The sequence below is a fragment of the Natator depressus genome, chromosome 20 (genome assembly GCF_965152275.1).
Source record: "Natator depressus isolate rNatDep1 chromosome 20, rNatDep2.hap1, whole genome shotgun sequence".
NCBI lineage: Eukaryota > Metazoa > Chordata > Testudines > Cheloniidae > Natator > Natator depressus.
The window spans coordinates 9,183,295-9,325,129 of NC_134253.1; the positions used below are offsets into that span (position 1 = coordinate 9,183,295).

The following is a 141,835-nucleotide window of genomic DNA, read 5'->3' on the forward strand; positions in this document are numbered from 1 at the left end:
ACCATGGAATCACAGATCCTCCACTCAGACTCTCCAGTCTATCTTGCTGCCCAGACAAACTGGACTTTGTGATAAGATGGTTACTTACACTAAAAATCACATCACATTTAGATTGCTCCCAAGAGACTGGCTGTCACTTACCCCAGATCAATTGGTACTTTAGATCTTACAAGAAAGACAACGCTGGCAGCCAATTCCATAGTAAACTAAAGATTTATTAGCTCAGAAATGGAAATGAGAGTTCTAGAGATGTTAAAGCAGGTGAACTACACACACAGGTGATTCACAGTTTTAGTAATGCCAAATGGTGGCAGTGATGTAATAAACTGAGTTTCCCAAAAGTCTTTTCAGGGTACCCAGGTTGTCTCTAGGGATCTCTGCTTTGCATCTGCTACACTTCCCTGTCACAGTCCAAACAGTCTTGAGATGAGAGATCTTTCCTTGAATCCAGACTTCCAGCTTCTCACAGAAAACAAGCTGTCAGGGTCACTACCCACGAGGGCTTTTCCTCTGATGACAGTGAGTACGGAACGCATTTGCAGGCTTTGACCTCTGGTCATCACACACAATGACCACTTGCTTTGAAATTAGCACTTTTCTGTGAAAGTTTTTTATGAGCATTGCACAAGGCTTCTTTCTCGTTTGATGGTTCGTTTGATGGGTTATTTAGTTACAGAGGAATACACAATATAAATGTTTGCTACTCCATTATAATGGGATACAGAGAAGTGAAAACAATACAAGAAACATCCCACTAGTTTTCATGAAGTTTCAACACCAGCTACACTCTTATACATTTAACAATCACTTTGATCTACACTGATACACAAGGGAATTGGCCTGGGGCTCTGGCATGAGCTGGCACCTGCTCTGCCAGCATCACAAATGGGTATGCAAATATGTACAGCCCTTAAGCCCTATGGCAATATGGGAGCCAGCTCCGCAACCTGGAAGGTGCGCTCATTTGCAATGCGTCAGGGAAGGGGCGGGCAAAGGGAGATGGGGAGCCCAGGCTGCAGCTGTCAGTGGGCAGGGAGTTTGCTCAGCACGAAAGCCCTGTGCACCTCGCGGTAGGCATTGCGGAGCAGCACATAGGGGAAGCAGGTCTCCAGCATGTCGACCGTCAGGAAGGACGACTCCTCCACGATCTGAAAGAGACACGCAGAAGAGCAGCATCAGGGCCTGTCTCCACCACGTGTCCCAGTGTATGGCCCCACGGAGCAGGGGAACCCCGGGCACGGCTGCCACATGGGCCTTCTGGAGACCTCTGGGTATTTCATGGGGTGGTCAGCAGCGGGGTTGGCAGCAATAACGGCAATTGCCCTCGAGAGAGCCAGGTGCCTGGGCATGTAGACCTCAGGGACTGGGCACCCTAGCGAGTCAGGAGTAAAGGACCAGCTGCAGGGAATGTCAGGAGGAAAGGCAGGGCTGGTGGCTAAGGGACTGCCTGGGGACTCAGCAGACCTGAGTTCTCCCCTGTCTCCCTGGGGAACTCGTCGCTGCTCTGTGCCTCAGTCTACCCATCTGTACTAGGGGGTGACCTACAGCAGTGAAGAAGGGATAATTCATTAATCTGTGATCGTGCAAGGCAACAGGCGAGAGAGGGGAGCGGTGACTTTCCTGAAGTCAGGGAGCAAGGCAATGGCAGTACAGGGGATAGAACCCAGGAGTCCTGGCACCCTTTGCATGGAACAGCTAGGCAGGGGAGGCCAGTGTCCATAACTGAGTGTCTTGCCCTCCCCTTTGCTCTGCAGATGTTAAGGCTACAGCTGTGGCAGAAATTCACACTGACCCTTGAGTAAAAGTGCTTCAGAAAGAAAGAACAGTGCTGCCCCTGGGAAATGAGGGGCCGGGAGGGGGCTGTGACAGCTGGACATCAGGAGAAAGCTGGGCCATGTCTCCAGGAGAGTCAAGCACAGCGTTCACTTTCAAAAGGGCTTAGCCTGCTCCTTGGATGGGGCCTTCCTTCCCTGAAAGCCCTGGCGGAGCAGGGTGGGCAGACTGGGAGATGGGCGTGGGATCATAACTGGCAGCCCCCCCTTTCCCCACAGCACACCTAGCCATTGCCTGTGGCTGGGGGACAGGGACGGGGCATCAAGCCGGGGGCAGAACGTCTCCCCTGAAACTTCCCAGCAGGGAGAGGCTGGGTGAGAGGGGAGCCTTCGACGCCAGCGCTGGATGAATGGAAGGGGGGGCCAGTGGGTTTCCTTCTGTCTCTAGTGCATGTGGGTCAGGGCAGATGGACCCAGCACCCTCCATTCACAAGACCAAGGAGCCAGGGACAGGGTGTAAGAACAATTTGTACTGGTTCCCCAGCACCTCTCGTTCCAGCACCCCTGGGCCCTGGCCAGGGATGAGCCCAGGGCCTGTGCCCACTCTGCTGTCGCTGCTCCCCAGGCAATGCTGCATGGGGCAGCCCATCCCCCCCAGGCACCCGAGGGGGTGGGGGTGGGGGCTCAGAGTGGACAGGGACTGCAACAGCCACGGAATCCAGCATCCCCGAACCCAGCTGTGGAATTTCCCTCTCACCCGGCTGCAGCCCTGCTGCCAGGCTCTGTGCTTGCCCGCCTAGGTGTCATAGGCCCATGGGTCTGGCTCAGCAGCCGAGCTAGGCACAGAGCCCATGTGCTGTGCTCAGCAGCGCTCTCCCCAGATGGGGACAATGAGCCCAGGCAGCCTCATTCACAAGCTCTAGATTGAAACATTTGCATTTAAATTGCTTTGCTGCCAACACCCCGCTCCCCGAATACCAATCACGGGCAGCGGACGGGGAGCCCTCGCCTTCCCCAGACACAGCCGTCTCCTCCCATCAGGGCAGAAATCAATATCCTTCCAGTGCTAATGGAGACAGATAGCTGGCTGCCCAGCCTGCACGGGGGCTGGGACTGCCTGGCGCAAGGGGGTACAGAGTCTGGTGCCAATAGGGCAGCACCAGGGGTAGTAGATGCCTTCTTAGAGACCCCCCCCTCACCTGCACCCCCTGCCCCACACATTAGAGGGGAATGACAGATGCATTAAACAGCCAAGGAGGGGGTCTCTCCCCAATGGAGAGCAGCTAGGAAGTGGGGGACAGGGGAGGCTGGGTGCATGCTGTGATCTCGGCCCACTGAAGAAGAGGGTGGACCTGCTGATCTAAACTTCCAGGGACTGAAGCCCGGACCCCTCTGACAGCAGCTCAGCAGCCCCACTGAGGGTAAATCCAAGGGCCAACGGTACCCACAGTTCCAAAACCATCCACCAGGGACCAGTGAGGAGGGCACACACCAGGCCCTGAGGCATGAGCTCTGCCCTGGACGCAGCCTGCCTACCACCTGCTCTCCGACTCCTCGGGGAAACCTGGGCCCGGCAGGGTGACTGTGGAATGCACTGACAGAGGGGCGTGGGCACAGTGCCCTCTAGCGCCGGCCCCAGGCACTACAGCTGCTTTCCTTGTGCAGTGGCAGGGGCTTGCGTGTGGTGCTGGGGGTTCGACCCCCGCTGAGTGCCAGAGCACTCGCCTACACAGGGGGCTGGGTGAGCAAAGAGACAGGGGCTCTGTCCATCTGTGGGGCCATGATCTTGCCCCAGAGACAGCAGCTCGGTCCCCAGGAGGGGACAGATCAGGCTGCCATGAGAGAGAAGTCACCCGGGAGGCAATGGCCCATCGCTGGGGCTGGATGTGAGAACCACTGGAAGCAGCTCGCCCTGCTCTGCCCCCAGCAGCACCAGGGCAGCTGGAAAGCCCACGCTGCAGGGGGACAGCCTGAAACCTAACCCAAGGCCTGGGAAGGGAGCCTGTCTCTGCTCCGCTGACTGCTTTTATCCCCTGCCCTGGGAATAAGAGCAGGGGAGGAGGCAGGTGCGGGAGCTCATGGCTGGAAGCTCTGTGGGAGCCCAACCTCACCTCCAGTCTGGGAGCAGCTCAGCACCGGGCCACCCAAATCCTACCCAGGCCCAGAGTGCGTGGGGGTGTCTCTTAACCCAAGTGTCTGCCGGGGGGATCTGTCCATTGTCCCCAGCGCACAGAAGCCTCACCAGGTGCATCAGCAGGGAGATGGATTCACGGTTCTTGGATCGGAGCTTGTCGGTCTCTTGTCCCAGCTGCAGGAGGCTCACGGACGCCAGCTGTGAGGAGGGAGAGAGAGATGAGCTCTCGGGCTCTGCCCACGGCGCCTCAGCAGAGTCTCCAGTTAATGAGGAAAGCGAACTCACAGAGCCCCCTGGCCGGGTCTGTTGCTTTGCAGAGCGCGGCTGGGCTAGGGCCTAGGGCAATGCCTCTGGGGCGTGGCGGGGAAGGGGTGGAGTGTCCGCGGTGCGTGGGGAAGGGCGCCGAGGGCACCTGAGGGGCTGAACTTTGCTAAACACGTCTCAGTAATGAAAACTGGCTCTAAAGATTAAGACCTGTTGGCTTCTCCAGTGCCTGGGGATGGGGCAGGGCAGAGGCCTGCCCTGAGCAGGGGCCCTGACGGCTCCTATTCCAGCCCCAGCGCGGCACCGAGCCTGGAGAGGGGGAAAGGGTTCCTGAAGTAGAGACTCACCGGGCACAGGGAGGCGGCTCTTCGCCCGCCCCCTTTCCTGGCCCCTGGGTTGGGGACCAGCTGGGGAAGCTCCGAGCTGGCAGGGAGCTAGCGCCAGGCCCTTTTGGAGCTTGGAACTGGAACATCAGGGAGCTTGTGACAGAGCAAATCAGTGACCTGCCTTCACCAGGATCAATGGGACCAAAGAGATGTCTGGGCTGGGAGACCGTCTCTGACACCAGCCTTAGCTGGGCCGGAGGAGCAAGGTGAAAATGCTCATGGGGCACCTGGCCAGCTGCCAACTGTGCATTGGCTAGAGGTGCAAAAGGGCTTAGCTCCCATTGTCCGGGGGGAGAGGGGGTTCTCCATTGTTCCTACTGGGGGGATTCGTTCTCAGGAGAGGAGGGGGATTCTCCATTGTTTGCGGCGGGGGGGGGAGGGGGACTCATCATTGTTTGCAGTGAGGGGAGGGGGCTCTCCATTGTTCACAGCAGGGGGAGAGGGATTTTCCATTGTTCTCAGTGAGGGGGGAGGGCAATTCTCCATTATTTGCAGCAGGGGGAGGGGAATTCTCCATTGTTCTCAATGAGGGAAGAGATTTTCCATTGTTCTCTGTGCAGGGAAGTGGATTTTCCATTGTTCTCAGTGCGGGGGAGGGGGATTCTCCACTGTTTGCAGCAGGGGGAGGGGAATTCTCCATTGCTGTCGGGGGGAGCTGCTGGGTGTTCAGCACTTTTGACAGTCCCTCCCCACCTGTCCAATCCCATTAGCTGAATCTCAGAACCGGGCCAGCTCCCCATGCAGGGCCCAAAGAGAGGGGCAGCCAGAGGCTCCCAGACTCGGGGGATGTTGACACACACCCAGGTGAAAGGCTGGCTTTGCTCTCCCTAGTGCTGGGCCTAGGGTGACCAGACAGCAAGTGTGAAAAATCGGGACGGGGTGGGGGGGTAATAGGAGCCTATATAAGAAAAAGCCCCAAATATCGGGACTGTCCCTATAAAATCGGGACATCTGGTCACCCTAGCTGGGCCCAGACTCACACCTCCACTTTCACCCGCCTCGCCAGTCCATGTGCGGGATACAACATCCCCCCGATCCCAGCCAGCTGTGGTTTGGGGGGCAAGCCATGGCCCGGCCTCCTCGGCCCCCCTCTGCCACTCACACAGTCAGAATTGCTTCTTCCAGAGGCCTGGGCCCACTCCCAGCTCAACTCCCTCCAACAGCCTGGGAGCTGCATGGAGAGTGCTGCCATGTGCTGGGCACTGATCAGAGCAGGGCCCCCCTCGTGAGCAATGGTGGAATAACCTTCCTGACCCCACTCAGCCAGGGCATGGGGTTTGCCCTGAAGCAGGAGGAGATTACAGTCTGAGCCCATGTCTACAGGGCCGGGACTGCAACAGTGCTGTAGCCAAGCTGTTGTAATGGTATATTGTCAACACTTCCTACAGCCAGAGAAGGGGTTTTTCCATTGTGCTAGGAGCCCCTCACAGCCCCTCGAGGGATGCTAGCTGGCTTGATGGAAACATTCTTCCCTCGACCTGGCTGCATCTCCACGGGGGGGGGGTTGGTCACACACCCCTGGGCGCTACAGCTACATCGACCTAAACTTTTAAGTGTAGAACAGGCCTGAACAGACAGACTGACAGACCCATCTCCGCGAGCAAGCACCCCTTCTCTCCATGCCGGGACGCTGGGGTAGGCGAGAACGGCGCCCCCTAGTGAGTCGCCGGCACCACTGGCCCCAAGCCATGGGGTGCGATGGAATCCCCACCCCTGAAACATTCCCAGCTGTTGTGGGCTGTGAGCTGCCCAGGGGGACGGCACTGATGATCTAACAGGCTCTGTGATTCTTCATGCCCCCTGTGAAGGGCAACCCGGGCTTGGCAGCTGTCCTCAGCATTATTTATCTCTGCAGATGCCTGGACACCTCCCCATGCCCTGCATCTGTCTCCAGATCTCTGTGCTGGCCGATGAGTGTGCAGCAGCGGGCAGCGAACGGGCATGCAGAGCCCAGATGGTTTGTTTTCGGCTGCCCCCCGCAGCTGAGAGCTCAGCGCTGCCTGCCCTTGGCATGCTCTCACTACCAGCCAGCTGTGAGGCTCTCCAAGGAGCGGCCTCAGCTCCTCCACCAGTGTCTGGGCTTTGCAAAGTGCCTGGATTTCCTCCCTGTAGAATGTGCACATTGATGCTGGGGTCTGCCCTCCGCCACATGAGAATACGTCAATGTATCTGATCTCACACACACCGAGGTCAGTTAGGAGCAGCTTCATTGCAGTGAATGGAGATACACCAGTGCAAGCGAGATCAGGAGCAGGCCTGAGTAACCAGCCCCCCTCAGCAGCTAAGCCATGCCAGTCACTCGGTGGCTCGGGCCTGCCAGACCCTTAGCCTAGTGCAGCGGGTCAGGACCTCAAAGTAGGTCAGGGCCCCGTTCTAATAGGGTCACCAGGGCTGCCTTGCTGGACTTGCTGGGGCCAAAGCCCAAGCCCAAGGGCATCATCCCTGGGTGGTGGGGCTCAGGTTACAGGCCCCCCACCTGGGGCAGAAGCCCTTGGGCTTCAGTTTTGGCCCCACCAGGCTTTGGAACCCAGCAGGGCTCGGGTGGGCTCAGGCTTCAGTCTCCCCTCCTGGGGTCGTGCAGTGATTTTTGTTGTCAGAAGGGGGTCACGGTGCAATGAAGTTTGAGAACCCCTGGCCTCGTGGATCCAGCACTGCACTAGCACCCAGGAGACTAGGCCTGTAGTCCTGGCTTCCTGCTGGGTGATAAGGCGACCAGACACCCTGTTTTTAAAGGGACAGTCCCATATTTAAATCCTCCTGACTTTTTCTTAAAAATGGGCAAATTATCCTGTATTTTCCGTCTCCCGCGTCATCAGTACTGGCGGGTTCTGCTGTTGGCCGGATCCCTGCTTGCCAGCCACCTGCCCGCCAGCGGTGAGTGGCGGGTCCAGTGGCCAACAATGGGGGTGGGTGTGGAAGGCTGGTGGCCGGAAAAAGCTGCAGCACGCAGGGCTGGCCGCTCTCCCTGCTGGTCTGTCAGTGCAGCCCCTGCTGTGTGCTGGCTCTCAGCCAGCAGTGACCTGCTCCCCGTCCCTTTTCCGGCTGGGATTGGCTGCGGACTGCGAGCTGCGGTGGCTGGTGAGTGCGGGCAGGCGCCAGCTGGTTACTTGCCACCTCTACTGCCCACCCATCGGCCCTTTACATGTTCCCCCTCTCGCTGTCCTCTCCCTGCTTTGCCCCTTTGCTCTCCTGCTCCCTGGCGGGGCCCGTCCCACTTCCAGCACTGTGCAAAGAACCAGCCCCTGGTCGGAGTGCTCAGCTCACCAGCAGCCTGGCTGGCAGGCTCCTTCCTTCCCCCACTGCCTCTGGCTGGGCTGGCGCCCCAGGGAAGCCCAAGACCCTCCTGCCCAGGGCGCTGACCAGGAGAAGCCAAGCCCTGCATGTGCCAAAGCCCTGCACAGCACAGGGGCTTAGAACCCTCTTCACCCGCCCCCCAGGGAGCATGGGGATGCTCTGTCCCCTAAGCACTCTTCTCTGCTGAGCCACCTCTCTGGCCTGGTTTGCTAAAGCCCCTGCAGTCAGGTTCTGTGGGCCCTGGGGCACAATGCATCCTTAGGGCTTAACCCCTTCCTGCCCAAGCTGTAGCCAGGGGACAGGAGGCATCTGGATTATGTTGGTGGCCAGCAGCAGCCTGGAGGTGTTAGCTGCCTTTCAACACTGTGTGGACAGGAAGGAACAAGCTGCTTCCATCCACTGGGCGGGGTGGTTTGGAGATGAGCTCTGCGAAGACACAGGCCACATCACGCGGACAAACACACCCACACGCCCACACCCATGCATCCCGCACCTGGAAGCAGCTCCCATCCCTTTCCTCCTGCCCAAAAGGCTGCTGCTGGCCACATTCTGCTGTGAACCCTGGCAGAAACCTGGGGGGGGGGTGGCGCATGTGACCCTGCATCCCCCCGTCCCACGTGTTGCCTTGGGAAGACGCCTCCCCTACGTGAGAGAGGTGTATGGGAGGGGGTGTCACCTCTCCTCGCGTGAACCTTAAAGCCTGACAGATAAGAAGCTAAATAAAAAGAATCCAAGTTCGCAGCATTGCTTTTTAACGGGCTCAGTCAACTCGACGTTAATGTGAAGGTTTGTACTGCATAGTTCTGATTGATTGCCATTGAACTCGCTTGAATACGAGCAATTTTACCAGGCGCCCCGGGTTCAGCATAGGGAAATATGGCCACCCTACTGGGTGACCTTGGGCAAAACTCTCTGCCTTGGATTCCCACCGGTAAAACAGGGACCGCGATACTGCCCTCCTTTGTGAGGCACTTCAAGAGCTAGCAATGATTGAGACTGAGGTATTATTAGCTGGCAACGGTAGTAGTCTGTTATCCTCTAGGTGGACCAGGGAAACACTAGGGGAAATGCAGTTTCAGTTCCCTGTTCTGACACAGACTTCCTGCATGACTGTTACTCGAGGCACGTCCACACTTGCAGTTAAACACCCGCAGCTGGCCTGTGTCAGCTGACGTGGGCTATGAGGCTGTTTAACTGTGGTGTTAAGCGGGGTGGGTCCCAGAGCCTGTGCTCAAGCATGAGCCTTAATATCTACACCACAATTCAACAGCCCCGGAGCCCGAACCCGAGTCAGCTGACACAGGCCAGGCACGCACGCATTTAATAACAGTGTCGACATATCCTGAGTCTCTCTGTGCCTCAATTCCCCAGCCATATGATGGGGATGCTAGCCCTGCCCTGCCCCCACGGTGCGTGTGGGGATAGATACATTAAAGATTGGGAGATGCACAGATGTTACAGCAATGACTAAGCTAGACCGATGCACAATTTGCAAGTCTGTTACACTGTGATGCTTCTTCAGTAGGAAGTGAACTGAGAACTAACAACTCTTTACACATTGTGGGCCATCAGGAGATGCCAGCTTTTTGTTACTATCATCCCAGGCCAGACCCAAACCAGCAGCTGCTCCCTGAGCTCTCGGCAGGGTTTGTGGCTGCAGGTGAAACTCGTCCACAGAAAGGATGGCACTGGCTCGTTTTGCAATCTCTGATGTTTCTAATCAACAATGAATCAGGTTCACTCCCAAGCTGGCTGTTTTCCCACAGGCCAAAAATAATAGTCTGATGCACAAGTCTTTTCCAATCCCCCAATTCCTCCGTCCATCACTCACTGCGAGCCAGGGAGAATGGCACAGGATTGATTTTCCCTGGTGTCTGGCCTTGGGACTCCAGAATTGCATGGAGCAAGGGCTCAAAAGCATGGAAAGTCTGAAACACTCGGAGAGAAAAGAACCAGGAGGCACTGGGAACCAGGCAGTGGCTTGTCCCTCGCTAAATTCCCCCAGTTTAACAGATGGGCAGGCAAAGCCCTGCCAAGACTGAGCTGTGCAGATAGGAGTAAATTGCAATCTTATCCAATATGTCATCTTATTGCTCTCCAAAGGCTCTTGCTTGTTTCTCTTTCCTAGGAAGGAATTTAAATGCCTCTGAAGAGCCCAAACAAGAACTCCCCGGGGAAGGAATCACTGTTTATTGACAGCAGCAGCTGCTCCCTGCTATCCTCCCGTGGGGCATGGTTAATTAGCTTCTGTTATAGTACAGCAGGCCTAGAGACCCAAAGGACAGGGCTGGCCACGTAAACACTGGGAGACAGCCCCTGCCCTAAAGACCATACAGTGGAGAAAACAGACAAAGGGGAGGGGGCACAGAGGCAGGTGAAGTGACTTGTCCAAGGTCACACATCAGGTCAGTAGCAGAGCCAGGATTAGAACACAGCTCTTCCCAAATCCTAGCCTGGGCCTTACCCACCAGCCTATGCCAGAGCCTCCAGTCAGCCTTTACCCCATGTTCAGTCTGCAGCCTGTTTGTTCAGGGGGGAACTGGCTGCCCAGCAAGCCCAGCTGGACTCATTTGAGAACCATCCACCAGGATTTTAAATGAAGCCACCACCCACTTTGGACCGCCTAGAAGAGTCCCTTCCCCCGCCAGAGTGACTGGACTGCTCCATGCACTAGGCCATAAACCTCGTCCTTGTTATGCTCCGGCTCAACCAGGAATTAGCCCCGGGCAGTGCCATGGCCTGGGCTAGGCAGGAGCTCAGACTACATAGAATCACAAATCAGGATGTAAAGCCTTCAAGTTACAGAGAATCCGCCATTTACACTAGTTTACACCTGCAAGTGACCCGTGCCCCATGCTGCAGAGGAAGACGAAACCCGTCACGGTCTCTGCCAATCTGGCCTGAGGGAAAATTCCTTCCCAACCCCAGATATGGTGATCTTAGACCCTGAGCATGTGGGCAAGACCCAGAGCTCTCCCTATCTAGTGTCCCATCACTGGCCAGTGGAGATATTTGCTGCTAGCTGTCACAGACTGGCTACATGCCATTGTGGGCAGTCCCGTCATCCCATCCCCGCCAGAAATGTATCAAGCTCAGTCAGCTGTGGTTTTTTGCCCCCACTGAAGGGCTGTGAATAAGAGAAAACCTGAAGAGAGAGATAACAACACCAAGCTCTGGGCTGGCATCAAACACCATTACGTACCTGCCAGAACCCGACCATCCCACTCAGCTGTACCCTTCTCTGCTCAGCCCCCACCAGGCTCCTCTGAAGCCAATCAAGGGTTAGGGGTGCCAGGACCCAGCCGTGTGCCTGCAGGGCATTTTGCAGGTGTGAGAGCGAGGGTACAAACCTCCTCTGTGCTGAAGTTACCCCCCACAGCTCTGATTTTGAGGGGTGCTGAGAAGATAAAACACCAGCTAAAACCAATATGAGCAGTGGATGCTCAGCACCTTCTGAAAATCAGCCCCAGGCACCTTGAGATGGAACCCACAAACAGTGGCCCCCCAAGTCATTCTTATAGATGTGGCTGTCACTTCCTGCTATAACCAGGGGCCAGCCGGCTGCAGGCCACTGAGAAAGGACTCACCCTTGGCTGGCCATAAGAGCTTTGATGTCCTAAGTTCTCGCTGACCTTCAGCCCCTGGCTGCCTCTAGCATCCCAAAGCACTTTGCATATGTCAATGTACACCCGCAGGCGGGTCAGTATCACCCCCCCTTTACAGAAGGGAACAACTGAGGCCAAGAGAAGGGACTTGCCCAAGCTCCCACAGTAGGATCAGGAATAGAACCCAGGAATCCTGACTGCCAGGCCCCCAGCTCTAACCAATAGTCCTCAAAATAGAAGCCCAGAGTCCTGCCTCCCAGACTGCTGCTCTACCCTGGGCCCACACTCCCTTCAGCGCTCGGAGTAGGTCCCAGGAGTCCTGACCCCAAGTCACCTTTGGCTAATGACGAGACCCCATGGAGCCCTCAGGCACACGCACACTCCATGTGGATGGGTTGGAACTGTTCTCAGTTAAAATCTCAGCTAGAAGAACTCACTGATAAGATTCACGTTCTTGCCAGCAATGTCCAGATTTCCAGAGCAGCTCAGCCCCACAGCTCCCACTGGCTGCCTGAGAGGGAGATGAGGGGGAGGGGGCTCTAGTGTGCTCAGTGACTCTCCTAATGCGCAGGTACGGTAGGGATGGGTTCCCCATCACTTACATGGGGAGCTGCTGGGTGCCTGGCGGGAGAAGGGAACCAGCTAGCATGTCAGCTACTTGCTCTGTTGCTGCCAGTGGGAGTCCCTGGCAGGGAGGTGGCTTGGCTGGAACGCAGGTGGCTGTGTCCATCCCTATCGCATTGGACACTCCCTGCCAGCTTCCTGTTTGGCAGGGCAGCAGGGACAGCCACTTACTGGGGCTGTCGCCCTTCCCCCAATGCCAGCCGCTTCCAATGCCAGACACCTGGGAGCGGGAGGCCCCTCGGAACCCCGAATCCAAACTCAGTGGGAGATGAATCAGGCAGGTCCAGCCGGACTTCCCCTCCCACATCCCTGTGCTGTGATTGCTGCGGGGTGATGCCATCCCCCACAGACCGCTGGCTGCCTTCACGCTTGCTAAACACCTGGCGGTGCCTAGGAGACGGTGCCTAGGAGGCGGTGCCTAGGATGACCCACCTCGTGGGACCCAGGCAGTATTTGCTGTGGTCACTGTGGGTGAGGCTCTCTAGCCGGTGCTAGGCAGGAGCTCAGACTGGGTGATCACCCTTCTGGCCTTAACAGCTGGGGAGCTACCAGCTGTCAGGCAGGACACTGGAGTAGCTGAATCCCTGGCCATTCCCATGTGCCTGGGTTGGACCATTTGGAGGATAAACAGACTGTCTCGGGCATGGCCCACCTAGAAGCAAGAGGTAGCTATGAATTCACTGAGCACCTCATAACCCACATCCTGCAAGCACCAGTTCAGCTGGGGAGAACCATTCAGTTCACCCTTGGGCGCAGTACTCCCAGTACGCTCGAGAGTGCAATACTCCCAATATGCTCTTGGAGGCAGTACTCCCAGCATCCCCTTGGGCGCAGTACTCCCAGTACGCTCTAGGGTGCAGTACTCCCAGCATGCCCTCAGGGGCAGTACACCTGGCGCACAAGCCCGCTGCATGGAATGAGACCCGCCCGCAGCTGCTCACCAGCAGGAACTCCTTGAGGTGAGTCTCAATGTTCTTGCTGTGGACGGTGAAGAGCGCGGCAGACACCTGGATGATGGCTTTGGCCAGGCAGTGGATATTGTTGTTGTACCCTGCAGGGAGAAGGAGACAGGGGGGCTTGGCACTCACAGCTCACTGAACTGCGTCTGGACAGGGAGGCTCGGCTTGTCTCCCTACCGCACCCCCAGTGCACCCCCAGCACCGTTACAAAGACACCACCCCCGCATCTAAGGGCCTGATCCTGGGAGCACTTACACACGTGCATCTCAACCCCACTGAAGTCACTGGGGTGAGTCCAGCGCTTATGGCCTGAGGAGGTATTGGCAGCAGAGCTAGGGAAGTATTAATGCCATCGGCACGGCACTGGGGAGACCGCCTCCGGAATACCGGGTGCAGCTGTGGCCAGCCTTGTTGATGGGAATGAATACCGACTGGCAGAGGCGCAGAGAAGGGCTGCTAAGATGGCCAGGGGATGGCGAACTGATCTTACAGAGGAGACTGGGTCAGCCTAGCAAGCGAGGCTGAGAGGGAGGGGGCTGCTCTCTGCAAACCCTTCGGGGGGAAATGCCAGGGATGGAGCAGAGCTATTGAAGCTAAAGGACAAGGCTGACACAGGAACCCCTGCGGATAAATTGGCCAGGGCTAAATGGAGGCTGGAAATGAGAAGCAGGTTTCTAACCATCAGAGGAGGGAGGTTTGGGAACAGCCCCCCCATAGGCAAGAAGCCTCTTGAGTTGGAAGATGGAGCTTGAGATGTTTAGGAAGGGGATGATCTGACGGGGCTGCCGGCAATAGCAGGGGTTGGGATGTGAGCGTCCTTCCAGTCCTGTATTCCTGGGGCAGGATCAGGGCCTAATGCTGAGAAGTCCTCTGCTTGTCACTGATGTGACGTGCACGAGCAGCCCTGTCCCAGCAGGGAGACGTGGGCATTTTTCTTTTTTCGTTTCTGTATTTTTCTTGACAAATGAATTATGGAAATAATTAAACACGTCAGTTGGGGCAGGTTCCCTTGAAATGTGAGTCAGGCCTTGTGTTAAACAGCTCCGGGACCTCACTCAGCCTTTCCACTAATGCAAGTTGGGGTTGGAGTGCGGAACAGCACTTGAAACAAGGGCCCGTTTTCTGGGAGTGTGTGTTTTGTAACAAGAACTTCCACAAACTGCCCTGCAGCCTGAGCATTTGCCCCCGCCCCGGGGCCATTCACCCAGGAAAGCAGGGTGGTGTCCTGGGATGCCCCCTGCAGGGCAGGATGGGGATCTAGTCATGGAGCACTGACGGCAAAAACACAGATGGCGCCACTGGGCCATTTATCGGCATGTGTGGCGGGTGAATAGATTCCGGCGTTTGGAAAGCAGCCCGTCCCGGCCTCTTACCGTCCATCTCGATGCTGTAAATGGAGAAGGGGTCAGAGGCGAGGAGCGGCAGAGATACAGCCACGAAGACCAGCAGCAGACAGGCTGACTTGTACTCCTCCTCAGGGGACAAGCTGTCTATCAGGCAGAGAGGGAGAAGATGTACAACCAGAGATTTCAGTAATATGCTCGGTTTACACTGTCCGTTCTTCTCCCCGGCTTGGCCACTTGACTTACAAATATATATATACATATATATATATAATCACCCAGCGGCTGTGACAGGCCAGTAAATTATCTGATAGATGGAGTCAGGTCCCTGCTGCTCCGGAGCTTTGAGTTTTACTGAACATAACTGACACTGCTCAGATTCGCTTGAAGCTGCATGTGCACCATGGAAAAAACTGCCAAAGTGGTGGGGTAAGGGAGAGCTCCCTTGGGAGTCCCAGGCTGGTAGGCGGCATGCAGACAGCTGCGGGACCAGAGCCGCGGGGATCCCGGCTGTGTTCCTGGAACGTCCCTGGATCAGCTGCGGCACCTGTGACAATGCTACGTGTGTTCTTAAGGTGTATTTGTCATCCCTGCCCAAATCTTTATTGGCTTCACTCATTGCACGGTGGCAGCTACTGATGGCTTCTGCCTCCAGCGACAGATGCTTGAGGGTAAGGCAATTCCCCCTTCTAATGGGCTTCCGCTAATAACAAGCTCTTAATGAAGAGAACCCAAAGGTCACTATCATCATTCCCATTTTACAGAGGGGAAACTGAGGTACAGAGCAAGGCAGTGACTTGCTCAAGGTCACCTTAGCTCTTGTATCTTCAAAGCACTTGGCGAACTAAGACCTGGTCCTCACTGGAAAGGTGTCCTGTTTTGGGCATGTCAGGTGTGGGGGGTGATATTGTACTGATGTAGTCACCCTGGCACCAGCCCTAGGGGGGATGGCATCCCATTCAGGAATAGCTGGACTGGCATAAAGCCCCTTTAAACTGGAATAACTGCATTCATGCTGGGTGGGGATGTACTGCTTGGACTAGACTGGGATAGTTAAAATGCTACCACTTTCTAGTGTAGACAGGGCCTAACCCATCCAGAGCCCCTCCTTTGTGGGAGCTGAGTATTGTTACAGACACAAACATCTCTAGCAAAAGTGTCTGGAAACTGGGACAGAAGCATGTGTCACAATTCACAATCACATCTTGAATGAGCGAGTGCAGCCAGAACCCAGGGCGGTGTTGGTGCTGCGAGACTGGGCTAGAGGGCAGCTCCCAGCCTGGCTCTTACCTGTCTTCAGGTTGGAAAGTGCAGTCACCAGGGCTGGGTCAATGTCGCATGGGATCCCGGCAGCCGTGGCCAGCTCGAAGATGCTCAAGGTGACCTGGGGGAAAGACCAGAAGAAGGGAGGGTGTCAGCAAGGCTGGAGAGCTCCCAGGCTCCCTTGCTTCTGTTCCATGTAATGAAACAGCTGCATGTTTATGGGGAAAACAGGGCAGCTGCTGTGAGTGCCTGGTCAGCAGGCCATGGGCTGCTGTGAGCTGGGGAGAAACAAGCCACTTGTGCCACATATTGGCACAGCCTCCAGCAGGGACCACAGACAGACCTGTCATTCCCCTGGGAGCATCTCCCTTCCATGCAGAGGAGCTGGGTGCCTAGAGCCCACTGGGATGTGGACACTGGAATGTGTGAGGCACCAGAGGCTGAAGAAAGTGGAGCCTGGCAGGGATCAGAAACCCTGTGGGGCAGCGGTCGGGACTGTCTCCCTAGAAACACGCAGAGCACAATGGAAAGGAGCAACACGCTGGGACCAGCTGCTGAGAGCTCTGCTCTCTGGGGTGTCCAGCAGCACAGTGGGCAATTACTGGACCCAAACTGTGGCAGAAGTGCTTGATATTAGCTTCTACTACAAGCCCCTGGTGTAGACATGATTTACGCCAGTGCAGCTGGCTGGAGGCCAAGCCATAAAGGGCTAGCCCCCCAAGTATGGACCTAAGGTTTCAAACAGGAGTGTAGCTCCCCCATCCCACTGCCTGTGTCACTACACTGCTATTTTTAGTGCCCGAGCTCATAGAAAGCTGGCGCACGTAGATGTAGCTGAGCTGGGAATTACGCTTCGCAGTGGCCATGCAGAGACCCCGAGGTGTGGGCGAAAGCTAAGGCACTTGAGACAAGAGCCTGCCCCAGGTCTGACTTTGCCATGCCCTGTGTCCGGCCAAGAGCCTGTGCCCAGCCTGACCGCCCCATGCCCTGTGCCCAGCCGAGAGCCCGTGCCTGGTCTGACCGAGCCGTGCCCTGTGCCCAGCCGGGAGCCCGTGCCTGGTCTGACTGAGCCGTGCCCTGTGCCCAGCCGGGAGCCCGTGCCCGGTCTGACCGCTCTGTGCCCAGCCGGGAACCCGTGCCCGGTCTGACCGCGCCGTGCCCTGTGCCCAGCCGAGAGCCCATGCCCGGTCTGACCGCCCCGTGCCCTGTGCCCAGCCGGGAACCAGTGCCTGGTCTGACCATGCCGTGCCGTGTGCCCAGCCGAGAGCCCATGCCCGGTCTGACCGCCCCGTGCCCTGTGCCCAGCCGAGAGCCCGTGCCTGATCTGACTGCCCCGTGCCCTGTGCCCAGCCGGGAACCCGTGCCCGGTCTGACCACCCCGTGCCCTGTGCCCAGCCAGGAGCCTGTGCCTGGTCTGACCGTGCCATGCCCTTTGCCCAGCCGGGAGCCCATGCCCAGCCTGACCGCTCCAGGCCCTGTGCCCAGCCGGGAACCCGTGCCTGGTCTGACCGAGCCGTGCCCTTTGCCCAGCCGGGAGCCCCTGCCCGGTCTGACTGCGCCGTGCCCTGTGCCCAGCCGGGAGCCCGTGCCTGGTCTGACCGCGCCGTGCCCTTTGCCCAGCCGGGAGCCCGTGCCCGGTCTGACCGCACCGTGCCCTGTGCCCAGCCGGGAGCCTGTGCCCCAACCAAACCCAATCAACCCAGGAGAATGCTCTGGGCAGAGACAATTGGAAGAGCCCGTAACTGTACGAGAGCAGACAAAATGGCACGAGGTGTTATCCACTGCAGAGGGGAAACTCTGCCAGCGGGCATGCAAGGTGGAGCCCAGTTCTCTGGACTGGATGAGCGCCACAAGGGGGAGAGAGACCGTATTAGGACGCCGCTCGTTAACACACACTGGCTGTGGATTGCATTCCATGTTTTCTTTTAGCTGTAATCTTGTTTCCAAATCCTTAAACTTGCTTTTAGCTGAATCTGTCTCAAGCTCTGTTAAATAAACTTCCATTTGCTTTTACTAGACCCCTGTCTAAGTGCCTTGTGCTACAGAGAGTATTGAACTGAGGTGAGACCCGTGCCCTGGGCGCTGTTTCCACAGAGGCAGTAGATCAGTGAATGCTACGGATGTCTGGAGAACAAGGGACAGGGCACTCATTTCTGCTTGTGGGCGCAGACAGGCTGAGAGCAAGTTAGTGATGCCCCTCGGACACCTCAGGTAACCCCCAAGTGTCAAAAGTTAGCCATGCCAAGCCTGGCCTTACAGAAATGGATTTCACTAGTGGACAAAATAATGAGGCTAAAACATGTCACCCACTTGTACTCCTTTTTGGGGCTCTTAAAAGACGACTTTGAAAAAAAAGAATAATCTTCCCCCAGCGCCTCCCCTGCCTGCAGCTCTGCAACTCAGCTAAGACTCTTCCTGGGGGGAAGGCCGGCTGGCCTTGCTCCTGTTTGGGGAACTTTGTCTCTACCTGTGAGTGCTGAAAGTCATCCCCTTATCCTGGCATCCAGCCCTCAGCCCACCAGCGGGGATAGCTAATTACTAGCACCCCAAAGGCACGTAAGATCCTACATTGTATTCCCTTCCCGGATTATTTTCTGCTTTTCATCCAAACTTGCCTTGCGTAAGCAGAAAGGATCCAACCCAATGACAGCCCTGACCAGACTGTAACTAACCAGGCTCCAAGCAGTAGGTGTCATGGTTGACTTGCCAGCCAATCTACCTACTCGTAACTAACCAGCAGTCCAGTGTTCCAAAAACATCAGCAAAAGCTGTATTTCATCCATCTTTTCTATCCCGTCTCTCCTCCGCCTTGGCTCTGTCTGTTAGAACAGGCCACAAGAATTCCCCTCACATCAGGCCTGAGAGTAAAATTAACCTTTTCCTTTTCATTGAAGAAAGATTGTTCTGAAAATAAGAGACTGGTATTTTGACTCCAGAAGGAGAGAGACTGTGGAAACGCTGGCTTTGATTTCTTGTTCTTTCGTGGTTTAATCAATAAGCTTCCAATGTGAACGCATGCTCCTGGGTATGCCTAACGCCCGCTGAAGCTATCTCGTGCTGTTTAACACTGGACAGTGATGGGGTTTAAAACCACTTTCGCTCTTCAAGCCTTTGAGATCAATATCCGTACAACGGTCAGGGATTAGTGAGGGACAAGGAGCCCTGTCATAAATATAAAGGGAAGAGTAACCACCTTTCTGTATACAGTGCTATAAAATCCCTCCTGACCAGATGCAAAATCCTTTCACCTGTAAAGGGTTAAGAAGGTAAGGTAACCTTGCTGGCACCTGACCCAAAATGACCAATGAGGGGACAAGATACTTTCAAATCTGGAGGGGGGGAAAAAGGTTTTTGTCTGTCTGTGTGATGCCTTTGCCGGGGACAGATCAAGGATGCAAGCCCTTCAACTCCTGTAAAGTTAGTAAGTAATCTGGCTAGAAAATGCTTTAACTTTTCTTTATTTTGGCTTGTAAATTAGCTGTGCTGGAGGAAATGTGTATTCCTGTTTTTGTGTCTTTTTGTAACTTAAGGTTTTGCCTAGAGGGATTCTCTATGTTTTGAATCTGACTGCCTGTAAGATTATCTTCCATTCTGATCTTACAGAGTTGTTCTCTTATCTTTTTTTTTTTTTTGTTCCTCTAATAAAGTTCTGATTTTTAAGAATCTGATTGGTTTTTTTGGGTCTTAAAAATCCAAGGGGTTTGTGCTCATCTTGTTTATTCTCAAGCCTCCCCAGGAAAGGGGGTGTAAGGGCTTGGGGGGATATTTTGAGGAAATAGGAACTCCAAGTGGTCCTTTCCCTGTTCTTTGTCTAAAACACTTGGTGGTGGCAGCGTTTTACCTAATCCAAGGGCAAAGACTTTGTGCCTTAGGGAAGTTTTAACCTAAGCTGGTAGAAATAAGCTTAGGGGGTCTTTCATGCGGGTCCCCACATCTGTACCCTAGAGTTCAGAGTGGGGAAGGAACCTTGACAAGCCCTAAGAGCAAGGTGCACCCTCACAACATCCCCTAGAGACAGGCTGCGAGGGTCAAAGCCCTAGGCCCTGTATAGGCTGACAGGCTCTTTAAGGGCAGACAGGGCCCAGCCACCACCTGGACTGATTAGCTGCCTCCCAGCAGAGACCTGGTCCATATAAAGGGTTCGGCTCAGGGAGAGACTCAAAGGAGTAGGCAGGCTGTGCTATACAGAGAGACTTGCCTTAGTCCTAGCTGGAGGGCCTGGGGAGTGCGGGGTTGCAGAGAGCAGCCCGTGGGAGCTGGCCAGGGCTCTGGAAAGAGTAGCTCTGGGAGCCTGTGCCCTGTACAGGTGTGTCTGTGCTGTGTCTGGGAGTGAGCGACTTCTCGCTGCTTCCTGGTATATCCAGCATGACCTTGCCTTTCCTGCTGCTCCAGTCCCTTACTCAAAAGAACCACACCGAGAACAACAAACCACAACCTTTTCTTTACCTGTGAATCTCCGGGTATCTATGTTAACTGTATATAAGTGCCCGGAGCGTGACCCTTCGCTAACCAGCAAACTGAGTATAGATCCAGCCAACTATGTCACTGTGACGCTCCCCAGCAGTACCCAGGCCCTTCGCTACCACTTGCTCTTAGCGTGAGAGTCTTGTCTGTGCCTGCTGTGGATCAGCTCCGTGACCCCACCAGCCTCTGACAGCACAAGCCTGGCCTCCCAGGCCTGCGCTGGCCTCGCTCTGTCTGTACAGGTCAGCGATAGGCACACACCAGCCCTGAGTGCTCTGAGCATCCCTCTGGAGGGCTCAGCCCTGATCCAGAACAATCACAGAACCCTCCGAGTCTCTGCTCCCCAAGGAACAGTGCACACCAGCTCAGTGGTTTGCACTCAGGATCACCACTCCGCTTAACACACCGCACTTAGCTACAGCCACAGTGAAAACGAGAATGAGTTTATTATCAGAAACGCCAATGATAGTAGGTACGAGGACTTGAAACACAGGGTTACACATGAAACAAAATCATAACACGCTTTCTAGAGCCTCAACTTAACCCACAAGACAGGCTGTCTCTTGCAGCCTAGTTTACCCCCAGGCCTTTTCAACCAGCATGGCTGGGATCCCCCTTCATCAGATCGACCCTGCTGGCAGCTTCTTGTCACCAGAGTGTTTCTCTGCGTGCCCAGAAATACCAGAGCAGAACTCTGATCTTCTCCTGAAAACAGGCCCCCATCCCCCACTGTCTACCTCTTCCTGTTCCTTTGCTTCTGAAATCTCTGCGAGCTCTTCATTAGCATTTGACTCACCTAACCAAGAGACTTCTGGTGTGACACACACAATGCACCAGGGCGATAGGGTCTCCCACCTCCTGTCTGGAGGAGTTTGTCTCCAAGCATGACTGAGCGGCTTTTAACGATAACGCTTAGAGAACATAATTTTCAGCATATATCCAGAACTCCTCACATATTTTCTGCACGTACGTCTCACAATGATTGATGTGTGTGACACAGGCTGTAAGCAGACGCCTTACAGGGCTTTGTTTTGGTGAACTCAGGGCAACCCTATCCCTCTATGTCCCCCTCTGCCAGCTGGCAACAAGTGGATCTTGAGTCACAGGGATGGGGGGCAGGTTGGTATCTTCTCCAGGAAGGGGAGTGTTGTGGACACACTGAGATAACAGTTATTTATCACTTATGTTACAACAATACCTAGATGCTCAGTCAAGACCAGGGCGCCAGGTGCTGCACAGACAGAACAAATGTGAGTCACGGCCCCGAGGACTTTGTGGGTTAAGGAGGGACCTAGCCGTGGTAACAGCACAGACCAGCTCTGCACTCCATCTGGGGCCAGGCAGCGACATGAGGGCAGCTCTCCAGCAGTCTAACGAGCACCAGCTTTCAGTTCCCTATCTGCATCATCCCAGAGCGGGGCGCTGGGGAGGGATTTGAAGCAGGATGAGCTGCTGGTTTTATGGATCTACTCAGGGAGCTTCTCCAGCGTGAGGAGGGAGGATGGAGGGGACTGTGGGGAATCAGGCTAGGGAGGGTGGGGTCTCTCTGACCTTGTGATACGATAGTAGGTGGTGAGACGTTGGGGGCTAAGCTGTGCAAGGTGGAGGGGGGAAGGGTTTGCCCGGGTGAGGAGAGACATCTGTGTTGGAAGAGGGGTGGCCAAGGGAGGGGTGCCGGGGCCGGGGCGACGACCCAAGCAGATGACCTTAGCAGCAGCATTCCAAATGGACAGGGGAGCGCAGGGGAACTGCAGGCATCCAGGCCAGAAGGGTCACGTGGTAGCTGCGGCATTAGGCGAGAGTTCGGGCCAGGTGGGCAGAGAAGGAAGGTCACAGCTTGGCAATGCTGCAGCAAGACGTGAGATGAGACAGAAAACGCTGGTCATACATGGGGAGAGGGTGAATGGCATAATCCGAACCTCGCCTCTGGCAGCTCTGTCTGACAGCATGAGCCTTCTCACCTTGTGTGGGACGACAGCTGGCAGGGAGATGCCTGAAGCTACTTCCGTCTATGCAACACGCGAGTCACCTGCAGCACCAGAACATCCCAACGTCAGCTCTACCTAGGCAATTATCCAGCTCATCATCCTCATACCGAGCACCTGCTTCACAACCTCTCCTCACCTCCCCTCTCCCCCGTGAGGAGGGAACTCCTAGCCCTGTTCTATACAGAGGCACAGGATGAATTAAGTGCCTTGCATAAAGTCATCTACCGACTATGTGGCTAAACTGGGAATTGGACCCAGCTCTCCCAAATCTTAGTCCAAAGCCTTAACCACACAGCCACCCTCCTCCATCCCCTAGGAAATGATCAATTCACTGCAACACAATCCCCAGACAAATCCCTTGACAGGTTAAAAACAGAAACTAACAAAGAGGAAAGCGCAGTTGAGCATCCAGGAAAGAGGAGAGCGTGCCTGGAATCTGAACAGCTAAATGCTGGCTGTGAGCTCCTACCGAAGAGCCCCAGAGAACGTGGTCGGGTTCTATGGGCTGTGAGATCCTATGGAAGAGCCCTGGAGAACATGGTTGGTTTCTATGGGCTGTGAGTGCCTATGGAACGGCTCCGGAGAACCTGATCGGGTTCTATGAGCTGTGAGCGCCCATGGAGGAGTCCTGGAGAGGGTTCTATGGTCTATGAGCTCCTACCAAAGAGCCCCAGAGAACGTGGTCAGGATTTCATTGTGTGCTCATTGAAAGGACTCTTCAGAGCCTGTAGGATTTCCTAGATAACAAGGGTCTGTCTTGAGGATTTCAGCTCCATTTTAGAGTAGGGACCCTGTTCTCTCAAATCCTACATGGTGGATCATTGTCTATTACACCCTAGAGGAAAAGCAGCACGTGGGGAGCGAGCATCCATGCCGACACTAACAATGAGTAGGACTAGTGACCATCTACATCTCAAGGTCACAAAGGTCACGTGGATGGGAACTAAATGGGCAGAGCTAATGTTAGGGCTCTGTGTTCATTACCCCAGATCCCAGCTCTGTGCCCCAGTGTAGGACCAATCCTTTGGAACACTCTGCATCTGGACAAACACTTCTTAGCAGCATTAATTAGACCAGGGTAATGGGACATTACACACCAAATAAGAGACATCCCTCAAAAAACAGGACAGGTGGCTTCCCTAATTAGAACTAATGTTGGGCATTAAAGGTGACCCCAGCGCAGGCAGAGTGCAGCCCTCTGGCCACATGTGGCTGGGAGGGAGAGGATTCTAGTCCTTAAAGGATCCCACTGATACCCCATGTGCTCTGTCCTCGCTGTGGGAAGGAACCAGGGTCCAGCCCATCCCAGAGGCCTCACCAAGAACTCAGGGATCTAGGGCCACGGAGGGCTGGTTAGTCTCACCCGCTGAGGACTCTGGAAATCAATAGCTGGAGGATGGCTGCCCTCTATTTGCAATGAGCGTGATAATCGGTGGAGAGGAGCAATTAACATGCCCCCCAGGGGGAGGGGATGCTGATCCAGCCCTGATCTAGGAGGGGTGACCCCCCCTGCCTCGCCCCGCCAAGGTACTTAGCCCAGCCAGGCTAACCCCACAAGGGTGCAGCCCCTGATCCACTATGACAGCTCAGTCAGAGGGGCAGCTGTCCTCAGACTGAGATGCACAGGGGGACTCGGGTCTGCTCTGCAGGGCGTGACACTGCCCAGCTCTGGCTCCCAGCACCAGGCCATTCATGACCCATCACAGCTACCACAGTTGCAGGCTGATGGAACCTCTCCAAGCTGCCGTGACGTATGGGAGTGTGCCAGAGCGGGAGCCGTCAGTTGTCTCCAGTCCACTAGGTCCTCGAGCCTCTGAATCCCAGCTGTCTGGGGAAGCAGCGCGAATGGCAGGGCAATAAGTGGAAGTGGGAACCCACCTGCCTCGCGAGGAGTCTGGGCTGGGATCCAAAGAGAGGGGGCAGAGAGGACAGGCCCCCCAGAAGTGACAGCCAAGGCAATGCCGGTGCTGGCTGCCCCGCTCTTCCTTGCAGGCCCCCCTCCGGTAAACGGCTCGGCTCTAAGGCATCCGGCAACCTGCTGTGTCACCCTCATGGCAGTTGCTGACAGGCTGTCACTGGGTAGGACACGCCAGAGACACTGGAGAGGGCTGTGAATGGCACCAAAAGAGTGAAGGCTCACCCCAATCAGTGCAGCCCACAAGCAAGTGGCTGTCCCAGACAGAGGGGCCCGGCTACACTAGGGAAATGACGTTTTGCTGACACTGGCCGGGAGAGCTGCATTCCGTCCCTCTGTGCAGCAATGCAACTGGGCACTAGGCTGCCCCAGATATGTCCATGGCCCAGTGTGACCCGAAGAGCCCCTTCCCAGTAATAAGGGGAGAGCCTAGCATGATCTGGCCCTAGGTCCAGCCCCACCTCCCTCTCTGTCAGAGGTAGCCGCACAGGCTGCTCCTGGGAGCTGGCTGTTTCTCCATCTGCACCATGGATCCGAGAGACCTGCCCGGAGTCTGGTTCCAGAATGTGGCAGGTAAATCAGGGCAGTGTGGGGAGCAGGGCTGGCAGTGGGATGGGATGGAGCGGTGCAGCCGTGGTAGGATCCAGAGCTGGTGGGACACGAGTGACTCCCAGCGACCCCACAGCTGTTACTGCCAGGGGGACTGGGCCCTGGGGTCTCAGTCCAGGTTCTAGTGTCCATGGTGGTGGCCTGTGCCCATTACCTTGCCTCCTGGCTGGGATCTCAGGCTCCCGGCTGGCTATGAGCAAGCCCTAATCCTCAGGGGGACTGGATGGGCTGCACTCACTGTGCAGCTCGCTGGGTAGAAGTGGGGGGAAGGCTCCAGGCTGCCCAGGACAGGGCCCTGAACTCACATCGCTCAGATGGGCTTATTCTTTAGACAGGTAAAGGGAGAAATGCAAGCAGCCCAGAGAGAGACAGACAGACGGACCTGACACTGAGAGAGACAGATGGACAGCCATCTCACACACACACACACACACACACACACACACACACACACACATGGACGGACAGCTCCCTTCATGTCTCAGGAGCCGAGCTCATTGTATGGAGCAAGATAATAAGCTTGCATCCATCGCTCCTCCCTTTCAGCTGCACCTACAGGAATCTGGGGCCTAGCGCTTGTGCCAGGAGGAGGGAGGCAGGACTCCTGGGTTCCATTCCTGGCTCTGCCACGGACCGACTGGTGACCTTGGGCAAGTCACTTCCCCTCCCTCTGCACTGCATCTTCCCCCACTGTAACATGGGGATAACAAGGGAGCCCCTCCCTGTGAGCTCATTCGTGTCCCCAAGCACCAGGGTCCCGAAGCCCAGGCTTGTCTGTACTCTGCCACTGAGAGCAGGTCATCCTCAGCTGGCAGCTCCGCAGGTCCCAGCGCATACACCAGAGAGCTGATCCCCCCTGTGTGCTCCAACACAGCCCCTGCCTGACAGCTGAGCCAGCTGCAAATTCCAGCATGACACAGATCCCTCAGCAGCTGGGCTTCCTTTGCCCCTGTGTCAAGCCCCAAGTCATGCCTGGGAGGGGTGGGTTTTCCTGACCTCAGCATCCGGCTCTCAGCCTCAGCCCCAGCCGTGTTATCGCCCCACAATCTGATAAGGCACATTGGGCAGCGCTGGGTGTTTGATTACTGTCCTTCCAAGCCTGCTGAAGGTGAGTAACCCCATTACCATTCTCCTCACCCCTCCATTCTGCCAGGAACCAACCTCCGGTCCTGCTTCCCTGTAATTGCTTTGTGGCTCTGGAGGCATTCGCTCCCTCACTACCGGTGCAAAATGAGTTGCACTCACTCCTTATCCGTGCTGCACTGCTGATAATAAAGCCATTAACTCGGCAATGAAAAATCACCCTGCTTACATCTCTCTCACCCTTCCCCACCCACTGGCTTCACTGGGTGGGCATATACAAGATCGCTTTCTCCACCACTCTAATGCAGCCACCTCTGGGGTTGAACACAGAAGCAACACAACAGGAGACAACCCATGGGTGCACAAGGGAATATTGGTGATGTTGCTGAAATCAACACCCACCCCAGGGCCAAAGCCCAGACTAAATATCGACCTAGTTACACATCCATGGGTCCGAAATGGAGAATCAGAACATCCCTGGCCCAGCATCTCCCTGGAGATCATGGAACAGAATAACCCAGTTCCCTCCCACTTCCAGCTTGACGTTGTTTGAAGATCTGGCCCCACAGCGCCACTGCACAGTTCCGACCTGCCCGAATACCCAAGGTGAGCCCAAAGGGGCCAGCATGGCAACTTGCCGGACCCATCCCACCGTCTCTGAACACGCTCCCGCCTGTAACACGGTGCCCATCCCAGCTGTACAGAGAGGGGCTCCCCCCGAGCAAACGCAGCCCCAGATGTCCCTGTCTTTAAACCTGCCATAGCACAAGGCAGCACCTAGCCAGAGGTCTAATGTGCTGTCTGCTACTGCCCCCTGGGGCTCATGCAGGGTATGACTGCCCTGACCCAGTTACCCAGGTACTGATATTCTCCCAGCTCTGCTCGGGGCTCTTCCCTGCAGATAACACCACACTGCCCAGAGACCCAGCCCTCCCTGGGTGTTTCTCAGGCTTGTCCCCCGGCTAGTCCCCATCAATGGCCCTGGGAAGCACAAGCAGTAAAACGGGACAGCACCTAGATGCACCCATCCCTCCTGCCTGTGTTGGCCAAACTCCTGGGGATCTGCGCCGGTGGCGCCTATCCTCTTGCATGTGGATCAGGACACATGGCTGTGTCTCCCAGCCCTGCACACCTGTGTCTTGCTCCCAGCAATGCTCCCTGTATGCTCCTCACCACTGCTTGGACCCCAGCCGAGCGGGCGTTTGCATGTAGTGTGCATTTCCCTCTCCAGGCCCCTCAGTCCGGCCTGGGCCCTCTGGCTGCTAGAGGCACCATCTGGGCCTCCCTGCTCTTTCTAGCCAGGTGGCTGCTGACACCACACTAGTTCTCCTGCAGCAGCCAGTTCCTTCCTCGCAGGTTCTCCATGCTCTGAGGGTGCAGCCCATCCCCCTAGGGAACAGCGGAGGGCCTGGCTCTGGCTGAGGGGACGAGGGATGGATACAGCAGCCCCGGGCATGCTGGGGACAGAGCTGCCAATCCCACCTGCACCTTCCCCACTGTTCCTGCATGCTCATCCCCCGGGACAGTGCCACAACCCCAGCTCTCGAAGCTCTGGGCCAGCCCAGTCCTGCCTGCACAAGGACACTGGGGTCAATGGGGGCATGGAGGACAGGACCCAACCAGCAGCTCCAGGCAGCTCTTCCCTATGCTCTCTATGGTTCTTGGTTCCCCTCCATCTCTCACTGATCATCACTGGCTCCAGCTGCATTAGCCTAGCCCCATGGTCCATCTGCCAGGTGCAAGTGGCATCCAGGCCTGGAGTGACTCATTCCCAGCCCTGCTGAGCACCTCCACATCTGACAGGCCTCAGCATGACAGATTAGCTCAGCCTGCAGATGACAGGTGTGTGCTGCCATCACAAGATCCGGTGGCCGGAGCCCCTGTGTGATCTGCCTGAATCCAGCCAGGGTGACAGTCACCCCTGCAGGGGGTGTGGCACGGGCCAGTGTACCACATGGCCAGATCCAATGTCCTCGGTGCTGCGAAACCCATCTTGCTAAATGGAGCTGGAGTGGGGTTCCCAGCCCTCTGTCCATGGTTCTGAAATATGGGCAAGTGCTGGCGTGTGCTTCTCTGGCAGCGTGGGCATGTTCATACCCAGCCAGCCCAATGCCTGGCCACCACACACCACTACTTGACTGTCTGTGGACTGTTGTACAGTAAATACTCCACTGCACCTCTGCATTCACACCCTGCATCATTAACATACACCCTGCCCAACATTTACACCCTGCATCATTAACACACACACCCTGCCCAGCTTTTCATTCACACCCTGCATCAACACACACACCCTGCCCAGCTCGGATTTCACACCGTGTCATTAACACACACATGCTGCCCAGCTCTGCATTCACACCCTGCATCTTTAACAAACACCCTGCTCTACTCTGCATTTCCACCCTGCGTCATTAACACTCACCCTGCTCTGCTCCGCATTCCCACCCTGCGTCATTAATACACATCCTGCCCAGCTCTGCATTCACACCCTGCATCATTAACAAACACCCTGCTCTGCTCTGCATTCACACCCTGCATCATTAATACACACCTACTCTGCTCTGCATTCCCATCCTGCGTCATTAACACAAACCCTGCCTGCATTCACACCCTGCATCAACACACACCTGCTCTGCTCTGCATTTACACTCTGCATCATTAACGAACACTCTGCTCTGCATTCACACTTTATGTCAGTAACACACGTGCTGCTCTGCTCTGCATTCCCACCCTGCATCATTAACACACACCTGCTCTGCTCTGCCACTACCCTCAGGCCGACCTTTCAAATATCAGTTCAAAGGATGGGTCCCATCTAACAGGCATGTCCCCTTGGTGCCCCTGAGGATCCCACAACAGCAGCTCCTTTAGGCTGAAAAGGGGGCCCAGCCAGGAAAGCTCAATTTGAACTGGCAGCCACTAAACACAACCCTGTGAGCCGCCGCCTTGTGAGGGACCCGCCACGCCAGAACGTTCCCGTCCCCCAAAGCCAGCAGGAGCCCACCGTGCTTGTGCATCATGCCACGCCCCCAGGGACCAGCGCACGAGCGGGTATGGACCAGTCAGGGCCAACTGCATCTGCACCTCCCAGCTCTGCCCATCTAGGAGCTGCCCGTGCTGAGCCCAGGGCAAACTCTGGCTTACAGGGTTAAGTTCATCAAGTCCCACAATGTGCTCCAACCCCAAGGACACAGCGTGTGTTTCGACCTCTCCACATGACAGAGCATCCCCAGACCCTGCCACCCTGGCAGCGCAGCGTCCCTGTTCAGGGCAACGGTGCTGGCCGGGCTGGGGGCACGGTGCAGGGCTGAGCACAATACGCCACACGCCTCGGCAGCGCTCGGTGCAGCTCTGCCTAGCCCGACAGAGACCCCCAGCTGACCTGCACGTCAGGCTGCCTGGGAACCTGCTCTCCAGAGGAGACTCCACTCCGACCCAGGGCTGGAGGTCAACGATCCCGCCAGGGCCCCGGACACAAGATTGTCCGGCCAGGGCAGCCATGGGGACTGCGGGCTGAACCACAACCCACTGATGGCAGGGGAGTTTTGCCACCAAGGCCCATGGGGCTGAGACGACACGTCCCCAGAGTGCTGCTCTGGCCAGTCACCCTCTGGTAGTGGACCCCTCCCCCGGGGCTTATGCCCCCAGCACAGCCTCCAAGAGAGGCCCACCCAGCCCTGGCACCGGGGTGGGAGTTGGGGGGGGGTGTCTCCATTTCTTACCCTGGGTCTCTGCACCATACGAGGCCTGGGTTCCCTCAGGGCAGGGCAGAGGGTTCGCGGTGAGCTCTGAGCACTTCTCCCCTCTGCAGCAGCCCCCAGCAGCTGCGATCACTGGCCCAGGCCCAGGCAGCCACTCGCCCCCAGCACTCCCCGCCTGGAGACTGCAGCGAGTGACCCGGGGAGGCTGCTGCTGGCCGGGACGATGCCGAGAGCTCTGTGGACACTGCCGCATGCTGGGCCCAGGCCCTGCAAGGCGACAGTTCAGACAGTCCCAGACTCCCTCTGTGGCGGGCAGGCGTCCAGCATCGCCATCTCTGCAGCATGGGCAGGGGCTAAACTCAGACCCAGAGTTTCCATCACGCTCATGGATAAATATTAACCCAGGTGCAGAGGAGAGATCCCTGGTTCATGCAGCAGCAGCACCCCTCGCCCATCCTCGACTGGGTCTGCAGACCCCCGGCTGCCGCTCCTGAGAACCTGAGCCAGGCAGCCGCAAGGGGGCTAGATAGGAGGGTCAAAGCGAGCTGTGCTGGGGGTTGGAGGGGAGCTGTGATTTTTGTCTCCTGGGGGAGGGAGCGTCTCCCACGTGACTGGACAAACCCCCTAGCCCGTGGTTAGGAGGCTGCGGGGCGTGGCACACGCTGCCGCATGCTGGATCCCCAACTTGGGTAAAGGCTCCTGGCAGGAGGAGGGCCGCCCTGGCCAGTTGCCCCAGGGCCCTGGTGTGGAGAGCGGCGGGAGGCTGCCCACCCAGTAGCCCACCCTGTTCTCTGACCTGCCTGCCTAGCCGCAGAGCCCACCCACAGCAGAGAGAAGCGCGAGGGTCACCCCCACCTTTATGTCTGTGTCTGGGGTGACAAAGTCCTTCAGGCACTCGATGGGGCCCATCAGAAATGGGCAGCGGTTGGAGAAGACCTGCAGCGAGGAGAGAGCCAGCTCTTGAGATGGCAATGGACACAGGTCGCCCCCTTCTCATGTAGCAGCCCCTGGCACCTGCCCCATTGCTCTGCCCTCCCTCTCTGCATCACAGTACCTATGATGATGCCCATACAGGTGCCAAGCTCCCTTCCCTCTGCCCTTCCACCCCACAGGCTCCAATGGTATTGCACAAACTGTGCCAGGAGCACTTCACCCACCACTGATATGCAGCCACCGCTGGGGTGGGACGTGGCAGCTGTTTAACAACTGCCCAGCAGCCAAGTGCAGGAAATGAGCAATGCAATGCTTTAGGCTCTCCAAGCACCACACAGGTGTTAGCCAATGAACCCTCCCCGCAGCCCCCGGAGAGGGGCTGGGGCCAGTTACAGTCCCTGCTTTCGAGAAGCCACCTGGGCAGAGCTGGGATCAGCTGCAGGAGCGTCTGGCCCCAGAGGCCTGTCCTAGGGAGGGATGCAGAACACTGACCACTCCTGCCCTGCTATGTCCCCAGCAACAATGGGGCTGGAGGGGGGTCAGTGACTCCCCTCCACCGCAGCCCCATAATGCTCCATGAAGAGTGTGAAAGGCCAGCTCCCCAGCCCTGCCCCACACCGCTCCGATGCTGCCTTCCAGGCTGGTGCACAGTGGGAGCAGCCAACTCCTCCGCCCCCGGCCTGGGGGGAGTGGCTGGAGCATGTGGCTCTCACAGTCGTCAGAGGCAGGGGTGACACAAAGCCGTCCCTCCCCCATTTCGGGTGCTCTCTGATCACACGCTAACACTTGCCCTCCGACACTCCCATGGTTGTGTACTAGGGGTGGAGCCAGGGGCAGGAGGGGGCGGGGCTAGAGTGTCACGCCCACACATATTTTGGGCTGTGCTGCAGCTCAGCTTGGCCGGCTACAAATTAGAGCAACCCCCAGGGCTGCTGCTCTAAGGATCTGCGTACACTGCCATGAGACACCAGCGGCTGGACCGGGCTCGCGGGGCTGTGTAACTGCGGTGTAGACATTTGGGACCCTCCCACTTCGCTGGGTAATTCACCCTCTGGAGCATCCTAGAGCCACCAGAGCTCAACACAGCTCACCCCCCACTCGCCCCACAGAGACTCTCACTCCAGAGACACGAGACGATTAACAGATGAGCAGGCCACAGTGGTTTCATCTCTCAATGGGCCATATCTGGGTGCCTCACAGTCTCCCCACGCATCTCTGTGGGGTGGGGAAGGGCTAGGATCCCCATGGGACAGATGGAAACAGAGGCCTAGAGACCCACACTCACAGGGTCACCCAGGGGTTGGGTGATAAAGCAAGGAATTAAACCTGGATCTCCCAAGTACCATGCTAGTGCCCTGACCACTGGACCTGTCTTCCTCTCTTCCCGGCCTCATGTTGCCAGCCACAGATGGGACAGGCCCAGCCTTGCGTGGGCGCTCTCTGCAAATGGATCAGCATCTCCCTCGCTCAGCCCCCCCGAGATGGGCCAGCCTCGGTCTTGCACCCCCCCCCCCCCACACACAGATGGGCCGGCTCTGGCCTTGCACGGCACCCACCCTAGACGGGCCAGCACCCACCTCACGCAGCCCAGTCTGTGCCATGGAACGGAAGCTCAGGATCTCCCCAATGATGGTCATTCTTTTCAGCACATTGTCGGCAGCTGGGGGAGAGCAGGGAGTGGGGGTGAATTGCAAGGACACAAAGGAGATGGGGCTGCAAATCACACGGAGTACAACATACCCCTTGGCCTATGCCTGGGAACTGCTTACATCTCACTAGCACCCCACACCCCAACCCTCCTGAGCCCTCACCCCAAGTTCTGCCAGTGCCCCTCACCCCAACCCTCAGCCCCCCTCCTGAGCCCCCAGCTCTACCAGTGCCTCTCACCCCAACCATCAGTCCTGTTCCCCTCCCCCCGCTATTCCCCACCTGAATCTCCTCTCCATTCAGCGCTCATTGCAGCTCAGCCCTGAACTCCATCCTCGGCCGGCTGTGGATCGGGCAGGGGGTTCAATGCAGATGCCAGGGAGGGGGCTATGGGGGCAGGGGGAATGACACTTACACGTCAGCCTGGGCAGCAATGATACCATCTGCTCAGGTTTGTAGAAGTTGGAGCGGATCTGCACCAGCACGTCCATGTTCTCGGTCACCAGTTTCTGCAACAGAAACAATCACCATGGTAAATGGGGGCCAGCCAGACCCAGAGCCAGCCAGAGTCAGAGCCAGCCAGGCCCGACTGACCCAGAACCAGAACCAGCCAGGCCCAACTCACCCAATGCAAGAACCAGCCACGCCCAATTCAGCCAGAGCCAGGGGCTGCTGCCATGGGACTCTTCCCTGGTATCAGTATTTTGCCCAGTGCCAGCACCTCCAGCTCTGAAGGGAACTCCTAGACACGGATGTACTGAGCCCCGTATAACAATCACATGAACCTAGGAACGATAGCCCTGTGCTCCCCGCAGTTAGCTGGGAGCTGAGGGGATATCTCCACTGGGGACACAGCAAGTCAGTGACAGGTCTGGCAATAAAGCCCAGGAGTCCTGGCTCCCAGCCCCCTCCCCGCTTTATCTTGCTAACCCTGCACCGCTTCCAGGAGTCCTGGCTCCCAGACCCCCCTGCTCTATCCCGCTAACTCCACATCTCTCCCAAAGAGCCCAGGAGTCCTGGCTCCCAGACCCCCTTGCTCTACCCCGCTAACTCCACACCGCTCCTAAAGAACCCAGGAGTCCTGGTTCCCAGCCCTCCTGCTCTACCGCGCTAACCCCATACTGCTCCCAGAGAACCCAGGAGTTCTGGCTCCCAGCCCCCCAGCTCTAACCCACTAACCCCACACCACTCCCAGAGAACCCAGGAGTCCTGGCCCCTCTGCTCTAAGCACTGACTCCCACTGCCTGCCCAGCCCATTGCCCTGGGGAGTTGAGTGCAGCCAGCAGTGGCTCCTCCTGCCCCAGCCTCCTACCTTCAGCTCCACAACCTGCGAGGTGACGTGCCACATGAGGTTGTCACTCAGGAACTTCATGCCATAGGGACCCAGCAGCTCGGCCAGTGCCCGCATCTCTGGAGGGAGGGGAGTGGATCATTCACGGGGCGTTAGCTCCTTCTGGCCTGCTTGGGTCACGCCCAGGCCCTCGCACTTGTCGTCCCCAGAGCCGTCCCGCCACTGTGCGTCCCCAGCCCCATCTCCAGAGCCGTCCCGCTGCTGTGCGTCCCCACCCTCAGCCCCAGAGCCAGCCTCCGCCGTGCATCCCCAACCCCGTTCCCAGAGCCGGGCACCGTGTATCCCCGTCCCCAGAGCCAGTCGTCCTGTCACCGCGTGTCTCCACCCCCCGTCCCCAGAGCCGGCTGTCCTGTCACCGCGTGTCTTCACCCCCCGTCCCCAGAGCCGGCTGTCCTGTCACCGCGTGTCTTCACCCCCTGTCCCCAGAGCCGGCTGTCCTGTCACCGCGTGTCTTCACCCCCAGTCCCCAGAGCCGGCTGTCCTGTCACCGCGTGTCTTCACCCCCTGTCCCCAGAGCCGGCTGTCCTGTCACCGCGTGTCTTCACCCCCTGTCCCCAGAGCCGGCTGTCCTGTCACCGCGTGTCTTCACCCCCCGTCCCCAGAGCTGGCTGTCCTGCTGCCGCACATCCTCACTCCCGTCCCCAGAACGAGCCAGAGCCAGCTGTCTCACTGCCGTGCAGCTCCCTCTGCATCCCACCGTCATGCGGCCCCATCGTCAGGACATGGAGCTGCCACAGCTCACCTGAGATGTCTGAGAACTCCTCTGCACTGAAGCTCTGCTCCCCCTCCTTGGGGACACTGATGAAGGCCTGCATGGCAGGAGAAAGCACAATAGCCCCAGTGCTGGCCTGGCGCAGCAGCGCCTCCAGGTACCTGCATGGAGCCAAAGAGCATCCACTTACACCGGACAGCCAGGCCCCAGCACTGTTCTCCCAGCCTGCTCCTAGTCTGCCCTGCCAGAGCCCAAACTCCCTTGTACCGGTGTGTGAGCATGGGATGGGATTGAGGGGCACTGGAAGAGCTGTGTGGGGAGCCCACGGCTGAGATATCAGAGTCTGCGGGTCAGGATTGAGGGGCACTGGAAGAGCTGGCGGGGAGCCCAGAGGTGGGATAGCAGGGGGCTGCGGGTCAGGATTGAGGGGCACTGGCTAAGGGAAGCTCTCACATGGGCAGCCTGCCCCCTCGTTGGCTCTAGAAGTAGGTTTTTGTTCCTTCTCCTCCCCTTCCCTATTTGCCCAGAAAGTGCAAGATCGAGGGGCTTGTGTCTCCCATTGCTGCCCCATACAGGGCAGGGCCACCCGTCGCTCTCCAAGCACCGGCTTTCCAGCCCCATGGAATTCCCAGGTGCACAGAACCACAGAAATGTGGGGCTGGAAGGGACCACAAGAGGCCACATAGGCCAGGCCCCTGAGCAGAGGCAGGGGACCGGGACCGTCCCTGACAGGGGTTTGCCCAACCAGTTCCTACAAACCTCCAGTGATGGGGATTCCACAACCCCCTCAGAGCCTGCTCCAGAGCCCAGCGACCCCAAAAGTCAGGAAGCTTTTCCCACTATCTAACCGAGATCTCCCTGGCTTCCTTCATGTTCCATCAATGCACATGGAGAACAACTGGGCATCGGCCTTATTCAGAACAGCCCTGACCGTAGCTGAAGACTGTTGTCAAGTCCCCCCTTGGCCTTCTCTGCTCTACACTTGACATGCCCAAGACTTTCAACCTCTCCTCATAGGTCAGCTTTTCCCACTTCCCCCATCCCTCCAGGCATCTCGCAGGCTCTCCCGCCCCATGGCCCAGGGGTACTCAGAGCTCTCTCCTGCCCTGTGGCCCAGGCCAGGCTGCCCCCAGCCCAGGCACCCACCAGTTGGTATAGATGGTGGTGAGGGTCTGCTCCCCGCTGGAGTCCAGGGGCTGTGTCTGCTGAAGCAGGACGCTGCGGATGATGCGGCTGGCGTCCACACACGTGAACTGCCCCAGCGACTGGATGAAGGCGATGTAGGAGCGCAGGCCGACCAGCACCTCCGAGGGCCGTGCAATCTCCTGCGTAGCCTGGTTGTAGTTGGCCATCCGCACGAAGGATCTGTAAGGGGATGTGGGGCTCAGAGGGGGCCCAGCACAGACCCCCACAACCTCCCCCCTGAAAGCACCCAGCCCTCCTACCGTGTTCCCTCCAAATGGGCATCTCCCAGCATAACTCAGCTCAGAAGCTGGCTGGGGCTTGTGGATGTAACAGCACCAATAGCCGAGTCAGTCTCCCCTGCCGGAGGGCCATGGGCAGGGACACGCTGCATCCCCTCCCGACCTGTCTGCCTGAGGGCCATGGGCAGGATCACGCCACGTCCCCCTCCCCACCTGCCTGCCTGAGAGCCATGGGCAGGATCACGCCATGTCACCATCTCCACCCACTCGAGGGCCATGGGCAGGGACACACCACACTCCCATCCCCACCCGCCCGAGGGCCCTGGGCAGGGACACGCCGCTCTGCTGTCCCCACCCACCTGCCTGAGGACCATGGGCAGGGACACGCCGCACCCAGCCAGCTAGCCACGGGGCCCATGTACCTGTTGAGCCGCGTCTCCAGGTGGCTGCTGAGGTACTCGGCAGGCGTGACCACGTGCTCAAACACGGTGAAGCTGGGGACATGGTTGACGCTCAGGGAGAGCTCGCTCAGCATCTGGTGCAGCTTGTCCATGCTGGGGGCAGAGACACCAGTGCGGTCACCGCTCACCGCAAATGGCTCTGGGGCCCGGGCCCCTCTCCCACACCTGTCAGCCCAACGCACCCTAGTGCTCAGACCCCAAATGCGGTGGGATCATTCAAATGAATTGGAAAGTGGGCAACCCGGACGCCTGGGTTCGCCACCCCCTATGCTCTGTGAGGGACGACGGGCATTCCGGACACTTGGGTTCACCCCACCTTCGCTCTGAGGAGCAACAGGCAGCCCGGACGCCTGGGTTCTCCACCCCCTCCGCTCCGAGGGGCGATGGGCAGTTCAATGAACCAAGTGTATCTCGGGCAGCGGGCCGGCTGGGAGTGCTTTTGAAGGGCCAGGTACCAGTGTCGCTTCTCGGATCTGAGCCATCAGCCCCTCTGGGGACCCAGAACCTGTTCCCCCACTGCCCCTGTACCCCCAGCCATACGAGGCACAGGGGGAGGAGTCCTCTGAATGGGGACGGCTCCCCCAGGGATGGCAGAGCAGCTCTAATGCCCCTTGGGTGCCCCCCATGGTGTCGGCTTACTTGGTCACCACAATCCGGTCCTTCCTCTGGCTCTCGGCCCCCGGCTTGTCCCGCTCCGCCTCCCCCTTCTTGGGGGGCTGCTTGTGGGCCTTCTTGTTCCGCGCCTTGCTGATGGTGGAGGCGCAGTGTTTGGGCAGCAGCTTCCCAGGAGATTGAGACAGGGGCACTGAGTGAGGGAGGGGCTGGGAGCTTGGCGGGCCAGGATTTGGCAGCCACCCGGATGCACATAGGGTCCCCTCCCCGCATGCCCCAGTCCTGGTGCAGGACACACCTGTGACTGTGACAGCACGGCTGTGCCCAGGGTGAATCCCACCTGCCTGGCATCTGGCTCTCCTTGCCACAGAGCCGCTGGCCACGCTGTTGCCCACCCCCCACCGCCACCAGGGATCAACAAGCTGCAGTCACTGGCCATCTGGTTCACTGACAAGGCTACATGACTCCAACCACGGCCATCTCCAGAGCCTCCAGCACCAAGCAGCCCTGCAGGGGTTTGCTAGCCTGGAGAGCAGCCTGTGGAGGGCCGGCCACAGCCCTCAGCCAGTGTGCCCGGATGGTGAGCAAACCTGGTACACGCGACTGCTGCTGTGTGTTCAGGTGCCCCAGGCTGGCACCTCAACCAGGTACCCCACCCAGGACCATGCCACACCCTGTGCCCCTCACCTGCCTGCTGAACCCCAGGCTGGAAGCTCACCCAGGCAGCCCACCCAGTGACATGCCATGCCCCAGAACCCCCCATTGCTCACTGATGTGCCCCCAGTCTGGCAGCTCCCCCAGCACCCTGCCGTGCCCCTCAACAGCTTGCAGAGGTGCCCCCATGCTGGCAGCTGCCCTGGGCACCCCCCAGCACCATGCCACGCCCCTCACCAGCTCGCAGAGGGGCCTCTATGCTGGTGGCTTCCCCGGGGCCCCCAGCACTGTGCCATGCCCCCCACCTGCTTGCAGAGGAGCCCCCAGGCTGGCAGCTGCTCCTGGCACCGCCCCCAGGGTGGAAGCTCCCCCAGGCACCCCCCAGCACCATGCCATGCCCCTCACCTGCTCACAGAGGGGCCCCCAGTCTGGCAGATCCCCCGGGCACCCCCCAGCACCGTGCCGCACCCCTCACCTGCTCACTGAGCTTGCGCTGCTCGGCACACGCGTCCATGATGCAGTTGGCAGCCTGCTTGGCGATCTCCTCTAGGAAGTTGTTGCACAGACCCAGGCTGCAGCTCTTCAGGTGGGGATACTGCGGAGAGAGGCCAGGGACGGCTCACGGCTCTGCCCCCCACACCTGGCACCTTCCAGCCATAGATCTCAAATGCCAGCCACTGAGCTTCTTACCCCATGGGGGAGGCAGTCGGCACCCCTGCCCCTCCTCCCATGCATTGTCTTGTGTGTCCCCCGCCTGCTCCTCACCCATGCATCTCCCCTTCTCCCCTCAAGTTCTCCCCACATGCATCGTCATGCCTGCCCCCCCGCCCTCCCACAGGGGGTTCTCTTCCCCTTTATATTGCCCCCCGTGTGCCCCACCTCCCCCATGCATACCGCGCATGCCCCCAGCAACAGTGGCACGCACCTCCTCTGGGCACATGGGGTGGGTGCAGTGGGCAAAGTGGCTGCAGACGAGCGGGAAGGCGATGGTGAAGCGCAGCATGGCCGGCTCCTCCATGGTCAGAGCAAACAGCTTCTCAAAGGGGCGGATGTAGAAACTGTCGGGGTAGAAGGACACGTTAGCGCAGGTGGGGCAGGGAGAGTCTGCCTGCAAATCTGTGCGTGCACACACACACGTGTCTTTCCATGTAGGTGTGTGCGTGTGATTCCGTGTTTGTGTGTATGTGTGTGATTCCATGTGCGTGTGATCCTTGTGTTTGTTTGTGTGATTCCATGTGAATGTGATTCCATGTTTGTGTGTATGCATGTGATTCCATGTGCATATGATTCCGTGTTTGTGTGTGTGTGATTCCGTGTTTGTGTGTGTATGTGTGTGATTCCATGTTTGTGTGATTCCTTGTACATGTGATTCTGTGTTTGTATTTATGCGTGAGTCCATGTGTGTGTGATTCCGTGTTTGTGTGCATATGCCTTTTCATGTAGGTGTGTGCATGTGATTCTGTGTGTGTGTGATTCTGCATTTGTGTGTATGCATGTGATTCGATGTGTGTGCGATTCTGTGTTTGTGTGCGCACGCATCTGCCTTTCTATGTAGGTGTGTGTATGTGTTTGTGTATGATTCCGTGTTTGTGTGTGATTCCAGGTGCATGTGGTTCCGTGTTTGTGTGTGCGCGTCTGATTCTGCGTGAGGAGCACCACCCCAGCCCCTTCACATCCCGCTCAGAGGCCTGGATCCCACTGGCTGCTGTGCCCTCTGCAGCTGCCTTCTCTGTCCCTCAGACCCTGGATCAGTGGCTGTGCACACGTGTGTGTGTGGTTCCCTATGGAAGGGGTGTGGGTCTGAATGGGCCAAGCCCAGGGCCTGAAGCCAGGGCTTAGCAACGCTGTTGGGCTAGCTGCACCAACTCTCCCCACCCACCATCTGACTGTCCAGGGTTCCCAGAGCGACCCCTGCACAGAAACGTCAGCGAACAGGCCTCACACTACGGCTCCGAGGGCAGCAGATCCTCTCCCGCAACACATGGTGTGATGGGGAAACTGAGGCACTGCCCAGCACTGGCCCCAGGGCTCTGGGTGGTGCTGGCCTGCCCGCGCCAGGTGCTGTGCATACACACCAGAAGGCTGACAGATCTGATGTCTCCACTACCAGCTCCTCCAGTGAGTCCAGCATCTTGGAGTGGAACATGATGAGGTTCATCACACGGCCCACGTCCGGGCTCTCACGCAGCTGCATGGGGGCCTTGGCCACACTGGTGTAAGCCTGGGGGACGATGGGGGGGCAGAGAAGTGGGTGAGAAAGAGCCCAGCCCCAGGGTTCAGGGCAGCCACATCACCTCTCCCCCACCATCAGCCCTGCGGCTCCCCAAGTCAAGCAGAGCGACTCTGCTAGCTGCCAGGGCAGGGCGCTGTGTGCTTGGTGCTGCCAGCTCCGAGGTCAAGCCCCGCCAGGACCGTTTCACCTGCTCCCGCTCCCAGCTGCCTTTCCCATGGGCCTATGGCTGGGCAGGGGGAGCTCCCAGGGCAGGGGAGCCCAGAGTCAGGCCCTGGCCCTAGTTAGTGAACAGAAATGGAGCAGAGCCGATGTGGGTGTGGCAGGGGGTAGGGTTGCCAACTGTCAACTCACACAAACCCAAATGCCCTTGCCCCGCTCCCTGCCGTGCCCCTTCTCTAAGACCCCGCCCTCACTCACTCCAGCCCCCCTTCCCACCATTGCTCACTCTCCCTCATCCTCACTCACTTTCACCGGGCTGGAGAAGGGGGTTGGGGTGTGGGACTGGGTGTGGGCTCTGGGCTGGAGGGTGGGATCGAGAGGTTCAGAGTGTGGGAGGGGGCTCTGGGCTGAGCCTGGGGCAGGGGTTTGGGGTGCAGGAGCGGGTGCAGGCTCTAGGAGGGAGTTTGGGTGTGGGAGGGGGCTGGGGTAGGGGGTTGGGGAGCAGGAGGGGGTTCGGGGTGCAGGCTCCGGCCAGGCAGCACTTACCTCGGGTGGCTCCCAGAAGCAGCGGCACATCCAGCAGCAGCTCCTAGACTCAGGGGCGGCCAGGTGGCTCTGCGCAATGCACCTGCCTGCAGGCACCGCTCCCACAGCTCCCACTGGCCACGATTCCCCATTCCCAGCCAATGGGAGCTGCAGAGTTGCTGCTCAGGGCAGGGGCAATGTGAAGAGACCCCCTGACCTAGCCTCCGCCTAGGGGACGCAGGGACATGCCGGCCGCTTCCGGGAGTGGCATGGAGTCAGGGTAGGTAGGGAGCCTGCCTTAGCCCCACTGCATCGCTGACCAGACTTTTAGCAGCCTAAAATCTCCTGGATTGGTTCAGTTGCCTCCGGGAGATCGAGCCCAATTCCGGGGGACTCCCAGCCAAACCGGGAGGGTTGGCAACCCTAGTGGGGGGCTGGGCTGGGTGCGGGAGGTCAGGGGTTGCTGGTTGCTGCCTGTCAGGGGGCTGAGCAGGGGAGGGGAGGTGTTGCTGGTGCACGCCTGGCAGGGGGCTGGGTGGGGTGTGTGCGCCCTGGGAGATGCCCAGCCCCTAAGGGGATGCAAATTTATGGGGAGGGAGTTACCTGCAGCCGGAACCAGTCCAGGCGAAGCCCTGAAAAGTCAAACTTCTCCTTTTTGTCAACTGCAGGAAAGAGAAGAAGCTTTAGAGAGCTGGCAGCAGCCGCATGGGCTGAGGGCTCTCCCCTCTGTGCTAGGGTTGCCAACCCTCCAGGATTGGTCTGTAGTCTCCAGGAATTAAAGATTAACCTTTAATTAAAGATTATGTCATGTGATGACATCCCCAGGAATGCATCCAACCAAATTGGCAACCCTACTTTCTGTGTTCCTGCCCCACAGCAGCAGGGGCAGAGACAGGGCCTTGGGGCTGCAAAGCTACCTGGCTCAGTGCACCTGTGCATGGGGCTGCTTGCATGGTGCAGGAGAGCCCAGCTGGCAGGGCTGCTCCCTTCTCTAGGGTGGCTGTGTGACGAAGTGGGACTGTTCTTAATGTTCTCTCTGAATACTGAAGGGGTGCCTCAGTTTCCCCTATGCATTTTTTAAGTCTCTAGGGGGTGGGATAAGGGGGTGTAATTGTTGCAGAGCAAAGGGCCAATGTACCTAAATGGCTGACACTCTGTCTCCTGGCAACTGATGGCCTGGGCCCTTCCCCCCTGCAAGGTGAGAGCTAAAGGGTTGGAGAACAAAGGAATCAGGTGACCTCCTGGCCTGGGAAAGGGACAAAGCACAGAGGAGGAGGGGTTGGAGAGTGTGTCAGTTTGGGGCTGGCTGGGGAAATGGAGTGACGTGCAAACGTGGTTGTCTGGCTCACTGCCCCCCAAAATGGACCCGGCTGAGGGGTCCTGTTCTCTGTACCTACAAGCTCTGTTTTAGGCCGTGTTCCTGTCATCTAATAAACTTCTGTTTTACTGGCTGGCTGAGAGTCACATCTGACTGCGGAATTGGGGTGCAGGACCCTCTGGCTTCCCCAGGAGCCCCGCCTGGGCGGACTCGCTGTGGGAAGCGCACGGAGGGGCAGAGGATGCTGAATGCTCCGAGGTCAGACCCAGGAAGGTGGAAGCCGGGTGAGCTGTTTGCCCTGCAGACAGGCTGCTCCCAGAGAGGAGGCTCCCCAGAGTCCTGCCTGGATGCATAGGGAGCAGGTCCAGAGCATGGCCCGGGGACGCCGTGACAGGCTGGTCCTGGCTGGCTGCAGCGTACTGCTCTGTCACATCCACTCAATGCGCCACGCCAGCGGCAGCCAAAAGAGCCAGCGGAATGTTGGGAATTGTTAGGAAAGGGACAGATAATAAAACTGAAAATAACATGTTGTCTCTATATAAATCCATCCATGTACGCCCACACCCTGAATACCACCTGCAGATGTGGTCATCCCATCTCAAAAAAGATATATTGGAATTGGAAAGAGTACAGAAAAGGGCAACAAACATTATTAGGGGTATGGAACAGCTTCCATATGAGGAGCGATTAATAAGACTTGGACTTTTCAGCTTGGAAAAGAGATGACTAAGGGGGGATATGATAGAGGTCTATAAAATCATGACTGGTGTGGAGAAACTAAATAAGGAAGTGTTATTTACTCCTTCTCATGACACAAGAACTAGGGGTCACCCAATGAAATTACTAGGCAGCAGGCTTAAAACAAACAAAAGGAAGTATTTCTTCACACAACGCACAGTCAACCTGTGGAACTCCTTGCCGGAGGATGTTGTGAAAGCCAAGACTATAACAGGATTCAAAAAAGAACTAGATAAGTTCATGGAAGACAGGTCCATCAATGGCTATTAGACAGGATGGGCAGGGATGGTGTCCCTAGCCTCTGTATGTCAGAAGCTAGGAATGGGTGACAGGGGATGGATCGCTTGGTGATTACCTGTTCTGTACATTCCCTCTGGGGCACCTGGCATTGGACACTGTCGGAAGACAGGATACTGGGCTACATGGACCTTTGGTCTGACCCAGGATGGCTGTTCTTATGTTCTGGGCTGGAGCGTGGCTTGGGGCCTGCACACCCCACAGGGGGACCTGCTGCTCCGGGCACAGCAGGGAGCCATGGGGGCACCTGCATACCTTGTTTCAGAGTGAGAGACGACAGGGTGCTGACGAAGGATGACATGATGATGGACTCCTCCTCGGGGCAGACGGTCAGATTCTGAAAGAGACGGGCACAGCTTAGGGGGGCTTCTTGCAGGCAGCTGGGCAGTTGCATTCTGGGGTGCGGAGAGCCCATGGCGATGGCAGAGTTCCTGCCCAGAGATGGGGCTGGCTACTGCAGGGCTCCCACGCCCCAGGGAATTTTCCCCTCCCAGGGTTGTGTGTCTCCCTGTCGGAGTCCTGGCTGCACGGATCTCATAGCCCTTCCCCTCGGTGTACCTGGATGATATCGCTGAGCAGCAGGGCGTCGAAGCGAGCCAGGTACTGGACGTGGTAGCGCTGGATCACTGTGCTGTGCTTGTGCACCAGGGTACGCAGCTGCTCCATGAGGAAGAGCAGCTCGGCGATGTGACTGCAGGGGTGACACGGGGCTGGGTCAGGCTTCTCTGAGGGAGACAGAGCAGTCTGGGCTCCTGCAGGCAAGAGTCACTGGGGAGCACAACCCTCCCCACATATTGCCTCACCTGGGGACGGGCAGGGCTGGATCCGAATCTGACAGCTTCAGGGTATCCTGGAAACAGGGTACCCCAGGGCAGCCCTGTGCCCATTACGGTGCCACGGGACTCCTGCCACGCCCCCACACAGATGTCCAGACAAGTGCCATGCCCAGAAGGGACCCCTCTGACCACTGAGTCTGAGCTCCTGTGTAGTGCAGGCCACAGGACTTCCCCGAACTCATTCCTGTTCCAACTCAAGCAGATCTTTTTGAAACTGCCAGTGAACCCCCTGCACCCCTGGGTAATCTGTTCCAATGATTTAATTATTTCCAGCCTGAATGTGTCTAGCTTCAGCTACCAGCCGCTGGAGCACGTCAAACATTTGTCTGCTAAACTGAAGAGTCTCCATGCATCGTTTTCAGTTTCCCCGGCCGCAGGTACTATGGACCGTGGCCTGCTCTTTGGGAAGATAATCCACGGAGCTCCTGCAGTGTTTGGCTAGAGTATTTTCCAATGCTTCGGGGCGCTGCTTAGCTCTCCTGGCAGGAGTCTGGCCTGCGGTGCTGGGGCTGCCGACTCCCCAACCCCCAGGGCAGGATCCATGGCATCTCCCCTTCCCTGCAGGGGTCATTTCCCATCTCCCCTCACTCGCTCTCAGCCCGTTCAGCGAGTGCCACGTAGGCCTTGCAGCATCCACGCCCCCTTTGCACACCTGCGCTGGGGGATGACACACACGCGCTGCTGGCTGAACTGGGCCCAGGATGGTCACCGGAGCAACAAATTCCTGCCATGTCTCTTGGTTCCATTTCCTACCCTCAAAGCAACGCCCCCAGCCTGTGGGGCCCTGAACGGAGACCCTGACCTTCTCCTTTGCCCAGGGGGCCCATGGGTCCGGTGCACCCCATGCAGCATGGGGCCCACATGGCCTCCCATGTCTCACAGCAAACAGTGTCTGTCCCCCACCCCCGAGAGCCAGACCCATTCCAGTGCCTGTCCCCTCAAAGAGCCAGCCCCCCCGCCCATGCCTACCCCTCACAGAGCCAGACCTGTCCAGTGCCTCCCCCTCTCCACGCCAGACCCGCAATGGGTCTACCCCCCCGACACAGAGCCAGCCCTCACCAATTCCCCCCGACACAGAGCCAGACCCCTCAATGCCTGTCCCCCCGCAACAGAGCCAGACTCCCTCAGACTCCCCCAGCCCCGATAGCCAGACCCACCCAGGGACTGGCCTGCTCCTGACAGTCAGACTCCCTAGGGCCTGTCACCCCCAGAACCAGACCCACCCCCAAGATCCAGACCACCCCAAAGCCTGTACCCCCGCCCCCAAAAACCCAACCTCACCTTGGGACATCCCCCCTTGCCCAGGACACTCTAGGCCCCATCCCTGCAGTGCCCACCCCACGCCCCCACAAGACTGGCCCTGCCCTGACCTGTCAGCATAGTCCTCAGGGGTCTTGGTCTTGGTGACATGCTCAGCATGACGCACCAGCCAGTTCATCTCGTCGCGGCACAAGGAAAGTGCCATGAAGACGCAGAGAGCCTGGCAGAGCAGAGATCGGTGGGGTCAGCTCCAGGCAGGGACAGCTCTGGCCTGGCTGCATGCCGGGCACCTCACAGGCACCACCGCAAACCAGACAGCAAACAGGGGAGGGGCCGTCAGAGCCAAATACCCCCTCCCCCCCACGGGCAGCCAGGGGGAGAGGGGTCGTTCAGGGCTACCTGGGATGCGGGGAATCACTTCACAGGGGCAACGGAAAGGAAACAAACCTCACATGGCCCCGGGATGCAGGCAGGCCCACACATGCCCTGGCGGTTAGATTACGTCTGTGTCTGATCATTTCCTCCCTATGACACTGAAGAGGGGCGAGGGGGGCTCTGCCGAGAGCTAAGAACTAGTTGATTGTCCTGGGATTGCCAGACCTTGGTACGGGAAACAATGTCCGAGCTATGGGACATGTGGGCTGTTAGGCTCCAAACCCGAGGAGGGGAAACCTGTCCCAGGGCCAGGGACAAGGGACAGCCCAGGGCTGAGCCCGCTCGCCTTCCTGTCCAGGGAGGATGCACCCTTGAGCCTACCCAAGACAAAGGAACCCCAGGGGAGGTCTCGGTCAAGGGCCCGGGGCTCAGGCACTGACTGGGACTGAACAAGAGATGAGAGGGAGCACACTGTGTGCTCCGTCCCCGTCACAGGGGGAGACTCGCCAGCAGTCTGGAACTGCTGGAACTGGAGGAGCGCTGCAAGGTCTGATCATTGGGCGAGACCCCTAGTCCCCCCGCACCTGGGACTGCAGGGCAGACACGGGAGCACTCCCTGTCAGTGCAACAGGCAGGATGTGGGGTGGAAGGACACTGGAATAAAAACACATGGCACCACAGTGACCCACTCACTCCCCTTCCCAGTTCCTGCCCTGCCCCGCCCCCTCACCTTGGGGCCCAGCAGCCCGGGCTGGTCGCTCAGCAGCGCCTCCAGCTCCCGCACCGCGTTGCGTAGGAAAGCCCGCCGGTTCCGGTGCAACTGGCCACTGTGCAAGAGGGGAGCCGGTGATTGAGCCGGACACTGGGCTGCCCACCCCGACCCCGGTCCCATGCCCGCCCCACAGCTCAGCCCAGGACCAGGGAGTCCAAGGCTGCTCACTCCACCATGGATGCAGCTACAACAGGGCAAGTCCAGTGTCAACCCAGAGCCATGCAGGGAGGTTGTGTGGGGCAGCTGCATCATGGGAGTTACGGGGGGCAAATATCCCTCATCCTTGAAACCAGTGTGCCACAGCAAGGACCCCAAACAGCAGGGACTGTGCAGGGGAGCCCAGGGCTGGGATAGCAGGAGCCGTGGGGTGGGACTGGGGGCACTGTCAGAGCTGGGGGGAGCCCAGGGCTGGGATAGCAGGGGCCATGGGGCGGGACTGGGGGCACTGGTAAGGTGGGGGGGAGGGCCCAGGGCTGGGATAGCAGGGGCCATGGGGCGGGACTGGGGGCACTGGTAAGGTGGTGGTGGGGGCCCAGGGCTGGGATAGCAGGGGCCGCGGGGCAGGACTGGGGGCACTGATAGGGCCACGGGGCAGGACTGGAGCAGTACGAGGTGCTGCGTGTTAGCAGAGGCGTGTTGGACGCCTGTCCTGCCCACACTGCAATGGGCACTGGCCAGTGCCAAGGGAACCTCCCCGCCATGGGTACTAAACCTCGTCCCCGTGGATGACCCAGGACCCACGTGTGTATGGGGATGGGAGGGCTCGAGGCTGAGGCAGCCTGTACCTGTGCGCCACAGCGTGCTCCTTGCACTCCTTGACATCAGCCACCCGCTTCCCGTACCTGCGGAGGGGGCGAGAGTGAGTGCTGATCGCCAGGGCAGCCCCCAGCCAGCCCTGAGCCCTGGCACAGCCCCCAGTGCAGCCCCCTGACGCAGAGCCCCGGCACAGCCCCCAGCGCAGCTCAGCCCCCTCCCCTCCCTGACCCACTGGACTCCCACACAGGCTTCGCTGCACGTGACAAAGTAGGAATTTTCTGTAATGTTTTTATGACACCTGCGCATGCCTCAGTTTCCTCCAGAGTGTGCATTGCTACCCGGTGAGGGGGACAAGGGTTAAGTTTGGACTCAGGGCTGGTTAAGAGATGGGGCAAGGGGTGGGGGAAGGCTCGGCTGGCTAACTGACCCTGAATGGGTCACTAAAAGTCTGGCTGAGGCTGACCCATCTCAATGGGAAACCCAGTCGCCAGGACGGTCACACCTCGTGCCCAGCACCCAGTGGGAGGAGCATGCCCCACCTGGGGAGCAGGCCTGGGCTGGGGGAGGTGGGTGCCTGAGTGTTGGCTGCTGGAAGGAACCCCCAACCCCTGGGAGCTGAGGAAGTCAGAGAGGGAGACACGAGGCCTGAAAAGGAGGCTCCCTGGGGCCCTGGGCTGGCCAGGTCGGCCTGTGCTTTCTTCTTTGGGGTGCTCTGCTAAGGACTCCACCGCTGGGCTTCAGGGGACACAGCTGGGCTGGGGGAGGAGTGTCCAGCCCTGAGGAGGGGACCCGGCTGCACCAGGAGCCTGGCTCAGGTGGAGTGGCTGAGCAGAGCTCCCGGGTTGGGTCAGGAGGCTGAGGGGCCCCATGGCTGCCCTGGAGGAAGTGAGACCTCCTGGGGGTCTGGCACATCAAAGGGGTCCCTCCAAGGGCCTGTCCCAAAGCTGGGGTGTGGCACCGATCCTGGGATCCGGGACTCTGTACTAGTCACTTTGGGCCCTCCCTGTTCTTCCCCTGGGTCTGGTGGGGATCCCCCTCCAACCTCCACCCGCCCCCACCAGCTGCCCCTGCCCTCCGCCTCCCTGCCAGCCGCTTCCCTGCCCCCGCCACCTGCCTTCCACCCCCCACCTGCCTTTCCCCCAGCAGCCCCCCCTCCATGCCCATGCCAGCCCCCCACCCATCAGCATCCCCCCCCAGCACCCCGTTACCCTTTCAGACTGCCGAAGAACTCCTCGGTGACCTTGTGGATCTGCAGGGCATCGTCGCGAATGAGGCTGATGTAGAGCGAGCCCTGCAGGCCCAGCTTCCACAGCTCCAGGCACTGCGGGTTCGAGCTCAGGCAGCCATGGCACAGGAGGAAGCCGACTGCAGGGTGGGGCAGAGGGGAGGGGTCAGGGGCACAGAAGGGAGATGAGGAACACAGGGGGTGGGGCGGCAGGGGGCAAGGAGTACAGGGGCATGGCAGGGATGCAGAATGTGGCAGGTCAGGGGAGAAGGTGGCAGGAGAAAGGGGCGCTGGGGCAGCAGCATGGCAGGGATACAGTAGGTGGCAGGGCATGGGGAGGAGGGGGCAGGGGCACAACAGGGAGGTGAGGAACACAGGGGGTGGGGCGGCAGGGGGCACAAGGGCTGGGGTGGCAGAGGGTGAGGGGCCCTAGGGTGGGGCATGGCAGGGATACAGTAGGTGGAAGGGCATGGGGAAGAGGGGGCAGGGGGCACAGGGGCTGGGGTGGCAGGGGGCGAGGGGCCCCGGGGTGGGGCTTGGCAGGGTTACAGTAGGTGGAAGGGCATAGGGAGGAGGGGGCAGGGGGCACAGGGGCTGGGGTGGCAGGGGGTGAGGGGCCCTGGGGTGGGGCATGGCAGGGATACAGTAGGTGGAAGGGCATGGGGAGGAGGCGGCAGGGGCGAGGGGCACAGGGGCTGGGGTGGCAGGGGAAGAGGGGCCCTGGGGTGGGGCATGGCAGGGATAGAGTAGGTGACAGGGCATGGGGAGGAGGCGGCAAGGGTGAAGGGCACAAGGGTACAGAAGAAGGGGAAGGGACGCAGCGGGGGGGATGTCAGGGGCGCAAGAGGCACAGAGGAGCCACCAACCCCAACTCTCCATCCTGCCCCCTCCCATCACCGGGGGGCGAGCAGGCACTGCCAGGCATCCAGAGGTCAGCAGACGTGGGAGCTGCTGGGCCAAACGGGGCAGTGATCCCCAGCACTGAGGCCCCAGGTTGGGGCTCCTAGTGTGAGGTAATGGGCAGGGCTGGGCAGGGCTCTGGGACCAGGCACCTGGCTGGGCTGAGATCCCAGACTGGGCTCCTGGCTGTGCTGTGCTCTCTCTGGTCTCTGGTGCTTGTGACTTTCAGAGAGGTGGGACCTGCCTGATCCCTCAGGACCAGGCTGGTGATGTGGTGAGCGTTAACCCTTCCCTGCCAACTGCCTGCCCACCACACTGGGGGCCTTGTACTGTGAAGGGAGCAGAAAGCACCAGCCTGTGAGCCACTGGGCAGGGCATGAGCACCGGGAGAGAGAGAGACCCCTAGACAGATGTGGGGGGGCCATTAATATCAGTGGAGACTTTCCCTTGGATTCTACTGATTGGTGGGTGGGTGGGTAGGTGGGTGGATGGATAGAAATGGATGGCTGTGTCCCAGGAAGGGGGATGGGTGTGTATGGACAGGGCAGGGGTGGGGTGGAATGATGAGTGTGTATGGGGATAGGTGTGTATGCGGATGGGTGGGTGGAGGGGTAGGTTCTCATGGGGAATGGGAAAGATGGGTACGTCTGGGGAGCGATGGGTGCGTATGCGGATGGTTGCGGATGGGGATGGGGAGGGATGGGTCCGTATGCAGATGGGTGCATATGGGAATGGGGAGAGGTGGGTGTGTATGGGGATGGGTGGGTGGAGGGGTGGTGCATATGGGGATAGGGAGGGATGGCTGTGTATGGGGAGGAGTGCGTATGGGGATGGGTGCATATGGGGATGGGTGCATGTGTGGATTGGGAGGGGTGGCTGTATATGGGGACGGGTGCGTATGGGGACGGGCAGGTGGAGGGGTGGGTGAGCCTGGGGAGGGATGGGTGTGTATGGGAATGGGTGCGTATGCAGAGGGGTGCGGATGGGATGGGGAGGGGTGGGGGCGTATGTGGATGGGTGGGTGGAGGGGTAGGTGCAGATGGGGATGGGCCCTTCCGGCCAGGTGCGGCGTGACTCACTCAGTATCCAGCGCTCCATCACCTCCAGGGACAGGTACTCGCAGGCCATCTGGGGAGAGAGGGGCCATTCCTCAGCGTTGCTCTCCGCAGCCCTTCCCAGCCACCCGCCACCAGGAACAGGCACTGGGGCAGAGCCACTGTCCTGGCTCTCGACCTTCACGCTCCTCGGCCCTGTGAGCCGGCCCAGCTTCTGCCCTCCCAGCCCCCGCCCCCATGGCCAAGCACTTGGGATCACCAGGTCCTACCTGACCTGGCCCAGCTGCCTGGGCCGGATCTTGGCATGGGCCTGGCTGTGATAAGCACAACCTGGTGGCTCCCAGCCCTGTCGTCATGGGCACCAAGAGGCACCCTGGCATGGCGGCCTGCCCTCGGCTCCCCACGGTCAGGCATCGGAGCAGCCCCACTGCCGTGCATGCTGGGAGTCCCTACACTGGCCCCTACACTGCTGGTCTGCCCCCGCCCCCTGGGATCCCCTCAGCTGGGCGAGCCGACTGCGGGCAGAGCCATCGTACAGTGTCCTGTGAGCAACACCCCGCTCAGGGCCCCCCGCAACGGCCCCCAGGCCCTGGAAGGCCAGACTCACGACGTCCGAGCTGGCCGGGCTCAGCATGGTGGCAGAGTTGTTGATCAGGCTCAGGAGCTGGTCGCTGCGCCACTGCTCGACTGACTGGTTCCTCCGGGCAAAGAGGAAACGGAGAGACAGGAGGGCGCTGGTCATGACCTGGAGGGGGGCGGGGGGCAGTTAGCAGGGGCAGCAGCAACAACTACAGCTACACAGCCTCCTAGCAGGAAGGCCGGGAGCCAGAAATGGGCCTGTAACCATGTGCTGCCCTCAGGAGAGGATAGCACCCCAGGGGGCATGGGGCAGGTCATGGGGCCAGGCATAAGGCAGGATGTGGAGCTAGGTTTGGGCTTGGATGCGGGGCCAGGCCTGCTGGGGCAGGTTCAGATCTCAGCTGCTCCTGGCTGCGAAACTGGAGTGAGCCGGGTGCTGTCCATACCACACCTCCGGCCTCGCACACATTGCCCCACAAGCAGCGTCCAGCCCCCTCACATGCACCGTCAGCATAAGCACACATGCAAACCAGGCCAGGCTGGAACAATTGCACGTCGGCTGTGCCTTACTGAATTCCAGGTGGCAGGGGGGCACAAGCCCGTCCGGATCGAAAGGCCCCTCCCCAAACCTTACAGGAGGAGCCACTGAACCCAGGGTTCAACTGAGGACAACTAAGGAAGAACAGGGTTGGGAGTGGGCATCTGTGACATTCCATACCATGGGGGAGTGTCCTGTAACCCCCATATTTCTCATTTTCATATAATCGTGATCTTACATATAAAGCAGGCCTTGTAAGGTATCAGGGGAAAGGTTATAATCTGCTGAAAGTCATTTCTCTATCCATATATGTCTATCATTAATGCATATGAAGTTATGAGAATTGTGTTGTATGGTTGTCACTAAAACATGCTGTAAGTTGGGGAATCAGCCAGATATTAGCTCCCCAGAGGCAACAGCAAGGAAAGTAATCAACACCCGGGTGGGGTTTCAAACAACCCATCAACAGCCATTGTCTAGCAAGGGAGCTACGATGCAATGATTGACCTGCAGGAGGCCACACCAGGGAAATTGCTCAACCTTGCCTGGAGACTCAGCAATACCGCCAGACATGCCTGGACTTGTGTTTCCTAAGCACATGGACTGAGGGTATAAAACAGACAGAATGAACAGACAGAGGGAATAAAACAGACACACTGGGCCTTTCTCCTTCACCCACCTATGCTGCAAGCATCAAGGACACTCTGAAGACTCCAACTGAGAGGACTGACCCAGATTTCAAGGAGGAAATCTGCGTACTATGGACTGCAATATCCAGTGGGGTGAGAAAAACTGCTTAAGCTAGATGTTGCCTAGTCTAATAGGGTCGAGAGTTTAGACTGCATGCTTATATTTTCTTTTCTTTTGGTAACTAACTCTTTTTGCCTATCACTTAATATCACTTAAAAGCTACCTTTTACAGTCAATAAATATGTTCAATTGTTTATCTTTACCAGTGAGTTTGTATGAAGTGTGGGGCAAATCTGCTCAGGTTTGCAAAGGCTGGTGTATATCCACTTTCCATTGTTAAAGTGATGAACCAATTAATAAATCTGCACTGCCCATCTTGAGCAGTGCAAGACAGTATATTCCTGGGGTACAGTGCTGGGAGCTGGGGGGATCTGGCTCTGGTGCCTCTTCCTCTGTGTGATTCACAAGTGGCTCTGGGAGCATCCAGCAATCTAGCTGGGTGTGGGGCTCCACATGCTGTTTTGCTGAGTGATAACAGCACCTGGAGGGGTTTGCTGCTGGTCACTAACAAGGCATTGTGAGAGACACCCCAGGCTGGAGAGAGTTAAGGGGGCACAACAGTCCCAGGCTGCACCCCAGGGATCCCATCACAGTGGCGTAGCGAGCAGGGTATGTGACAGGGTAAAATGCACAGCTTGTACTGAGCAAAATTTGCACTTCATACACTGGTGTAAGGATTTTAAGTGTGGTGGCTAAGTACAGTCAGGAGGCGGCTACCAGTTTGTTATTTTCTGCTTGCTTATTTTGGGAAAGGGAAGTAGAGACAGAAAATCAGGAAAATGAGTGAAATCAGTGAAGCGATCTTGAAGTTGGAGATTTTTAAGCTGCAGGTTGCAGGAAAGGAGAGGGAGCACCAGAGACTATTGGAACTGAAAGAACTGGAGATAAAGGAGAAGTGGGGGAAAAAGAGAGAGAGAGCAGGAAGAAAGAGAGAGCAAACACACCAACTGGACCTGCTAGAGAAGCAGAACCAGAACCCACCAGCCCCAGCAATTCCCATTACCCAAAAATCCACAATTGGGACCATTTATGTCCTGCATACAATGAGGCAGACAGTATTGCTGAATATCTGAGCACCGTTGAAAGGCTGTGTGCAGTGCATGAGATCCCTCATGCCAAGAGAGTTCCTACCCTGATTGCAAAATTAACTGGTAAAGCTCTACATGTGTTAAATGAAATGCCTATTGAGGATGCTTTAGACTATTGTAAATTTAAAAACACTGTTTTGCAAAGGTTTCAGATTCCCCCTGAAACATACAGAGTTAAATTTAGGACTCTTAAGAGGGATATGGGTATGAGTAATGGGGACTATGTGTGAACAAAATGAAAGATTTGATGGGAAAGTGGGTGAGGGGCAAAGGTGTTATAAGCTTTGAGGGAATGTTGGATCTTGTCGCTCAAGAGCGTTTCCTAGGCATGTGCAAGGCTGACGTGAAGCAGTGTCTGTGGGACAAAGATGTCAAGTCTGTGGATGAGATGGCGTCTCTCGCTGATCCCTTTGAACACACTCAGGCGCCTATTGAGGGCAGGCCACAGAAAGAGGGGTTTAAAGCTGGTGGGAAGGGAAGATCCCATTTTATCCCTAGCAAGAGGGAGGGTGGCTGGAGGCCGAGTCCTCACCGCCCCAGAACCATTCCTCTAACCCTTGTCCCAACCATCCTGTAAAAGCAGAAGAGCCCAAAAGGTGCTATCAGTGTAATTCCAATGAGTATCTGAGGAATAAATGTCCTGTGCTAGGAGGTAGCAGGCACCCAATAGCTCATGTTAGTTCTGCTGTCCTCCACACAGAAACCCCCCAAGCAACTGGAACCGATCATATTGGTTCTGTGAGGTTAGCCTCTGCAGCACCAGATATGGAGCACGTTAAGGCTGTCGAAATTGATGGCAGGGAATACTTGGGGCAGAAGGATACTGGGGCTCAGATCTCTCTAGTTAAGCAGAGAGCGGTCCCAAAGGCCAGTATGTTGCCTGGCCAAATGGCAGAGATGGGGGTGGGGGGAGACAAAAGCAGATTCCTCATACCACTAGCTAAAATCCATGTGGTTTGGAAAGTGTTTTCACTGCGGGGGGTATGGAACACCTCCTAGTTGACCTGCTCCTTGGTAACGATTTTTTCCATGTAGCTCAGGTTAAGGTATTTGCCCACAGCAAGAAGGAGTTTTATGCTGGGATCCCGAGGGAAAGGGTAAGGTCTCAGGAACGGTTGAGAGAATGGGGGAGAGTCTCCTGGATTCCTCTGCAGCAGGGGGAAGCCACATGCTTCCAGGTGGGAGGGTGGTTGAGACCAGCTCCTGCACTGCAGCCGGAGGCAACACCGCATCAGGAAGGGATGGGGGTGTAACGCCGGCCAGGGAGAGAATTGTCCAGGTTGTTAGCTGCCAGCAAGCTGCAGCTTGAACCAGAGATAAACCCAGCTCTAGGGAGCATAGAGCAATGTGTCCCAGAGGAGAGCCCAGAGAAGGGACAGGGAATCTCAGAAACCACTGAAGTGGGTGAGGATTCCTGTGACTCTGTAACACTGGGAAGCAGGGTGCTTCCAAGTATGGGAGGGGCTGAGACTAGCTCCTTTCCAGCAGAAGGCAACATGCCCTCAGGCGCAGGGGCAGGAGAGGTGTTGTCAGTGATTAAGGAAACTTTCCCAGCTGTTAGCTGGCAGAGTTTTGCAGATGAACAAGGGAGGAGACCCCTTCCTACGGAGCACAGAGAAATGTGTCTTAGGAGGGGGCCCAGAGGAGGAGACTGGTGAAGGAATAGTGCGAGTACAGGAATGTCTCCTCACTGGTCACTTGGGGCAGGATGCCCAGGGCACTAGGAGGATGGCTGAGTCAGCATCTGTGCACCCAGGCACTCAGCCTGTGATCCAGGTTTTGAGAAGGACCTCCTGGAGGGGAGCAGTCACACAGCTGACTTCTCAGAGACAGAGAAAGGGGTGGTGGAGGGTACCCCAATCCAGGGCCCAGTTTTTCAGGATGCTATTTTTGATCAGTGTTTGGAACGTAACTGTCTCTTTAAACCAAGATGCAGCTCCCATGCCTGTGACACCAGAGGAGTTGAGACCAGAAAATTTGCCAGGGGGTGGTTTGTGAGAGTGTGAATGACCCAACGGATGGAGAAGGGGGTGTTTTCCCCCAGGCTGGTGAGACACAGAGAGCAGTTATGGGAAAGCTGCTTGAAAGAGGTGCATCTGAGCAAAGGGTAAACAAACCTAGCCCAAAGAGCACAGATAACAGCCCTCTCGGGGGCAGGGAAGAGCTCAGTGCTGGGAGGGGGGGAAACATAGGGTAACCTCAAAAAGGGAACTGGATTTTTTTGCATATGTATAATCCTGGGGTTGGGAGGTAGCCCCCCAAAGGGCCAGCCAGTTGTGCAGGATCCACCTGGACCCTTATCTGGGCAGACCCTGAGATATGAAAACCCCAGAAACGTGGTTAAATTAAGAGCCCACTAAGAAGGTAACGCTGGAGGGAAAGAAAAGCCAGTGACTGATTACATGGGAGAGAGTCAAAGGACACCCTGGGTAATGAACAAACTAACCTCAAACTACACTATCTGAACAGAGGGCGTGGTATCATAAAGATACTTGTAAACACCCATCTGTGATTAAAAAAAAAAAAGTTAAGTTTTGGGATAAGAATTTTGTTATTGACGTTAAACCTTATGGTAATGCTAGTTCTCAGTTAATACCTGTAAACTGATTTAAAGCTTATCACAGCAGAGAAACCATAATAAACCTGGTTTGCTGTGTGTGAATGGGGAAACTGAGGCACACCACCTCATAGCCTTCATGGCTGGATGCCAAGAGAACTATAACACAAACTGCCTTTGAGTTAGTCAGTGACTAACTCTCTTGCAGTAACCTAAGGGGGGAGGTGTGACATTCTATACCTCCCAGGCTGCAGAGAGTAAAGGGGGCACAGCGGTCCCACAGTCCAAGGCTGCACCCAGGGAGCCTGTCACAGGGTCATAGGTATAAAAGCAGGGATACAGAGGGGGACACAGAGCAGAGTAACCCGGACAGCACTCACTGCTCCTCAAAGGTGTTTAGGGAGCCAGTGGATGCGACCCATAGGAACTCTGTGTGAGACAAGGGAGGAACGGAAATAGGCCCCGCAGTCACAGAGCACCCCCTCATGTAGCATCCTCCTCCTGGTGCTCTAGACAGGCACTTTGGCCTGCACCAGGAGGAGGTTGCTGAGGAGGTCTCATGACCTGGTGGGGCTGTGGACAGAGTGTGTGTATATGAAGAGGTGTGGCGAAAAGTGCAGCCAGAACCGCAGCAGGAGGTTCTGGAGGAGCCAGAAAAGGGGCTGCGACCTTGGTGCATTCCCGACGGACGTCAGGGTCTCCCTCACGCTGCAAAATGGGCAGGTGTCAGGATGGGGGTGAACCGCGGCAGGGGCACGCCCGTGCTCACGGCTCCATGAAGGAGTGGCCAACCGATGTCCCCAGTGGGCCGTGGGACCAAGGTGGAGGACAGGCTGGTCCACCAGGGTTCCTCACCCTCCGCAGGTGGTGAAAGGTCCCGCCACTTGGTATTGGGGCGGGACACAAGGGTGAGGAAGTGAAACACGTGCAGCACGAGCGTGTAGAGGCGTTCCCTAGGCGCGGTTCAGAACGAACCAGCTACAGGGCTCACAGCCGAATGGGGCTGCGGAAAGGAGTGGGCCAGGAGGCTCGTGGGGCAGGAGCCCAATGAAAAGGTCTGGAGGGCCAGCAGTCATCACTAGTGCCAGCCACCCCCCTCCCCCCGGTCCACAGCCCCTCGCTGTACCCAGTGGTGATCACTAGTGCCAGCCCCCTCTCCCCCCACGAGCACAGCCCCGCTCCAGCATCGCTCACCTTGGTGTGAGGCCCAAACTCCTCTGTGAGTTTCTTGAGTGGGGTGTCGTACTCCAGCACCATCTGGGCCAGCCGGGCGTAGCTGGGGTCGCTGCAGGGGGATGGCAAGGGCAGAAGTTTGGCTCATGCCCCCATGGCAAACTGACCCCCAGTGCCTGGGTCACGCACCCCCCAGCAAACTGCCCTCCGCTGCCTGGGTTGTGCACCCCTCACTAAACTGCAATGCAATGCTCGGGTCATGAACCCCACAGCAAATGACCTTGCAGGCTCTGCCAATGCCCCTCACTCCTCCACATGGGCGCTACTTCTGGGATTTATATACTGCCCCCTGGAGACCTCTGATCCACACAAACCCTGCAGCAGGAAGTCCCACTGGTTAACTCATCCTGTGACCCAGCCCAGCACTGTGTGAGCCACCCTCTCCTGCACAACCCCCCTTAGTCCCCTTCCCCCCCCAGTTCCCTCTCACCCGCTGCCCTGGATCATCTCATGGGCGCAGTTGTACATCCCGATCAGGGCTTTGCGGTCCTCGATGCGTGACAGCAACAGGATGACAGATGTGTAGGTCACCACCAGGTCCAGGTAGTTCTTGGTGAGGTCATAGTTCACGTGCTGTGCGGGGGCAGTGTAGTGGGGGGTGTCGGTGACCGGGAGCAACTGTGTGTGTGTGTGTGTGTGCGCGCGCGCGCGCACGTGCAAGTGCTGCCCCCTGCTGGAGGGGATGAGCCCTGCTCTGTGTGTGTCTTCTTGTGCATGGGGGCAGCATGTGTATGCTACCCCCCACTGGAGGGGATGAGCCCCGCAGTGCAATTGCACTGTTGTCTGCAGTGCATGGAGATGGAGGGTCCTGCAGAGAGGAGAGCAGCAAAGCCAGGGGTGCGGTACGGACTCTCCCCCTGCCCAGCACCCCCCAGGCTGCTCCTTGCACACAGCCCTGCTGGCTGTCAGTGTTGGGAGACATTCCTGGGGGAACAGCAGCCCCCACAGGGTGGGACGTTGCCCGATGCATTATGGGCCCACCGGAGATCGGGGCCCCAGGTGCTGCATGGAGACAGAGCAAGAGGCTGGTCCTGCCTCTGGTAACACCCTCGGGATTATCCCTAATCTGCCCATGGGCAGCTGCGGCCCAGAGAGGCAGAGAGAAGATGGCAGGTGCTGGGGGCATTGTTGGGGACAGTGCCCAGCCAAGCACTTGAGGATCCAGCCTGAGGTCACACTAGGGATCTATGGCTGAGTTGGGACTCAACGCCAGATCCCCTAACTCCCAGCCCAATGCATCATCCCCAAAATCTTCCTGCCTCCCCAGGGAAGCAGAGACACCAGCCGTCTGTCGCCTGCTGTGCCCCTGCCCACACACCACCCCTTGCAGCCCCCTGTCCATGCACCACCCCCGCAGCCTGCTCTGCCCCTGCCCACACACTTCCCGTTGCAGCCTGCTCTGCCCCTGCCCACACACCACCCCTTGCAGCCCCCGTCCATGCACCACCCCCGCAGCCTGCTGTGCCCCGGCCCACGCACGGCCCCTTGCGGCCCCCTGTCCATGGCCCCCCCGCCCCCGCAGCCTGCTGTGCCCCGGCCCACGCACAGGCCCTTGCGGCCCCCTGTCCATGCACCACCCCTGCTGTGACTCTGCCCACATGCTGCAGCCAGGGGACCTGCCCGGGACTCACAATGTCGAAGTAGCACTGGCTGACATCGATGGTGTTCAGCAGCTCGTACACATGGTCCTGCCAAGGGAAGCTGTGTCAGTCGCACCTAAGAGTCAGGACCCCACAGCCCCCAGCTGTGGTTCGCCCCTCCCCCAGTCCTCAGCCCCGGCAGCCCCATGTCCCGGCATTACAGGACATCTGGCTGTGTCAGTAGGGGCGGAGGGCTCCGTTACACACATACAAGTCCTGGGTACGCCAAGGAGGGCAGGCGGCTTCCTCACCCAAGATTTGGCACCTACAGTAGGGTAAAGAGTCTCCCCATCACTCCCCTTCTGCTCCAGGAGCAACGGGCCCTGGTGTAACTGGTGCCCATGGTGCAGGGATGCAGACGCCAGGCCTGGAATGAGCCATGGGGAAGCGCTCACGTGGAAACTAGGGCCATGGGGACGGCCATAGCCCCATGCAGCCTCTGTGACACGGGCCGCAGGTTTAAGCAGCACCTGCTCCATCCATCATGAACCGACTCAGATTGGTGCAAATCAGGTGAGAGCTGCGTCCAGCATCCCCCACTTGTCCCATGACCACAGCATCTGGGCACCCAACAATCTTCAATGGAGTTACCCTCCTCCCCACATCCCCTGTGATGCGGTGCTGAGCTATCAGCTCCGTGGCGCAGAGGGATTAAGGCCCAGACCTGAAAGGTATTCAGGCATTTGACTCCCACAGGGTGGCTGGTCCAGGGGAACCCAGGGAGTCTGTGGCAGAACCAGGTCTTGTGAATACCAGGCCAGCACCTTACCCACTGGGCCACCCTTCCCCCACCCCGCTGCCACTCCCACAGCCTGCCTCCACGCTCCCAGCCACTGGCCCACACCCACCGTCTCCCCAGAGCCGTGGCGCCCCCTGCAGGAACTCACCCGGAACTCCATCACGTCCACGAAGGACTGGTAGTAGCTATTGAGCACTTTGATGATCTCTGCCTTCTCCTTGTGCACTGGGCCCAGGTGTTGCTAAAGCAAAGGGGAGACAAGGGGAGCAGATTTCACCCTGACTGGCCATGGGGGGAGCCAGCCATGTGGGTGATAACACACGGCCCTGCCACGGAACCAGCTACCCAAACCCTCACCGCTGGGGACAGAGATCACGGACACACACAGGGCTGGATGCAGCTGCCCTGGTGCACTCACCCCTGGCCATCTGCAGCCTTCAAGCTGGAGCTGGGTTGAGAGCCCCCATGCTGGGGTGGTGCTGTGCGGATCCAAGCACTGCACTGGCGGGGGGTGAGGCTGTATGGATCTGAGCACCGTGTCAGCAGGGGAGAGGGGGGACCTGTACAGATCTGAGCGCCATGCCGGCAAGGGAGAGGGGGGACCTGTACAGATCCAAGCACCACGCCAGTGGGGGTGGGGGCTGTACAGATCCGTGCGCCATGCCGCTGGGGATGGGGGCTGTACAGATCTGAGCACCACACCTCTCCAGATCTCAGCAGGAGGACTGTACAGATCTAAGTGGGAGCTGTACCATGGGGCAGGGGCTGAGCCTCCGGCTGAGGGAGGCTGCTCACCGTGCTGCTCCGCGCGTCCACATTTGGGAACTTCTTGTTGATGTATTTGATGGAGGGCTCCATGGTCTTCTCGGTGAAGAAGGGGGGTTTGGTCCTGGGGTCTGAGCATGTCTGTAACAGAGAAAGCCCCAGGGTGTCAGCAGGAATGAGCCTCCAGGCAGGGCAGGGACAGTTCCAGGGCTTCCTGCTGTCCACAGAACTGTCCCTGCACTCACCCAAAAAGGTGCCACCTTACTGCCAGAGAAATCTATCCCCTGCCCAATAGTGAGGCTCCTCAATGAGCACCCACAGCCCCTGCTATCCCAGCCCTGGGCTTCTCCCCACTCCAGCTCTGTCAATGGCCTGCAGCAGGGGTGCCAGTTAGGAGGGACAGTTTCGTACAGGAGGTGGGCTCTTAACTGCACAGCCTGAGTGTGGAATGTGCGTTGGCAGAGGAGACCTGCTGCTCCCAGTTTGTGCCCCTGGGCAGGGAGTCAGGATTCTGTTCACAAACAGAGGCAGAGTGATTAAGATAAGAAAGGGCTGGTAATTAAATTAAGGATCTGGAAGTCCTTAGATGAGCCTCTGGGGGAGGAGGGTTTGAAGAGAGAATAGGGGACGCAGAAGACATACAGCCAAGCCCTCTAAGCCAAGGTTACATTCAGAAAAGAGGTAGATTTGAGGGCGTAGGTGAAAATAAGTGGTCAATAGCCAGGGAAGGGCTAGCAGTGTACAGAGAAGTTCCCACTCTAACCTGTGGTATCTGTTAGTCTTTAAGGTGCCACCGGACTCCTTGTTGTTTTTGTCGATACAACCTAACATGGCTATCCCATGATATGTGGTACTTATATGGCCCCATCACCATAGTATCTGAGCTCCTCATAATGTCCAACCTATGTCTCCTCCCAGCCCCTCAGTGAGGTCGAGCAGTGTTGTTATCCCCATTGTACAGATGGGGCACTGAGGCACACATAGACTAAAGGGCAGATTTTCAAAGGTATTTAGGCACCTCGTGGGATTCTCAAAAGCACCTACGTTAGGTGCTTTGTAAAGCACCACCCACTAGATGCCTAACTGCATCTTTGGATGCCTAAAACCCTTTGAAATTTTGTCCCTAAGGCACTGGCCTGAGGTCATACAGGAAGTCCACGGGGGGAGTAGAACACAGGTCTCCCAGGGCTAACTCCCTAGCCACTGGACCAGCCTAGCTCTCTGCTCCATGCTGCAAGAGAGAGGAATGTGGTAGATGGGAGCAAAACCAAGAAGGCCAGTCCTCCAAGACTCCAGCAAACAGTCCCAGGTGATTAGGAAGGATTCATGGTTGACAGCATGAAAAGCAGTACAGAGGTCAGGAAGAACAGAGCCCCAAGGCAGGGGTGGCCAACCTGTGGCTCCGGAGCCACACGGGGCTCTTCAGCAGTTAACATGCGGCTCCTTGTATAGGCACCGACTCCGGGGCTGGAGCTACAGCCGCCAACTTTCCAATGTACCGGGGGGTGCTCACTGCTTAACCCCTGGCTCTGCCACAGGCCCTGCCCCAACTCCACCCCTTCCCTCCCCTGAGCCTGCTATGCCCTTGCTCCCCCCCTCCCTGCAGAGCCTACTGCACACCATGAAACAGCTGATTGGGAGGGAGGGGAAAGCGCTGATCATGAGCAGGAAGTGCTGGGAGCGGGGGGTACCGATAGGGGGCTGCTGATGTGTTACTGTGGTTCTTTGGCAATGTGCATTGGTAAATTGTGGCTCCTTCTCAGGCTCAGGTTGGCCACCCCTGCCCCAAGGGGTGGCAGGTTCGGCCCCAGGCTGGGTTGTAGAGCAATGGCTGCTGTGCAATTTTACATTTTAACTGAAAACCATTTTGTTTTGTCATTTTTTATTCTGAGTTTGAGGAAAGGAAGGAACGAGAAAGTGTTGTATGAGTAACAGATTATGTCTCAAATTCTTGGGGTTTCAGCTGAATCCAGGACAATTCCAGAACAAAGAACAGAAATTGCATCCACAGAGTCCATAAAGTTGACAATTATTGTCATGATTTGTATTATTCATTGGGCACCATCTGGGTGCTCAGAAATTTTCACAATATGCCAGAAAAATGTAGTCCCTGAGCCAATGTGTATAAAATGTGTAGCCCTGGCTAAGATGTCCCAGATATTTAAGTATGACGTATGTAGTAGAAAGAGAGCCTGAAACATGAAACCTTGGATCAGAGGCCTAAACTAAAGTTGTCATCAGGCCCTGCTAATGTAAAGCAAAGTTAGCAAAGGCCAGGCTGTGAGCAGAAGTCAGGCTCTGCCTGCCATACAGGCTCACAGAATCTGGCAAGAACAGAGCTGGAATTGCAAAAACCATACACATTCCTGAGAAGCACTAGGCACAGGACACTCTCACACAAACACATTCCAGAAGGGCGGTGCCAGAACACCCCCGATACCAAGTACAAAGAGGTCTCTCAGAGTGAGTGTCGGTGGTCAGCCTAGGGGGCAGTGGAAAGTCCACCACTGACTGAGTTGGGTCCATTGTCACGGGGATATGTGTTTTAGTATCCCCGCACAATCTGCCGGATGACAGGTTTCAGAGTAACAGCCGTGTTAGTCTGTATTCGCAAAAAGAAAAGGAGGACTTGTGGCACCTTAGAGACTAAACAATTTATTTGAGCATAAGCTTTCGTGAGCTACAGCTCACTTCATCGGATGCTCATGCTCAAATAAATTGGTTAGTCTCTAAGGTGCCACAAGTACTCCTTTTCAATCTGCCAGATGTTATTACTGTGCTTCGTTGACAATAAACCTGACCGAGTGCCTACGCGACTAACGGGTCTGTGGTTATTGGGCAGTTCAATCGGTGTCTGCAGTACGGACTATCTGGCCAGAGCCTGTGCAGCACGCAGAGAGAACACACATGCAGCCAACATGTGACAACAAAATGTCTAGTTATTCAGCACATGTTAATATCTCTGAGTCCCCTGTGAGTGCAGGGACAAAATAGGCCCACTGCTCCACCTGCATGTGGTAAGAAGCAACTAAAAGGGGGCTGCCTGGAGAGGGATGGGCTCCACCAGGTTAGAAATTTGCCCAGGACACGCCATATGATGAGCAAGTCAACAATGTCCATACCGGATTGATCACAGCTAGGGTTAATAATGACCACGCCATCTGTCTCCCACCAGGGCGGACACGACAAATATACTGCTGGTGTAACCCCAACAAAGAGGATCCATGGAAGAGATAACATCACCATAGCCACATGGAATGTAAGAAGAAAAGGAGGACTAGTGGCACCTTGGAGACTAACCAATTTATTTGAGCACAAGCTTTCGTAAGCTACAGCTCACTTCATAAATTGGTTAGTCTCTAAGGTGCCAAAGGTAGTCCTTTTCTTTATTTGAGCATAAGCTTTCATGAGCTACAGCTCACTTTATCGGATGCATTCAGTGGAAAATACAGTGAGAAGATTTATATACACACAGAACATGAAAAAATGGGTGTTATCATACACACGGTAAGGACAGTGATCACTTAAGATGAGCTATTACCAGCAGGAGAGCCGGGGGGAGGGGGGGGAAAACCTTTTGTAGTGATAATTAAGGTGGGCCATTTCTAGCAGTTAACAGGATCGTTTAAGGAACAGTGGGGGGAATAAACATGGGGAAATAGTTTTACTTTGTATAATGACCCATCCACTCCCAGTCTCTATTCAAGCCTAAATTAATTGTATCCAGTTTGCAAATTAATTCCAATTCAGTAGTCTCTCATTGGAGTCTGTTTTTGAAGTCTTTTTATTGTAATATCGCAACTTGCATGTCTGTAATCGCGTGACCAGAGAGATTGAAGTGTTCTCTGACTGGTTTATGAATGTTATAATTCTTGACATCTGATTTGTGTCCCTTTATTCTTTTACGTAGAGACTGTCCAGTTTGACCAACGTACATGGCAGAGGGGCATTACTGGCACATGATGGCATATTCCCCTCTGCCATGTACGTTGGTCAAACTGGACAGTCTCTACGTAAAAGAATAAAGGGACACAAGTGATGATGAATATCTATGAGTGGAGGCACTGATGGCAATAGAAGTTTTTTACTTCATTAAAGACTAAAAGATTTGACCCTCAAACTTTCTTTCAAGAGGAAGAGCTGCCCACAGCTCCTGTGCCTGTTTATTTTCCTTTCCTGACTGTGGTGGCCCTGATATGCCTCAGAAGTCTCAATTTTTTTCTCAACTTTAAAATGTGGAATTTTCTTGGTGTTTGATTTTAAATAGGGCTGTCAATTAATCACACTTAACTCATGCGATTAACTCAAAAAATTAATTGCAATAAATCACAGTTTTAATCACACTGTTAAACAATAATAGAATACCAATTGAAATGTATTAAATATTTCTGGATGTTTTTCTATATTTTCAAATATATTGATTTCAATTACAACACAGAATACAAAGTGCACAGTGCTCACTTTATATTATTATTTTTATTACAAATATTTGCACTGTAAAAATGACAAACAAAAAGAAATAGTATTTTTCAATTCACCTCCTACAAGTACTGTAGTACTGTGTGTGACACCCACTCAGCACCCTCCCCTAACAATCCAGTGTGTGGCACCCCCTGAGGAGTTTACCAAAACAATCTAGTGTGTGACACCCCGTGAGCACCCTACCAAGACAATCCAGGGTGCTCAGTCAGAGTCACACTCTGGATTGTTAGGGTAGGGTGCTGAGTGGGTGTCACACACTGGATTTTTCTGGTAAGCCCCTCAGGGGATGTCACACTCTGGATTGTTAGGGTAGGGTGCTGAGTGGGTGTCACACACTGGATTTTTCTGGTAAGCCCCTCAGGGGATGTCACACCCTGGATTGTTATGGTAGAGTGCTGAGTGGGTGTCACACACTGGATTGTTTTGGTCCGGTGCTCGGTGGGTGTCACACACTGGTTTGTTTTGGTAGGGTCCTCAGTGTGTGTCACACAGTAGATTGTTTTGGTCTCTTTACCATGAAAGTGCAACTTACAAATGTAGATTTTTGTTTGTTTGTTACATAACTGCACTCAAAAGCAAAACAATGTAAAACTTTAGAGCCTATAAGTCTTCTCAGTTCTTCTTGTTCAGCCAATCGCTAAGACAAACAAATTTGTTTACATTTACAGGAGATACTGCTGCCCGCTTCTTATTTACAGTGTCACCTGAAAATGAAAATAGGCATTCACATGGCACTTTTGTAGCTGGTCTTGCAAGGTATTTATGTGCCAGATATGCAGGGCCATCCCTACCCATATGCAAAGTACGCAGCTGCATAGGGCACCAGGAAACTTTGGTGCCCCGAATTTCCTGGTACCCTACGCAGCTGCGTGCTGCTCCAGCCCCGGCTTTGCCTCTTCCCCATGGCCCCTGCCCCTGCTCCGCCCCAGCTCCGCCTCTTCCCAACCCTGCTCTACCCTGCCCCCAATCCAGCCCTTCCCCAAAGCCCCACCCTGCTCCGCCCTGCCCTTACCAGCGGCGGTAAGTAGAGCAACCCAGCCCCAGCCCACTCCACTCCCCAGCTCCCATCCGTGCCGCCGGTGAGTGCGGGGGGCTGGTTCTCCCCTGTCCCCCAAGCCTGGGAGCCAGGAGAGCAGAGCGGAGCAGGCTGGGGCCTGGTCACTCCACTTCCCGCTGCTCCATGAGTGCGGGGTCGGGCCTGCAGATATGCTAAACATTCATATGCCCCTTCATGCTTCAGCCACCATTCCAGAGGACATGTTTTCATGCTGATGATGCTCACTAAAAAAAAGAATGCATTAATTAAATTTGTGGCTCAATTCTCTGGGGGAGAATTGTATGTCTCCTACTCTGTTTACCCGTATTCTGCCATATATTTTGTATTATAGCAGTCTCGGATGATGACCCAGCACATATTGTTCGTTTTAAAAACACTTTCGCTGCAGATTTGACAAAAAAAAATGTGTGATTTTTAAAGATAGCTACAGCACTCGACCCAAAGTTTAAGAATCTAAAGTGCCTTCCAAAATATGAGAGGGACGGGGTGTGGAGCATGCTTTCAGGAGTCTTAAAAGAGCAACACTCAGATGTGGAAACTACAGAACCCGAACCACCAAAAAAGAAAATCAGCATTCTGCTGGTGGCATCTGACTCAGATGATGAAAATGAACATGCGTCAGGATCATTATTGAGCAGAATCCGTCATCAGCATGGACGCATGTCCTCTGGAATGGTGGATGAAGCATGAAGGGACATATGAATCTACAGCGCATCTGGCACGTAAATATCTTGTGACACCAGCTACAACTGTGCCATGCGAATGCCTGTTCTCACTTTCAGGTGACTTTGTAAATAAGAAGCAGGCAGCATTATCTCCCGTAAATGTAAACAAACATGTTTGTCTGAGCGATTGGCTGACCAAGGAATAGGACTGAGTGGGCTTGTAGACTCTAAAGTTTTAGATTGTTTTGTTTTTGAGCGCAGGGTTGTTGTTTTATTTTTTACATAATTCTACATTAGAACTTATTTGTAAGTTCAACTTTCACGATAAAGAGATGGCACTCCAGTACTTGTATTAGGTGACTTGAAATACTATTTGTTTTGCTTCTTTTTTACAGTGCAAATATTTGTAATAAAAAGTAAATATAAAGTGAGCACTGTATGCTTTGCATTCTGTGTTGTAACTGAAATCAATATATTTGAAAATGTAGAAAACATTCAAAAATATTTAAATAAATGGTATTCCATTATTAACAGTGCGATTAATTGTGATTAATTTTTTTAATTGCTTGACAGCCCTAGTTTTCTATATTCTCCTGGAGAACTGCAACTCAATCACTGGAGTGTTGTGTTTCAGAGCCTTCTGGAAAGTCACTCGCCTTTAAACAGAAGCGAAAGCCGTGTTGCCAACTCTCATGATTTTGTCATGAGTCTCATGATAATTACTGTTTTCCTTAAAGTTCCAGTTCTTCGAGTCAAGTGGATATGTGATGATTTCAGCCTTCATTGTTAAAGAAAAAATGAAGTTCCTTTGGCTGTGGAGACAGCTTCAAAATGTGACCCTAGTGTGCCCTAAAGTCTCAAAAAGCAGAAGGTAAATAAAAAGAACACCAATGCTATAATGTTTACATAATCTCATGATTTTTGGTGAGCCTGGTTCATGGGTTTTGAACATTTTGGGGTTGGCAATATTGTGAAAGTGACTTGAAAGTGTCACTCCGAGACCCCTGGGTAGATGGCAGTATAAACTCACGGAGCCTTGCCCTAGTAGGATGTTTCCAAAGGTTAAAAGGTTAACCAAGCTTGGCGAACTACAAAAATATGATAGAAAATCATCTAGATTTTTCTACATTTGGTTAAATTGTTGTATTCAAGAGTAAGAATATACATTAAAATTGTAAAGCTAACCAGTGTCCCTTGAGTGACTTGACACAAGATGTTGAAACATGTTCGTATTAGAGCTGAGTGGATCTAATAGTTATTTAGTTTTCTTTCTTTATATGGGAATTAGATACAGTGCTGCTGTCAGCGAATTTTAAATTATTCTGCAAAAAAACTAGAGTTCTCAGGTGCCTAAGTAGCCCCTGGCATCACAGTTAATGTTGCCCCTCCTCCCCGCCCAAATTAAATGGCACCCCTAGCGTGCAGGCCCTCCCAGCCCTGTGAAGCAGTGGGTGGATGCAGGGACTGGGTGCAGTGAACTCATGATGCCATTTAACCTTCCATGGGATGGCTAATGGAAGGAGCTGGCTGGGGTGTCTGTTCATCACTGCCCTCTACTGGGTTGAAACAGAGCTGCTCAACTGTGTGGAATAGACCATGTACGGTCTATTTTTTGTCAAGGTCCAAAATTCTTGGTCAAGGTCCAGACTCCAGAGAAACTAATAAAAACTAATAACAGTGATAACAATAAGTAAATAAAAAGATTTTGGGCTCCGTTCAAAAGTGTCTGGTGATCCAGATATGGCTTGCGGTCTGCCAATTGGCTACCCCTGCTGTACGGCAAGCAGCGATGGAAGAGCCCCCTGTGGCAAGCGGAGAGCTTTCAGGCATGGTAGGGCTCTCCTGCCGCTGTGGCACACCCGGAGTTCAGGATCAGTGGGTTAAATCAATCTGTGTAAACAAAGGCCAGGAACTCCTCCCCCAGCTCTGGGAGGCCCAGCAGGGAGCCCTGGGGAAGAACAGTCCCGAATGGGAGCAGGGCAGGCCGCTATCACCAGGCCCAGATGGGAAAGAGGAAGCTGCCAGCCGGTCCCACCAGGAAGGGGGCAGGTGGCAGCTGTTTCCGGGTATGGCTGGAACACCTCCAGGCCCTACCCAGCAGCCCCAGCTGGGTGCTGACCCCCAGGGCACTGGCACATTAGCCAGCCTAACTGCAGCAACCCTGGCAACAGCCAGATCAGGTGACCCTCAAGCGTAGAGAAAAGGCCCCCTCCCTCATGCTAACCCCCACTCTGATCACTGTCCCAGTAATGCCTAACATTCATCATCCAACAAGGATCCTCAGTCACTTCAGATAGCTGGGTCCATCTCCCCCTCCCCATGTCATAGATGGGGAAACTGAGGCACCGTGGGGGTAGGGACACAATCAGTCAAGGGCAGAGCCTGGGAGGGAACCAGGAGTCCTGTCTCCTACCGCTGCAGTCTGCTAGGCCCATGCTCCCAGCCCCAGCAGCACACACAAGCTAGGATTTTGCCTCCAGCCATTGCTGGTTGGGAGGGGAATTGGGGGTGTCTGATAAGCATGTTACAGTCTTGAGGAACCCAATAAATGCATGAGCTGCTGGAGCCACCAGCCGAGCATAGGATGGGGCAGCCCACAATGAAAGGGGCCAGGGTACAGCCAAACCGGGGTTCAGGGTGAGTTCACTGATTACCTGTCCGTGCTCTGGGCAGGTCACATACTGAGCTGGGACCCCTGGGGATTGGGAGTCACAGCCCCTGCCTCTGCCCCTGCAGCAGGATCTATAGCCAGAGGAGCCTGCCTCCGGGCTGTGCACTGGGTGTGGCTCGCAGGAGATTTGAGGCCCTGGGTTGGGCCCTCCTGGGAGCAGCCGGTCTCCTGAGGTTTCCACCAGCTGGGTCCAAAATCTCAGGGAGCAGCTCAGTGGGTTTGAGCCCGAACCTTAGCCGAACCCCCTCCCTTCCCTCAGGAATGAGCCCTCACAGCTGCTACGAAGGAGCTGTTAGCCCATGGGACAGTGAAAGAAACCAACTTCCCGTAAGTCCTAGAACAAGTCCGGCAGCACTGGGACTCCTGACCACCTCTTCCTGCTCTAACCGCTAGACCCCACTCTGGTCGCTGGGTAGAGTCCTGGCATCCTGGCTCCCACGCACCCTGCTCTAACCACTAAACCCCACTCTCCTCCCTGGACCAGGAATGAAGGCATGCCAGCACCCAGCCCCCTGCTCTGATCACGGAAGAACCATCCTTTCCCAATCAAGCCAAAGGTAAGGCTGGTGCAAACTCAGCCTCTTCCCCCCCACCCCGCAACCCCGCAGGTCGCCCACACCCACCTTCTTGATGTTGTATATGCGGATGAGGACGCCCTTCCCCCTGTCATTGAGGATCGTCAGCTTCTCCGCGAACTTGTGCTGGTAGATGGAGGGCAGAGACATCTCCCCAGGTGAGCTCTCACCCCTGCTCCACACCCAATAACCCACTGGAAGGAGGCGGCCAGGCCTCCCAACGGCTACACACCCGACAGGCACCAAGCCACCAAAATGGCAAGTCTGCGCTGCGGGGGAGGGGGCGGCATTGCTGCTGCTCCTCCGATTGGCGCTTCCTTTTCGGCTGTGGGGGGGCGACAGCAGGGATCCCACTGATTGGTCCAGGCACTCAAAGCCATCGCAGAGCCGAGCTTCACCCCGCAGCGACACTTCCCCAAGCGCCGACAGCAGCTTCCCCTTTTGGGCCGTGGCTTCCTGGGCTGGGCTCAAGGGCGGGGACTCAGCAGGGCCTCAATGCTCTGCGGCAACCCCCATCACCCGGAGCAGCCGTCTGCTCTGCTCTTGCCAAACCCCGGCTGTTTGACAGCCCCTGAACATTCGCCATCAGCCCGCGGCCGAGCAGGGCCTGAGCTGGACCCAGGGGTGCAGGGCTCACTGCTCAGTGCCCCCTGCCATTCACACCAGTGCAAAACAAGTGAAAACACCAACACCCTGATCCAGGGGTGACAGATTCTGCCTAGAAGTGGCGGGGAGAGGGGGCATGAGGCCCTGCCCCCTTTGTGGCCACACCATTCTCTTCCCCAAAGCCCTTCTCCCCCAGCCAAGTCACAGCCGGGCTGGGCCAGGGAGCCCCCATCCTGTGTCCCCACCCCGTGGGCCCCCTACCCAGGGCAAGTAAAAAATCCGTGCCTCCCCACATTGCCCAGGCTCCCTGGGCTGGGCTCCACTTCCTGCCTGGCTGGGAGGTAGGGCCTTGCGGGGAAGAGGAGGGGCAGAGGGCCAGGCCCCTGGTGAAAAGTGGACAGGCCAGGCCTCTTGCTCCCCCCCCCCCCACCTCCATTCTGGTGCCCCTGCCCTGATCTGGCCATGCATGTCACCCATGTGGCATGGGCCTAGCCCTGAATGATGGCTTGAAGTACAAGGCCACAGACAACCAGGGCCATGAGCAGCTGATACAGGACTCGATTAATAACAAAGGAGCATTATGTAGTTAATGCAAATCATCAAGGGTTTATGGAAAACAGATCCTGTCAAACTAACTTGATAGCTTTTTGATGAGATTACAAGGTTGGTTGATTAAGGTAATAGTGTTAATGTAACAGATTTACACTTCTGTAAGACATCTGACTTGGTGTCCATGACATTTTGATGGAAATTCTAGGGAACAATTGTGACACCTCCTGGCGCTCTCCAGCTCCTGCTTTGCCCCCTAGCGAGGGGCACTCCCGCACTTTGAGAAACCTGGAAACCTTCCAAATGAAGGGTGCTAGACAAGGGTCCATCCACCACACTACAGTCACAATGGAGCCAGGGAACCTGGGGACAAGATGTTTCCAGTCTGTGGGATGGATGGGAGAGCTGCCCGGGGGGCAGTCTAGAGAAGGAAACTCTCCCAGGAACAAATGCCTCTGGGGGAACTGACTGGCCTCGTGGAGGATTGTGGCCTCTTGTGCAGGTTCTGAGGCCTAGCTCACTGCCTCAAGAGTGCCCCCTCTACTAGGACACCTGAGTGGGTCATAAACTGCCTGTGTATGAGGCCTAATCAGGTTAGAACACCATGCTCTAGCCTTGGATCTTAACCTGCTCCTACCAGACAGCTTCCTCTCACGGTGTGGGCAGCCTCACAGCCACAGAAACTCATTGCCCTGAGCTGTGTATGGGGGAGGGTGGGGGTCAGTCTAATTCCTAGTGGCCCTGTTGCCGATTCACAGGGTCTATGGCCAGCCTGTAACCTGTCCCTTGGGAGTAACCCTGGTAGTGTGCCTGGCCCCGTGGACCCGCACAGTTCCACAGGGCCAGGCCCATGGCCTCCACGACTCCAAAACTTGATCCTTGTCTCTCTCCTTGGCTCCACACAGAGAAACCAGCTAAGCCAGACCCCTGCCGGAGGCTTGTACTGACATTGTCTGCTTCAGGGCACAGCGCCCTCAGGGAGGATTTGAAGCGACATCAGCAGCTTTTCAAAACAGATCAGGGTCTTTTAGTGAACTGGAACCCAGCATGGGAAGTCCTTAGGTCAGCAGAGAGAAATAAAGTTAAAGAAAGAGTCCATCTGGCCAAGCCAGAGCAATCCACCAGCCAAGTGCTCAAGACGCCAGTTCTGATTCTGGCTCTCTGGGTCACTCAGTTTGACCCAGGTGAGAGCAAGCCAGCCTCTTCCAAAAGCCAGCTCTGATTCCCTTCCTCCACCTCTTACTGGAGATTAGTCCTTTGTCTTCAGGCAGAGCCACCCTGAATTCACATACTGCCTGCCTGAGCTTCTCACACTGTGGGGGTGTCAATTGTTCAGCCCTTGGGGCTTCCATTGTCTTTTCAGATTCTCTGTTGTTACATGGGTGGGTTCCCACCAGTTCCTTAAGGACCCATCCTTCCATCCCAGACAGTGACTTAACTCTTTTGCATCCACTGAGTAGCAACGCAAAGTACAGAGGGAAACCGCAGTATAGGTAGGAGTCATAAAAATATTACAGACTGTCCCTACTTCGCCACGGGCCCTAACTGGCCTCCTGGCTGGCAGTGCCAGGAAAGAGATGAAGTCTGAGCTGAGCTGTTTGCGGGGCAGTGCGAGAATCTTCCATTGCCATTTGCATGTTGGGGGATAAGGAGATGAATGAGCCTCTAGCAACGACTCTCTGGCACCTCCCACCATCAATATCACCACACACAGTGGCTCACTGGCCAGTTGATCATGGCATACGTCACAAGAACACCTAGGGGCCCAACCGAAATTAGGGCCCTGTCATGCCAGGCGCTACACAAACACAGAGCAAGAGACATCCCTGCCCCAGCGGGTTCACAGTCTGAATGGACAGGACAGGCACAGAGTGGGTGGGGAAACATAGGGCAAGCAACTTGCCTAAGTCACACAGCAGGCCAGGGAATAGAAGCCAGGTCTGAGAACTCCCAAGTCCCAGGCCAGTGCTCTCCCCACTGGGCATTGCAGCCTGCCTGAGTCACTTGCTGAGCCCAAGAGGCACTAGGGAGACAGATTTTCAATAGCTTAGGATCCCAGGATCGACTTGCATTCCCTTGGAATCTATCACAATTGCAAATGTCAGGTTCCCAGCATGGCACCCACCAGGGCTCTCTAGGGAAACCACCAGCTCTGGAGTCCTCAGCATCCTCAGGGGTCTCCCATCCAGGCACTGACCCAGCACAGCCCTACTGAACAAGGGGAGCGCCCAGGCCCCAGCCCAAGCTGGCATTAAGGCTCCCCCGTGTTGTCCGCGTACACCACGCAGCTCGTATAGGATGATGTCACTGAGCATTCTGAAAGCTCCTTTGCCATTGGCCAGGCCCTCAGTGGCCCCTGCACCCAGTTCCAGAACTTAAACCATGCAACTGTTTAGCCTTGATTCCATGGGAACAGCAGGGCCCCATCCCTGCACAGGGACCCCCAGGCTGAGCCAAGTAAGGAGCTGTATAAGCCAGCCATAGCCACCACCAGGGGGAGCTTGTTTTCATACTTGGGAATAGATTGAAGGGAGGCTTTTATCTGAGAGATAAGGTAGGAATTTGCCCTCACCTGTGCTAAAGAAGTGGCCTATAAAAGGAGCTGAACACTGCTTACTGAGAAGAACAGGGCTGGCTGGCCAGTCAGGACATAACTGCCAGAGAAGGACTTTCTGTGCGGTGGTGAGTACAGACAAGACTCTGTGGGAAGAGTTATGGTGGAGTAAGATCAGGGTTTGGTGCTTAAAATTAGCCTGAAAGACACTTAAAGAGACTGTCTGTCTGGGATTCTTTAGTTGGTGTCTGGTTTCTAGCTCCAATGTTGGTCTCTCTTTACTCAGAGGGTTAGGGGCTGGGAGGGAAAGTAGCTGCTGAGGAAAATGGGAGATGGGAATTGAAAAAACCTAAAAGCAACCTAGCTTCTGAGCTGAATGGTGTTGCAGCTTGAGTTGAGATCCTGGGAAGGGGGTAGAGAGCTAGCAAAGGCACTTACAAAATATTCAGTGGGAGGCTTTCTAGCTACCTTAGGCTGTGGAAGCTGTGATAACCGCAATACCTAGGGTTTCTACTGAGCCAAAACACTAAGTATCTCAAAGTGCTTGGTGCTGGGCAATGGAGCAGGGCAATGTTGTCTCCATTTTGTGACTGTAATGCTGCAGTATGTGTGCTGGGCTGCTTAGCTCTGTGAGCCAGGTCCTTGTGCTGACCCTATAAGGCAGGCGTTCATAGACGGTTAGGATTGGAAGGGACCTCAGGAGGTCAGCTAGTCCAACCCCCTACTACAAGCAGGACCAACACCAACTAAATCATCCCAGCCAGGGCTTTGTTAAGCCAGGCCTTAAAAACCTCTAAGGATGGCGATTCCACCACATCCCTAGGTTTCAGAGTAGCAGCCGTGTTAGTCTGTATTTGCAAAAAGTAAAGGAGGACTTGTGGCACCTTAGAGACTAACCAATTTATTTGAGCATGAGCTTTTGTGAGCTACAGCTCACTTCATCGGATGCATTCAGTGGAAAATACAGTGAGGAGATTTACATATACTCACAGAATTTAGGCTTGAATAGAGACTGGGAGTGGTTGAGTCATTACACAAAGTAAAACTATTTCCCCATATTTATTCTCTCTCTCCTCCCCCCCCCCACTGTTCCTCAGACGTTTGTGTTAACTGCTGGAAATGGCCCACCTTGATTATCACTACACGGGGTTTTCTCTCTTCCCTCCCCCCCCCCCCCACTCTCCTGCTGGTAATAGCTCATCTTAAGTGATCACTCTCCTTACAGTGTGCATGATAAACACCTGTTGTTTCATGTTCTCTGTGTATATAAATCGCCTCACTGTATTTTCCACTGAATGCATCCGATGAAGTGAGCTGTAGCTCAGGAAAGCTTATGCTCAAATAAATTGGTTAGTCTCTTTTCTTTTTACCACCTCCCTAGGTAACCCATTCCAGTGCTTCACCACCTTCCTAGTGAAATAGTTTTTCCTAATATCCAACCGAGACCTCCCCCACTGCAACTTGAGACCATTGCTTCTTGTTCTGTCATCTGCCACCACTGAGAACAGCCTAGCTCAGGGGTGGGCAAACTATGGCCCACAGGCTGGCCCATGATCTGTTTTAAGCGGGTGCACGAGCTCCTGCTGGGGAGCGGGGTCTGGGGCTTGCCCTGCTCCAGCTAGGGTGCTGGGCCAAGGGCTGTGCCACGGGGCTCCTGGAAGCCATGGCATGGCCCCGCTCCAGCTCCTACACATTCCAGTGGCCCCCTCCAGCACTCCAATGGGAGCTGCAGGGGCAGTGCCTGCCAGTGGGGCAGTGTGCAGCCAGGGCTGGCTGTACACTTTTTGCCACCTCAAGTGGCAAAGGAAAATGCCGCCGAAGAGGGAAGCGGAGGAGCTGCCGCTGGCTTGCCTCCGAAAGCTGCTGCAGTGCCGCCCTTTCCTGTTTGCCACCCCAGGCGCCTGCTTGCTAGGCTGGTGACTAGAGCCGGCCCTCAGGGCAGCAGAGCTGCCTGGCAGCACCTCTCTGTAGGAGCTGGAGAGGGGACATGCTACTGCTTCTGGGAGCTGCTTGAGGTAAAGGCTGCCTGGAGCCTGTACCCCCTGAGCCTCTCCCCATGCCCCAGCCCTGATCCTCCTCCTGCTCTCCAAACCCTTCAATCCCACCCCAGAACCTGCACCCCAACCAGAGCCCTCACCCCCTCCTGCACCCCCAATTTTGTGAGCATTCATGGCACACCATATAACTTCTCTTCCCCGATCTGGCCCTCAGGCCAGAAAGTTTGCCCATCCCTGGCTTAGCTCCAGCCTCTTTGGAACCCCACTTCAGGTAGTTGAAGGCTCCTATCAAATTCCCCCTCACCCTTCTCTTCAGACTAAATAAGCCCAGTTCCCTCAGCATCTCCTCGTAAGTCATGTGCCCCAGCCCCCTAATCACTTTCGTTGACCTCCGCTGGACTCTCACCAATTTGTCCGTATCCCTTCTGCCGTGGGGGACCCAAAACTGGATGCAATACTCCAGATGTGGCCTCACCAGTTCTCAGTGTTTTCTTTCCAAGGCCCTGACAACATCCTATTAAACTCCACAGCCCTCTTGTACCACAACAACTGTTTTTTGGCATATAAAAGCTAAGACCAGCATTGGGGGTAGCAAGCAGGGCAACTGCCCAGGGCCCGGTGTCCTGTGAAGCTAAGTTGCTCAGGCTTCAGCTTTAGCCCTGGTTGGCAGGGCTTGGAGCCCCTGACTTCATCCCCCTACAGTGGAGCTTTGGCTTTCTGAGTGCCAGCAAGTCTAATACCAGCCCTGCCTGTCGCCCCTCCTCCCAGGGGGCCCCAGGCCCCTGGTTGAGAACCACTGCTGTAAGGCACTGGGGACCTGATCTGCCTTGCCTGGCCCCAGGCATTGATGTGACTAGCCCAGGATGGCAATGTGTGCTGGCTTTACACTGCTATGAGATGACAGCATGATTCACAAGACAGGTCTGGCCTTCTGTAAGCAGCATGGTTCTTGTTGGTGCTACTTTCATGGCTGTGTCCAGAGGCAAATCTACTGCTCGAGCCTTGTCTGGGGAAGGAAATCTTCTTCTCTCCCTGCCCCCCCCCCCCAAAAACAAAGTTTTTGCCAGAGCCTTTGCTTTATCCTCAGAGATAATTGTGGGAGGGGGGATAGAGCACTGAACTGGGACTCCACAGACCTGGGCTCCTTTCCCAGTTCTGCCACTGGCCTTGAGCAAGTCACTTCCCTTTCCTATGCCTCCATTCCCTATCTGTAAAATGCTGCAGAGCACTCTGAAAGAATGAGGTATTTATTATGTTGGGGGCAGGGGGAGAGGGGGTCATTGACTGGCATAGCTATAATGGTATACCATTAGACTAGTCCTGCCAGTCAGCTTCCCAGTGTAGCCAAGCAACATTGCTCAAATGGAGCAGAATTCTCTTGATGCTTTGCACACGCATTAGGGCTGAGCCCCACCGGGTGTCTCTGAAGAACACTCAGGCGTCCTTCCCATGCAGAAAGCAGCACTTAGCGCTCTGTAAACATTTGTCACTTGGAGACACACTGAAGACTGTGGCCTGGCCTACACTTAAAACTGAGGTGGCTGCAGCTAAGGTGCTGGAGGAGGTGGCTTTCCTGCAGTGACAGGAGGAGCCCATCTCTCAGTGTAGGCTGTGTCTGAGCTATGACGTTATGCCAGCATAATTACAGCATTGTGGCTACGCTGCTGTAGACCAGTGGTTCTCAACCTATTTACCATCGTGGGCCACGTATGTGGCCCACAATGTGTTTATGTGGGCCGCATCCAGTACTACCTGTATGGCCCTGAGGATGTCATATGGGCTGCAGCTCTGGGCGTATTGGGCCCTGCAGGTTCAGAACCACTACTATAGACCCTGTAGTGTAGACAAGCCCTTGCGCTTCAACAGCTGTCTGCATCCCCAGCTGGGTGCCAGCTGAAGTGTCAATATCTCTTGGTGAAAATCATGCTCCCAACCTTGCCTGCCTGCCAGCGTGTCTGGGATGGCTTTGCCAGCTCCTGTGCCATCCCCATGGCAGGTGGGCAATACTACCAAGGCTTGTGGCTCTTGCCTTGAATCTATGGAGCCTGGTGTCTAACACCCCAGCTCCTGGAAATGTGACACTAGGAGGATGCTGCTGGCCTTCAGTTACCTAAGGTCTAGCCTCAATGTAAGGGGGTGGCTGGCCCCTCACTGGGGTTCCTGGGTTGACCCTCTCCCAGTGCCCAAAGGAAAGGGGACAGTGAGTCTCAGGATCTTGATTTCTCACTGGCCCTTCCCCAAGGCCAATGAAGGTATCACCTCAGGCAGCCTACCCCTCTTTCTAGCCTCACTGTGTATTGTGTGCCTTCTGTTATGCAGGTGTGATGGATCCTGAGCAGCTCATCCCATGCCCCTATGACAAAAACCACCAGATCCGAGCCTCCAGGTTCCCCTACCACTTGGTCAAATGTAAAGAGGTAAGAGTAAGCTACCCAGTGGGACAGAGTCTGAGGTGCCCAGAGGGGAGATGGCCACCTGTTTCTGTTCCCTGCAAACTATTTTCCTCTGCCTCCAGTGCAAACACAAAATGGGAAATGACTGCCTAGGAAGGAGCACTGCAGAAAAGGATCTGGGGTTTATAGTGGATCACAGACTAAATGAGTCACAATGTACTACTATTGCAAAAAAAGCAAACATTATTCTGGGATGTAATGGCAGGAGTGTTGTAAGACAAAAGAAGTAATTCTTCACCTGTATTCAACATTAATAATGCCTGAGCTGGAGTATTGTGTCCCGTTCTAGGCCTCTCACTCCAGGGGAGATGTAGACAAATTGGAGACAGTCCAGAGGAGAACAACAAAAGTGACTAAAGGTCTAAACATGACCTATAAGGAACAATTGAAAAAACTGAGTTTGTTTAGTCGGGGTGGCTAATAGGTCTTGAAGTAGGTAGAATTTCTTATAAAGAGCAGAGTGATCTACTCTCCTTATCCACTGAGGACTGAAGAAGAAATAATGGCCTTATATTGCAGCAAGGGAGATTTAGGGATCATCTAGGGAGACTTTTAAGAACAGGTTAGATAAACACCTGGGATGGGCTAGATAACAGTTGGCCCTGACTCCATGCAGGGGACAGACTAGATGACCTACCTAGGTCCCTTCCAGACCTACATTATGTGAAACTCGCACTTGGGGCTTCTCTTCACTGCCCAGTTAACTCAGGTATTGCCACTACCCTGGCTTCTGTCCATCCACACAAACCCTCTGGCCCATGTGTGGAGGTGCTTAACACCTGGGTTAGCCGACCCCTGCTGGAGTAGGAGGGAGTCTGATTGCCTCTCTTGGTAATCTGCCCACTCTGCACTGAAGACCCAGACTGAACCTGATAGTCCTTTCATGCCTTCCTACAATTCACTGGGGGGAAAACATCAGAGCAGCTCAGCTGAGAGCCAGCAGCTACACCTCCTCTCCCTCCTCTGTGGGCTGCCCCCACCCCGAAAAAGTCTGAGCCTTGCATGAGTGAGTGTGGCCCCAGCAGCTTGGGCAGGGCTCTGTGGTCTGGCTGTTTACCTGGGCTAGGCCACCTCAAATGCTGATCACTTGAGTTATGTCTTCACTGCAGAGTTAACCCTTGGAGACACCCAGGCTCCAAAAGCTCCTGAACTTCAAGGCAACTTAGATCCAGGCCTGCCCTGTGTCACTAAGGGGCTCCAGTGCCTTAGTGAGGTTACACTAATGTCCCTTTAGGATACTCTGGCAGCACAAAGGGGCCTGAAGTGTGTGGAAATGGTCTCCTGGGAAAACAGCCTGTAAAGGGGCCTCCCTGGGTTGGGTGCTGGCTCCAAGCTAGCCCTGCTCCATGCCCTGACATAGGGGACAGGTTGTCGCTGCATTGGGTGTAGCTAGAGTAGTTGTGCTATAGCTAGGCTCTGCTGCCCAGGGCCGTGAGAAGTAGAGCAGCCCAAAGGTTGCTCTAATTTGCAGCAGCAAGGGCAGGAGCTGCTCAGCCCAAGTCTAGGGAGAGCTAAGGTAGCCTGAAGACCATTTCCCCACCACTCTTCCTGGACAGATTCCCTGCATGTACAGGTATGTCTATGCAGCAGCTAGGGGAGTCTCCTGGCCCAGGTAGATGAGCTTAGAGTAGTGGGGCTTGACCTAGTGTGGTTAAAATAACAATGTGGATGTTGTGGCTTGGGCTCTTAAGCCCACTTCTCTCTGTAGGTTTGAGTCCAAGCTCCAGTCCCCACTATAGCATCCACACTGCTATTTTTAGCACACTACTTTGAGCACCACTAGCTCAAGTCCATCTGTCCAGGCGGGAGGCTTGCTCCCAGCTGCAGTGTGTAGACCTACTGAGTGGTGCTCTCTCACTAAGCACTCGGCAAGTCAACGCTTTGTGTCCAGCTCGCCAGTCTTCTGGCTCTGATACATCCCTAGAGATACTGTCAGCTGCCTCCCCTTATAAGCACCTGTGGAAGCACTGAGCAGAGGCCACGGCAGTACCTCCCTGCTGTCTCTGCATAGTGGCATCTTGTGGCTTCTCTTTCAGAATAACAAGAAAAGAGCCAAAGAGCTGGCCACGTGCCCCTACAATGCTCGCCACAGAGTCCCAAAGCAAGAGCTGCAGCTGCACATCTCCACCTGCACGGACAGGGTGCCAGAGCTCTTCAGTGGTAAGCTTGGGGGAGGGAGCCAGTAGTCAGCAGGAGCATACATGTATTAAAGCAGGTGTGCTACCCGCTTGACCTGCCCCAGCCTAGGGAGACTGCAAGGGAGTCTGGACAAGGGCGTCTTGCTCTGGACACCAACGCAAGCCCTGAGCCATCTGTAGCTCATGTGATGAGTGCAGGGTATGCACACAACTACTGTAGGTGCACTTGCTCTGAGCAAGGCTGAGCGCTGTTGCCCAGCACTTCCCTCTGTACCATCGCAGGGCTGGGTATCGGCCGCAGGTGCTGGCTTAGCTGCACTGCTATAAATTGTGAACATGCAGCCTTTGCTCTAGTGGCTGAAGTCCCAGTGTAGAGCAGCACAAGCCCAGCCTGTCTTCATTAGCAGATTCTACAGGAGTTGGCTAGAAATCCCTTCCCCCTCCCCAATGCCCATAGCCAGCTGTTCATAGCAGGCTAAGGAAGTATCCTCCTGACTAGCTGGGGGAAGTGCTCACTGCCTGGCACAGCAGGGGGCAGGTCACCTGGCATCACTGAAGAGTCATGGTGACTACCATCTGCTCACTGGGGTGGGAGCTGCTGACCACAGGGAGGGGGGACAACCTGCATCCAGAGAGCAGAGCACTAGGAGCCAGCATTTCTGAAGTGCCCAATGCCAGGCTCAGGGTGTTGGGGCCCTACTGAATGGCTAACTAGGTGTTTAGGAGAGCCAGTGGGGAATGTCAAGGAAGCATTTTTGTCAGAAAACCCTGATCTCCGTGAACACCTCGTGGGAAAGGGTTTTTTTGGGCTTTGACACGGCAACTTGGAAAATCTGAGTCCCATTGTTTGGCTCTTGAAACAAGAAAATCCAGTTTCTGGTTCAAAATAACCGTTTGAAACTAATTGTAGTTAAAATAGTCCAAGACCAAAACATTTTCACTTGAACCCAATTGGGGGAGGGGGGCTAGCTGTTTTTTTTATTTTTTTTTTTGGATTTTTTGTTTTCCTTTTTGTCCTGCTTTGGGACAGGAAACTCAAATTTCCTTGGGCAGGAATTGGCTTTCCTGTCCCAGCTGTGATGAGAACCTGGTCCCACAGCTGTAATGAGAACTCTGGAGATCAGTGCATGTACTGAGCCCCATAGGGTCAATGGTATCAGCTCTGCATGAGCCCTGTTTATTACACAATGGGGCCAATATGGTTCCACTGCAATGTCAGGGTGCTTGTGGGGAGTTCTCCGGCCTTCCCAGCTAGGCTTGTAGGAGCCAACACTTCTCAGCTTGTCAAGCTGTTTGGCTTTTAAAGGCTTCCCCATTCTGTGTGTGGCAGGAACCTGGGGGTGGATGAGCTTGTGCCCTGGGGAACAAAGGCTGTCCATCTGGCTGGAGTGAGCTGGGGCCACCACAGGAGAGCAGAGACCCTGGACACACTTCAGTCTGACCTGAGCCTGGCTCTGAGGAGAGTTCAGAAAATCTCCCCCACTAAGGAGCATCTCCAGTTAAGCATGGCCTCTGACCCCTTGTAATGCTGGGCCTCTGGCTAACAGAACTGAGCCCTGATCCATGTAGACAACCATGTTTCACTCCTAGACCAGCTACCCGGCTTCTCCTCTTCCTTCCAAGTCCTGTAACATGTCTCCTCTGCTTGCAGAGACCTCAATGAATTTCTGTCCCAAGAAGGAACAGAAAGAGGTGCCAAGATCCTGGCAGTGTCCCCCCTGTCAAGAGGACTGGGAGGCAGGTGAGTGTCAGTGAAGAAGCTGTTGCCAATGATATCGGAGACATGTGGTACCTATGCCTTGCAGGACTTGACTGAGGCTATGGTTACGCTACAAGTGGTATAGTGTAGGTACTTACTGCAATAGTGGAAGGGGTTTTCCAGTCACTGTAACTAATCAACCCCCTCGAGGAGGCGGCTAGGTTCTTCACTGACCCACCAGTGTCTATACCAGGGCTTAGGTTGGCTTAACTACATCTCTTGAGGGATGAACGTTTCACACTTTGAAGGGACGTAGCGAGGTTGGTGTATGTTTTAGGTGTAGACCAGGCCTTAGAGCATGAAACCACACACCATGCTGCCTTTAGCTTTACCAGTCACTACTATACCTTGTCTACACATGGAAGCTGACTGGCATAGCTATTGTATCACTGATTCATTGTATCACACTTCCCTGAGTATTTAAGAATCAGGGACTTTGATTCCAGAATAATTAGTGTACTTGATAAGCAAAGTAATCCTGGAATAAAATCATGCTTGATAAGAAATAGCCCCCACCTCATTTGGGCACTATCCCAGAATAGCTACTCCCCCTCTAAATAACCCAGTTTAGACTGCTGTGGGCTCTTCCTTTAAATAGGATTAAAGGTTTGGTGCTTGTGGTGGCTAGTGGTTCACTCAACCAGTTTAACACATGCTAAAGGACAACTGCTTTGTCTTGACTAGTTAAACTAAGCTGTATAATGCAATGCTTACCACATTTAAATGCTAAACAGGGTGTACAGTGGGCAGGGGTGTGAGGGTGTGTGTGGTTAACATGTCAAAATCCTACTATGGCCAAAGCATGCTGTAGCTAACAAGGCTGTGTCTGTCTCCACTTGGGGAATCTGGGGGGCACTGGCAGGCCCCCTCCCCCCACCTTGCCCCTGCTGAGCTCCCACAGCTTCAATATTGTTGGAATTTGCATCAAGGCTCTGGGGCTGCAGGTTTAATATGGTGGCACTTTGTTTCCAGCTGCTGAGGTTTCTCCTGTACCCAGGTCCTGCTGTTTTATCCGAAGCAGTGGGGCTGCAGGGAGGAGATTCCCATAGCATGGACGAGGCCAGATCTCTGCTGCTAAAATCAGTGAGAGCAACCATTGGCTCCTCAGGGGCAGGACTGAGCCCTCCTGCTGGCTCTTGCATAAGTAGTTAACCCATTTCAAGGGACCATTCATGGTGAAGTGGCCTGTTAACACCTCTCCAGTCATAGGAGGTGGGGGGAGTTGTGAGTGGATTATAGATCCATTGTCTCTTCAATCCATGATTTTTAGTGTCTAGCAAAGTTAGGAATTTCAGCTTTCAGGCTTGTCTCTTCCAGGGGTTGTGCAGGCTTCACCTGAGGACAGGGACGGAGAGGCCAGCTATAGAGGGCTTGCCTACACTGGCAACGTTACAGTGCTGCAGCAGTTCTCTAACATGGCTTGTGTAGTTGCGGCTCGGCTCAGCACAGCACTCGGGGAGCGCTCTCCCCGGGTTCTAAACCACCTCCACAAGGGCCACAGCTCCAGGCATGGGTGCGCTGTCCGTACTGACACATTACAGTGCTGACACTTGCAGTGCTGTAGGGGGGTGTTTTTTCACACCCCTGAGTGAGACCGTGGCAGTGCTGTAAAATGCCAGTGTAGACCAGCCCAGAGTGATTGTTTTGTGAAAAGTGTTTGCCCGCAGGTAAAAGGGTGTTCTTGTCTTATCATTTTCCTGTCAGAGGTCATTCGATAGCGTAGCGATTGGCTGTCTGGCTTCACCCACGTTGTTGTTGGCGTTTAGTGCCCTGGATGAGGTACACCACATGTTGATAGGTATGTATATGACCATGGATCTTGAAAGTGGAGCCATGTGTGTAGGTTTTGCAACTGTTAAAGCAGCAGCAGACCCTGCTCTGAGTTGATGTCCTGGTCTGTGGGGAGCTTGCTTCTGATGATCTTGGGAGAGGCTGGGGAGTTGTCTGAAGACCAGAAAATGGGGTTCAGGAAAGATTTATTTCAGAGAGGTCCCCATTGAGTATGGGTTATAGTTAGAATTGTAGGACTGGAAGAGACCTCAAGAGGTCTTCTAGTGCAGTCCCCTGCACTCAAGGCAAGACTAAGTATTACCTAGACCATCCCTGACAGGTGTTTAGACATTTTTAAGAGCAGGTTAGACAATGACCAAGATTCCACAACCTCCCTAGACAATCTATTCCAGTGCTTAACTTCCTGTCAGGGCAGTCTTTTCCCCTATGGCTAACCTAAATCTCCCTTACTGCTATTTAAGCCCATTGCTTCTTGGCCTATCTTCAGAAGTTAAAGAGGACAACTTTTTTCCCTTCCTTGTAACAACCTTTTATGTACTTGAAAACTTATGTCCTTCCTCAGTCTTCTCCTCTCTGGACTAAACAAACCCAATTTTTCTTTTTCAGTCTTCCCTTATAGGTAAGGCTATGGTTTAGTCACTGGTATTTTTTAGTAAGTCATGGACAGGTCATGGGCCATGAACAAAAAGTCACATCCCTTGACCTGTCCATGACTTGTCCTGTGCCCCTGACTAAATCTTGGGAGTGCCAGGGGTGCTGGGGCAGGGAACCGTGGCCAATGGGAGCCGCAAGGGCAGTGCCTGCGGGTGGAGGCAGTGCACAGAGCTAGAAGCTGAGGGACATGTTGCTGCTTCCAGGGAGCCCCCCTCCCCACAGGTAAGCATCACCCAGAGCCCTCACCTCCTCTCACCCAAACGGCTCCTCCTGCTGTTGGGTGGGGGGGTGGCCCAAGACTGGCCCAGCAGCAACTAGTGCAACTGTCCCAGACTGAGGTGCTCAGCCAGCCCCAGAGCCAGGCACACTGGCTGCTGCGGAAGTCACGGAGGTCATGGAATCCATGACTCTGACAAACTCAGCTTTACTCATAGGCAGTGTTACTTATTTTTTTCCATCCATGTGTAGAATACATTTTTGTTATATGCACCAAGGTATGTGTGGAGGTGCACCACCAGTAGAAACAAAAAAACCTAGTTCTTTTTTTAATATAATTTGCCATAGGGATAATTACTCCAGCAAGGACAGGTTAGGCATTTTAGAACTTGCTACTCAAACTACCATGTACTTCAAACCATTTCTCCAGTTTGTCCAGATCATTTTGAATTTTAATCATATCCTCCAAAGCACTTGCAACCCCTCCCAGCTTGGTATCGTCAGCAAACTTTATACATGTGCTCTGTGTGCCAGTTTGATACCCAATATGGATTCCAGTGTGAGGTGGCAGGAGTGTGCAGTTGAGCCGGGGGGAGGGGATATTTCTGTATTGAAGCAGGTTCTCTTGGAGTATTTGGGTGTCCCATTCCATGATGGGGGAGCTACTTCTCTGGAGTGTCCTTCTTTGGTAAAGGCAGTTTTCAGTATGTTAAGGTGTATATATCCAGGACTTGCTCCTTGGAGCATATTCTGTGGTATCGTAACATCTACCCGTAGATAACGGTTTTTGTTTTTGTTTTTTTGGCACCCAAATAGCCTGAGAACCTGCTTCAATAGGGAAATAAAACACCCCATCTGACCACACACCCCTAGTTGTCACCTGCCAGCCCATACTGCAACCCAAACCAGTACAATACATACCAGGTAGGGACCCCTCCTGAAAGATCTTTCCTGAACCCCTTCTTCTGCAGCTCCAAGCTAATCCGAAGCAAGGTCCCCACAGACAGAACACACCAACCCAAAGCAGCACCAGTCCCATCTAGAACAACAGATGCAAAACTTGTAGATACATTTCCACTGCTACAGTAATCAAACCCCCTCCCCCCAACACCTCTTTCAAAATCCAGGGGGGGGGGGGGCTTCACATGCCTGTCAGGTAATGTGGTGTACTAAATGCCCCATAACTATGGGGGTGAAACTGGACAGACCATCACTGTGCTCTTGAATGAACTCTCTCTCAGAAAAATGTTAAGTCAAAAACATCCTCTCACCTGTGGGTGAACAATTTTCAAAGTCCTCCATCTATCTGACCTCTCAGTCCTCATCCTCAAAGGAAACCTGCACACACCCTTCAAAAGACAGGCTGGAGAGCTTAAATTCCTAACTTTGCTAGATGTTAAAAATCATGAACTGAAGAGAGACTGGATTTATGTATCAGGGGTAGCCGTGTTAGTCTGTATCCACAAAAACAATGAGTCTGGTGGCACCCTAAGGACTAACAGATTTATTTGGGCATAAGCTTTCATGGGTTAATAATAAAAAAAAATCCCACTTCAGATGCATGGAGTAAAAATTAGAGGCAGGCAGAAATGTACTGAGATATGAGGAGAAGGGAGTTATTTTACAAGTGGAGAACCAACTCCCTCCTCTTCATATCTCAGTATATCTATGCCTGCACTGTAATTTTCACTCCATGTATCTGAAATAGGACTGGTTTGGTTTTTTAACCCATGAAAGCTTGGCTTTAAGATGCCCCTAGACTCCTCACTGGATTTATGGCTTATTACAACAATCTGTAACCCACTAACAATCCCCCCAGCTGCCTTTCCCCCTCTTCCTTCTCTCCTCCCCCCCCTCCCCCAATGACTGGAGGGGTTTTAACAATTCTCTTCACATTGAATGGTCCCTTTGTTTAGAATATATGCCATCTGTTCCACTTGTGTTTAGCTGTGATGCTCTGAGTACCATTCCCAGCCCTGAAGATGAGCTCTTTGTGGTTCCAAAGTTTCTCTCTCCAACTGATATTGATCCAATAAAAGAGATCGCCTCCCCTACCCCATCTCTCTCATCCTGGGACAGACACTGCTACACCAACACTGCAAACATCTCAGGAGTTGTCAGCCTTGTGGTCAGGAAAAGTCTCTTGCAAACAAGCCTATATCCTGCTCCAACCCTCTGGCAGGCCCCAGCCCTATCAATTGCAAGCTTAACTGTTGTGCAGGTATAAAACCTCTCTGGGCTGTTACTGAGGGCCTGAGCACGTTAACCCTTCAGGGTGTTGGCAATGCTCCCAAATCCCAAGAGAACCACCAGACCGGCTAGCACCCCAGCATTGTGGTTCCTCTGCTTGTCCATGCCCCTTATAACTCAGGAGGGCAGCAGGATCAGGGCTAGCACAGTGGGCATTCATAAGAACAACCATACTGGGTCAAACCAATGTTCCATCCAGCCCAGTATCTGGTCTTCTGACAGTGGCCAGCACCAGCTGCTTCAGAGGCGGTGAACAGAACAGGCCAACTTCCAAGTGGGTCGCTTCCAGCAGTTAGAGGCTTAGGACACCCAGAGCATGGAGTTACATCTTCCTTCTGAAGCATAACTAAGGAGAACTCTGGAACAGGATCTGTTCCAAGCAAGTGGGCTGGGGAGAGAGCAGGGCCAATGGCCTCCTGTTCATGTGATCTGTGGGTGTAGAGTCTTGGTGTGTTAAACCTATCCAGTAGCCTTTCATTGTACACTCACACTAAGCTTTTCCTCCTCAGAGGCAGATGAGTCTGCTGCCACTTCTCCTTTTGTTCTTGGCTTCAAGGCAAACTGCACCTTAAGCGCAAGTCAAAGGTAAGAGCTAACTCTCCTTTCATGTCTTCTAGCAGCCACTTTGCACCCCTTTGGGAAAAGAGGGCCACAGATCATGCCGGGTCCCCCACTGGCATGACTGTCCCGGCTCTACTGGCATCAAGAGCTATGGCACTGGCAGTGCTGCTAACTTGGGTAACTCTGTTGAAGGCTCATGATCCTTGGTGGCTTTTTGGTAAAGCCCCAGGAGCTGGGAAGCCGAGAATGATTTCAAACAAGTGTCTAGCCCTCCTGGTTGAGAGAGAAGGTTGAAAACAGACTGTGTAAGCCTAAATGCTCCATAACCAGCAGACAAAGAAACCAACTCCTAAGATTTCATGGGGTTTTGGGGCCTGACTTTTTTAGGTGGGTTTGTGTTTTAACACCTGTGGCTGGCCACGCTGTCTGGCCAACTGGGTTCTTGCCCTTCTAATAACTCCGTGCACTCCTGCAATAGTCACTCTTGGATGCTGCCGTTCTAGTTGGGTGACCAGAAATCTAACAGAACTTCACTAGAAACACCCCTGCGATACCCAAGGCTGTTGTCAGGGTTCCCTCCCCACTCTGAACTCTGGGGTACAGTTGCAGGGACCCGCATGAATGACCCCCAAGCTTATTTCTACCAGCTTAGGTTAAAAATTCCCCAAGGCACAAATCCCTTTCGTCCTTGGACAGTATGCTGCCACCACCAAGTGATTTTAAGCAAACATTCAGGGAGGGCCACTTGGAGCCCTTACAGCCCCTTTCCTGGGGAGGCTTGAGAATAATATCCTAACCAATTGGTTACAAAGTGAGCACAGATCACCCCCCCCACCCCCACCCCCCGGGTCTTAGGACACTGAAAATAAATCAGGTTCTTAAAAGAAGAACTTTATTTAGGGAAAAGGTAAAAGGATCACCTCTGTAAAATCAGGGTGGAAGAGAACTTTACAGGGTAACAAAAGATTCACAAACACAGAGGAACTCCGTCTAGGCTTAGTTCAAAGTTACAAAAAACAGAAATAAACCTCCCTCTAGCAAAGGGAAAATTCACAAGCTAAAACAAAAGATAATCCAGCACTCCTTGCCTGGGTTTACTTACTATTTTTGTAATATTAGACTGGTTCAGGATCGGTTGGAGGAAATAGAGCCTGGCCTCTCAGTACTAGGAGAGAGAGAACACCCAACAAATCCTCCCCCTCCCCAGATTGGTCCTTTTGGTCAGGTTCCCAACCAGGTTATTTGAGCTTCTTAACCCCTTACAGGTAAGGAGGAATTCTAGGCTACCCTTAGCTGTATGGTTATGACAGCTGTAATTGGCCTGCTTCTGCTCATGTTACACCCCTGCAATCTACAGCCCTTAGTCACGCTGTGCAGGTGTAACTGAGGTCAGAACTGGGCCCAGGGGTGAAAGTAAGTCTAGGGACTTACCAGTACAGGGCTGGGCTGGGGCTGGCTCTGGCCCCCGGAAGGGGTGGGGCCTTGGGTGGAAGGGGTGGGGCTGGGGGAGGTCAGAGCCAGAGCCAGCCCACCCTATACCGGCAAGTGCCTTCTTCCCCCTCCCCTGGGTAACAGCGGCAGCCGGGGCCTCTGGCAGCAGTTTAAAGGGCCCTGGGCAGTAGCAGCAGCCTGGGCCCTTTAAATTGTCCCCGGAGCCCTACCGCCACTTCTCCAGGGACAGCGCTCCAGCTGCCACTACCACCCCGGGCCCTTTAAATCGCCGCCCCAGCCCCACCACCGCTCCGGGCTCCGGCAGCAGGGCTCTGGCAGCAATTTAAAGGACCGGGGGCTCCAGCCACTGCTGGGAGCCACAAGCCCTTTAAATTGTGCCTGGGGAAGCTGATCCACCCTGGTACGGCCCACCGGCTCTTGCTGGTACACTGTACCAGGGCGTACCGGCTTACTTTCACCTCTGACTGGCCCATTACATGGTTCTGCTGAGCATAAATGGAGCCACCAAGAGAACTGCTTGGAGACTCCTGCCTGAGTCAGAGCCACTGGCCCCATAGGTCTTGGCCCCATCTGTGACATGTTTTCCCCAAGTGGGGAAAATGGAGGTCATGTGACCCACCAGTGCGGTCTCTGTGATAGGTAAGGAAAAGTTCTGGGGAAGCTGCAGAGAAAAAGGTGGCTCCAGCTGGGTAGGACTGGGAGCGGCCTGCCAAGGCCTGTGAGTGGTGTGATACAAACCTTTAAAATATATGCACTCTTGCCTGGGGCTTGGAGGACTCTGTTTTTGGAGCTGTTTGTGCTAAGTCAGCCTCAATAAGGGCATGACCGGCTAGGAGAGTCTCTGTGAAACCACTGAGGAGCCCTGAGGAAAGGGACACTGAAGCTGGCCATGCAGGAGGCAGCAACCCTATTAGAAATACCTGCTATGTTCCCTTCGCCACATGCACACGAGGGGGGGGAGCCCAGCCTAGTTTCTGTTCCTTTGGATCTGTCTGGGCCAGAGTCTGTGAAATTGCTAATAGAATTTCAGACATCCTGGAGCATCTCCTAGCTTGTACCCATGTAACTGAGAGCGCTGGGGCTCCTTGGTCCTTAACCCTTCTCATGGCTTAGGGCTTGTCTTCACTACAGCTGTAGCACTGTACATGCTTTCGTGAAGACACTCCTGTGCCAATGGGAGGGCGTAGCCAATCCACCTCCCCAGGAGGCAGTCGCTGTGTCAATGGGAGGAGCCCTCTTGTCAACCCAGCATGGTCTACCTGAGGGGCTAGGGCAGTATAGCTACATGGCTCAGGGGGAGGGGCATACACCTGGCCTTGGACAATGCAGTGTGGCAAGTTACCAAGCTCGTGCCCCTGTAACTGCCAGGGTTCAAGAGGGACAGAGAATCCAGAGTTCAGTGGAATGGAAGCCACGCTGTAGCTTTGGGGGGGACAAATGGCTGAACACCAGAGATGTGGGGGGATCTTGCTGGAAGTGAAATGTTCCCTAAGGGAAGGCAGGTGGAGTTCCAAGGCAAGACTGGATATGCAGGAGCAGTCAGCTGTTGGCTACTTCACCCTGAAATCCTTGCTTTGTGAGTGGAACATGTCCTGCTCCTTCCCCCGTTTAACACATGGCTGGTACCCCATGGCAGCAGGAAATGCTGACTTATGCCAGCTAATGTAAATGCGTTTTCTAAGCGGGATCAGAGTGGTAGCACCTGGGGACCTCAGATGGGGAGCAGGACCCCGCTGTGCTAGGTGCCGGGCAAACAAGCCAAGACTGTTTATGCCCCAGAGAGCTCATGATCCAGACACAATGGGCATGTTCTCCACAAACCCTCCTGGCCTGGAGTAAAATCCAGGCAGGTGCCTCAACAGCTGCTGTTTGCCAAGGTGGGAGGGAGCCATCATTCATGTGGGCTGCACTGGGAAGGCACATGGCAGCTTACAACCAAGGCATTGCCCCTGCCCTGGTGACAAGACTTGCCTGTTACCAGGGGTATTATGGGGAAACAATCCAGTGCACGCTGGCATGGAATGTCATAGAGACACGCTGCCGGGAAAGCCCAGCTGGCAGAAGGGGGGGACCCTCAAGCACACACAGGTAGCAGATCCCAGGGAATGCTATGGGGTCCTGTTTAGAACTGGCCTTCAGAGCTGGGTAACCAGGACTAAAGTGGGGACATGCTGACAAGTCTCTTCAGCTAGCTGCATGTGGCACTGGGAGTGGGGCTTATGGAGGCAGTCGCATGATGCAGGCATGTCCTATGGACTATCTGGCAGTCTGAGATGGGCCATGCTAACTCCTCATCCTGGTGTATGTACTAACTCCTCTCTGTTTCCATCTCATTGTCCAGTCTTGGTGAGACAGGCTGGGATGGAAACCGGCAAATGCAGGCCAGGAGCACCGCAGCAGCATGGACTCCGAAGGGTCACTCCTGGAGAAAAGGTACAAGGCAGGGGCACCATGGGAGTGGGACTAAACTGTTCTAACTGTCTGGGAGGTGGGGAAGGGTCATAACTTGATGTTTCAGAAGCTGGTCATAAGACCCTGCATGTCCCAGCTGCACTGGGTCAGCCCTGGGTCTTACCGTACTCATGTCTTGGGCATGTCTTGTACTCATCTAGGACATTTGCTGTCCGATCTCTGAAGGGAAGAAACCTCTTTATTTCTACTTCCACTAGTTACTAAGGTACTTGCTCAAGGCACACTGCTTTCATGAGCAGAACGTGTCCTGTAGCTGGGAGCCAACAATCCCATGGAAAGAGGGAGAAGTGGAACGAAGATACCAAATGAGGGTAGAGGCTAGCAAAGCTGCTTCCTGCCCAAAGTGAATATTACTGAACCAGTGTCACTTCCTGAAAGCTTGGTGTCCTAGAGGACTTTCCTCCACTGCTAGAAATGGGCTGATGTTCTTGAGTCAGAAGCTCTCGGGGGGGGGGGGGGGGGGGGCTAAATAGTGCCGCCTTGTATAAGTAACATGTGACCCTAAGGCCTGCTTATAAATGTAGTACCTTCCCCCACCTGTATTCTGTCATAATTCCTGGCTCTCTTTCTCTGCAGGCTCTCTGTGAGGCTCTTGCTATGGGAAGGTGCAGCCTGGAGAAGAGTTGAAGAAGCTTTTAAACTTAAAAATATTTTTAAACTTGTTCTTAGTGTCCAGATTGAAAAATAAAACTTCCCTTTGTATAAACAGTGTGGTGTTGTGTTCTCCACTCTGAGAAGAGACCATATTGATGGTCTGACAAGTGCCATGTTAACCCTTCTGGAAAGTGGATTTCCCATCTACTCTTCCTTCCCAACAGAGGTGGCTTGGATGGCATGAACCCTTCATCGCCTATGAAGAGCAATTAATAAGTCTGGGACTTTTCAGCTTGGAAAAAAGACAACTAAGGGTGGATATGATAGAGGTCTATAAAATCATGACTGGTGAGGAGAGAGTGAATAAGGAACTGTTTCAGAGTAGCAGCGGTGTTAGTCTATATTTGCAAAAAGAAAAGGAGGACTTGTGGCACCTTAGAGACTAACCAATTTATTTGAGCATAAGCTTTTGTGAGCTACAGCTCAATTCATCGGACGCATAAAGTGGAAAGTACAGTGAGGAGATTTTATACACAGACAATGGGAAAAATGTACATTGTATGTATAAAATCTCCTCACTGTACTTTATGCATCTGATGAAGTGAGCTGTAGCTCTCGGAAGCTTATGCTCAAATACATTGGTTAGTCTCTAAGGTGCCACAAGTCCTCCTTTCTGTGAATAAGGAACTGTTATTTACTCCTCCATAACACAAGAACACTAAGGGTCACCAAGTGAAATTACTAGGCGGCAGCAGGTTTAAAACAAACAAAAGGAAGTATTTCTTCACACAACGCGCAGTCAACCTGTGGAACTCCTTGCCAGAGAATGTTGTGAAGGCCAAGACTATAACGGGGTTCAAAAAAGAACTAGATAAGTTCATGGGAAAATAGTTCCAACAACAACTATTAGCCAGGATGGGCAGGGATGGCATCCCTAGCCTTTCTTTGCCAGAAGCTGGGAATGAGCAACAGGGGATGGATCACTTGATGATTACCGGTTCTGTTCATTCCCTCTGGGGCACCTGGCATTGGCCAGTCAGAAGACAGGATACTGGGCTAGATGGACCCTTGGTCTGGCCCTTCTTATGCCTCTTAAGATCTAGTGGCCCCTTATAGCCTGACCTAGTTATCACAGGCCAGGAACTTCTGTTTTTTCCCCCCCCATATCAAGCCTACTAACCTGTTTGTCTAAAGCATCTTCCAAAAGGCCTCCAGCCTGAATTTGAAGACCTGGCTCACAAGAAGGAGGGTAACTCCGCTACCTCTCAATGGCATTGATACGGTGAACAGCCTGAGCTCCCTGGGTTCACTGCAAGGCATCTTCTCCAGTCCTTGAACCATTTCTGTAGCTCTTTCCTGCACCCTCCTTAGTTTTTCAACACTTGTTTAAATTAGGGTTCTCAATTAATTGTAGTGAACTCTCATAATTAACTCAAAAAAATTAATCATAATTGCACTATTAAACAATAGACTACCCCCCTGAAACTTGTTAAATATTTTGGATGTTTTTCTACACTTTCAAATATATAAATTTCAATTACAACACGCTACAAAGTGTACAGCCCTCAATTTTTTTATTACAAATATTTGCACTGTAAAAATGATGGAAAAATAGTATTTTTTTTCAATTCACCTCATACAGGTACTGTACTGCAATCTCTTTATCATGAAAGTGCAACTTACAAATGAAGTGTGGTTTTTTTTTGTTGCATAACTGCACTCAGAAACAAAACAATGGAAAAACTTTAGACCCTATAAGTCCGCTCAGTCCTACTTCTTGTTCAGCAAGCCCATGTAAAAACATGAACAAGAGAGGCAGTTCACACCTTGTCAGGACATGGATGGGACAAGCCCAGCGCTGCTCAGCCTCACCAGAACAGTGGACACTGGCTCAAGCAGCAACAAAAGAATGTTACTCCCAGGAGGGAGTCACCCCCTGTGACATTATTGACATAATCTGGGACCAAACAGATCATTGTTGCAACCAAGGTCCTGTAGTAGCACCAAATCTTGTATAAAGGGGGTCAAATAAGGTGTCTAAGACGAGGTTATGATTTGCTGGTTATGATTGTGCTGTCTATATGTGGGTGTCATTTTTGTAGTTAAAGTTATGAATGTTGGCTGTATACTGTCTTTCAAACTTGTGCTATGCTTCTGGGTGACACCCCAGACAAGTTGGTGTCCACTCTGCCTAGCCTGCTTGATGGCCCATTAAGGACCATCAGCTATACAATTGACCAATTGAGAGAAGGCAGATATGCCTAGTGACTCAGCAAAGAATGCAGGGACTTGCCCATGTGACTCCAAACTCCATTTTGCTGTAATTTTCCACAGTAAGAACAAAGAGGTGTTCTTACATGTGGAAAAGACTCTCAAAGGCTTATGCCTCCATCTTGTCTTCAATCCTGCTTCATACCTTGGAGGAACTTTGCTACATGGAAGCTTTGAACCAAGGACTGATGACCCATCCCAGCTGTGGATGCTCTCCAGAGACTTGATTTGAATCTGCAGTTCATTCCATCACTGCTACAAGCCTGAACCAAGAACTTTGCCATGACTGGATGTAATGGATTCCATTTAACCAACTCTTGCTCTCATCTATATCTTTTTCCTTTTATGAATAAACCTTTAGATTTTAGATTTGAAAGGATTGGCAACAGCGTGATTTGTGGGTAAGATCGGATTTGTATATTGACCTGGGTCTGGGGCTTGGTCCTTTGGGATCGAGAGAACCTTTTTTCTTTTACTGGGGTATTGGTTTTCATAACCATTTGTCCCCATAACGAGTGGCACTGGTGGTGATATTGGGAAACGAGTGTCTAAGGGAATTGCTTGTGTGACTTGTGGTTAGCCAGTGGGGTGAGACCAAAGTCTGCTCTGTTTGGCTGGCTTGGTTTGCCTTGGTGTGCACAGAAACCCCAGCCTTGGGCTGTAACTGCTCTGCTTGAAGCAATTTGTCCTGAATTGGCGCTCTCCGTTGGGTCCCGCCAGAACCAGCATCCTTACACCCCCTTCCTTTGGGACTGCGATGAGATAATGCTCCCCTGACTCTGAAGGGGGGAGGGTTGGCAAAGCCGAGAGGAAAGAAAGGACCTGATAAAAGGGAGAGACATTTTGCCATGCTCTTTCTCTCTTCCATCCACGTCTACAGACCCCACCACCACCAAGCGACTGTAGAGCTGAAAAGTAACCAGCCAGCCTGTGGTGAGAAGCGTCTAAGTTTGTAAGGACATTGAAAGTGTTAAGATCAGCTTAGAATGTTTTACTTTTATTTCATTTGATCAAATCTGACTTTGACTTATAATCACTTAAATCTAGCTTTAGAGTTAATAAATCTGTTTGTTTGTTCTACCTGAAGCAGGGCATTTGGTTTGCAGTGTGTCAGGAACTCCCTTTGGGAGAACAAGCCTGGTACACATCAATTTCTTTGTTAAATTGACAAACGTATATACTACTAGACTACTTTGTGATAAACTCAGGACAGACAGCTGCAAGGGCAGGGTAGAAAACAGTCCCAGAAGGGTAAAAGGCCCTCCTCCCTATCAACTGAGGAGGGGTGACTACAGGTCCATCAGGTTCAGCTGAGATGGGGTTACCAGAGCTCAATTAGGATCAGATGAGAGGGAGTTACCTGAGGGCAATTAGGATCAGCTGATTCCAACTAAGGGCTGCATGAGACCTTTTTAAACCCTCCACTGGTGGGGAGAGAGGGAGTGGGGAAGTCAGGCTGCTAGTAGGCGAGGAACAGCAACACAGCTGGCCTCACCAGGCGGGGCGGCTGCATTCCCTCCCCTAAGGGAGAAAAACAAGCCTAAAAGATTGGCTGAGAGAAGGAGCGGACTGCCCCTGTGCAGCCACGAGGGACTATTTTACCCCCAAGCCCATCTTGCCAAGACTAACAATAGCTGAGGCTGGTGAGACCGAGAGGGCCCTGTGATGGCTTGGATCACAGAAACCCCCTTGGGGTTGCCAACTGATGTGCCAAGACTACTTCTTCCCCCTGCTTTCCTTCCCTGGTAGCTTAGGACTTTGGTGCCCTGCCTGGTTTGAGCCAGACCCACTAGCATGCTGCAAACCAAGACCCAGGTCTGAATCACGTCCGCTAACAGCTATAGTCTCAATTGAAAGCAGCTTACAGATGTGTTCCTATCTTTAAAACTCAGATGCCCAACTCCCAATGAGGTCCAAACCCCAAATAAATCCATTTTACTCTGTATAAAGCTTTCCCCCACTACTGCTTCTCAGACGCTCTTGTCAACTTCTGGAAATGGCCCACCTTGATTATCACTACAAAAGGTTTTTTTTTTTCTCTCCTACTGGTAATAGCTCACCTTACCTGATCACTCTCGTTACAGTGTGTTTGGGAACACCCATTGTTACATGTTCTCTGCGTATATAAAAATCTCCCTACTGTATTTTCCACTGCATGCATCCGATGAAGTAAAGCTTATGCTCAAATAAATGTGTTAGTCTAAAGTGCCACAAGTCCTCCTTTTCTTTTTGCGGATACACACTAACACGGCTGCTACTCTGAAACCTGTCATTATGCAAGGCACTGAATTTAACCATATGGAGTGGAAATCCATCAACTTCATGAAAAAACTCGTACAGATACAGACAGACATCTTCCTTTCCAAATGCAAACAGATGGACATCGTACCAAAAGGACTGAAGGTAAAAAATCCATTACAATCTACATACCACACAGACTGTGCTGACAGCTTGTGCCACACGCTCTCAAAGAAACTGTGGAAACACCTGATCAACATCCTCTACAGCAAACAGGGAAAGATTAAGAATGAGCTTCCAAAACTGGATACTCTCATTTTAAAAAAAAAAAAAACCTTCCACACCAACTTCCTCGTGGCTGGACTTTACAAAAACGAGACAGGCCATTTACAACACACACTTTGCTTCTCTACAAACAAAAAAGGACACTAAACTATCTAAACTACTACATGCCACAACAGTGGTTCCCTTAACCACCCAGCAACACTGTTAATCTATCCAGTTATACTCTTAGCCCAGCAGAAGAATCTGTCCTATCTCGGGGCCTCTCCTTCTGCCCCTCCACCCTCATGGACATGATACGGTTCTGTGGTGACCGAGAATCCTATTTTCGACATCTCCGACTCAAGGAATGTTTCCAACACACCTCTGAACAACATATTAACCCACAGAGACCTTCCTACCAAGACTACAAAAAGAAGGATTCTGGGTGGACTCCTCCTGAAGGTCAAAACAACAGATTGGACTTGTACTAGAGTGCTTCTGCTGATGTGCATGGGCTGAAATTGTGGAACAGAAGAATCACTTGCCCCATAACCTCAGCCGTGCAGAACACAATGCCATCCACAGCCTCAGGAACAGCTCAGACATCATAATCAAAAAGGCTGACAAAGGAGGTGCTGTCATCATCATGAATAGGTCAGAATATGAACAAGAGGCTGCTCGGCAGCTCTCCAACACCACTTTCTACAAGCCATTACCCTCTGATCCCACTGAGGGTTACCAAAAGAAACTGCACCATCTGCTCAAGAAACTCCCTGAAAAAGCACAAGAGCAAATCCGCACAGATACACCACTAGAACCCCGACCAGGGGTATTCTATCTGTTCCCAAGATCCATAAACCTGGAAATCTGGACACCCCATCATCTCAAGCATTGGCACCCTGACAGCAGGATTGTCTGGCTATGTAGCCTTCCTCATCAGGCCCTATACTACCAGCACTCCTAGCTATCTTCGAGACACCACGACTTCCTGAGGAAACTACAATCCATCGGTGATCTTCCTGAAAACTCCATCCTAGCCACTATGGATGTAGAAGCCCTCTACACCAACATTCCACACAAAGATGGACTACAAGCCATCAGGAACAGTATCCCCAATAATGTCACAGCAAACCTGGTGGCTGCTCCAACCCCTCAGACAGAGACAAACACCTACAAGATCTCTATCAAGCGTTTTTACTCTACAATACGCACCTGCTGAAGTGAAGAAACAGACTGACAGAGCCAGAAGAGTACCCAGAAGTTACCTACTACAGGACGGTCCCAACAAAGAAAATAACAGAACGCCACTAGCCATCACCTTCAGCCCCCAACTAAAACCTCTCCAGCGCATCATCAAGGATCTACAACCTATCCTGAAGGACGGCCCATCACTCTCACAGATCTTGGGAGACAGGCCAGTCCTTGCTTACAGACAGCCCCCCAACTTGAAGCAAATACTCACCAGCAACCACACAACAAAACCACTTACCCAGGAACCTATCCTTGCAACAAAGCCCGTTGCCAACCGTGTCCACATATCTATTCAGGGGACACCATCATAGGCCTAATCACATCAGCCACGCTATCAGAGGCTCGTTCACCTGCACATCTACTACTGTGATATATGCCATTATGTGCCAGCAATGCCCCTCTGCCATGTACATTGGCCAAACCGGACAGCCTCTACACAAAAGAATAAATGGGGACAGATCAGATGTCAAGAAATATAACATTCAAAAACCAGTCAGAGAACACTTCAATCTCTCTGGTCACTCAATTACAGACCTAAAAGTCGCAACATTACAACAAAAAAACATCAAACAGACTCGAACGAGAGACTGCTGAATTGGAATTAATTTGCAAACTGGACACCATTAAATTAGGCCTGAATAAAGACTGGGAGTGGATGGGTCATTACACAAAGTAAAACTATTTCCCCATGTTTATTTTCCCCCCTACTGTTCCTCACACGTTCTTGTCAATTGCTGGAAATGGCCCACCTTGATTATCACTCCAAAAGTGTTCCCCCCCCCCACCCCTGCTGGTAATAGCTCACCTTACCTGATCACTCTTATTACAGTGTGTATGGTAACACCCATTGTTTCATGTTCTCTGTGTATATAAAATCTCCCCACTGTATTTTCCACTGCATGAATCCGATGAACAGGTCTGACTACCGAAAGGAGGCTGCCAGACAACTCTCCAATACCAAATTCTACAGGCCACTTTCCTACAATCCCACTGAGGAATACACTAAGAAACTGCACGATATACTCAGGACACTGCCTACAATAACACAGGAACAAATCAACATAGAATAACCCCGGTCGGGGCTCTAAGGGTATCTACTACTCAAGATCCACAAACCCGGAAATCCTGGATGCTCCATCCTCGGGCATTGGCACTCTCACTGAAGCATTGTCTGGATATGTGGAGTCTCTACTCAGACCCTATGCCACCAGCACTCCCAGCTATCTCTGTGACACCACTGATTTCCTGAGAAAACTACAATGCATTGGTGATCTTCCAGAAAACACCATCCTAGCCACCATGGATGTAGAGGCTCTCTACACAAACATCCCACACGCAGATGGAATACAAGCTGTCAAGAACAGTATCCCTGGTGATGCCGCTGAGCTCTGTGACTTTATCCTCACCCACAACTATTTCAAATTTGAGGACAATGTATACCTTCAAATCAGCGGCACTGTCATCGGTACCCGCATGGCCCCCACAATATGCCAACATTTTTATGGCTGACCTGGAACAATGCTTCCTCAGCTCTTGTCCACTCATGCCCCTTCTCTACCTATGCTACATTGATGACATCTTCATCATCTGGACCCATGGGAAGGAAACCCTTGAAGAATTCCACCACGATTTCAACAGCTTCCACTCCACCATCAGCCTCAGCCTGGATCAATCTACACGGGAGGTCCACTTCCTAGACGCCAGGGTGCAAATAAGTGACGGTCATGTTAACACCACCCTATACCAAAAACCCACTGACCGCTATGCCTACCTTCATGCCTCCAGCTTCCACCCCCGACACACCACACGATCCATTGTCTACAGCCAAGCACTGAGGTACAACCACATTTGCTCCAACCCCTCAGACAGAGACCAACACCTACAAGCTCTTCACCAAGCATTCTTAAAACTACGATACCCACACGAGGAAATAAGGAAACAGATCTTCAGAGCCAGATGTGTACCCAGAAGCCTCCTGCTGTGAGACAGGCCCAAGAAAGAAACCAACAGAACTCCACTGGCCATCACATACAGTCCTCAGCTAAAACCTCTCCAAGGCATCATCAGTGACCTACAACCCATCCCTGGACAACGATCCCTCTTTCACAGGCCTTGGGAGGCAGGCCACTCCTTGCCCACAGACAACCTGCCAACCTGAAGCATATTCTCACCATCAACTACACACTGCACCATAGTAACTCTAACTCAGGAACCAATCCATGCAACAAACCTTGATGCCAACTCTGCCCACATATCTACACCAGTGACCCCATCACAGGACCTAACCAGATCAGCCATACCATCACCGGTTCATTCACCTGCACGTCCAACAATGTAGTATACGCCATGAGCCAGCAATGCCCCTCTGCTATGTACATCGGCCAAACTGGACAGTCCCTACATAAAAGGATAAATGGACACAAATCAGATATTAGGAATGGCAATATACAAAAACCTGAAGGAGAACACTTCAGTCTCCCTGGACACACAATAGCAGATTTAAAGGTAGCCATCCTGCAGCAAAAAAACTTCAGGACCAGACTTCAAAGAGAAACTGCTGAGCTTCAGTTCATTTGCAAATTTGACACCATCAGCTCAGGATTAAACAAAGACTGTGAATGGCTCACCAACTACAAAAGCAGTTTCTCCTCCCTTGGTGTTCACACGTCAATTGCTAGAAGAGGGCCTCATCCTCCCTGATTGAACTAACCTCGTTATCCCTAGCCTGATTCTTGCTTGCATATTTATACCTGCCTCTGGAAATTTCCATTACATTCATCTGACGAAGTGGGTATTCACCCACGAAAGCTTATTCTCCAATACGGCCGTTAGTCTATAAGGTGCCATAGGACTCTTTTGCCACTTTTACAGATCCAGACTAACACGGCTACACCTCTGATACTTGAAGCTTTGTAATGATACCTTACAAGAGACCTTTTGCATGAAGCATATTCCAGTTACATTATATTCCTACTCGTTATATGATTTTATGAAAACATGCTAGAGTGCAACGTCACGGGCCCCTTGGCACAGCTTGCAGCGTCCAGCGGCATAACTGAACACTGCAAGACGGAGGTTCCCAGGGGTGTGTCTGGGACTGGAGATACTGGCTAGTGTCATTCATTTACGAGTAGCTGGGAGCAGCTTCCATGCCAGAGGCTGTGCGTGAACAGCCCAGGAGTGGGGGTTCTCACAGCAGAGCAGGGTAAGGCTGGCTCCCAGAGTCGAGGATTGGAGTGGCCTAGCAGATCACCGCTCCAGACAACACCAGAGGGGAACGTGTCAGCAGCACAGCAAGCAGGGTGTATGTACGGCTTGTTACTCCAAGTGAAGTTCACACTTTAAGCACTGATATTTGTGACCTTAAGTCTTAAGTGCAGTGGCTAAGAACAGTCAGGAGGAGGTCACAGTTTTATTTTCTGTTTGCTTATTTCGGGAAAGGGAAGTAAGAACAGAAAAGCAGAAAAATGACTGCCAGTGAGGCAGCTACAAAACTAGAGCTGGCCAGACTGGAAGCGGAGGAGAAGGCAAAGGACCCCGAGTTCCAAATGTGGCAGGCAGAAATGAGGTTCAAAGAAGAGGAAGCTGCAAACAGAAGGGACATGGAAAAGAAAGAAAGAGAGTGAAAACACGAACTGGACCTGCTCGAGAAGCAGAACCAGAACCCCCTGACTCCAATGAGTCCCATCACGCCAAAAATCCACAAATAGAACATTTATGTCCTGCATACAGTGAGGAGGAGGATATTGCTGAATATCAGACTACCATCGAAAGACTGTGTGTAATACATGAAATCCCTGATAAGAGAGTTCCTACCCTGATTGCAATATTAACCGGCAAAGCTCGAAGTGTATTCAATGGAATGCCTACTGAAGATGCTTTAGACTATTGTAAATGTAAAGATACTGTTTTGCAAAGTTTTCAGTTTACCCTGAAACATACAGAGTTAAATTTAGGAATCTTAAGAGGGATATGGGTATGAGTAATGGGGAATATGTAAACAAAATGAAAGATTTGTTCGGAAAATGGGTGAGGGGCAAAGAAGTGGCAAGTTTTGAGGGAATGTTGGATCTTGTTGCTCAAGAGCATTTCCGAAGGATATGTAAGGCTGACGTAAAGCAGTGTGTATGGGACAAAGATGTCAAGTCGGTGGATGAGATGGCTTTTTTAGCTGATGCCTTCAAACAGACTCAGGCGTCTATTGAGAAAGAGGGGTTTAAAACTGATGGGAAGGGAGGATCCCATTTTGTCCCAGGAAGAGAGAAGGGGGCTGAGAGCCTAAACAGTCTCTTACACAAAAACAACCCTCTACTGGTAATGCCTATCCCAAATCTCCTGTCAAAGCAGAAGAGCCCAAAAGGTGCTATCAGTGTAATTCCACTGATCATCTGAGGAATAAATGCCCTGTGCTAGGAGGAAGCAGGCAACCAATAGCTCATGTTAGTTCTGCTGTCCTCAACACAGAAACCCCCCAAGCAATTGAAACCTATCATATTGGTTCAGTGAGGTTAGCCTCTGCAGAACCAGATATGGAGCATGTTAAGGCTGTCCAAACTGATGGCAGGGAATACTTGGGGCAGAGGGATACAGGGGTCCAGATCTCTCTGGTTAAGCAGAGTGTGGTCCCAAAGGCTAGTATGTTGCCTGGCCAAATGGCAGAGATTGTGGGGGTGGGCAAAAGCACATTCCTCATACCACGAGATAAAATCCATGTGCTTTGGAAAGTGTTTTGGCTGTGGGGGTAATGGAACACCTCCTATTCAACCTGCTCCTGGGTAATTATTTTTTCCGTGTAGTTCAGGTTAAAGTAATTGCCTGCAGCAGGAGGGAGTGTTATGCTGGGACCCCCGAGGGAAAGGGTAAGGTCTCAGGAATGGCTGAGAGAGTGGGAGAGAGTCTCCTTGTTCCTCTGCAGCTGGGGGAAGCCACATGCCTTCCCATGAGGTGAACTGAGCGGCCACCTCAGGTGCTAGATTGGGGGGTGGCACTAGAACCCAGAGTGTAGAAATTTGTGTCTGCTGCTGGTGCATCTGTATTCTCTCTGCTCTAGATGCACAGAGATGGTGGAGTGTGGTGCTGGAGGAAGGACATAACTGGCAGGCAGGAGAAAAGGGGAGAGGGAATAACAGAAAGCAGCAGGAGCTGCAGGGAGAGAGAGGAGGAGGAGCCTCTTATGGACCTCTCTAGCACCCCCAGGAACCTGGACTGATTAACCCCAGCTTCTCAGGGAGCTTCCTGTTTCCTGCTGCTTCCCTGAACCCAATGAGGAGAACAGGCAGTCAACTGAAGTAGTAGGAGCCAGTTAGGCCCTTAAGACGCTGATATCTTCCCTCACTCATGCCCTGCTACCAGCCTGCTTATTTGTCCCCTTCAACTGAGTGATGAGAGCCACTCTAGCTGTCACAGAACAGCAGTCATGAGTGAAAGAAGAAAACGCCCCTCTGGGGCAGCATTCAGAAAAAGCAAGAAAGCAAAGGAAGTTTTTCTATCTGAGCAGGAAGGAGCTCTCCTGAGATACATAGACACAAATGTTCACGGTGAGCCTTCCCACCCCAGTGAGGATGTGAGTGGTGAGGAGATGCCTGATCTTCCAGTTAGTCAGAGTGCAGGTGACGGGGCAGCTACTGCAGCACCCATATCTCCATCTCAAATGGATATAACCGTGCACGTTCCTAAAGAAAAGTGTAGATCAAAGAAGAGTGTGGTGGAGGCGCAAGAAACAGCTGCTGCTGAGTTTAGTTCCTTAAGTCTAGATGATCCAGGACTGTGGACCCACTTAGGCAGTAGCCTGAGGGACTTCCTTGTACTGCATGGGCCACAGCAAGTGAAAAACTTCATGTTCCCCAAAGACAATGAAAATAGAAGTTTCCATCCAGCACATTACTGGCTTGAAATCCCCAATGGTGAAAAAGTGGAGAGACCATGGCTTATGTACTCAAAAACCCAGAATGCTACATACTGTTTTTGTTGCAAACTCTTCTTCCAGTCTAATGTTCCAGCCACATTGGGTTCTACAGGAACAAAGGACTGGAAAAATCTGGCTAGAAATCTGGCTTGCCATGAGAAGGCAGCAAATCACCAAAGAGCATTCCATAGGTGGAAAGAGCTTGAGATGAGACTAAGGTTAAAGGCCACCACAGATGATCAGCATCAAGAGAAGATTGCATCAGAGTCTCTTTACTGGCAAAATGTTCTGAAAAGGCTCGTTGCCATTGTGAGAATGCTGCTACCCAAACCCTAGCACTGCGCGGCACTTCAGATCCGCTGTATGTGCCAAACAATGGAAACTTCCTTAGAATTGTGGAGCTGATGGCTGAGTTTGATGCTGTACTCCAGGAGCAACTAAGAAGAGTCACCACCCAAGAAATGTACACACACCACTACCTTGGAAAAACCATTCAAAATGAGATCATACAGTTACTGGCAACAAAAGTCAAACAGAAGATTGTGGCAGCTCTGAAGTCAGCAGATATTACTCTGTTATTCTGGACTCACACCTGACATCGGCCATACGGAACAAATGACTTTAATGGAGCGTTTTGTAACAACAACAGAACCTAGTGACAATGTCCCGGCAGCGGTGACTGTCAGAGCATTTTCTAGAATTTATTGACATTGATGATACTACAGGAGCTGGGATGACAAATGTGCTTCTTAAAAAGCTGGAAGATCCGGGAATGGCGATAGCTGACAGGAGAGGTCAGGGCTACGATAACGGTGCCAAGATGAGAGGAAAGGACAGAGGAGAGCAGACACGGATCCGAGACTTAAACCCTCGAGCTTTTTTTGTCCCATGCAGTTCTCGTTCATTGAACTTGGTGGTCAGTGATGCAGCATCAGCTTCTAGTGAGGCTGCTGAATTTTTTAATGTAATTCAAAGCATTTATGTATTTTTCTCTGCATCAACTCATCGATGGCAAATTTTGAAGCAACATCTGGGCACATCCTCTCTGACACTGAAACCACTGGGTGCCACACGATGGGAAAGTCGAGTGGAGGCGACAAAGCCCATCAAACACCAAGTTGGGAAGATAGATGATGCCATAGTTGCCATTATGGAGGATAAGGCTATGACAGGAACTGTTCGTGGGAGAACAGTGGCAGAGGGAAATGGAATCACCAGAAACATACATCACTTCACATTTCTGTGTGGCTTAGTGTTGTGGCATGACAGACTGTTTGAAATAAATGTTGTAAGCAAGAGACTCCAAGGTGTTGACCTTGATATATCTGGAGCAAGGCAACAACTGGACAAAGCAAAGCCAGACCTACAGTCTTAGCGGTCAGATGAGGGATTTTAAAATGTTCTGACGAGGGCACAGAAGTTGGTAGAGGAACTTCACACTGAAGCTATTTTCCCACCCATTCGAAAATACAGGAGTCACCGACGAAGAAGACATTTTGATTAGGAGGCATGGGATAATCCCATAAGAGACCCCAAACAACAATTCAAAATTGAATTATTTAACCAGGTGCTAGATTGTGCAGTGCAGTCAGCTGAAGAACGTTTCCTGCAGCTCAAGGAACACAGCAGTATATTTGGGATGTTGTATGATATTCCCAAACTCCTCACTATACCTGGAGAAGACCAACACCAGCAACGCAGGGCACTAGAGACAGTGTTGACACATGCGCGATATTGATGCGAGTGATTTAGGAGATGAACTGAAAGCCCTTTCAAGATACATTTCAGCAGGATCAACTCCAAAGGCTGTTCTGGACTCTATGAGCACAAATAAGATGACCACCCTCTTTCCAAATGCTTTAGTTGCTCTGCGCATACTTCTAACACTTCCTGTAACAGTTGCCAGTGGAGAACGCAGCTTCTCCAAGCTGAAGTTAATAAAAACACGTCTACGCTCCACAAGGACATAGGAGAGGCTGGTCGGCCTTGCAACCATCTCAACAGAGCATGAGCTGGCCCAGACTGTGGACCTTCAGCAGGAAGCAGTTCAAATCTTTGCAACCAAGAAGGCACAGAAAGCACCACTTTGAGTATTCAAACAGATAAAAATGCCAGTGTTTACTATGCAGACAAGAAAAGATACATTTGCTGTTCAGGCGTGTGAAAGTTAAGTGTTACTTAAAATTTTTGAACAAGGCATTTTAAGTTGTTAGTTCTCCTTTATTGGGGTAGGTAGCAGATCAGTACCATGAGAGCAGTAGAAGAGGAAGAAGGCAGAAGTGAGACGTTTCAAAGTTTTGGCCCAAGCAAGGGGGCATGGGGGCGTCATTTGAGCTCCCGGCCTCAGTGCCAAAATGTTGTGGGCCAGCCCACCACATGCTTCCAGGTGGGAGGGTGGTTGAGACCAGCTCCTGCACTGCAGCCGGAGGCAACACCGCATCAGGAAGGGATGGGGGTGTAGCGCCGGCCAGGGAGAGAATTGTCCAGGTTGTTAGCTGCCAGCAAGCTGTAGCTTGAACCAGAGACAAACCCGGCTCTAGGGAGCATAGAGCAATGTGTCCCAGAGGAGAGCCCAGAGAAGGGACAGGGACTCTCAGAAACCACTGAGGTGGGTGAGGATTCCTGTGACTCTGTAACACAGGGAAGCAGGGTGCTTCCAAGTATGGGAGGGGCTGAGACTAGCTCCTTTCCAGCAGAAGGCAACATGCCCTCAGGCGCAGGGGCAGGAGAGGTGTTGTCAGTGATTAAGGAAACTGTCCCAGCTGTTAGCTGGTCGTGTTCTGCAGCTGCACAAAGGACAGAACCCTTCTTAGGCAGCACAGAGAAATGTGTCTTAGGAGGGGGCCCAGAGGAGGAGACTGGTGAAGGAATAGTGCGAGTACAGGAATGTCTCCTCACTAGTCACTTGGGGCAGGATGCCCAGGACACTAGGAGGATGGCTGAGTCAGCATCTGTGCACCCAGGCACTCAGCGTGTGACCCAGGTTTTGAGAAGGACCTCCTGGAGGGGAGCAGTCACACAGCTGATTTCTCGGGGACAGAGAAAGGGGTGGCAGAGGGTACCCCAATCCAGGTCCCAGTTTTTCAGGATGCTATTTCTGATCAGTTTTTAGTAAGTAACAGAGTCTCTTTACATCAAGATGCAGTTCCAATGGCTGTAACAGCAGAGGAGTTGAGATCAAGAAATTGGCAGCTGGTAATCTGCCAGAATACAGACAAGCCACCTCACAGAGGTGGGGGTGCTTTCCCCAGCCTGGTGAAACCCAGAGAGCAGTTGTGGGAAAGCTGCGGGGAAGAGGTGCAGCTGATCAAAGAGTAAACACACCTAGCCCAGAGAGCAGGGATCACAGCCCTCTCGGGGCAGGGAAGGACTCAGTGCTGGGAGGAGGAAACACGGGGTAACGCCAAAAAGGGAGCTAGATTTTCTGCATGAGTAGAGTCCTGGGGTTCAACGACCACGGCCCAAAGGGCCAGCCAATGTGCAGGATCCCCCTGGACCCTTATCTTGCCAGACCCTGAGATATCAAAATGCCAGAAACATGATTAAATTAAGAGCCCATACAAAGGGAAACACTGGAGGCAAAGAAAAACCAGTGACTGATTACATGGGAGTGAGTCAAAGGACGCCATTGATAATGAACAAACCAACCTCAAACTACACTATCTGAACAGAGGGCGTGGTATCATAAGGATACTTGTAAACACCCATCTGTGATAAACATTTTGGTATTAATGTAAAGTTTTGGGATGAGAATTTTGTTACTGATGATAAAACTTCTGATAATGCTAGTTTTCAATTAATCCCTATAAACAGGTTTATAGCTTATCATGGTAGAGAAACCATAAAAAACCTGGTTTGCTGTGTGAATGGGGAAACTGAGGCACCTTGCCTCATGGCCTTAATGGCTGGATGCCAACTGAACTTTAACGACAAGCTGCCTTCGAGATAGTCAGTGACTAACCCTCTTGCAGTAAACTGAGAGGGGAGGTGTGCCACTCGTACTTTGGGGGAACACCCTACACCCCCATGTTCATCTTTATAAAATGATGGTGTGGTATCTAATGCAAAGTTTGTCATATTGGGTGTCTCGGAAGGCTCATAAGGCACTGAGCATGGTTGTTATAGTGACATTATAGTAATAGTTAGTTAGGTTACAGGTTATAATGTCATGTATATAGTTATGAGGTTGAAAATGTATCCTCATGGCTTAAAGCAAGGCCATGCAAAAACACTCCAAGAACAGGGAGGCAGTTCACACCTCATCAGGGCATGGATGGGACAAACCCAGCCCAGCCTCCCAGGAACAATGGACACTGGCTCAGGCAGCAACAAAATAATCTGTTAGTTAGACCCTGGAGGGAGTCACCCCCCACTTCCTTTGTGCAGTTTGGGATTGCCATGGGGTAATGCTCACCTGACTCTGAAGAGGGGGGGCAAAGCCAAGAGGAAAGAAAGGACATAATAAAAGGGAGAGACATTTTGCCATGCTCTCGCTCTTCCACCATCTACAGACCCCCCTCTCCCCTGCAAGCGACTGAAATGCTGATCAAAGGGGAGAGCCTGACTGAAGGGCAACCAGCCAGCCTGTGGGGAGAAGCATCTAAGGTTGTAAGGGCAGTGAAAGTGTTAAGATCATCTTAGAATGCATTTTGCTTTTATTTCATTTGACCAAATGTGACTTGTTGTGCTTCGATTTATAATCACTTAAATCTATCTTTGTAGTTAATAAATCTGTTTGTTTATTCTACCTGAAGCAGTGTGTTTGGTATGAAGCGTGTCAGAGACTCCCCTTGGGATAACAAGCCTGGTACATATCCATTTCTTTGTTCAATTGACGAACCCATATAAGCTTGCAGGGTCCAGTAGGCATAACTGGACACGGAAAGAAGGCGGTTCCTAGGGTTGTGTCTGGGACCGGAGATATTGGCTCGTGTCATTCAGTTGCACAATCCAAGGAGCAGCTTCCATGCCAGAGGCCGTGTGTGAACAGCCCCGGAGTAGGGGTTGTCACAGCAGAGTGGGGTCAGGCTGGCTCCCAGAGTCAAGGATTGGAGTGACCTAGCAGATCACCGGTCTGGATACCACCCGGAGGGAACCGTCACAAGCTCCCACTCTTCCTTAAAGGTGAGTCCTATCATGGCCTCAATGCCTCAGACTGAGCCTCTGGGCTCCAGCACGCCTGCTTCACGCCGTGCACTCTGCCCAAGGGCTCCAAGTGAGATAGAGGCCTCTTCAGACCCTGCCCTTGGCAGGGGTCGTTGCACCTCAGCATGTCTTTGCCGTAACACCAGGCAGCCTTTTCGAAAGAGGTCAGAGCGTCTTGTGCGTCGGAACACAACAGCAGGAAGCCTTACGGTAGCACAGCGAAGCCGTGGTAAAGACAGGTCAGAATCCAGGCAGGCTGCTGTCGTGGTGGTACCTAGCCAAGCTTCTCTCTCTCTGTGCCCCTTGGCCAGTCCCCTGGGGCAGCTAGTATGTCTCTCCAAAGGCCAGCTTAGATCCCAGCCTGCTGTCACCCCTTTTCCATTGTCTTCCTCCTGCAGCCCTCGCTGAGCTCACATGTTCCACCTGCCACAAGTCTCTGGGGCATCCTCTTGTCTGCCTGGGTTTTAGCCAGTGCTTAATAGTCTATTCATGTCACTCCAGGCAATTGCGACCCAAGCACCGCGTGTCTCTTGCTTTGCTGCAGGAGCATTTTGACCCTTCTGCACCCTCTGGGTAGCAACCCCTACTCAAGTAAGTCCTCACCCTGCCCCTCATTCATAAAAATATAACCGAAAATTCCCACTTGGCCACACCCTGCAGCAGTGTCTTCTCTAGCTCAATCTTTTGGTTTTTACGATGTTCAACAGTATCACAAATGCCTCAAATTGCAGAGAGGTGGCAGCCAGTAGGGGCTGAGGCAGCCAAGCAAGAACCCTTTGCACATCAGCCCTGTGCTGATTGGCTGTTTGCTCCAAATACTTCCACCCCCCTCCCACTCTGTTCACCTCAGCTCCACTCCACAGCTGCCCACCCCACTTACCCCCTTCTCTTCTGCCCTGTCTAGGGTGACCAGACAGCAAATGTGAAAAATCAGGACAGGGGGTGGGGGGGTGGGCGGTGTCATCTCCTGTCCAATGAAAGGTCTACAGCCATCCAACAAACCATTGTGGAACAGCTGTGGACAAAACTTTGTTGATTGTTCCTCCTACACCCACGAAGAGGAGATATGCACAAACGCTTGTCCCACCAGTTTGAACTCTGGGGGAAGGGAATAAAAATGCCTGACAGAAGGAACTTTATCTCTATGCTTTTTGAATATGGAGAGGCAAAGGCTTCTAAACACAAGCAAGAGATCCCCAGCTGTTTAGCTTGGATCAGCCTTAAAGGACACATGGAAGCTTCTATAATAAGCAAGCTCTATTACCTTTAGAACCTAAGACTGTAACTCGTGTGTGTGTGTGTGTGTGTGTGTGTGTGTGTGTGTGTGTTTACCTGCTTTAAGCCTGTAAATAACTCTCATTTCTTTTTCTTAACTAATAAATCTTTAGTACATTTATTATCGGATTGGCTACAAGCATTCTTTGATATAGAATCAGGAATGCAGTTGATCTGGGGTAAGTGATTGGTCCCTTCGGACTGGGAGTAACCTGAATATTGTTGTGATACTTTTAGTGTGAGGAACCATCGATCACAAAGGCAAGCTCTGTGATGGTTAAACCACAAACCAGACTGAGCACATGTCAGGAGACCGGGTTGTAGGCGGTCAGGCATAGTGGTCAGAGTGGGAGTCATGCCTAGTGGTGAGTGTCCAAATGCCAAAAGCAGGGATTGAGACAGGGCCCAAACCAAGAAGCAGGTCCAAAGATTAGAACTAGAGTCAGAATCCAAATGCCAGAGCCAAGAATCAAGTAGGGTGACCAGACAGCAAATGTGAAAAATCGGGATGGGGGTGGGGGGAAATAGGAACCTATATAAGAAAAAGACCCCCAGATCAGGACTGTTCCTATCAAATCGGGATATCTGGTCACTCTAGAATCAAGAGAGAGTCGGAGTCAGGAATCAGAGCCAAGGGTCAGAACCGGATCACCGGGGGCAGGGAAGAAGGGAGCAGGGCTGGTTCTGAGGCAGGAGCAAGGCTGGGTGTAGGACAGGATCTGGGCTGAAGCTGTGGAGGAGCAGAGCAAAAGCAGGGCTTGGCAAGAGCTGAGCCCAGGGAGGCAGAGAATCACTGAGCACCCAGCGAGCGACTGCTGCTGCTGAGTTGAAGAACCAGACAGCTAACTTCTTCAGCCAATCTGGCAGGGTGGTCCAAGCAGGACAGTGTGGGAGGATGGTGCCGTGGGGAAGGCGAGCAGAGCTTCATCATCATGGGCTTGCTTCTGGACGGCGCCGTGCCTTGTGGTGTCGGAGGTCTATCTTGCCTGGTGGGAAACTGCGGTGCCATCATGGCAATCAAGTCCCTGGCCACCTCAAACGTGTCCAGGATGGAAGGGAGCTCCTGCTCCTCCACCTGGCACTCTCTAGCAGGAGAGTCCAATGGCACCGGACTTGAGAGATCCCTCTGCAGGCCCTAAGTCAACAGTGCTGATCCCTGCGCAGGACGCATACCGCTTATGATGTCAGAGCCAGTGCTCTGACCATGGGTGAGCACCCTCTATTCGTCTTCTTGTGCTGCTTAGGTGGCACCGGTGAGTGCGAGCCGTAGTTTCTCTAACAGAGGCCAGAGCGCTGCACACAGAGGTGCTTAATGCCAAGTCCTGCTCGCCCAGAGCCGGCAGGGGACGGAGGGCTGCCTCCATAAGGAGTTCTTTGAGCCTGAAGTCCCTTTCTTTCTTTGTTCTCGGGCGGAGAACTTTGCAGATCTTGAAGTGATCTGTTTGATGTGCCTCCCCCAGACACTTTAGGTAGGAGTCATGGGGGTTGCCCATTGACATGAGCTTGTAGCAGGTCCCGCACGGCTTAAACTCTTGGGATGGAGGCATGTGCCGAACCCCAAGAGGGGAGGGAATTGGGGTTGGGGGAACCCCCCACTTCTAGAGAACTAATTACTGAAAACTAACACTAACTAATTTCAGAGTAACAGCCATGTTAGTCTGTAATCGCAAAAAGAAAAGGAGGACTTGTGGCACCTTAGAGACTAACCAATTTATTTGAGCATAAGCTTTCGTGAGCTACAGCTCACTTGATCTGATGCATACTGTGGAAACTGCAGAAGACATTATATACATGGTCTCTGTGTATATAATGTCTTCTGCAGTTTCCACAATATGCATCTGATCAAGTGAGCTGTAGCTCACGAAAGCTTATGCTCAAATAAATTGGTTAGTCTCTAAGGTGCCACAAGTACTCCTTTTCTTTTAACACTAACTGATTAACTATTTACAGGTTAACAGAAAGTCCAATCACTGGGGAAACTGCTTGCGGAGGCAAGAGAGACACACAGCTCCAACGACCGTCAGAGGCAGTAAGAACGAATTGAAGAGGTGGCGGGTCGGCAGGGACCTATATACACCGCCATGAAGGCGCAGCTCCGGGGGCTCCCCAGCTGACCCGACGGGTACTGCTTGGGGAAAAACCTTCCAACGACTGTGCACGCGGCATACGCACGCCTACTTGGAATCGACATGAGCAAGCACTCGAAGAACTTGGCAGATTCCCCCACAATGAAACCCTAATGCAGGGCAGCTTTACCATTAATCTGTGCATTAGATTAGGAGTCAGCAAGCACCTGACAGGGCTGTAGCCATGGGTGGGCCTGAGTGGGCTGCAGCCCACCCACTTAGCATCCAGGCCCACCCAGATCGGGGCTGGAGCCCCCCGAATCCACAGGCTGGGACTCCCAACACCGGCTCGGTGTCCATCCGTGTCCCGCTCCTGCCAGCGCCACATGCTGCTGCCCTGGTCTCCAGCCCTGCCCCTACAAGGTTCACCCCCGCCTCCCCCAGGCAGCCTCATGGTCAGGTGCCTGCTGAGCAGTAAAGGACGGCTGGAGATGGTGGGGGAGGCCGGTCTCCCTATCCCCAACTGCCCCGTCATTGCCCGCCCAGTTTCCCTGTCCTAGCTACGCCACTGCCTGTAAAGCTTTTCCTACAGAAGGAAAGTGCTCTCTTCAGATCACCACTCTGCCAGCAAAAATAGCTGAAGGCTGGTTCTTATCAGCCTTCCCTTGAAACTTCAGCAAAGCCTTAAATACAGGCCCTGGCAGAATTCGTCTGAAAGGAGATCCCGACAAAGGTGTGGTGAAGTCAAGGGGTAGTCAGTCCGTATAGCAGAGGGTACAGCTTCTCAACCAAGAAACAGGCCTTCTAGCCCCAATATTCAGCTAAGCTCTATTCACGGTACCTCTACCACTACCCGACCGCAGAAAACGTCTCATTTGAAAGAGGCTCTCTGAAAAGGCCCCCTTTGTACACTGGAAAGTGATCTCAGCAGGATTAGAATTAAATCCCATTTCCTTTACCCTTTTTAGGAACACTAGTACGGCTGCTTTAGTCTCCAGAGTGCTTTAGAAGCATTCCCAAGAGCACCTGTGTGAGACAAATCATCCCGTCGTACTCGTGGGGAAAAAAGCGGGCACACACAGCCTGACACATTTCAGGCAAGTCACTTAATACTGAGAAAACTCTCAGGAGTCCTGCTAGAAGCTGCCGTTACGCAATAATGCTGAATTTACTCCATTTGCTTTTCCATGACAATCGTGTGATGCCACAAACCCAGGATAATGACACCATAGCAGGCTCAAGTTCAAGGAGAGGAAGAACTGGGTTACAGCCATGCATGTATTTTATTCTCATGCAGAGACCCAATAACAACAATCGTATCCAACATGCAAATGCCAGCTTTTGCAGCACTGAGTTCCAAATGTACATATACCCAGAGACAACAGTAGCAGGGGCATGTCTAAATGTAAGTAACATTTAATCGGTGTTTTAAAGAATGCAAATGGTTCAGTTCATAACAAGCATTTCCAAAAGCAAGTAAAAACCCATCACCCCCTTCTAGAAGGGGAAAAAAGATGCAAACTATTAAGAGAGTCTGTAGGTTTTTCACAGCGAGGAAAAAATATCCCAGATACAGTGATTTGACCAGTTGTCCGTGAGGTGTCTTTGTATCTGTGATTTTAATAAACTCACCTTCCAGTCAGGGCTCCTGCCCAGCGGAGCTAGGCCTGGCTCCCCGCTCCCCATCATGATGGAGGGGCTGCTAGGCCAAACCTGAGCATCGCTGCAACCCCATGCACCAGGTTCCAGCACCCAGGAAGGGAAGCCAGGCAGGACAGGAGCTGCCACTGCAGGGTGAGTGTGGGGCAGACTTGTTCTCCATCCCCATCACCACCTCACTCGGGCCCCTCCTCCTTGTTTGTCATGGCATTTTTGTTTTAAAATATCAAAAATCAAGCCCGTGACTTTACTAAATGTAGCATGATTGTGCCGTGATTTTTGATAAAAAATGTGATGACAAATCTTCAGCACGAGTTATCATCTGAGATGTAATGCCCCCTCTGAAGTCTGTGTATTTTTGAAGATTTTATCTACTGAGTTTTCACACAAGTAGGTATGACTCACGCAACTCTTTCAAGAAATTGCTTTAGGGAGCAAATAATTAATGTAAGTTGTTCCTATCCCCAAGAGTATGATTCTATTAAATGTTGAAAACTTAAAGATTTTTAGAAACCAACCTACTTAATGACATCAGAATTTTCCAAATAAAAACAAGAAACACTGCATCATCCTTTTCAAATGAATTTAATGCCACTGGAAGAAAATGCATTGCCAGCACTAGAGAGTAAAGTCTTATTTATCTGTAGAACAGGTACAGCACAAATGAGCTTCCACTCTGCCTGGCAGGACCACGTCTAAGAATGAGAGGACAGTTCAATCTCTTAACTATTCAACTATGCGTATTTGTGCTAATTTTGTAGAGATTTTTTTATACAGATCTGTGGAGGATTGATAAAGACAAATTCACTTCACATAAGCTGTCAAACAGCCTTCAGGTAGTAATGGCTTTTAGTCCCTTCTGACCTGTACCTAGCTAATCAGGTTATTAGTTTTCTTCCTGTGATCAACACACACCGCTATTTAGTTGCAAACACTCAAATGCAAATCATAATTAAACATGTACCTGGCTGTTCTTCCCACTCTGTGAATGTATGTATTTGCATCCTCTGGACAATCAAACTGAATGACCCAGTTCACTGCAGGGAAATCTGTGGAGAAAGAGAAAGAGATTAAAGCTTTAACACGGCGCAGTATTTTATTTTGTACTACTATTCTGAGAGAGCCATCATTCAGATCAATTTGTAGACACTGCCTGTGAACAATCTCCTGAATTGAAAATTAATTGCATGTATCAGCATATCATAAACAGCTATCCCCTTTGTCAAAGTGAACTAAAATTAATGGTGTCTTCATTTCCTAAGTAATGACAGAGCACTGAATGGAACATAATTTCACACCTGGCAAGGACAGGTCTTACAGATAATAACATGCCCTGGGATTTAATGATTGAGTAAGTGATTTGACCCACTCTTTATGGAGAATATCAATTTACTATACAATCAGAGCTTGAAATTAGTTGTGGTCAGCTGCTTCTACCATATCTATCCAGGTATTAAAACATCACTTTCTATTTCTATGACAGCAAAGAGGGGGTTGCTAGGTAAGACTCAACAGTCCACATTGAAAGGCAGTCATAATTAAAAGGAAGAAAATTTCAAATTGAATGGGTTTCAGAGAAGCAGCCGTGTTAGTCTGTATTTGCAAAAAGAACAGGAGGACTTGTGGCACCTTAGAGACTAACCAATTTATTTGAGCATAAGCTTTCGTGAGCTACAGCTCACTTCATTGGATGCATTCAGTGGAAAATACAGTGAGGAGATTTATATACACACAGAAGATGAAAAAATGGGTGTTATCATACACACCGTAAGGAGAGTGATCACTTAAGATGAGCTATTACCAGCAGGAGAGCGGGGGCGGGGGGGGGAAGAAAACCTTTTGTAGTGATCATCAAGGTGGGCCATTTCCAGCAGTTAACAAGAACGTCTGAGGAACAGTGGGGGGAAGGGGGGGGAATAAACATGGGGAAATAGTTTTACTTTGTGTAATGACTCATCCACTCCCAGTCTCTATTCAAACCTGAGTTAATTGTATCCAGTTTGCAAATTAATTCCAATTCAGCAGTCTCTCGTTGGAGTCTGTTTTTGAAGGCTTTTTGTTGTAATATTGCGACTTTTAGGTCAGAGATCGCGTGACCAGAGAGACTGAAGTGTTCTCCGCCTGGTTTATGAATGTTATAATTCTTGATGTCTGATTTGTGTCCATTTATTCTTTTGCATAGAGACCGTCTGGTCTGGCCAATGGACATGGCAGAGGGGCATTGCTGGCACACGATGGCATAGATCACATTGGCGGATGGGCAGGTGAACGAGCCCTTGATGATGTGGCTGATGTGATTAGGCCGGTGATGGTGTCCTCTGAATTTAACGGGCATTCCAGGCTAACAGCAGCCAAACTCTGTTGCACTGTGTAGAATCAATATTTACTATTTGATGATGGTCACAGAATATGCAACAATTATCCACACAACTGTTTCTAAACAGACGCATCCACATAAATTCCTTAGCAGTGAGAACCAAACCGTATGGAAGGTAGAGATGGAGTCCTATGCTCTGTCGCCTCCTAATTTAGAGTATTTCCCTCTTCTAATCTGTTGGAGACAAGATGATATTTTGGGCCAGTGAATTTTACTTCTGAATGTTTGAACCCAACTTCCGATGTCAGACAAGTGCAAGTGAGTTCTTGAAAGCACTTTGAACAAGTACACCTAATCACTTTTAAGTTATTAAGTATGAAAAATTATATTGTAAGTTACAAAAGCACAATGAGAAAACAAGGGAACAACTAATATGCTTTCCTTCTAACAAAAAACAGTCAAAGGAAAGCAAGACGTACACAAAACTACTTCCATCAATAGGAATCTTCTTGTTCTTGCCTCAGCTATTGTTTTACCTCGTTAGAAGCAAGAAAGGAGAGCTGATTTTTCTCACATTGACATTTCAATTCAGAGGCAGGCATTACAAAAATCCCTCCAACTTCCTCTCAACAGCTACTGGTTGGCTGCTCCTTTTATCTACTTCTCAGACTAACCCATGGAATGCAAGAGGCATCAGAGTATTTAAAGCCTTTGAAAACTCTCCTGGCATTCGGGACATCCCGTTCTTGTTATCTATTTCCTGCACACAAATTACCGAGTGCTGGAACAGCTGGACGGTCTATGGATTAGAGAGCCACACAGCTTCAATTCAACACGTCAGTAATGAACAGCATTACAAGATTGCTCAAAACAGACGTTTTACAAAGTCAAACAGGAATAAACTAAGTACAGATTACTGAAGTGAGGCCCCGTTAAAGAGAGAGACCGCATTGAGGAGACAGTATTTTAATTATTTTAGTTTTTGGATATAATGACTGGCTTTTAGATAAGGAAGCAACAAACTGTGACGGTGATAGTTCTCTACTAGGAAGTAAATATATTCTTAGCATTTAAAGCAAAATAGCTTTCCTCCACCCCAGAGATGGGATGGGACCTGATTACATGAGTGGAGAGAGATTATCACCCTCCCCCCAAATACTGAGACAGGAAGCTAAGGTGCCATACTCCGCAGAGCGGGAAGCACCACCTAGCGAGAGTGTCAAGTCCTGCAGAGAGCTGGGGAGTGGGCAGGAGAGATGGGGCGTTGCACCTTAGCAAGTCAGAAGTGTGTGGGCTAAACCAGATCTCCCCGGTAGTGCAGCTTTCACAGGCACTTCAGTGCACGTGCACAGATACCAGGATTGCATCAGGGTAAATCCACCACCGCCTAATTTTAGTATTTCCACCGAGAGCACTTTCTTTCACCAAGACATTTGTTGCCTGTTTATTATGGTGCACAACAATGTGTGGGTTTTTTTTAAGTGCCAAGAATTTTTTTTTAAGCTAGTAGTTAAGGAAACTACATATATTCCCTGACTCAATCATAGAAACAGAATTTCTACCAAAAAATTAATCTGTGTCTTCTCTCTACGCTGAAGTCAGCAATATGGCAACATGGATATTCATACCTTCTTATATCAGCGAGAGAGCAGACACTGGTTTTTACAACTCATTTAAAAGACTTGAAAAACAAATACATCCATAAAGCCTTTCAAATAAGGTAATCTGTAAGGCTTCTATTTAAACAGTCGGTAATTATTAAATATCTACGGCATCATGGTGCAAACGCTTAAGCACCAGTACTTCAATGGACTGCTCGCGGAAGTAAAATTACTTTCACAATAGGTGTTTGCAGGATCAAGTCAAAAGACCATAAAGAAAGTCTTTCCATACTCTCAGCTGCCTTCTCTTCCTTGATACCACATAATTATTCATATCACCAGCTTTTAAAGTCACCCCTTTACACATTATGTAAACAAAGTACAAAATGTCCCACACCAGTTAAAAATACAACCAGCTCTTACTGAAACAACCTTCACCATCTATTTTTTTAAAACACACCTGTTAATTTTTGCACTCTCATTTGACCACTTAAGTCTCTCTTGCAGATTTCAAAATAATTAGTTTCACTCCCTCATACTTGGTTATATCCAAAAAGAAAGAGATACATATGAATGGCACCTCCTTACAACTTGCATAAAACACAAGGCTCTTCTTATTCAGGTGACTTCTCAGGAAGGAATACAACATGTTTAGTTTTTGCTACAGCCCACAAACAATATAATTCTGGTCCATAGTTGCTGGGGTACTGAAAAACAAAGGTCAAGCTAGACTCTTCTCATATCGACAGGTTTCAGAGGAGCAGCCATGTTAGTCTGTATTCACAAAAAGAACAGGAGGACTTGTGGCACCTTAGAGACTAACCAATTTATTTGAGCATAAGCTTTCGTGAGCTACAGCTCACTTCATCGGATGCTGTAGCTCACGAAAGCTTATGCTCAGATAAATTGGTTAGTCTCTAAGGTGCCACTAGTACTCCTTTTCTTTTTTCCAATTATTCAGGATCCAATTTTTTAGGTAATACTATCGCAAGTGTACGCGAAGCAATGGATTGAGAAGCTGGTTTGAGTATTGGATTAGTGGACTCAGAGTCAGAACTTGGGTTCTGTTCTCCGCTCTGCCACTGTGTGATCTTCGGCAAGTCATTACTTCAGTGCTCTTTGTTCTTCCCTCCATCTGTATGTTAAGTAGGCAAGTATTTTTATACTTAACATGGGAGCGGATGGCTTTCATCATTCAAGCTGGTCAGAAATTTTTTGTTGGAATGGTTACCCATGGGAAAATGCCCTTTCAGATTTTTTTTCAAAACTTTGTATTAATTTTGCTGTGAACGTGAAAAGTTTTTCTTGGAAATTTTCAAAATTTCACTTCAGAACAAAGCTCTAGTTTCAAAATTAATTTGACAGGTTATTTCATTTGTATTTTTACATTGCATGATGGTCGTGGTAAGACTGCCTATGTCCTATGTCAAGCCTTGTCAGAGGATGCAATACTGCTATTATCGAGAGGTCAGTATGACAAAACAGTCAAAAGTCTATTTAATTTATTTATTATTCAAACATTAAGAGCAGCTGCTGCATAGAAAATGAAACATTTTATCTTATTTTCTAGACAAAAGAGTCTCCTATTTTTGTTCTAATATAACAGTTTGGCGCTAACATTATCAACATAAAAATAAGCAACATTCAGAGTACTAATTCTAAGAGCAGCTCTTTTCAATAACCTTGTGTTAGTCTGGAATCATTTTTCTAGGATATTGAAAACCAGCTGGTCCTCTAATTTGTATAGCAAGTGCTTATCTTATTGTCTAGATCCAGACGTCAAACTGTTTCATAACAACACAGACGAGAGACTAATCTAGAAATCAAGATGTTCCAATCTGTACTGAGTACCAGCTGCCCTTAATGTTTTTGCAAACATAAAATACAAATATAAAAAGGAAAAAAATAAATTTCAAAATGAAGATTTTTTTTTAAATCTAATTGTTTTAGAATTTCCATTTCATGAAAAATTGGAAAATATTTGTTTTCATTCCAATTCAGAACAAAACCAAATTCTGAATTGTCATAATATCCCATGAAACAGGAATTCTGAATTTCTAACACTCCATTGAACGTTCATGTTTGTAAAGTCATTTGAAATCCTCGGAGAAAACAGCCTACAAGAAGTGCAAGATTTTATGGTATTAAATACTATTCTCTCCACCTGGGTTTGCTCAGCTTCCCCCCATCGTCCAGAACATAAATGCCACTGAAGACAACATGAACCCTTTTGCATCTAGTTATAGCTAAAAAGTCAGATCAAGCTAAGGCACCTTGGTGAAAATGAGTACTTGTGGCAGGTACTTGATGCATCCGATGAAGTGAGCTGTAGCTCACGAAAGCTTATGCTCCAATAAATTGGTTAGCCTCTAAGGTGCCACAAGTCCTCCTTTCCTTTTTGCGGATATAGACTGACACGGCTGCTACTCTGAAACCTGTCAATATGAGAGAAGTTAATCTGGGTTGAATCTTGAAGAAATAAGGTTTCTGGAGACTGACTAAAAGAGCAAACCCAACGGAAACCAACGGAAACCGAATACGTTGGGCCATTAGTCATCACTTCCGGTGACCAACAGAGCTGTACCCAGAAAGGGAAGGAAGAGGGGGCAGACACCTTTCTGGGATGGGTGAAAGGTAGAAGTACAGGTCTGAAAACTATATCAAGAACAAAACGGTGCTACAGGGGAGGTGGCTGAGGCCAACATTGACCAAGGAGTTCCTAAGAGATACCATGGGTTCCAGGCTTGCTTTTAGACTCTCTGCTAACCCTGCTACCCGTGATTACTACTGAGGTCAAGCAGCTGGGCTAGAGGGAGCTGGGATCAACAGCTGCCTGGGGTGGGGGAAGAAAAAAGCTGTATCTGCACATAGCTGAAAATCCCTTACATTTCACCTGGGCTCTGTTAACTAAGAAGTAGCCAAGGAGCAGCGGCGCAGGATCTAGCCAACAGAGCTGTAAACAGGAGAGTTTGAGTGGGCGTTTGGGGGCGGGTGGTAGTGTTACGGTTTTGTTTTGCTGTTGGTTTGGATTTGGGGGTTGGTTTGCTTGTTTTGTTTTCCTTGACAGAACTTTAGGCAGGAAGGCTCTGACAGATACAGAGGCAGCAATGGTAGTAACCCAAGGAATGGAAGAGAGAATGAAGATGACTGGATGTGGAAACTATGACATGTCACATGATCCTGTAATGGGTACCTGGAAAGAGTTTTGTTTGTAATGAAGTGCCACCTGATGGAAGGGAAGATCCGAGGTTTTGAGATGCAGCTGGAAACTCCGTTTGAGTTTCGAAGAGGATTTAAGCAGATGATGGAGAGAAGGCGAGAGGACGCTGAAGGGAAAAGTCAAGATTCACAGAAGTAAGCTGGACTGAAGAACTCTGATGGGAGACTGCTCGGTGAGGAAAGTGACCAGTGGAAGCAGGTGACTACAAGGCAAACAAAAAGAAAAGCTGGTGAAGGAGTCAGGAACATGTTTCCTGAGTTGGAAAACTAAGAAGGGGCACAGCAGGCTGTGACTGAAGGAGGGAGGGCAAGGAAGAAGAGAAGAGCAGCTAGTCCTGTAACAAGAGGGGAGATACCCGGAGTTCACAGCCCCAGGAGGATACAGGATGCCTCACAGAAGATTGCAAGGGAGAAGAAAAGACAAGAGGACTTGCAGCCAGAAAGAAGGCCGGAGAATCACAATCAATCAACAGGAAAAGGCGGGTCTATGTGATTGGTGACTCCTTACTAAGAAGCACAGACAGGCCTGTCACCAGAGCTGATCTGGAGAATAGGAGGGTGAGCCATCTGCCAGGAGCTAAGATACCAGATATAGATCAGAGAGTGAAGAGGATCCTAATGGGAGTAGGAAAGAATCCGATTGTCCTTCATGTGGGAACAAATGACACAGCTAGATTCTCACTGGAACCTATCAAAGAAGACTGTGCCAGGCTGGGGAAGACACTTAAGGAATTGGAGGTTCAGGTGATCTTCAGTGGGATTCAGCCTGTCCCTAGAGAAGGAGATCGAAGGTGAGACAAGATTAGGATGATCAACAGATGGCTCAGGCAGTGGTGCTATAAGGGGGGCTTTGAGATGTTTGACCACTGGGGAGGCATTCATGGGCAGAGGACTGTTGTCATGGGATGGACTCCGACTGATTAAAAGAGCTTTAAACTAGGAACTCAGGGGAGATGCTCATGTAATTCTAACACTGAGCAGGAGGAAAATCAAGAAAGAAAGGATACAGCCATGGAGAAAGGAACAGCAGTGGGCAGGAGAATGGACATGAAGAGGAAAGATAGCTTCATTAGTGTTGGCACCAACATGTCAGGTAGGCAATGCTGGCAGTAAAATGACTGTACCCAAATCGGGTGAGGAATCTGGGTAAAGCCAAGTGGAAACAACTAAGAGGTTTGTACATCAGTGCAAGGAGTCTGATCCACTGGTGCAGGAAGTGAAACCAGCTATTATAGGGTAACAGAAACATGGCGGAATAGCAGTTATGACTGGAGTGCTGGTATTGAAGGGTATGTGCTGTTGAGGAAAGAAAGAAACAAAGGCAAAGGCGACGCAGTAGCACTGTATATCAATGATGAGGTAGACTGTAAAGAAATTAGAAGTGATGGAATGGCTAAAACAGCCTGTTTGGGTCAAAATCACTTTGGGGAAGAAAGCTACTAGAGGTTCCCTGGGGATAGTGCTTGGTCTGTTACAGACACCCGGGATCCGATCTGGATATGGAAGAGACCTCGTTAATGTTTTTAATGCAATAAATACGACTGGGAATTGTGTGATTCCCAGATATAGATTGGAAGACAATCCATACTAATTATAGTAGGGCCCAGATTTTCCTGGACGTAAGAGCTGGTTTAGGGGACAACCTTGGTTCAAGTGATCATGAGCTAATTCAGTATAAAACTAAATGGAGGGATAAACAAAAATAGATCTGCAGCTAGGGTCCTTGATTTGAAAAGGGAAAACTTTAAAAAATTAAGAGAATTAGTTAGGGAAGTGGACTGGACTAAAGAACTCAAGGATCTGAACATGGAGGAGACTTGGAAAAACTGTAAGTCAAAGTTACAGAAAGTATGCGAAGCCTGCATCCCTGGCAAGGGGAAAAAATTCACAGGGAAGGGGTGCAGACCAAACATCTCAAAGAAGGTGATTAAGAGAAAGCAGGAAGCCCACAAGGAATGGAAGATGGGATGGATCATCTGGGAAAGCTACCTCATCGAGGTCAGAAAGTGCAGGGATAAAGTGACCACTACTAAAAGTCAAGCAGAGTTGGTCCTTGCAAAGGGAATTAAAACCAATCGTAAAAGATTCTATAGCACGAAAAAGAAAACAAGGAAAGAAGAAGAAGTGCTACAGCTAAGCACTGAGGATGGGGTGGAGATTAAAGATAATCTAGGCATGGCTCAACACCCAAACAAATACTTTGCCTCCGTTTTTAATAAGACTAATGAAGAGTCATGGGGTAGTGGCAGGGTGGCTAATTGCAACAAGGATATGGAGGTAGAAATTACGATATCCGAGGTGGAAGCCAAACTCAGACAGCTTAATAAAACTAAATGGGGGGGGGCAGATAATCTCCATCTAAGCATATTAAACGAACTGGCACATGAAACTGCAAACCCAATATCAAGGATTTTTAATGAATCTGTAAACTCGCGTGTTGTACCCTATGACTGCAGAATTGCTGATATGGTTCCTATTTTTAAGAAGTGATCCAGGAAACCACAGGGCTGTTAGTTTGGCCTCAATTGTACTGTAGGTCTTGGAACAAATTTTGAAAGAGAAAGTAATTAAGCTAAACAGTAATTGGGATAAAATACAACATGGTTTTATAAAAGGTAGATCATACCAGACCAACCTGATCTCCTTCTTTGAGAAGATAAATGATTTTTTAGACAAGGGAAATGCAGTAGATCTAATCCACCTGGATTTCAGTAAGGCATTTGATACAGTTCCACATGGGAAATTAGCTAAATTGGAGAAGATGGGAATTAATATGAGAATTGAAAGGTTAATAAGGAACTGGTTAAAGGGGAGACAACAACAGATGGCCTGAAAGGATTAAGCAGCTTGCAGGCTAATTGACCTGGATTCAACCTTTAGAGCAGTGGTGAGCAACCTGCAGCCCGTCAGGGTAATCCGCTGGCGGGCTGCGAGACAGTTTGTTTACATTGACCGTCCGCAGGCGGTTCTCTGTTCTCGGCCAGTGGGAGCTGCGCGAAGCAGAGCAGGCTGCCGGGATGTGCAGGCTGCTGTTTCCCACAGTTCCCATTGGCCGGGAATGGCAAACCGTGGCCACTGGGAGCTGCGGGCGGCCATGCCTGCGGACGGTCAATATAAACTGTCTCACAGCCCACCAGCGGATTACCCTGATGGGCCGCAAGTTGCTCACCACTGCTTTAGAATCATAGAATATCAGGGTTGGAAGGGACCTCAGGAGGTCAACTAGTCCAACTCCCTGCTCAAAGCAGGACTGATCCCCCACTAAATCATCCCAGCCAGGGCTTTGTCAAGCCTGACCTTAAAAACTTCTAGGGAAGGAGATTCCACCACCTCCCTAGGTAACGCATTCCAGTGTTTCACCACCCTCCTAGTGAAAAAGTTTTTCCTAATATCCAACCTAAATCTCCCCCACTGCAACTTGAGACTATTACTCCTTGTTCTGTCATCTGCTACCAGTGAGAACAGTCTAGATCCATCCTTTTTGGAACCCCCTTTCAGGTAGTTGAAAGCAGCTATCAAATCCCCCCTCATTCTTTTCTTCTGAAGACTAAACATCCCCAGTTCGCTCAGCCTCTCCTCATAAGTCATGTGTTCCAGTCCCCTAATCATTTGTGTTGCCCTCCGCTGGACTCTTTCCAATTTTTCCACATCCATCTTGTAGTGTGGGGCCCAAAACTGGACACAGTACTCCAGATGAGGCCTCACCAATGTCGAATAGATGGGAACGATCACGTCCCTCGATCTGCTGGCAATGCCCCTACTTATACCTCCCAAAATGCCATTGGCCTTCTTGGCAACAAGGGCACACTGTTGACTCATATCCAACTTCTCGTCAACTGTAACCCCTAGGTCCTTTTCTGCAGAACTGTTGCCGAGCCATTCGGTCCCTAGTCTGTAGCGGTGCATGGGATTCTTCCGTCCTAGGTGCAGGACTCTGCACTTGTCCTTGTTGGAACCTCATCAGATTTCTTTTGGCCCAATCCTCCAATTTGTCTAGGTCCCTCTGTATCCTATCCCTACCCTCCAGCGTATCTACCACTCCTCCCAGTTTAGTGTCATCTGCAAACTTGCTGAGGGTGCAATCCACACCATCCTCCAGGTCATTTATGAAGATATTGAACAAAACTGGCCCCAGGACCGACCCCTGGGGCACTCCACTTGATACCGGCTGCCAACTAGACATGGAGCCATTGATCACTACCCGTTGAGCCCAACAATCTAGCCAGCTTTCTATCCACCTTATAGTCCGTTCATCCAGCCCATACTACTTTAACTTGCTGGCAAGAATACTGTGGGAGACCGTGTCAAAAGCTTTGCTAAAGTCAAGGAACAACACGTCCACCGCTTTCCCCTCATCCACAGAGCCAGTTATCTCATCATAGAAGGCAATTAGATTGGTCAGGCATGACTTGCCCTCGGTGAATCCATGCTGACTCTTCCTAATCACTTTCCTCTCCTCTAAGTGCTTCAGAATTGATTCCTTGAGGACCTGCTCCATGATTTTTCCAGGGACTGAGGTGAGGCTGACTGGCCTGTAGTTCCCAGGATCCTCCTTCTTCCCTTTTTTAAAGATGGGCACTACATTAGCCTTTTTCCAGTCATCTGGGACCTCCCCCAATCGCCATGAGTTTTCAAAGAGAATGGCCAATGGCTCTGCAATCACATCCGCCAACTCCTTTAGCACTCTCGGATGCAATGCATCTGGCCCCATGGACTTGTGCTCATCCAGCTTTTCTGAATAGTCCCGAACCACTTCTTTCTCCACAGAGGGCTGGTCACTTCCTCCCCATGCTGTGCTGCCCAGTGCAGTAGTCTGGGAGCTGACCTTGTTCGTGAAGACAGAGGCAAAAAAAGCATTGAGTACATTAGCTTTTTCCACATCCTCTGTCACAAGGTTGCCTCCCTCATTCAGTAAGGGGCCCACACTTTCCTTGACTTTCTTCTTGAGACATGTTAGAAAAGGTACGTAAATTGTAATTAGAGCCATTCTATGTTAGATAGGCTAGAACTTTGAAATATAAACCTGTCTTGTTAGAGAATTAGAGGTCATGCTAATTGTGTGTGTTTACTTATATCTTGTTAGATATTAGCCATGTAAACAGACAGTTTCTGTCTATTACTATAGCTACTGATTCAGAGATCAAAAGGGAATATTAACGTTTAGATAAACCTTGGATGAAATAATGTCATGTTTATGTGCCTCTTTAAGTTGATGATAAACTGCGTAATGGATAAATTACCTTATGTTAATCCATGTAGTATTTACTGAAAACAGAAGAAGGGAGTACTTGTGGCACCCTAGAGACTAACAAATTTATTTCAGCATAAGCTTTCATGAGCTACAGCTCACTTCATTGGATGCATCCACTGAATGCATCCGATGAAGTGAGCTGTAGCTCACAAAAGCTTATGCTCAAACAAATTTGTTAGTCTCTAAGGTGCCACAAGTACTCCTTTTCTTTTTGCAGATACAGACTAACACGGCTGCTACTCTAAAAGAAAACAGAAGGTTACTTCAAAACCTATTGTCCTTCCAAGAACTCTGTGCTGCCCAGAAATTGTATAAAAAACTCTTGAGACCTGATCCTTTCATCTCAGATCTGCTTGATGCTTTATGCAGGGGAAGCTTGAGTCGTAAGATTGAAATCTCCAGCCCCTCCTGGATCACCCTGGATGTGAATGTTGGACTATGACATATGGACTAATTCTGAAAGAACTCTTTGCAACTACAAAGCTCACCATCTCTGCTATGAAACTGATCTCAGAACTGTACTCATGTCTGTAAATATACTGATCTTTTCACCAATATTCTCTCTTTTCTAATAAATTTTAGTTAAGTTAATAAGAATTGGCTGTAAGCGTGTATTTGGGTAAGATCTGAAATATTCATTAACTTGGGAGGTGATGTGCCCGATCCTTTGGGATTGGTAAAACTTTCTTATATGATTTTCAGTAATCCTCATCATATTTGACTGGGGTGTCTGGGTGGAAGCCCATGGCTGGGTTGCTAAGTATAAGGGAACTGTGTTTTGGCTTCTGGGTAACCAGTAAGGTATTGTAGAAGCTGTTTTGTGCTGGTTTGGTAAATCTAAGTATTGCAATCCCCACCAGCTTTGGGGATTGTGTGTCCTGTTCTTTACAGTTTGCCTAATTGAGTAAACTTAGTGTGGCCCCACTGGGACCCCAGGCACAGTGGTGTAGTCTGGCTAGGGTACACATTACTAGAGGTTAATTGGGTTTTTGGATCAGAACCCCACACTTCTCAAAAATTATTTTTGATATTGGAGAGTTTAAAGGTTAAAAATCAGTTACAATGAGTCATCCACGGTCATATGAAGATCTTGACAGAAAAAGCCTTGAAGAATTGTGCTCACTGAGGGGGTCATTTTTTAAGAAAAAGGCCCCAGAGCAAGAACTGAAAAGTCTATTAATGACCAGTAATCAGAGAGCAGAGTCTCCTTCACCTGCCCCAGATCCACTCCCTGCTGAAGCAATTAGAATGCAACTGGCAGTAAACAAGCAAAAAATTAGAGCATGAACAGAAGCTGACAGATCTTTGATTATAGGAAAAACAAAAAATACCTGATATGGAAAAAGAAGCCCATTTAAGGCATATGGATTGGCTGTCTACTGAGGAAAAGGCTCACCAGATGCAACAGCAATCTGCCAGACTTCAGCTCCAAGTCTTGGAAAAGCTCCAATAGCCTGGAAATCCATCCCCTCGTGACAACAAAAAACTGGGGAAGAATTTGTCCCATTTACAAAGAAACTGAAGACAGAGAAATTTCTATCTACCTTTGAATGTCTATGTGAAATTCACCATAGCCCAGAGATACAGCATATGCCTGTCCTGCTGACCAGAGTGACTGGGAAAGCCAGGCAATTGTTCAGTGAAATAGGTACGGATGAAGCTTTGAATTATGTAAATGTAAGCAGAGTCAGGATGAGCTCCACCCTGACATCTGGTGGTGAGGTGTGGCAAGTTGTGGAAAAGAACTTCAGGGGCTGATCTCATTTGCATAGGCACACCCACCCCGCCTAGAATGAGGCCATAGCTGCCCAAATGGTCACTTTGGCTGCTGTGGGATCCCCAGTGTCTCTGTTATTGGGGCAGGAAGAATAAATTGTTATTACCCTGATTATGGGAATCAAGTACTTGGCCTTTTGTTATGATGGAGGTACTCACCATCAACTAAGTAGCACTTGCTAGGCAAGGGACATGGGTTCCAAAACTCTGTGAATTGAGAGAGGCTTGAGACAGGCATTAGTATGTGGTGGTGTTGGCCCCTTTGAGAGGGCCTGAAACACCAATGTCTCTCTCCACTGTGGCATGTCAGAGCTAATTTTGGGTCTATTAAGAGTCTCCCTACAGGTGCTGTGCTGAATTCACTTTGGCCTTCTGGCGTACCAGCACTACGGCTCCTACTACTATGAGCTGAAATCACTAAAGAGCTAAAATCACTGAGCACTGTGTCAAGTAGTGGGGAGCTGGAAGATCTAGAGTGCGGTGGTGCTGTTCGTGGATAGGCTGGCGGAGCGTTTGTGAGACGGCGAGTGGAGCCGAGCTGTGCAGAGCTGTTCATGAGACAGCGGAGCCGAGCCAAGCTGTTCATGAGACAGCAGAGCAGAGCGGAGCCCTGTGGAGCTGTGGGGCAGTCAGCTTCAGGTCACGTAAGGTGCACCTTACCTCTTTTCCCCGCCACACACAGGCACATTTTTAGCCAGACTGAGGAGTAACACTCTGCAGATGAACTTTTGAACTCTGGGGCTGGACTTTTTTTTGGACTTTGGGTGATTTTTTGGATTGCTGGACTCGAGAGACGTTTGGGTTGTGGGACTCAACAACCCGAGGGAAAGGACGTGGCCCAATTTGTTGGGGTGGGTCTTTGCTCATGGTTTGGTTAATGAACACTAGTTGTGGTGTTTTCCCAATTTAATGCTGATGTTGTTTACCTCATGTTATTAAAGATTCTCTGCTACACCGAGACCCTGTGCTTGCGAGAGGGGAAGTATTGCCTCTTTGAGGCGACCAGGGGGTGTGTAGGATTTTTCCAGGTCACTGGGTGGGGGCTCGAGCCAGTTTTGCATTTGCTTTGATGAGAGGGAACCCATGTGAACTGAACCCTGCCCTTGCTGCTATCAACTTGGCCTGGCAGAAGGGTTACATAAAATATAAAGATACTGTGTTAAAACGTTTCAAGGTTACCTCTGAAACTTACAGGTTAAAATTTAGACATTTTAAAATGTCTAAAAATATTTCTTATGTGGAACGTGCTCATAAACTGTTAGGTTTTGTCAAGAAGTGGATTAATGGTGAGAAAGCTTTGGGGAATGTCTGCCCCACTCTTTGCAGTTTGCCCTAATTGAGTACCTTCAGTGTGGCCCCCCGGCACCCTGGTCAAAAACTGGTTAAATGGAGACTACAACCGGTTATACTGAAAAGTGACTCTCAGGCTGGAAAGAGGTTACTAGTGGAGTTCCTCAGGGATCAGTCTTTGGGCCAATCTTATTTAACACTGCCATTCATGACCTTGGCACAAAAATTAAGAGCATGCTCAAAAAATGTGTGGATGGCACAAAGTTGGGAGGTATTTCCAATCCAGAGGAGATTAGGAATATCGTACAAGAAGATCGGGCTGACTTTGAAAACTGAAGTCATAGACATGGATGCAATTTAATAGTGCAAAGTCATGAACTTAGGGACTAACAACACGAATTTTTGTTATAAACTGGGAGGTTATCACTTGAAAGGAACAGAGGAGGAGAAAGACTGAGGTGTACTGGTTGATGACGGGATGACTATGAGCCGCTAATGGGATATGCTCATGAAAAAGGCTAATGCAGTCCTAGGATGCAACAGGTGAGGTATTTCCAGTAGAGATATGGAAGTGTTAATACAATTATCCAAGATACTGGTGAGACCTCATTGGGAACACTGGGTGCAATTTTGATTTCCCTTCTTTAAGAAAGATGAATTCAAACTGGAACAGATGCAGAGAAGGGCTACTAGAATGATCCAAGGAATAGAAAACCTACCTTATGAGAGGAAACTCAAAGAGCTTAGCTTGTTTAGCCTAACCAAAAGAAGACTGAGGGGAGTTGTGATTGGTTTCTATAGGTACATCAGAGGGATAAATACAAAGGGAGAGGAGTTATTTCATTTTAGCACCACTGTTGACACAAGAACAAATGGATATAACCTGGTCATCAAAATAAGTTTAGGCTAGAAATTAGATGAAGATTTCTAACTATCAGAGGAGTGAAGCTCTGGAACTGCCTTCCAAGGCAGTGAGGACAAAAAAACCTAACTGGCTTCAAGACGGAGCTTGATAAGTTTATGGAGGGGATGGTATAATAAGGCCGCCAACAATGGCATGTAGCCAATCTGCAACTGCTAGTAGCAAATATCTTCAACGGCCAGTGATGAAACACTAGCTGGGGACGGCTCTGAGTTACTACAGAGAGTTCCTTTCCAGATGTCTGGCTGGTGGGCCTTGTCCACATGGTCAGGGTCTAACTGACTGCCATATTTGAAGTTGGGAAGGAATTTTCCCCCTGAGTCTTATTGGCAGACACCATGGGGTTTTTTTGCCTTCCTGTGCAGCCTGGGGCAGGGATCACTTATGTATCTAGTGTAAATGGTGGATTCTCTGTAAGTTGAAGTCTTTTGATCATAATTTGAGGACTTCAGTAACTCATCCAGTGGTTATGGATCTATTATAGGAATGGGTGAGTGAGATTCTGTGGCCTGCATTACGCAGACATCCCTCAGCCCACGTCGCTTCCTACAGCCCCCAATGGCCTGGGAGCTGTGATCGGCTGAACCTGTGGACACAGCAAGTAAACAAACCCTCCTAGCCTGCCAGGGGCCTTACCCTGATGGGCCGCGTACCAAAGGATGCTGATCCCTGGACTAGATGATCATGATGGTCCCTTCTAGCCTTAAAGTCTATGAGTCCTAGTACATCGTAACAGCGGAACACATAAGACAGTTTATTATTGATAGCTTTCAAACATTTTTAATGTACTCAACATCTGGAGATCAGATGCATGGAAATATGAAGTTTCATCCATATGTTGTAGAAGCCGACCTGGTGGGCAAATAAGTATATTTATATGGTGGATTTTGTTGGCCTCTTGTTTCAGATCCTGAAATTTAATTAAAACAGTTTAGTTCTGATTACACGTCTCGAAGCTGACCCAACACCAGTCATACTCAAGCTGTCTTAAACTGGCAATCACTAGCAGTAACCCTATTTTAACTATTGAACCCAGATGGATTTCTGGCCTTCACAACATCCCCTGCCAATGAGTTCAACAGCTTGTCTGCGGACTGTGTGAAGAAGTACTTCCTTATGGTAGTTTTAACCCGCTGCCGATAAATTTCATTGGGTGACCCCTGGTTCTTCTGACATGTGAAGAGAGAACGAACATTTCCTTCTTCATTCTTTTCACACCACTCGTGATTTTATAGACCTCCCGTCGTTGTTGATTTTTCCAAGCTGAAAAGTCCCAGTCTTTTTAATCTCCCCTTCTACGGGAAGCTGTTCTACCCCCTTCATCATTTTTCTTGCCCTTCTCAGTACCCTTTCCAACTCTAAGATACCTTTTTTGAGATGGGTCAATCATCTGCATATAGTATACAGCTTGTGGGCATACCATGGATTTATATAGAGACATTATGGCATCTTCTGTCTCAGCATCTATCCCTTTCCTAATGGTTGCTCACATTCTGTTCGCTTTTTTGACTGCTGCTGCACACTGAGCAGATGCTTTCAGAGAACTATCCACAGTGACCCCAGGATCTTTCTTGAGTAGTAACAGCATAGGATACAAGCTTATTCTTGGGGGCCCACGTATAATGTAGGGTACCGGGAACCACGTATTCTTGTGCTCCACGGAGAAAAGGTTTCCTCCAAGATGCTAACATCCACAGATTTTTGTCTGAAACATCCTCTTTTCCCAATACATTTAAGAGGATTCAAAGAACCAGTTCCCAAGAAAAATTAAGCCATGTATTTGGGGAGCTCAGTTATCTTTTCTTATACACACTTAAAATAATACTCCATCCTGAGCCCCTCCACCTGCCTGAGAGATCAACACTTTTACACCTACCTTGTGGCTCATGATCTGTATGAAGAACTTTGTTCCTGATGTTTTAGTTAAAACAAACAAACAAAAAATGCAAAGAGTTAGATTCTCTCCTGTCTTCACTGCAATTCACACAATTTGAATGCATCGGTCATCTAAAAAAATCCTTCCCCCCAAGATTATAAGTCTAAATAAGAGAGAATTTAAAGGACTGCACAGTCTAGAGTCAACCTGAATCTCCGATTTGGTTGCCCATCAGAAAATATGTTTGCTACCCCGCTGGCAAGTTGTCACTTCAGTACCACAGAGGGGCAGAGGATGCTGAATGCTCCAAGGTCAGACCCAGGAAGCTGTGTGAGCTGTGTCCTGCAGACAGTCTGCTCACAGACAGGAGACTTCCCCAGAGTCCTGACTGGCTTCATGGGGAGCAGTTCCAGAGCCTTGCCCGGGGGACTCCATAACAGCTATCAAATCCCCCCTCACTCTTCTCTTCTGCAGACAAAATAACCACAGTTCCCTCAGCCTCTCCCCCTAAGTCACATGCCCCAGCTCCCTACTCATTTTCATTGCCCTCCGCTGGACTCTCTCCAATTTGTCCGCATCCTTTCTGTAGTGGGGGCCCAAAACTGGACGCAATACTCCAGATGAGGCCCTCACCAGTGCTGAATAGAGGGGAATAATCACTTCCCTCGATCTGTGGGCAATGCTCCTACTAATGCAGCCCAATATGCTGTTAGCCTTTTTGGCAACACGGGCACACTGCTGACCCATATCCAGCTTCTCATCTGCTGTAACCCCAGGTCCTTTTCTGCAGGTCCTTTTCACCAGTTCCTTATCCACCTTTCAATTCTCATATTAAACCCCATCTTCTCCAATTGACTAATAATTTCCCAATTGTATCAAATGCCTCACTGACATCCAGGTGGATTTGATCATTGGTTCTCAAACTGGGGGTCACCACCCGGTTAAGTGGGGGGGGTCACGAGCCCCGACCCCAGCGCGTGGCTGTAAGTTGCGAGCCCTGACCCCTGCGCCAGGCTGTCAGCCCCGACCCCTGTGTGGAGCTGCGGGGCTACGAGCCCCAACCTGGGCACACGGCTGTGGGTCCCGACCCCTGTGCTAGGCTGTGAGCCCTGACCCCGGTGTGCGGCTGTGAGTCCCGACCCCGACCCCTGCGCCGGGCTGTGAGCCACGACCCCGGTGTGCAGCTGTGAGTCCTGACCCCGACCCCTGGGCCGGGCTGTGAGCCCCGACCCTGACAGGGAATCGTGGTTGCGAGCCCCGACTCCAACCCCCACACAGGGCTGCAAGCCCAGACCCCAACCCTGGCCAGGAGCGGGGCTGTGATCCCTGAGTCCGACTGCCACATGGGGTTGCAAGTCCTGACCCCAACCAGGAGTGGGGCTGTGAGCCCTGAGCTGGGGCCTCCAGGACGCTGGGAGCCCCGACCCCTGTAATGGGGTTTCAGGCGGAGCCCGGCCATGCTGAGGGTTATCAGCTGGGAGCACGCACAGGGTTGTCAGCCCAGTACTCGCCCCTTCTAGTCTGTGCCGGCCCCAGCATAGTGCTCAATTTGTGCTATTTTGGGGGTTGTAAATCTAAGCTCCTGAGCGCTTGTCACTAAGGAGCCCATGTGCAGTGCAGCCTGGTCATAGAATCATAGAATACCAGGATTGGAAGGGACCTCAGGAGGTCATCTAGTCCAACCCCCTGCTCAAAGCAGGGCCAATCCCCAATTTTTGCCCCAGATCCCTAAATGGCCCCCTCAAGGATTGAACTCACAACCCTGGGCTTAGCAGGCCAATGCTCAAACCACTGAGCTATCCCTCCCCCCGGCTCCCTGGCCCAGCTCCCCACGCTCTGTGCAGCGCAGTGCAACTAGATGTGGGATTCTTCACTTGTCCTCATCTACTGCGCTGTGTGGCTGTTTAACAGCTGCTCCGTCCCACCCCAGAGGTGGCTGCATCTCAGTGCTGGGCAAAGGATCCCTGTATAAATAGCCCCTGCACCCCACCCCAGAGGTGGCTACATCTCAACCCCAGGGATGAACTGAGTGACTGGAATACAAGTGACTCTAGTCCTGGGAGTGAGCAGGGCTGCTGGGCCTCTTGCCAGGGAGGTGGGCAAGGCCTCAGCAGAGATTGGGGCCCTGGGGTGGTGCAAGGCCGGGGCCGAGATTCTTCTGGCCGTGGGAGCCCAGTGACTCAGTCAGTGCCCCGCTCCCAGCCAGCCCTCCCCATTCACCGAGCCCTTCGTGCCAGCCATGTCGCTCTGAGTCGCACTAGGTGCCACTCGATAGGTCACCTACAATCACATGGTTTTTTTTCGGTGCCTCGACTGGGCAGCGGGTAATGAGAGGTGGATAACGGATTCTCCAGGCCAGGACTACAGACCTTCTCCCCCGCTGTGCCAGGGATGCCCCGCTGGTCCCATCTCTGCCCCAAGAGCCTCCCCCCGCAGTCCCTGGCAGAGAAGGGATTGCCCCACTGCCAGCGCACAGCAGGCCTATGTGTGACATGAGTTTGGGGGTCTCAACCGCATCCCTAGGGGGATGGGTCCATGCTCTGACGGGCATTAGCTGACAGCCAAGGACTGGCCAAGAGTGCCCTCCCCGCCTTCTCGGGCAGGGCAAGGGGTGGAGTACAGAGTGATCTGCTCTGGGGCCCAGGCCCTCAGTCTCTGGGGCTGGCAGCACTGCCCCAGCAATGAACCTCTCCCAGGGGCAGGGAGCAGCTGCCGGGTCCAAAGCATCCCAGCAAACACCGGCCATTCGGCACCAGCCAGGGGAAGGTCTCGCACCCAGGCCATTCTGGATCAGAAGCGTGTGTGGGGAGATGGGAGCTGAACACAGACCCCTCTCCAAACTCCCAGCAGCCCCCAGGGCCTCGTCCCTGCGATCCCTCTAATGCCATGGGCACAGGGACCCTCAGCCAGCACCCCCATAGGGCCCAACAGTGGGGAACCCAGCCCCTTACCAGGCTGCTACCTCCCATGGCCTTGACGCTGGCCCCTATTCAGACCAGTTCCCCCACTCTGCAGGGCACTGGAGAAGCCTCCACTGGCAGCTTTGCCGCTGGCTCTCTGTGGCAGCTCCTGCCGAGGCCCCAGGGCCCACGCAGGGCAGCGCTGCCCTCCCAGGGGGCTCGTTAGCCAGGGCCATGCAGAAGCCTGGGGCCCAAAAGCCAACCATGGCTCCCCAGCTGGGAGCAGGTTTCCTTGACACCTGGGTACCCCAGGGGGTGAGATCCTAAAGAGCAGGAGAGGAAGATGCAGAAAGAGGAGAGCTGTGCACGGGGCCATGGAGCGGGGGGAAGGGACAGAGAGACGTTGAAATCAGAGGGGCGGAGGGCGCGCCCCATCTTCCTCAGAGCCCTGAGCTGGCCTGTGCCCTGTGGCACCAGGGGTGGGGGCTGGAAAGTGACTTGCCTTGCCCCAGAGTGCCAAGGCCACTGGCTGTACCGGAGAGGCAGTGCGGCTGCAGGAAATGCCCCCCCTCCCCTCGAGCCGGGCTCCGTGGGGCCAGGATTCAGGCCTGGGGAGCTTTGGGCCTTGTGGAGGGGACTCCAGCACTGGGGAAAGGGCCAGCTCGACTGCCCCAGAGCCCACGGCTTGCGTCACACCCCCATCCCCCACGCCAACGGCCCTGCCCTGAAGGGACCCATCTAGGGGCAGAGCGGAGCTCAGGCTCTGTAGCCCCAGCGTGCCAGTCCCACAGCCGGCAGGCAACGCGGGTGCTGTCCCAACAGGAACTGGACTGAGCCCCTCTCCACAGCCACCACCCACTGTCAGACACTGCTTCCCTGGGACAGATTTGAACCCGTGCCCCAGAGAGGAGAGACGCCCCCTAGCCAGCCCAGAATATTATTATTCATCTTGCATAGCACTGTCCAGCAAAACACTTCCCAAAGGAGGTCAGTGTCATCATCCCCACTGTACATATGGGGAAACTGAGGCAGGGGGCAGGGAAGGGATTTGCTCAAGGTCACCCAGTGGCAGATCCAGACATAGACCTCCAGTCTGCTGCATCCCAGTTCAGTGCTTTACCCACTAGGCCACACTGCCTCCCTTGACTCTGTGGCCATAGCTCGGGAGCGGCTTTCCCTCCACGCACTGCCAGGGGGAGCCATGAGATGTTTAGTATTGTCTGTTCCAAGTGTGGGGAGGCACGAGCCACCCCGGGTCCCACACAGGTGCCTCTGTCCACATGGCACGAAGGCCGAGCGGGCCCATCAGCTTTGGTGCCCCTCTTGCGTCCCAACATTCAGAAGTCACTAGTCAGGCCTCAAAATCATGAGATTTGCTTAAAAAATCACAAGATTTTAATATTTGTTTGCATTCTGGCATGGCTGTGTTTGGGAGGTGCGAGGTCTGGGGCTTCTCCTCCACGCCGAGGGTGGGCACTTTATCTAATGAAAGCGAAGAGTCTTCGTTACTGATCCCATTCCAACTCACCCATCCACCCACTGCTGGGCTCACCATGCAATGATGGGCGTTGGCAACGCTGGCCATTTAAGGGTTAAAGTGTGACAGGGTGTTGGTCTACCCTGGCACTAGAAGGGCAGCAGGAAGAGCAGCAACCCCACAATTGAGCTGCCTTGGAAATTTGGGGGTGTGTGCGGAACCCTTATGTTTTCACCCCTTGCAAAAAATTTTCAAAAGCCAAAAATGTATATGTGTGTGTGTGTGTGTGTGTGTGTTTTTCATCCCCTCCCATCCACTTTCCAGTGGCAAATGAGAAAAGGACAAAGGGCAGAGAAATGGGGGAAGGAGGGGTAATTTTTCAAAGGCTTTTTTTAAATTGCTCATCAAAAACCTGAAATGTTTAGAAAGAAGCAAATTTTTTCTACAACACTGTCAAGAAAAAGGCCAATTTACCAACAAAAAAGCTCAGGCTTTAGTTAAAAGAGGAGTGAAAGAAGGAGGGCTGAAATAGGTACAGAATATAATGAAAGGAGGGGGGTGTTCCTATTTGCCCCCCCCTTCACCTGCCCCAGTGTTGCAAGAGCAATGGGACGCTCTGTGAAAGCAAATGTCAAGGGAAGTTACATAATTAGCCAGGGGAACTCACTGCCACTAGATGTCAATGACATTGCGAGCCGTGCAGGATTCAGACAAGGATGGTGGGGGGTGGGGGAGCAAGGGTGTCAGGACAGAATTTAGAAAAGAGGGCACAAGGCCACTGCTGACTGTCAGAATGAGGGGGATATGCCCCCCTGCCCCCCCTCCCCCGACTGGTTATGTCATCATTAGCCACTAGGAGGGGGTTCTTGCACCTTCCTCTGAACTAGCTGGTGCTGGGGTGGCTGGCCCCATTGATCTGATTTGGGGAAGGAGGCAGCAGGGAGAGGGCGGGGTACTGGGCTAGATGGGTCCTGTGATGCTAGCAGACCAGGTGCCAGCTCATGCCCAGGCCCTTAGGCCTCACTGAACACTGACAAATGCAGAGCTTGACCCAGCCTGTGTGTTAGCCGTGTGAAAACAGCTGCTGATCAGCGTGTGTGGAGTGTTTCGACTTGTGGAATTGCTTGCAGGATTGATCTCTCCCATAACCTCTGTAGCCCGTGGTATAAAGTTAGAATGAATGTTTGCATCGTAAACCTCTGTAACTGCTCTACACCACTGAGTTTGCAAGGCAGCTTACGTCCACCTAACACTGCGTCTACACTAAACTTTGGCTCCCGCTGATGTAACTCACCTGCTTTGCCGACTTAATCATGCCACTTCCCCCAGTCAGCGTAGTTAGGTCAATGCAGTGTCAGTGTACGTACTGCGTTGCTTACATCGACTGTCCCGCAATGCCCCACACTGACAGTACAATCGATACCACACACCACAGACACAAGGAGCCAGGTGTACGCACACACAAGCGCTGTAACTACTGTGGCGGCTGCACGCAGGGCGATTTGATTTTGTAGTGTAGCCATGGCCTGTGTAACTCCCCCAACAGGAGAGAAGCATGAATTAGTGTAAAGTGCTGGGCCTGCCCTTTGAAACCAAACGAGCCATTGCAAAACATCCTTACTGATTGCCTCTGTTGTTAGATATTTCACTGCGTGTGTGTGTTCTCCCTGTGTGCTGCCCCAGCTTTGCGCAGACAGCCAGCACAGCAGACCTTGAGTGAACCGCCCAATGACCACAAGATCCGTTAAGGGACGAAGGCACCCGGCCAGGTTTATTGTTGACAAGGCATGGTAATAGCACCTGGCAGACTCTACGAGGATACTAAGACATGTATGCCTGTGACAATGGACGCAGCTCAGTGAATGGCGGGACTTTCCATTTCCCCCTTGGCTGGACCAACACATTCTCTCAGAGATACCCTGATACAAACAAGCTGCCCCTCTGACTTAGATACTGCCCTCTGACCTGGCTCGTTATTGTCCACTTTTTTGTACATGTTGGTTTGATTAAAACATTTGTATTTATTACACTGCTATTTGACCTTATCTTTTAGGAGGGCTCAGTGTGTTCCTGTTATCCTTGGGGAATGTTTTTGTGCCGTTCTTGATATTGTGGTTTTTGTACCACGCTTCTGGAATGTGTTTGTGTGAGTCCTTTGTGCCGAGCACTGTCCAGGACTGCGCGTTTCTGCACGATCAGCGCTGGGCTGGCCAGATTCTGGGGACGTGCAAGTGGGCAGGGCCTGACGTTTGCTCACAGCAGGGAGAGGGGATACTGGGCTGGATGGGCCCTGTAGGAATCAGCCAGGCTGAGTTTCCTGCAGGGCAGAGGGAGGTGAGTGGGGGGGCTGGCTGTGGTGAGGGGGGTCTCGGGCTTTGGGGGGGTTCTCTCCAACAGGCTGTCTCTGTGACTGATGCTGATCACACTACGCTGCCCCCTTCTTAAAGCCCAGCCCAGCCCAGCCCAGCCCAGCAGCTGGAGCCCACCCAGTAATTAGGAAATGTGATTTAATTTCAGACAACAAAATGCCAGGAAAGTGGCGGGTGAGCCGGCTTTGGGCTGCGCGGTAAGATGATAAGCAGCATCACACGGGCTGGTTGCATAATTGTGAACTTGGCTCATGCCGGTCGCCTTCCACACCCCCCGCCCAGCCCTGGAGGTTGGGGGCCGACTCTGGGGAGGGCTGGGGGACGAGATGCTGGGTCCCTGCCTGGGAGAAGGGGTGTGCGCTGGGCATCATTCTGGGATCGCTCAGCCCCCAGCATGGCCAGGCCCAGGGCAGGGGGCACCGGGCTGCAGTCCATACCCACAAGGGATGGGCAGGTTGGGGACAGGGCTAGCTCAGCCTGGGTTTGGTGAACTCCGATCTTTAGACAATATTTCCTCTAGGGCCCATTGGATGCACCCGTGCTGCCTACAGGGGGCACTGCCGCTGCATGGGGGTATCACCCACCCTCACCTCCTGCCTCCCACTGCCCCACCCCAAATCACCCCCTGGCCCCTCCACCCATGCACTGTATACAGCTTGCAGTTACTGTAAACCTCTCCCCCTCCCTGCTACCCCCATTGCCTCCCCCCAGCCCTGCTGTAAGCCCCCCAAGTCACCCCGCTCTGCCCCAAACAATCTCCCTCCAGCAGGGTCTGCATGCAGGTCTCTGCAGGATGAGCTCTTCTGCAAGCCTGGTGCAGCTTCACCTGTCCCAGGGTCCCAGCTCCGCCCTAGTCATGATCCCCCCAATCCAGGCCCAAAGGTCTTGGGGGCCCTGGCACAGCTGGCACTGGGAGACAGGGGCATCTTGGCACCCCATTCCCACCAGCCCCCAGGGCTGGGACCAGCACAGTGATCAGCTCCCCCAGGCCCACTGCATGGGCTGATGCGTGCAGCCCTCTCCAGCTGCCCTCACCAGGGCCTGGGGCAGAGCATGGCAGAGCCAGGGCAGAGGGGCTGGGCCTGTCTGCTGGACCCACCCTCCCTCCTGGCACCGACCAGGCCCATGGCCAGCTGTCTCAGGCCTGCACCCCCCTCATGCTTCTGGGGGCAGGCTGAGGGGTACAGCGTGTGTGGCTGGGGTCCCCCTTGCTCAAGGTGCAGGCCTAGGGTGCACACGGAGCCCCGGTGGCAGCCCAGCTGTAAGAGCAGCCATGGTGGGAGCTGGCGAGCCCACAGTTGGGCACGTGTCTCCACCGGAGCTTTTTAATTCCGCGCCCCCAATTCTCCGCCCACCTGCCTGGCAGCCACGCAGCAATTATCCAAATGGCTGTTAATTGTGGCTGATAATTCCCCACGGGGATCAGGGATGGAAAGCTCCGCAGCTGAGCAGATTGGGGCTGGGCCCGAGCAGCAGATCCGAGGTGCCAGGGTCTCTCACCCCGTCCACAGCAGGCACACAACGCTGGCAATGCTCGTTTGCCCAGCAGGGAGAGAGGAGCTGGCCCAGGGGGCAGGGGAAACAGGGCCTGCTGGGCTCTCAGGGACTGACCTGTTCCAGGGCACCTTCCCCAGCAGGCTGCGTGTGCAATTATTAGCAGGAGTATGAGGGGAGAGAAGGATGGGCAGAGCAAGGGGGGCTGGGAGGCAGGACTCCTGGGTTCTGTGCTGAGCTCTGGGAGGGAAGTAGGGTCTAGATCAGGGGCTGGGAGGCAGGACTCCTGGGTTCCATGCCCAGCTCTGCCCCCAAATCCATGTGAGTCACTCCTGCTCTGGGTGTCTGTTATTGAGGTTTTGTGTCACACGGGTGCTGCTGGGCATTTTCCAAGCCCCTGGGGGGCTGGGATTGTCTTTTGCCAAGCCTGGGGCACTCTGAGGCTGGCAGGTGCTGGGGAGCCATGGCAGGGTGAGATGGGTAGGGGCACAGGAGGGGTGCAATGCAGAGTCTGGGCTGCAGGGAGCGCATAGGCTGAGAGTGCCTGACCTGGCTGCTCCCCTCGTGCTGCGGAGAGGAACTGCATTTTCTCCCTCTGCCCGTCTCCCACCCAGGGCAGCCCGCAGCTGGGCTGGGAAGCAGCCGCCTGCCCTCCCGTAAACCAGCCAGGGGCACTGGGCTTGAAGGGGTGCTAGCCTAACGTGGCCTAGGCCAGGCCCAGATGATCAGAAACAGGGCGTACCCAGCCAGGCCATCCCTGTGCCAAACCTGGCTCAGCCCAGGCCCCAACCCATGGCTGCATGGCCAAGTCAGTGCCCTCCAGCCCCCCACCCTCCCCAACTGCCTGCAATAGCAGTGCTGCTCTCCCCCCACCCCCGCCGCACTGGCCTGGCTGGGACACTGCAGGTCAGGGGGGGAGGGGTCACAGGCAACCAGAGCAGTGACTCTGTGCATCACGAAAATCTCCCGGGTCCTGGATAAGGCAGGTTTTGTCCTTGGCACAGCACAGCTCACAGGCCTGAAGCCTCCCTCCCACCTCATGGGGTGCATGACCCTGTGCGGCTAGCTGAGTGCCCCCTGGGCACCAAGGGAGCAGGGGATGGGCTGGGAGAGGACAGGAGGGGCCACAGCCTGTGAGCAGGGTGAGAGGAGACGTCAGACAACCCCCAATCCTCATGAGTGATGGGTCTGATCCCCCACCACGGTCACCCCTGGTCTGGGCCCTGATCCCCCATACACCTCCGGGACCTGGGGCAGGTCCTTGACCTGGCAGTGGTCTCTCACTGTCTCCAGCTGGTGGGGGGTGGGGTTGCTGATGGCACTAACCCCCATGCCCAGTGACTACAGAGGCAGGACGAGTCTCCGAGCTGAGCCGGGGGCACAGGGTGCGGGAAGGGTAGGAGAATGGGGCTCTCTCACAGCCCCTCATTGTCTCCTTTCACCCTCCAATGAGGGGGGGGTTGGGGACACTGCCACTGCACCCCCAGCTGTTGGCACAGGCTAGAGGGTGCCAGAGGGGAGGCCTGGCCTGGCTGGCGGGACGAGCCTACACAGCTGCTCACACAATGCAGGTGCCAGCGCAGGAATAGGGCCCCAAGAGCTGGGGGCCAGCAGCAGCTGGGGTGGCGGGACCCTGGGGCAGCTCTAGGCACAGGAGGATGGAGGAGGTGGGGGTTGGGGCAAAGGCCAGGCCCTAGAGGGGGACCAAGGAGGCAGGTGTTCTTTCCCACATCTGAGCGGGAAGCGGGGGCTAGTGGTTAGAGCAGGGGCTGGGACGCAGAGGGCTGGGTTCCAGCGCTGATTCTGGGAGGGGCAGGGGCTGGGTGGGTATGATTCCCTGTGGGGGCCAGCCTGGGGGCTGGGCCCTGGTGCTCGCTCAGTGCCTGCCCCAACCCCACACTTGATGGGGACCCCATAGCTGGCTTGCGGGGACTCCTGAGGCTCCCTCCTGGTCCCTCTGGCACACGGACCAGAGGCAGAACAAGGCAGTAGGGGCAGGGGGCCACGGGGAACTGTGTAGATTCTGGGGCACGGCTGGGTGAGCCAGCACTGCACCAGCAGGGGGCGACCACAGGCCAGAGCAGAGCTGCCCCCAGGCCCTAGTCTAGCAGTGAAAGGAGCAGTCACTGCCCCACCCTGCTCCCGGGTGCGGGGAGGCAGCGCTGGCCTGGTGACTCGGAGCCAGGACACCTGGGACCTGCAGCAGGGCCGGAGGGGGAGTTGGGGAGATCCCGCTC

At 52.8% G+C, this 141,835-nt stretch overlaps 2 protein-coding genes across 4 annotated transcripts; one reads left to right on the plus strand and one right to left on the minus strand.

Annotated features, from left to right (window-relative positions):
- Positions 1 to 358: 358 nt before the first annotated feature.
- NCKAP1L (NCK associated protein 1 like) lies at positions 359 to 69,217 on the minus strand. Its single transcript, XM_074934799.1, has 31 exons — positions 69,035 to 69,217; positions 59,567 to 59,677; positions 58,920 to 59,012; positions 58,024 to 58,080; positions 56,823 to 56,965; positions 56,354 to 56,444; positions 50,255 to 50,392; positions 49,672 to 49,720; positions 47,676 to 47,832; positions 46,497 to 46,553; positions 45,670 to 45,766; positions 44,675 to 44,784; positions 43,027 to 43,159; positions 42,724 to 42,805; positions 40,719 to 40,777; positions 39,274 to 39,419; positions 38,124 to 38,256; positions 37,674 to 37,793; positions 36,572 to 36,711; positions 35,894 to 36,025; positions 35,194 to 35,412; positions 34,078 to 34,208; positions 33,297 to 33,394; positions 32,400 to 32,493; positions 31,915 to 31,997; positions 30,260 to 30,340; positions 15,672 to 15,765; positions 14,412 to 14,528; positions 13,021 to 13,130; positions 4,015 to 4,104; positions 359 to 1,148 (listed from the first exon to the last, which is right to left on the minus strand). Exons 1-31 carry the CDS (start codon positions 69,134 to 69,136, stop codon positions 1,023 to 1,025), a joined length of 3,393 nt encoding a protein of 1,130 aa, XP_074790900.1. The 5' UTR covers positions 69,137 to 69,217; the 3' UTR covers positions 359 to 1,022.
- LOC141974814 (gametocyte-specific factor 1-like) lies at positions 51,338 to 91,112 on the plus strand. Of its 3 annotated transcripts, none has more exons than XM_074934801.1 (9): positions 51,338 to 51,546; positions 66,478 to 66,611; positions 68,896 to 68,968; positions 77,012 to 77,109; positions 79,182 to 79,305; positions 80,935 to 81,024; positions 86,463 to 86,538; positions 90,308 to 90,399; positions 91,015 to 91,112. In XM_074934801.1, the coding sequence occupies exons 4-9, from the start codon at positions 77,017 to 77,019 to the stop codon at positions 91,023 to 91,025; spliced, it is 486 nt and encodes a 161-aa protein (XP_074790902.1). In that variant the 5' UTR covers positions 51,338 to 51,546; positions 66,478 to 66,611; positions 68,896 to 68,968; positions 77,012 to 77,016; the 3' UTR covers positions 91,026 to 91,112. The 3 variants fall into 3 exon arrangements, with proteins under 3 accessions (XP_074790902.1, XP_074790901.1, XP_074790903.1); XM_074934800.1 differs by lacking the exon at positions 68,896 to 68,968 and adding an exon at positions 69,020 to 69,144; XM_074934802.1 differs by lacking the exon at positions 68,896 to 68,968.
- Positions 91,113 to 141,835: the final 50,723 nt, after the last annotated feature.

Coding starts and splice junctions, on each gene's coding strand:
- NCKAP1L (XM_074934799.1), bottom strand. CDS start 69,136: ATGTCTCTGCCCTCCATCTACCAGCACAAGTTCGCGGAGAAGCTGACG. Junction 46,554..47,675: donor TTCTTCGGCAGTCTGAAAGG/GTAACGGGGTGC, acceptor CCCCCTCCGCAG/GTACGGGAAGCGGGTGGCTG. Junction 15,766..30,259: donor CCCCAGACACAGACATAAAG/GTGGGGGTGACC, acceptor TCTTTCCCCCAG/GTCACCTTGAGCATCTTCGA.
- LOC141974814 (XM_074934800.1), top strand. CDS start 69,120: ATGGAGGGCAGAGACATCTCCCCAG. Junction 77,110..79,181: donor ACTTGGTCAAATGTAAAGAG/GTAAGAGTAAGC, acceptor CTTCTCTTTCAG/AATAACAAGAAAAGAGCCAA. Junction 79,306..80,934: donor GGTGCCAGAGCTCTTCAGTG/GTAAGCTTGGGG, acceptor CTCTGCTTGCAG/AGACCTCAATGAATTTCTGT.